The sequence below is a fragment of the Festucalex cinctus genome, chromosome 1, assembly GCF_051991245.1.
Source record: "Festucalex cinctus isolate MCC-2025b chromosome 1, RoL_Fcin_1.0, whole genome shotgun sequence".
Lineage (NCBI taxonomy): Eukaryota > Metazoa > Chordata > Actinopteri > Syngnathiformes > Syngnathidae > Festucalex > Festucalex cinctus.
Genome location: NC_135411.1, coordinates 37,382,869 through 37,504,764, shown reverse-complemented (window position 1 = coordinate 37,504,764; position 121,896 = coordinate 37,382,869). Strand labels below are relative to the sequence as shown.

At 38.7% G+C, this 121,896-nt stretch overlaps 1 protein-coding gene across 1 annotated transcript; it reads right to left on the bottom strand.

Annotated features, from left to right (window-relative positions):
- Positions 1-228: 228 nt before the first annotated feature.
- On the bottom strand, positions 229-112,992 carry LOC144026882 (junction plakoglobin a-like). The gene is made up of 17 exons (XM_077533971.1): positions 112,798-112,992; positions 45,799-45,853; positions 35,808-36,029; positions 27,582-27,835; positions 27,269-27,507; positions 25,820-26,021; positions 25,581-25,725; positions 25,394-25,497; positions 24,135-24,254; positions 23,100-23,318; positions 17,333-17,485; positions 17,127-17,246; positions 16,570-16,720; positions 12,081-12,202; positions 10,740-10,779; positions 6,434-6,573; positions 229-2,880 (listed from the first exon to the last, which is right to left on the bottom strand). Exons 2-16 carry the CDS (start codon positions 45,812-45,814, stop codon positions 6,437-6,439), a joined length of 2,244 nt encoding a protein of 747 aa, XP_077390097.1. The 5' UTR covers positions 45,815-45,853; positions 112,798-112,992; the 3' UTR covers positions 229-2,880; positions 6,434-6,436.
- Between the last annotated feature and the right edge of the window lie 8,904 nt (positions 112,993-121,896).

The following is a 121,896-nucleotide window of genomic DNA, read 5'->3' as shown; positions in this document are numbered from 1 at the left end:
CACTTCTACTATTATTCACATTGAATTTGGACTTCATCATTTCAGATACATTTTCATCCAAAAGACTAGCTTGGACTATATGCTTTTACCTACGGTCTAGTAAATATTTCAAGTTTCATGTTTGGTATGATGAATTTTCTGAGTAAAGCATTCAATGTCAGGAGCATCAAATGGCAGAAAATTAATTCAGGGAATGTTATTTGACATACAACTAGAATAAATGAAAGGTCAAAGTCAAGAGGTTTAATGTAATTCAGCTTATGGTACACTACAACTCTGTTACTGTACAACTCTTTGTGCTTTCCCCCCCCCCAACACGTACAGTTCTTCTTTTGGTAGTATTTTGCAACCAAAACAAAAAACAAAAAAACAGCCACTCACTTCATAACCACAGTTGACCTTGATGCTAAAAGCACAAAATGTTGCCCATGACCAACCAGTTCAATCCTGAAGCTTTAATACACTTTAAAGTACATATTGAATTCCTCCACCACTCTTTCTCTTTATACCAAGGACGATCTTAGTACTGTTGTTAATTCAAAATCTGGTACAGACTTTATAGTTGAAGATGCTCTAAAACAGGGGTCACCAACTCCAAACTGATCCAGCATGCTTTGAATGTTTCCCTCCTTCAACATACCTGATTCAAATGATCAGGATCGTTATCAGGCTTCTGCAGAGCTTGCTGACGAGGTCATAATATGAATTTGGTGTGTTGGAAGAGAGAAACATCCAAAACATGCTGGATAGATGCCCTCGAGGGCTGAAGCAAATGTTAGAATTGAATTGAGAATGACCCCTAAATTTCAATTCCGTTCTTGAATTTAAATTGAGGGGGTAAACAGGAAGGAGAATGGCAATTCCAATTCAAATAGCAGGAAGTAGGCGGTGAATTCAAACAAATTCCCAAAGTATATTTAAAGAGTTTTTAACAAAGAAGCTTTGCAGTGCAAAAGCCTAATGACAACATGAATTTCACATCAGTATTATTGTAAGGATTTCATGTACACTAACAATACTTAATTACAGTAAATAGTTTTTTACTAATTGTTCTTTTTAATATTAAAAGCCTCCCTGATAAAAACAGATCATTAACATTTAAACACTTTAAAATTGTTTGATAAGAACGATTCTGCCCCAATGATAAAACATTTGAGAAAATTTTAATCATTTGATGCAACAACTTTTCCTCGTAAGTAGTGTTGTTCCGATACCAATACTGGTATCGGCAGAGGCCCCGATACTGCATTAAAACAGCGGTATCGGTGACTACTAACAAGTAACATGCTGATACCATTATTTCCAATGCTAATATAGGACTTTGGATGCAGAATCATGTGTCTTGCTCGTGCACGACGTTCACTGATATGTGTGACATGGTCACTGCATGCTTGATCTAAGATACCCTATTGGCCCTTGAATGCTCTGAACCAATGACAGGCCAGCTTTTTCATGTTGAGAAATAAAAACTTTAGGTATCGGTATGGTATCGGCATCGGCCGATACTGCAAAGCTTGGAATCGGGAGCCAAAAAACGGTATCGGAACAACACTACTTGTAAGGTAAAGTCGGCCTACTTAAATAAATGATTAGTACAAACAGGGACGTGCTGGGAACAAAATTCAGCCCGGGTAAATACTGTACTCGGGAAGTGGGGGAGTTTGGTGTCGGCCAACGTCGATTGCTAATTCATTATTCATTAAATTCCCTGTGTTTCCTAAATGGCTGGTCAATTTTTGGGAAGGTCGCACAAATAGCCCCCTCCCGCCAAATCCCCCACCACAGTTGCCGGCCGCCAGCCACATCACATCACCCATCGATGAACGACGAGTTGTAATGTAGTAATGGCTAGATGTCGGTTGATATGTGATGAGAATGAATTTCTCCAAATTGCATTGAATTCAATACCACTTCCTGCAATTCAAATTCAATTCATCCATTGAATGGAATTGATATTTGACATTCTGAATTTCGTCCAACCCTGATCTGATGATCCATTTACGAACATATAGGCATTGACTTGGTATTATTTGTACCCATTTTGTTTTTTAACCGTTTGACCAACAAACTGCCAAATATATTTTAACTTCCCTCATGTCCGTTTGTTGCTCACTTATGCAAAAGTGAGCAATTTGTCAGTTGACACATTATAATACCATGCAACAACCACATAGGGACACTCTGGGACATGTGAACAGTTCAAATATACAGAGGAGACATCGAGATGACAGCAGGGATTAACGGGTAGCATTTGATAGCAAAATAGACAAACATTAATCCCAGTTCTAAAAAAAACAAAACAAAACAAAAAAAATTTTTTTTGTTTTTGTTTTGTTTTGTTTTTTTAAATGTTACATGACATCAAGAAATCAGTCATTTTAAAACAGAAAAGAAAAAAACACTATCGTTACTGGACATAATTGTTGAGCCGAACATGTTTCTCAGAATATTAGTTAATGCTACTGTATGTCTTTTTGAAGAAATCAGGGAAGTATTCTTGCAGTAGATTTATCCAATAGCTGTGTTCCAATTGAATCTCCTGCTTGTCCCGCATGCCCTAACCTGTCAACAAAACGTTTTCTTGTGATTGCTTTTAAAAGTTAAAGTTACCCGTGTAACAGCACACGTTCACCCCACTGTAAGACATCATAACAAAATAACAGTTGGGTTATTTACACCAACAATAAACACTTTCAGTAAACTGTCTCCTCAAAGTTCTCGATTGCCAAATAATATATTTTCCACCTTAGAAAAGGTTGAAAGGGTTTGACTCTCCTCGTCATTAGGACCTTCAGAAGCTTTCTTTCTTCCTTCACAAATTCCTCCAGTCCCTTCGTTCTGTGATTTGTTAATCCTCTGTATTGACTCTGCTTTATGTTCCTGCAAGAAACAAACAAACAAAAAACCTTGTTATATAAAATTTCTCTTGAGGGTTGCACAGTACCAACAACGGAACGTCTATGTCACAGGTCTCAAACGCCAGTCCTCGAGGGATGTTTTAGAGGTTTCTCTCCTCAAACACACCTGATTCACTAGCAAGATCTGTAGGAAGCTGATAATGATCCTCATTATATGATTCAGCTGTGTTTGAAGAGAGAAACCTCTAATACATGCAGGACTGTGGCCGTCGAAGACTGAGTTTGAGATCTTGGTCTATGTAGACGGTGAGGACTCGATAACCCATGGAAATTGTCAAGATGTACAAACCTTGCTAGTTGCTACTGATGGACACAACAGTTTTTGGGTTGTAATATACACAGAGCAAGACCTCTCACTTGACAACCATTCATAGAATCACATCCACAAGTCTACAATCAAATGTTTCTAAGGATTCCTGGCTGCTTTTATATCTACTGAGGAATCTGCTACTGATATAGTCAACATTCACAGCTCTCTCCTTCATTAACAGAATTTCGGTCAAGAAAAACAAAATGAAGCTTTTGGAGTGGCCAAGTCAAAATCTGGACTTGAATCTGATTTGAAATGCTGTGGTGTAACCTAAACGAGGCCAATGTTTGTGTGAGCTCCTGCACTTCCAAAAATCTCCCTTGAGCGTTCAGGTACTTCCCAACGTGCAAAGGACAAACTGTCACAGTTTGTCAGCATTCCGGTACACTTGAGAATGCATATTTTGATCCTAAAATGATGTTCCGCTGAGTACCGTTCGTCCACGGACTTCCATATAATATGGAAGTCCGTGCGCTCATCACATCACCAAGCGCATGAGGACTCCAGTAGTAATATATATCTGTGCTGTACGAGAGAAGCGTGCTTTCGTCATTCAACGTGATGCTAGCATAGCCCGATGCTAGCCGACCTCAAAGCGTGTGTACAACCATAGTTCTTGAGTTAAGAAAATGTTAAGAAAAATGCTACTGTATTGTCCTGGCTCAAAGCTTCAAAAAAAGATCGTCAGACTCTGCGGTGGATTCGCAGGCTGACACAACACGGATGTAAAAAAATAAAATAATAATAATAATAATAATAATAATAACATGGACTGCTGATGCCAAGCAATACGTGAGGGCGGCGGCAGCCATCTTGCGTTGCCACACCTAAAGTAAGCTGCTTTTTTTTTTCCCTCTATGGCGAACGAAAATATCACAGTGTGTGGAGTATGCTTATACCAATAAGTATAAAATAAGTGTGGAAGAAACTCTAAATGCAGATTTCATCAGTAATAATGTGAATATAAGTTATCTTTCATAAGATATATTTCCAATTGCTACTCCAAGATTGGCCTGCATCATCATGTTGTCAGAACCATCAACATTGAAATGAAAGCAAAGCGCACACACACACAAAAAAATCACTGTGAAATATAAAACTAACTTCTGCATTTCACCATTCACGATACTGAGATAATATACTCTGAATGGTTGATGCAAACAATGAAGTTGCTAAGCTCTCATTATCCCATACAGGGATCCTGGCGTAAAACACTCACTGATAAGTGTTTTCAGTGGAAAAATAACAGAATTTGTTAGTAGCAACCTAATTACTGAGCATGAGTGGCCAGAATATTACATGTGACTGATACAGATGAAAACAAGACAGGACATTTTATATATATATATATATATATATATATATATATATCTTATTTATTCATTAAACATATTTCCATATGTTTGATGAAGAATAAAACAAGAATTTGGGAAGGCACCAAATACTTTTTCACACACTGTATCTGCTTGCTGCTTAAAAAAAAAAAAAAAATAAATAAAAAAGAGCACTGACTATTTTCCTCCTTTATAGTAGTAGTAGTTTTGCACCAGAAAAACATTAAGCATTTGTAAGGGGGGAAGAAACGAAAAGGCTTCTGTGCAAAATTGCATAGAGACTGCAATTTCCCAGGCGCTGGCTTTATGCCAGTAGAAAAATAGAGCTGAACATCAGTTGCACTGAGACGAGGGAGTTACACTCTCCTGGTAGACTTTCTCGAAAATGTAAACATGTTTATTTTCTGCAGGTTCGTGTGGTCTATTCCAAGCCCTCCCCATTAAATTTAAGTTAATATTGTCCTCTTTCACTCCCTCGCTCTCATTTTTTTTTTTTTAATTCTAGCTTTTTAACATACATTTAGCATCCTCGTATGTATAAAACAAGGTGTGGACCAAAGCGTCTTGTAAAAGAGTGGGAATATGTGGCCATGAATTTATTGGTCTCACACGCCGACATGTGTGACTGGCATATTTTAATGATCTCACGCATTTAGCTTGTGACACACTGGTGCTGGACAAGCCAGGGGGGTGAACCATTGATCCTAATAGACACTGTGACTTGCGAGAACAAATTTAAGCAGAAGAAGAATGTAGACATTTATTTAAAACCTGACATAGTACATGTTTCTTAAAGGTAGGGTCCGAAGAATTTCCATTGCAGTTTGTAAACACAACATTCAAAACTGCCACTTCTCCAATCTGTTTCAGCAGTTCACCCCCACTGCCTATGAGAGCAACTCAGCCCAGCAGCAGTGTGTCACAAGCTAAAAATGCGTACGACTCGAGAGCCTGATGATGTCACAGAAAAAAAAAATACAAAATCTGCACGTCCAAACTATACTGTCTGACACGACATGCAGCAGCTGCGGCTGTTCTTGCTACACGAAGTGGAGACATGACTGATCCAAAACTGTGAACCGGCACGCACGGCAGGTTGGCCGCACCAAGGCCTCCAAGGCATCGCACATAATGTGTAAATTATAATGAATCATAATTGCACTACTATAAATAAATATTTGTAAAATACTGTAGAGATAGTCATATACAATTATTTAGCTTATCAATACTACATATATATTTATAGCCTGCAATAATGTGTATATACTGTTTCGATCTTATTTTTAAAACATATAATTTATTCTTGCTAAAGCACTTCTGGATGGATTTAAACTGCATTTTGTTTTTCTGAACTTGTGACAGTGCAATGACAATAAAGTTGAATTTTATTCTATTCTATTCTATTCTATAGGAAAATAACTCCATAGACGCATTCGCCTATTTGCTTAGCTTAGTCTATTTCCCATTGTAAATATAATGATATAGGCAAAGTTTGACCCTCGTCCTCGATTGTCACCTACCAAAAATATATATACTGTAAAGGAGAGGCAACAAATTAGGCAACCTCTCGCATTGTCAGCCCATGGTTGATGACATCATCAACTAAGGTTACTTTGATTTCATTTGAAAGTTGTTGTTTTCTTTGGCCATAAACTCCGCTAAGTTCTACCTTTATCTCTCACTCTTCCTCCCCCTCTTATTTGCACCCTCTCTTCCTCTCTCTGTCACATCTTTAATTTTCAATTTAAACAAAAAAGAAGGAAAAGGAAAAAAATTGCTCACCTGTGGTCTTTTCATAGTGCTTATTTCCTGATTGAGGTGGTAACAATTAACCATTGAATTTATATTAGTGGAATTGTATTAGTATTTACCTGTTAGAGCGGCTCAGGGTAGGTCTGTCTTGCATCATAGGTCATGTCGGGTATGTAGGACTCATGGAGATCAGGGTCTAATGGCAGAGTGTCCAAAGGCAGGTCAGTATAGCCATAGGAAGGGTATGCACCACCTAACTCTGAAAAGGAAACAGAAAGAAATGCTTGTTTTTTCCCCTTGAAATTTTTTTTTTTAAAAATGGTCCCCATTGCTGTGATGCCATGCCATAAAAAATTTCAATGTGTCATCCACTTATATGAATGGACGCTGCACCAAACAGAAGTCTCCCCCCCCCTCAGGAGAAAAAAGCAACAACAACAACAGGAAGTGCCTCTAGGTGGCAGAAATTACTTATACTATGAATTTATATCAGCATGATCTGAGTTAGATGTAATAAACTGAACAAACAAATGAAGGACTCTCCTGTAATAAACACATCGAAAACTACATGTGGAAGTTATGGCAGTTTATCCATCCATCCTTGGATTTTTCTTACGGTTAATTGACCATTCGCAAAGCATATCCAATCCACGCCCCCAAACGCCCACAGCTCCAACGTTCAGGACAAAGCTCCATTGACCTCCATTGTAAAATTGATCCACAAAACTTTTGTCAGTTTCAATAAAACGAGACCAAACAAAGTTCCAACAGGCTGTGGCTTCAAACGAGCAAAATAGTGAAGCGATGTGCTCATAGATTGTGGAATCCACAAAGTGTCTTCATTGGATTACACAGTGTAAACGGCCTTAACCCCAGCTAAAGGTTAACCTTGCGCTGGAAGATGAATTCTCGCGTTATTTGTGAGTTCACAAACACCCAAGAATGGATCTTGTACCGAGCCCGTTGATTTCCACCGTTTCCTTGTTGAATGAAAAACCACTCCCTAAATACCAACACTAACTAAACACATACAAGACACACCTGGGATACACAGCAGGCAGAGGGCACTAATCAGGTCACACATACTGGGAGGGGAAGACACACGCAGGTGGACAAGGTTAACGGTAACGAGACTAGGGGAGACAAAACCAGATTAAACATAAACACGCGAAACTAAACAAAACCCCAACCCCACCGAACTGAAACAAAACATGATTAGTGCAGTTGGAATATTTTGGCCACTTCGGCAGTTATCACTCCTATAAATCAGCCATCCCAGAAAATGTTTTTTTTAACATATCTGTATTTCAATATTCCAACATTAAAATTGCTGTTACTTTTATTAATGTTTTGATATGTCCATGTATTATATATTATCTTAAAATGACGTAAGTGCAGAATTCTAATATATCAATATCTCATTTTTTTTCTGCCAGAGCCAGTCAGATATGCCTGTGTGTGCACGAGTCCCTTGTCAAAAGGTTGCATATGACAAGAATACTAATGAAATCTCTGAGCATGAGTGATCTGCAGAGTTGTAGGTTTTAGTACAGGGTTATTGCTGTAGGGTCTTCAGTGTAGTTGGACCAGTCATTCGAAAGCAGAATAAGTTCAGCGTGTGAGGGCAAATGCTAAGGAGACGGAATAACTTTGGACTTTACAGTTTGGATGCATGGAGATGGCAGATGGAAGGAGAACAGAAGGTGTGGTAGGAAGAGATACTGGTACTTGGGGCAGAATGCCAGAGTGCATTTAAAATACAAGCATATGGCAAGAAAGATTACCAGATTACCAACCAAGATCTCCATTTATACAGTAGCTTTCAGGGACTGCTTGCAATATAGGCCTGAACAACATACACAAGTTGAGAGCAGTGTAAAGCATAATTCGCAAGACAACTTATCATTCGTTCATAAAAAAATAACAAAACTGTAGTCAAAACTGAACAAATGTGGACTATCGCGACTGTTTAATTCTACTCTTCTTTTTTTTTTCCCCCAAGATGACGCCTTTCAATTGGTAGCCTGTTGCACGAGCTCCTCTATGTTTTCTCTTTAATTTATATTTTTACACCATTCTGTCATTTATTCTTTATTCTATGTCGCCATGTGCACACAGCACATATGTGCCTGTTGTTAAAAGCTGTGAAGAGTATTAAAAATAACGGATCATTAAGCTATCACTTTTTGGCACCCTTCAATTATAGGGGACAATCACATTGCTCCAACACCAAAATTTGGGCCTTAACACACTACAGTCCAAAATATCTATCCAACCATCAATCTTCTCACATACAGGGTGTTCCAAAAGTCTTGAGCACATTTTGACAATGAATATCTTGGAAACTATTAAGGATATAAAAACGCATCTGGTAAATTCAGAAAGCTTGTAATCTCAATTTTTACATGGAATGTTCAAAGATGTTCAATGTGAGCACCATTGGTCACACGACACACATCAAGCCGATAGTCACATTCCACTGGAAAGCAGTTTGAACTTGTTCAATCACATCTTCTGAAGTTGAGGGGCGTCCCGTTCTTTTAGCTGGGTATAAGCACCCATCCGTTATGAATTTACCATCTCACTATGGACTTCCTCTCTGGTGGCTCCTTTCCGAATTTTCTGCGAAATGTACGTTGAACAACAGTCAGTTATTGCAAATTCAAGCACACAAAACGCCTTTTCTGGTTGAGTGAATGCCATTAATGGGTCCAAAAAGAAATAAAAAAAAAATCAATAGCCTTGCAAAAAACTTAATGTAATTAGCTTTAAAATGGCACAACTTTTATCTTACTACCATTCATAGTTAAAGCTACTCTATGGAGGATTTCCCCAAAAAATATCTCAACAATAGCCTTTTTATTTGACCATTTATGACTGAAACATATTCTAATTAGTAGATCAACATCTTAGCTGTTCACAATGGGTACTCGTACAAGCCTCTGGCCAATATTATTTAGGAAGCGTCCGGTCCGAATCCTTCGAATTTCCCGCCCTCTGTCTGCAGGATGTGACGTCATTCGCGTCATCGTCAGTTGTTTCCTGTCGCGCGAAGACGGAACAAGTACTGATTTTCGCTGCCCCAGACACCCGCTGTTACTCCGCAGAAGGCTGCTTAAAAAAAAATGAAAACAATGTCAAGTGCCACAAAAAAAAAAAAATCTAAACTTGATAGTGACCGACGTCGGGCAAGAACAAGAGTGAACATTGGTTTGACATTTCAGTGGTGGAGAGAGTTGAGATCGGACTTGGATTAGAAAAGTGATTCACAGCTGGCTTTCTTTCTACTCGAAAAGGTAGGAAGCGAGTATCTTGACATTTAGAAGAAAATGTGTTGTTTTCAAATAGCAGTAACCTCAAGATCGATCACTTCTCGGTCGTAACTATTGGGGTGAAAGTGAGGTGGACGGCAACATTTAGCGTGAAAGGGGCGGCAAAGTTGAATGTAATAGAACAGAATGACTTTATGAAGAACAGACGTTCCATTCCGCCGCGTTTCAATCAGGCTAAATGTCGCCTTATTGTCCTCCGTGAAAACAGCCTATTGTAGCTACATTATGCTAACGGAATGTGAACGGTACTACTGAATGGCGATAACATTCACGGCCATATCACACTAAGTAGTGAATGGGTCTATATGTTTTTCACAATCGTCAATTTCCATAACTGACAGCCCACCTTTCGGCTAATGCACAATGACGCTAGCCTGGGGGCGACATGCACTAATAATGACTAGAATCAGGTTGACGTCCGTCGAGCGGGGTGACTACACTATGTAACTGCATATTAACATCGGAATGAGGTCCAATTAATTGACGTAATTTGCACATCGTTTTGGAGTACAGCACAGGACTGGACTTCGACCGACTAAAGCAATATGATCTGCACGTCCCGTGGACATCAATTGTTTAGTGGGGATCGAGAGTCTCATTCCGTGAAGTGGCCAGCTTTGTATAACATTATAAAACTTCTTACCTCTGAAAACATAGTTTAATTGGATATGAAGAGCCCAGTCTTCAGTATTGAGGTCGTGCACGTACGAGTGCGCGCAGCGTGTACGAGCGTGCAGTTTGTTTTCGGCCACAGGTGGCAGTAGAGATTTGAAGTTTTAAATCTTACATAGAGCTGCTTTAAGGAGATATGGGGACTTCAAATGTGCCCAAGACTTTTGGAGGACCCTGTACATCGAGGTGAAACTCATAGAATGCTGTAAACCTGACAGAAGGTACATAGAGTTACTTTTCTGCATTGTTCAAACAGTGAAGCTTGTCAAATTTTCAGATGAATCAAGTCAAGTCATCTTTATTTATATAGCGCTTTCAAACAGCCTTTGCTGTCACAAAGCGCTTTACAGAAACACAACAAAACAAACATAACATCAATCAGTACAAGAAGACAATCGAAGTTGAAAATCGTCTGACTCACCATCAGCCAAGTACGTGGACTCCAACGGAACTGTGTGGGCCTAGAGAGAAACACAAAATAATGTTATTACAAGTTTCAGTTGATCCAAATGTTGGTGCATGATATTTTTGTGAATAGCGATGCATAATACATTACTATACGTCAGTGTTTCCCCAACCATGAAAACAATTGTTAAATACAAAAATTGTTGATTAAAAAGGGAAATGAACTTTTGGAAATATTTTTGCATATATTAAGTGGTTAAAATGTGTTTGATAGATTTATTGTTCCATAAGGTGGCTTCATATTTCTTTTGGCTGGACGGTAGGTTTATTTTATGTCTTAAATTTATGTTTCTGAAATACTTCACAATGTGCAAATATTCTGTTTAATTGTGTTGGTGTCTGTCTAAAGGTTAAATATTTATATTTAACATTAAATTATCAACCTTTTGTTTTCCTGATCTTTATTTTGAAGAGAAAAAACAAACAAACCAAAAAACAATTATATACTGTCAATAACTACTAATAAATATTTAAACTGATACATGTGTACACACTGGAATAGCGGAACAAACAAACAATAGAGGAATTTAGGGGATTTTCATTTTCAACCTGGATAGATTTTTATTTTTTGTTTTATAAAAAGTATTTACGTTACAAGAAGTCAAGAGAGACTGCCTATTTTGTTTTTCATAAAAAAAAACTTTATTTTCATGTTAAAAATGCACTTTATTGAAAGTATTTGGAACTCAGTTTCTACTGCATTATTTTTAGGTTGAGATGGTGTTATCGGCAGCTGCTGAAAGTAACTAAAAAAGTAACTTTTAATCTAACTTAGTTACTTTTAAAATCAAGTAATCAGTAACGCAATTTAGTTACTTTTAAAACCAAGTAATCAGTAAAGTAACTAAGTTACTTTTTCAAGGTAACTGTGGCAACACTGTATGTGTGTGTGTGTGTGTGTGTGTGTATATATATATATATATATATATATATATATATATATATATATATATATATATATATATATATATATATTAGGTGTGTTAAAAAAAATCGATATATATATATATATATATATATATATATATATATATATATATATATATAGAATCGTTGATTCTGATTAGTATTTTTTTAATAGCTAATACTAGTTAATATTAGTATTTTTTTAATAGCTAATACTGTACGTTTTTTTTTTCAAGGCAACATTTTTGTAAAATGAATGCCTAAGAATGAAATGATCAAATTAAGCAAACAAAAGTCAATCACAATTCAATTTTGTCGTGTTAAAAAGATTTGTATCATTACTTTTCAGATCTGTCGTGTTTTCATCACACAGGTATACTGTAATTCTCACCATTTCCCAGGCAGCAGGGTCATGTTTGAAGAGCGAGTGTGTGAGCTCTACTGATACTCGTTTCCTGTAGTCTGAGCTTTTGTCCTCTGAAATTCGAAATAGCACTGCTGCAGCGTAGGTGGCTGTGAAGAGATATCAAAGTTTAGATTAGCCCAAATGGAAAGTCAAGTAAAACCTTACTGAAGAGTGGTCCTCTAAGAACTGTAAGATTGCAAGAATCTTCACCAGTCTTAATTAAACTGTGTTAAGATATGCAGGGCTTATGAGCTGTCATTTCTGTCAAATTGTTTTATCGCGATACAGTTTGACCATCAGTTAATTTTCTGCAATGACTGAAGGTCAGCCATGCATCTGCTGTCACTGCCTTGTGAGTGACGTGATCTATATGACGGCCATTCAGTGTGATCAACTGTAGCCCACGCCCCATGTTTTCCCCAAACAAGCGTAAGGTATATGGCGGAGGAGGCTGAAAGCGAGTTTGTTCAGAAGAGAAATTCAACGTACATAATATGGAACTATTTTGGCTTCATGCCAGACGACAAAGATCAGGTGAAAATCATATGCAAAGTGTGCAAGGAGAGCATGAAGACAAGTTACTGCAACACTACAAACTAGTGGCAGCATCCCACACAGTACAGTGAAAGCCAAATGACAAAAGCTAAACACTCAAAAGCATCGACAACAGCTCATGCGTTCTCCTTCAAACAAACACCTTAAAAGAAAAACTGCTTTTTTTTTCTCATACCTTTGATTAAGGACTTTTAAACAGCTTAAATTAATCATGTTTTTTCTTTTTTAATTATTTTTCTTATTATTTTAAACTTCGCTAAATGTTTTTCAAGTTTGCTGAATAATGTTTTAATATTGACAATGCATGTTTTTGTTGTTGTTTTTTTTTAGTAAATTTTGTAACCTACTTTTATTTTCTCTTCTTCCTCTGAATGTTAACTACTGTTTGTTGATGCTTATGTGTTGTCTTTCCTTATGTAAAGTACATTGAGTTGCCTTGTGTATGAAATGTGCCATACAAATAAACTTGCCTTGCCTTGCCTTGCCTTCAAATCAGCACTCAGAGAAGCGTTCACCAAATTCACACCGTATGACATTGGATCCGTGTTACGAGCTGCCATGTTGTATTTTTGTTTCCAACACCACCATTCCTCACATAACTTGAGAGGATATTGGCAATTTATACTACCCAAATTCAGAATAAATTGCAAACGTTTTGTTTGTGTGTCAGTATGTGGAATGAAACTTTGGAATATTCAATATAGGGCTGTTCGATAAATCGATTTTGAACCATAACCGTCTTTTCTGGTTAAAACATTTAAAAAAAATAAAAAAAAGTTCAAATCGGCACTTTCAATTTTCAACCCTGCACCATTTTTGGTCAATCTCCGCCGTCGTAGTTTCCTCTGCATTTCCACTTCCTCCCACGAGCACGCAGTCTAAACAACAACAACAATGGGCTCCCGGTGGAGGTGTGGAACCGTCACCTGGCTTCAGTGCCGGTTGGCGTGGGTTCACTTCCCCGCCTGGGTGACCATGTAAGCTTGTGTGAGTGAAAAAAAAATAAAATAAAATAAAAAAAATAAGAACAACCATGGCCACCGGTGATTCTGCTAACTTTGCCCATGCAAGTGAACATAATTATCCCTCAGATACAAACCCGATTGGAGCTAACAAAATGGCACAAAATACAATAGATGCAGACAGACAGATGGATAGATAGACAGACAGACAGACACTACAACTTACATCTCATTATTATTGACTGTTATTGTTTGTGGCGTTTCAACTTGCAAGCACCATCAGCCTGTGAAACTGTTCCTCACAGGTTAAAAAAAAAAAGAAAAAAAAAAAGGCCTGATGACGCTGAACCTTTTTTTCACCAATTAATATGATATAATGTTGACGTCGGCTGCCGTAATGTAAAGGTAGTAGAGGGCACATATGCAACCGTTGGGCACTGGTGAGCGCATATGGGTCAGGCTCAGGTAGCATCCTGTTTGTGCACTGCTCTGGCTATGCCCTTCCATCCATCCTTTCATCCATCCATCCATTTTCTAAACCGCTTACTCCTCACAAGGGTCACGGGGGTGCTGGAGCCTATCCCAGACGGCTTCAGGCAGTAGGCGGGGGGGTAAACCCTGAAATGGTTGCTAGCCAATTGCAGGGCCCACAGAGACGAACAACCATCCACCCACACATACAAACAAGCACACCTCGGGAAAATTCAGAGCGCCCAATTAACCTCCCATGCATGTCTTTGGAAAGTGGCAGGAGACTGGAGTACCCGGAGAAGACCCACACAGGCACGAGGAGAACATGCAAACTCCACCCAGGAAGGCCGAAGCCCGGACTCGATCTTGCTTCCTCAGCACTGGGAGACGGACGTGCTAAGCAGTCAGCCACCCTGGCTCTGCCCTTTCAATTTGAAATAATGTCCTGTAATAAAGAGATTTTTTTTTTTTTTATCAAATTCATTGATTAATTGAGAAAATCAACAGATTAATCAATTATTGAGGTAATCCTTAGTTGAAGCCCTAATTGTGACATCAATAATGTTGGCAAATTATTGCAATACTTTTGTATTGAATGCTTCTCAGCCACCGCTACAAAATTCAGTTCAGGTTTTGCTTGAACCTAATTGTCTCATGAAATGCAATAACAAGCTCCAATGTCACAAAACAAGCTTATATTTTAGTTGGTGTTTTTCTACCTTATCTCAACATAAAGCAATTGCCTCATTCACTAAATCCCCACACACGCCGGACTCTGCTTTGCATGGTGCCAACAAGCTTATCAAAAGTAATTAACGGAACCATGTCTTGCTCATAGAAACAACCTCTGGGGGAGCTGCAGATAAAACCACTGAATTTTCAATCACTATTTGCAGAACAAAATTGCACGGACAATACAGTATGTGGTGGTGGCTAATTGGTTGCCGCGCAAACATACCTGTATGTGTCGCATCAGTTCAGATTGTTGTATTGCTCTTTGATCGACCATGATTATGACAGGATGCGTTGGTCCAGACAGTTTTGTACTTTAGTACAGATAGTTTTGAAGGGTTCTGAATTAACACGTGCCTAATGTGTGTTGATAAAAACTTACTCGCCACTTTGGCCGGTGATGCATAAGGCCAGCCAGGCCGGCCAGGTTTACTGTACAGTAATTTTGATGCCTTGTGGAAAAAGCATGAATGAAGAGGAAATATGCATGTGTAGCCGAATTTCTTGGATTGCCCCTCCCCGGTGGTGGGAATGGGCAATCCAAGAAATTCAGTTATTTTGTTATTTATGCATTTTACTCATATTTGTGAGGTTTAAATAAATGACCCAAAAAGGTGGGTCGGTCCCTTTTTGACGCTATTTACGTTTTCGACCCAGCTGTTTTTAGAGTGAGGTTTGAGGAATCACCTATTTTCTGCCAACACCAATGTCCTCACACTGTCATTACAAAAAAAAATAATTCCACAAATTAATAATAAAACCACAAAAACAATCATCTGCTAATCAAGCACCATGCTGAGTTAATATTTCACAAATGGCAGTTAGAACTTATTTCTGCATTTTCAGCTACAGCGCTTATGGTTATTTTGCAGGATGTGTCTCTACATAGGTGACAAATACTTTCTTCTCAACTTTTACACATCCCACTCCATCTCACATAATTCTGATGTTTCGTTTATTTTTACTTCACAGTGTTTCCAAACATAACACAACTAGGCATCTTGGATGGTTGAACAGCAGCTAAAAGTCTCATCTGACTTAAATTTGAGTCAATACAATTTCAATTGTGTTTAAGAAATAAGACCTCTATTAATTCCTTGTTATATTATTCACCCACATTCTCCATCCATCCATTTTCTTGACCGCTTACTCCTCACAAGGGTCGCGGGGGTGCTGGACCCTATCCCAGCCGGCTTCGGGCAGTAGGCGGGGGACACCCTGAACTGGTTGCCCGCCAATCGCAGGGCACACCCACATTATTTTGTATTAAATCCTGTTTTTATATAAATATGAGACTTGCCTCCAGTTCACAGCAATAGCTTTCAACAAAGCATTTGAAAGACTGTTGAAAGAACTCCAGCTAAAGGTTGAAGTAAACAAACTCTATAAATGTGAGTGTTTCTGGCAGGAAAAGGAAGCGATTTAGGCAGTTAGTAAGCAGAAAGTGAATAAACAGTGAGTCAGATAAAACACAAGGAATTACCTCACAAAGATATAGTCAGTCGTCGAGTTGTTTTGAGCTCTACACACATAAATGTAAAAAATGTCTATTTTGTGCATGGTTGCAACATTTTTACCAATGAGCACAACTGATCATGAGACTTAATCACTGTCATTTATGCCTTCACCAAGTTTAGGCACAATTTATCCTATACAGTGGGACATTTTGTGAAAGTTGGCCCGGATCCAACTGCCAAACACCTGTGAGTTTGTGTGCATTATTTCACATTTGTATAAATAAAAAAAGGACATACCGATTCCCTCGTTGTTGGAGTGCAGTAATTCCATGAGTGGTGCTGATGCGCCCTCTGCGTCGATGAGTTCCGCAGACTGTTTGTCCAGAGCCAATTCACACAAAACTCCTGCAGCTACTCGTTTCACGTTCTCCACGTATGAGTATAGCAGCTGGACACACAACACACGTTTGCCATGTGAGAATTTCGGACAAACAAATGTCTTTTCAAAAGCTTTTTTTTTCCTATTTCCCTTTTGTGAAACAGAACTTTTTGACAAACAGTGACTGTCTAGTAAGTCTCATTCTTGCCGCATTCCATTTCCTTGCTGATATTCCTTCAACATCATGTCTGTCGCATTTCAAAACATCACAGCCAGTGCAATCGCTAAAGAAATTCCACTGCTTGTAATCATATTAAACCTAATCCTGATTATATTCCAGGAATGAAGAAGAAAGTATTATCACTCTTGCAAGCAGCAGAAGGGGGAAAGGTTGTGTGTTAAATAAAAATCGACTTCCTTCCTCCTATCTGTCATATCGAATTTATTGTGTTGTTAGTCCTGAATCAGAGTGTACCTGCACAAAAAGTGGTATGGTCTGCATGCTGGCAATCTCTCCTCTGTTAATAGGATCTCTGGCCAGAATGTGAAGTGCACCTGTGCAGCCCTCTACAATCTCCTCCATACGGACACCATCCTATTAAAAATATTCAGAAAGCAGAAATGAGCATTGAACATATGCTGTATGTAATATCTTGTAGTGTGTGTGTGAGATCTTCACACCTGATATGTCTGCTGGGAAGATGAGGCATGTCTCTGTGTGTCCTGGTGAGCCTTTAACAGTAGGTTTACCAATCGTGGGATAGTCCCCGCATCCCTCAGGGGTGCTTGATTAACTGGGCACAGCGCAAGGTTCCGGATGAGGCCAACTGTAGCCTGGATGAATTAGTCAAATCATAGCAGACAAAAAAATAATCTTACACTCAGACTAATGTAACACACAAACAGGTTTAAAAAGAAGGGGAAAAAAAAAACTCATCAGAACAGTGTACTGCAGGGGTGTCCAAACTTTTTCATTTGAGGGCCACATACAGAAAATCAGAAGGACGCAAGGGCCACATAAATGTTATGAAGAGAAATTGTGTTTAATCCTAAAAATTGTACAAATAATTTATTGTGCTTTTGCATATTTAGAAAAATACTACAGTATATAAAACCAATTTATTTGTAATATGCAGTAGGGTTATTGTAGTTTTGGAATTTTCATTTTAGTTAATTTTTATTAGTTTTCAGGGTGGTTCTGTTAGTTTTTATTAGTTTAATTCTTTAAAAAAAATGCTTAGTTTTAGTTTAATTTGTTAGTTTCAGTATTAGTATTAGGGTTGTTTTTTTTTAGTGTGTATTACTTGTGCACAATATTTAAAAAACAGCATGGGAGCAATGTCATCTGAAGGTGCTTTTCTATTGGCTGCTGCTATATGACGTCACTTCTGTGTGACATACTTTCAAACGTCATTATTCCGGTTTATATCAAAATAAAAATCACATTTAAAATCATCCCCAAAGGCTCATGCATTAAATTAATTACCAAAGACTAAAACGAAGGACAAGTTTGCTATAATTATAGTTAGTTTTAGTTAATTTGTAGACATAAAATGTACTTTCAGTTTTCGTTTTTTAAAAAGCATTTTCGTTTTTATTTTATTTTGGTAACAATATTGTTTTTTCAATTTTAGTTTTAGTTTTTTCATTAGTTTTAGTTAACTAAAATAACCTTTAATGACACCTGTTTTTCGATACCATCCCTTCTTACTTTGACCATCTCCAAACATTTTTGTTTATTTTATTTTATATGAACTTAGTCAAATGCCATTTTTAGCATATGTTGCGGCCCACTGAAAAATGGACGGCGGGCTGCAAATGGCCCCCGGGCCTTAGTTTGGACACCACCAGGTGTACTGTAACTCCAAAGTACACCAAAAGAAAGAAATCTGAATGGTAAAATTATTTAAACCACAATTATAAAATGTTATTAGCAAAACATACTACATCACAGTACCGTACATGTAAAAATCTATGGACAAGGACAGAAGTTTTTGTCATCTATGTTGTGCGTGATCATATTTCATTATCTGAGCAAGGGGGTGCATATTTATAGCAGAAGTGTCATATTAACCTCAATTTTACACAAAGCTCAACATCCACCCATCCATCACGTTTCTACTACTTATCCTGTTCAGGGTCACAGCCTGGTCACCACTCACTTCCAGGGTATGCACACCTGCACGAATGTCAATTTGAATGGAATGAGATAATATGATCCGGTAATTAGCTTAGTGCCTATGTTGCAGCCATCAAGCATATATATATATTTTTTTGGATTAACAAAACCATTGTGCTCATGAAAATGGTAAATGGACTGCTTTTTGATATAGTGCAGTGCTTTAGCTATACACCACATGGTGTCAAAAGCGTTTTACAAAGCCTCACATGCACCCATACACACATTCTTACACCATTCATAACAATTACAAGTACCGGTACAGGAAATGACGGACTGCAATTGTCTATCCAGAGCTCCAGCTCTTCCATAACCTAATAAAGACACGCAAGAAAATGGATAGATAGGATGGAAATTTGGACACACAATTCAAATTCAACATACACATTTACATTTATTTAAGTTTCACATTGTTGAATTGTTTGCCCAAGCATCAAAAGTTCCTCAGCCAACGTTATTAAAACAACCCAACTGCATTTTTCCTCCTCCACCAAACCTGACAGTTGAAATGAGCCACAAATTGTTCTCTTTGTGTTCAACAAACCAGGCTTCTTTGACACATTGACAGATGCAGAAGCAATTTGACACCTTGACAGTATCCTAGGAGAAGTTGGACTTTTACCATGGAAACACATCATAAAGCTCCCGTTTTTGTTCTGTTTACACCAGAGCAAGTTTTCAGCACTTGCTGCAAAAAACACAGCATAAGGCCAACCTCCGCAAATGCCAAACTATTAGCATAAATGGGCATAACAGTAGACACATTCCTAGATAATATCAGAATTTTTCCATGTTCACTGAGAAATTAAGGATTGTTTTAATGGTTTTTAGCATAATTTGGCACATCTCCCACCAAATATATTTATTCATGTTGTTGCATTTTAAAAATTATGTAGAATGATACAGTACAATACTGCTTAAACTTGACTGGTCTGTAAAGAATTTCACAAACTTGTTTTTTTTTTTTTTTTTAAGTAGCATGTTCTGAGTGTATAACACCAGTTTGTTTGTTTGTTTGTTTGTTTTTGGAATGCAGCTTGTGGGGTTAGATGCTCGACAAATACTTCTGAATACACCACTTTATTCAATGAATAAAATGGGTGTTTAGAAAATTGATGGTTTGATTCTATTTATATTCTGCCTTTGTCAGCTGAATAGCAATATCAAAGTCAAGAAGGTCCACTTGAACTCTGGAAATATGTAGACCTTTGGAACTTGTGAATTAAATCAAGTAATCACACAGTATCTGATGTTTTGCCTGAAGAGAAGCCAGATGGAACTTAGGGGAAAGACACATCAAAGACTTGTCACAACAAGATGTTCCAGACTCTATGTGGGTCAGCTGTAAAGGTAGTTTTACATCTGGGGTGTCCGTATGGCAGTTCCACTTGCTTATTAGAGAAGCGCTAAACTCATCCACTCAACTCTTGTATAAATAAAGATGTGATGCACCGTATCCAAGGTAGCCTTAGTGATGATAAGCAAACACACACACACACACATGGGGAATCTTGCATTGTTCTTAGAAATGTCAGCAACGTAAGACAGGCAATTTTGGCTGTTAATGGGTTCTTCTTCAAAAGAACAAACAGTATTCAAGTTGGGGAAGTTTCACAGGTTTATTTACACTTGAATTAGCCTTTGGGATTAAATCAGTCACACTACATACCAGTGGTGAGCGGTCATAGTAAGCTATTAATGCGGTGCATGCCCGACCTCTTCAAATTAAAATCAATGAAAATATTTCTGTCAGTGTCCTCTAAAATACAATACCGTAGTTCTGCGGTTTTGGTCTTAAATTCCTGTATATTTTGTCCAGTTTTCCTCGCGGGGAGCGGAGAAGTCGACAGTTTGTTTCGCGCATAACAATGTAAGAGAGCAACCAGGGTCATGTTGCAAAAAGGCTCCTTTTCCCAGTGTTTAAAACAAATTTGTGAATGATGAAACTTAGCTATATTCTATTGCTAATTGGAAAATGGAAACAGATATATATAACAGAAATATAGCCTACTTTTTTTCACTGAAGAAAGAAGAGACTCTAATCTTTCTTTTGGTAGGTTCCATGTTTTTATAGCAATAGAACACAATATTCTGTGGGCCTTGCAAAATCAGTCAAAATCCAGTAAAACAGCCGTGAGCGAAGGGGGTTGCTTGAGTGGAAATGGCTGAGAGTAAATGAGTTACTAAATATATATGGTACATTGCAGTTGTAAGAATGCTGTTACAAGACGAGACAGGACAAATCAACTGAGAAAAGAGATCTTTTTTATACTGTTGTATATGTCTTTAAATTCAATAATTAATTGGAAGGTCTCTCCAGCCTGTTTTCCATGTCTCCCTGTTCAAATGCAGGAGATTCCAATGACAGCTCAACAATAAGCTCTGGAGAAGGCCGAAAATGATCCTCACATGCTTTGGAATCGGGAGACTTGGAAAACAGGCTGGACAGGGTTGAGAAACACTGTTCTAAAATACTCTAGAGTAGATGTCATGACTGTGTTTTGTTGTTGCAACTGCCTCATGATGTCTGACATGTTTTGTTTTCTTTGAACTGATGTAATCAGCATGTAACCAGCAACTGTGTGATGTCAGGAATCTGTTGGAATCTCTTTCAACTGGTCAGAAGCCTGCCAGTTTCACCCGCATGTCGGTCAGCAGCTTATCATATTCATCCATGTCAGTCGTGTTTCAGCAACCTATCAGAGTTACCCGCATGCCTGGTCGCAGCCTATCAGATTCATTCACAGACTATAATAGTCAGACCGGAGAAGTTTGTTTTTTGCCAAATTATTTCTCTGTTCACCTCTCCATAGCCCAAGTTAGTTCCACGCCTCTTGATCCATGATACCTTCTCGTTGTTTCTGGTCTAACTCGTGAGTACGTTCCGCGTAAACAAGATTTTTTTTATGCGAATAAAGTGTTAAACTCTTATTTGTGTCTGTGTTTTTGGGATCCAACTCCACAACATAACAATAATAATCAATTGAAATATAAATTAAGCACCAAAATCTGTCCATCTCAGGCGGCGGCTACTTTGCCACTTGCTGTCAACTGAAAATGACATCACAGTTGCTCAGGGCTCAGGTAACGACCAATCACAGCTCATCTTGTGAGCTCCCAAACTCCGAAAACAGACTGCTTAACTCTTTGACTCCCAAAAACGTTTAATAACGATAAGTAAAATCGCGATGTATGCCGCCATAAACGTTAAATGACGTGAACTGCAGCACTGAATCTCTTTTTAAGGGGCTGCCGGTGTACGGAATTACAATGAAACATGACGGAATCTGATGAAATTGGATGAAATCAAACGTTTTCAAGGATGGTGTGAATGAGAAAAAGCTTTTGTCACATTAAACCTAATTTGCAGAGCGTCACAAAACAAAAATATTTAGTGTCAAAGTGACTTTTGGAGAAAATGTATTTTCACAAAAAGCTTGTTTTCTCATCTTTTCACTCAAATGACCTCTTTTCAAATGGTTATTATTACTAACGAACGGAATAAGGTAGAAACATTGTTTGTTTTTTTCTAATGAAAGAATGGAATGCGATCTTTCATTTGGTACCAACATTGTATATGTAGTAAAAGTACACAATATTCTGTTTGCCTTGAAGGATGAGTTAAAATGCTCAAAATCGGCTGGCACTGTTTTTTTTGTTTTGTTTTTTTGATAATGTATGGCAGTAAAATAGCTAAGTGGCTAAATGTTTCGCCACACACTCAGTCAGCATCCGAGAGCAGGAATAAAGGCTTGATTTTTTTTTTTTTTTTTTTTTAACATGGTGAATATATATATATATATATATATATATATATATATATATATATATATATATATATATATATATATATTTAATGAACCTCTAGTAAAGCTTTAATTTTTCATTCAATTTAGACAGGTTATTAAATTAGCTAAAATCCAAATGCTGTCATGTAGCTCTCTCAAGACTCCTCCTCTGAAAATAAAACATAAAAAACATGAATCCCTGATGTATTCAGAGCACACGTCTCTCCAGGGACACAGCATGCCGGAAAGTGCTGTCAAAGCATGATGGGAAATGGGTGTTATGATGTTCTTGTTCTTGTCTGTGGCCACTTCTCAAACGTAATAGCTATTTGTATGCATGTTTTTATTACACCTAAAAGGATATGCTTCAGTGCAAATGTCACATTGCAGACTATCCCTCGACTTTTACACTTGACAGCTAAACTGTGCGTTATTTCCATTTCCTTTCCTTTCCACAGTAGCACAGTGGTCCTTTTCTCACCTTTATAACAGGCCAGTAATGAGGCTGCCCCAGCAGCTTGACCACAGCAGGGACGCCATAGTGCAGTCGCACGGCATTCTGGGCCAGCTCAGCATTGTGGTGGCGAGACGTGAGGTGACGCAAGGCGCAAACTGCCGGCTCTGCAACATCTTCTTTTTCCCCAGCACGCAGTACAGCGTGGATTAGTGCCTCTACCCCGCCAAACTGAGTGACGAGAGTCTGAAAAAAAAAAAAAAAAAAAGAGAGCACAACACCAATACATATCAATGCCATAATTTCTACAGTACAATGTGCAGTTAGCTACTGTTGTTAGTTATGCTTATACTTGAAAATGCATCTCCTGGATGTGACAATTTAGAACAGCTTGCCACATTATTTAAATGGGATGTATTTACAATGATATTTTTTTTTAGCTAGAACATATTTCAAAGACATTTCTGACTGGACTTCACATATAAATTCCCAAGTGTTTATTCAGGCTACCGTAATCTGTTGGGACAAAAAGGTAGCTGAAATTATGTCTTGTTGAGTGAGCCACAGGCTGAATTAGAAGTGCCAACTTGTTTAATAAACGATTGACTCTCCTTGGAGCTGCAGACAAAACACCAAGTGATGAGGTGATGCTGCGCATAAGCCCGCTACCCATCCATTGGCCAAGAGTGTTACCAGTTAGCTTGCAACCCAGCTGATGGCTAGCGTCTCTCGTCATGGCATGGAAACCCCACGATGACCCAGCCACCAGGGGATTTTGGGGGGAATATTTTCACAGCTCAAGCATATACTTGTAGTAATGTGTAGGCATTTCGCTGTGTGGTATGATTGATATCTAATGACAGTTTACAGGGACTTTAAATGGATCTGAACTAAAAGTACTCTCACACAAAAACAAAGAAGTGATGTATAACTATGTTATTTTAGTCAACAAGACGTATGACATCTCAAAACATTTGTTATGGTGTCTTCCTTTTAGGAAAAGATTGTTTTCTTTGTAATTAAAACAGTAAATGCAACAAATGCAACTAGTTTCAATGCTACCTTGTTGTGTGAGTTGTTACAAGTGAGGTTGGACAAGATGCCTGTTGCGCAGGTCAGCATATTGACATCATCTGAACCCAACTGGGTGACTAATATCTGCAGTAGACCATCTAAACCTTCCTGGAGAGAAAGAGAGAACAGTTGAGAGAGTTCAAAAAAATGAATCATTACAGCAAGCTCAGCTGCAGCACAGTCTGTGCAAGACAAATATACCGACTGGAGCTATGACAGTGTGTGATCATCAGGTTCTTGGTCACCTCCCTTCCATCTCAAGGAAAGACCTCTAAAAGTTCCAAATGTATTGCATTTATGGATTATGAAGGACACTGCCCTCAGTGGGTCCTTTAAACCAGCAGACATGTTTCTTATTACACCTTCTTTCTTTTTTTTCCCCGATGTAAACACTTGTTTAAAAAAATAAAATAACAAAACTTCAAGCAAGGCCACAGGTGAAAAGCTTCTTTGTCATCTCTCTTGCTTCCATCGGGGCTGCCATAATGCTATAATTTGTGATGTTTTTAAATTGATGCGGACATATGTAGCATGTTAATGCATCACGTGTGAATGATGATGCGGGCGGATTGGCGTTGGCGTATTGTAACACAAAATGCACCCCACCCCCCATGCCGAATGGCACCCTATGCACAGTGCATGATCTGCATGTATAGGGATGCAGGTGGTTGTGTCTGGCATGACAATGCCTTTCTCCATGCGCCAATTTTTGCCACCATGGACACGCTTCCATTGATAGCGTCAAGTTTACATCATCTTCCAGTCGCAGTTATTTGCATCACTCAAGCTGCATGTGGCTACTGCCACTGGTGTTTGTGAATTAGACGCTGTTTCTCAATGAGGAGATTGTGTTCCGTCAAATGTGTATATGCATATGACCTCGTTTAAATAAGCGCAAAAGAGGCACAACAAGGCACGTTCTGCTTGGCAGTGCAGTTCGTAAGAAATTTCACCATCTGCTCGTGTTTTGTAAATGTTTTTAACAGTTAGCGCCGTGCAAAAGCCACACAAACCTTTAGTGGATTTTTACTGTTGTCTTTTGTTTGTCTGTAGTAACTTTTGCTCACATTCTCATGCATCCCTGGTTTAACATAGCTATTGTTAATTTATGAAGATGTGCTTTCGTTCATTGAGCTCAATTTTGATATCTGTGGAGAAGGACGTGAGAGTGGCTGAACACAATTTTGTTTTCAGGAGTTGTGGTAGGCCCAATATCATTGAAAGCTTCGAAATTGAGCCATACATACTTGCTTTGTTGCGGCATCTGACAGGTTGCGAAGCGTCCATAGACAATTCTGAATCAGACGTTGACTCGACCCTGTGAGATGCTGACCCAAAGCTTGCATACCTCCTGGAGAAGATGTAAATATAGATTAACAGAACACTGCCTTCATCACCTATCATTATTTTGCATTACTAGTGCTTTATTTTTACCAGCTTCTACTATGGCGGGCTTGTTGCTGGGACACACAGACAGTACTTTGAGTACTCGACTGGTGGTCCATAGCAGCTTCTCGTAGTTGTAGTTCCTCATGATGAACACCAGACCCTCTGGGCCTCCATTGGCGAGTATGATTAGCTATCAAAACCAGGAAGCACAAGGTCAGTAATTGCAGACAGTTGAAAATAAATTTCTCACTCAAAGTTGAACATCCACACCTGACCACATTCACCTTGCTCTCTTGGTTGGCGTAAGACAGGAGCTGTAGACAGTCTGTAGTAATTGCGAGGAACTTGGGATTGCTCTTTTTCAGTAACGGCACCATCCTCTGAAGGCCATCAGCAAGACGCACTGCCATCTTGGCTCCCTCTTGATGCAACAGAAGGTTGTGAAGGGTGGTTATGGCGTAAAATAAAACTGACTCCACAGGTGAACTGTGAAAAAAAAGTGGCATAGGATGGCAATGGAAATGTTATTCAAGATTTTATTTCAGGAAGACTAAGCAATCTAATGGCACCACGCAAAATATATTGTGATTGTCTTATCACGAGATTGTTTTTTTTTTAATTGAATTTGTAAACTAGGTATTCTATTCTATTCTATTATATTATATTATATTATATTATATTATATTATATTATATATTTATTTTTTACATTTGTCTTTTGGCTATGATTACACCAATTACAGTAGTTCTATACAAGGAGCGAGAATAACAAAACAGAGTTGCTTGAATTAGATTTCTGCACTTCAATCCTTCTAAACTTGGAAAATAATCTGTCCAGAATGACTTTGCACCACAAAACAAGCAAAGTCAATACAAAAAGTTGTGTTTTGTGTCAACTAGACTGACATGGCATACTTCTTTGTGCTAATTTTAGCTGAAGTTTGCTGATAATCTTTTTTTTTTTTTTTTTTTTTTTTTAGCACCAGCACCCAAAGATGTGAAATGGGAGTATAGGCATTGCTTATAAATAGATTAATTAAAAAACTGTATTATACTAGTTATTTATGGTAGGTGACTACAGCTGACGACTGACTGAGAATGGGTGGATAGGTTTTTATTTGTTGTTTAACTACAAGTTACTACTTAATAATTACTAGTAATACTACGACTGTGTCAACGACGATGACTACTACTACTACCTCTACTTCTACTATTACTAGTAATTAATAGATAATCACTTTGTAACTTTCACTGAATTTATCTTTCCATTTCCTTCATTAGCATTCAGCTATTAGCATTCTGTCAGCTTTCAGCATTCCCACGCAATTTCTTCAGAAATTGCACTTAGTCTAGTTATTATTATTTATCATGGATGAAGAATAGATATACAAATTAAGAAAATATGGAGAAGGGGTGGGGTTTAATATGCCTCTTGGGTTCTTCCCACTCTCTTTTGAGCATGGAAAACTAATGTTAGGTGCGCTTTGTCAAACGTTTTCTTTGGTTATTTTTTATTATTTTATTGTAATTACTGTTATTTTTTTGTTTTTTTCCCTTTTTCTTCATGTCTAAAATAAACTCAACTCAAGACGATATGAACTACAATTGCTTGGATGTAAAAGTTTAAAAATACATAAGACACATGTCCACTAATGTGTGACAAAAACGATCAGTAGCATGTGTGTCATTACTTTCAAATCTGAGCCTTTTGTCCACCAGTTAAAACCATTCTACCTCAGCATGCGGACAAGCGCTGGGATCCCTCCGGACTTAAATATGGCCTGCAGTCCCTCGCTCTGGTGTGACAGGCTGTGGAGGATGCTTGCAGTGCACCGAGCCGTCTCCATGTCAACTGCCGTTGTCATGGCACGAACCACGGCTCCGACCATGGTCGGAGACTGCACCAGCACCCGGCGACTAGCCTCTTTCCGAGTGAGCTGGTTGACAATCATGGCTGCCTTGTTCACCACTACCTAGTTAACAGAGCAAGATCGTTTAAAGGGATAATTGTGAGTGAAGAAATCCTCACAATGAAACATAAAAGTACCGGATCATCATCTGCAAGGAGCTTGGTGAGCTCTGGCACTGCTCTTGTGGCCAGCTCAGCATCATCCTGGTAATTTATCAGGTGAACTATGGCTGTCTTTAGTAACTGCGAGGGCTCGGCCAGTCTTTGAACATTGCTCTGTTGTGTGGGATCTGCTTGAACTGGTATGGCTGCCTCTCCCTCCACCAGTGTCTCTGGAAACATGGCTGCCCTGACGCGCTGGGCCCGGGTTAATGAGTACTGAGCATCTAAATCTGTGGAGGGAAATTGAGACAGAGAAAAGATGAAGACACACTATCCATCTTGGAGATAAATGCCCTACATTGAAGAATGCTGTTGCATAATAGTTTTTTGTGAGACCAACAATGACTCAATAATGACATACAGTATATCCGAACAATTGAGGAACAGTCTCCCGACAACCATGACTTCTTGGAACTTCAAACCACAAAATGAATTCTAGATGCAGTATTTTTAAGCACTCAAAACAAGAGCTTGACAGTGGGATGCAGTTTCAGTTAATGCAGGAGTAAAATTAAGTAATCCATCAATCCATTTTTCTCCATTTAGCTGTGGTCACGCCACGGGGGCAGCATCTTAGGGAAGCCCAGACTTCCATCTCACACCATATGCATCCAATGCATGTTATAGTTTTGGGTGGATCAATACTGTAATATTATTCAGCCTTTCCCAATACTGAAATCAGGATACAGGATAAACTATATGGTAAACGCAATGGACATTGTGATGAGAACGATTATTAAAAATGTGAGGCAATGGGATTTTTTCTGTTCATAACTTTTATGGACAGAATTTCTAGGCGCAGCCTGTCCTATTTCTAGGGGTCCAGTTTGGTGGCCTCAGCATTGCATCTCTGCTTTTTGCAGATGATGTGGTGCTGTTGGCTTCATTAAGCCTGGATCTCCAACTCTCACTGGAGCGGTTTGCAGCCGAGTGTGAAGCGGTTGGGATGAAGATCAGCACCTCCAAGTCCGAGACCATGATCCTCAGTCGGAAAAGGGTGGGCGTGTCCTCTCAGGGTCGGGGCTGAGATCCAAGATACTTGAACTCATCTACTTGGGGTCTTGTTCACGAGTGACGGTAGGATGGAGCGAGAGATCGACAGGCGGATCGGTGCAGCGTCTGCAGTGATGCGGTCTCGTATCGGTCCGTCGTAGTGAAGAAAGAGCTGAGCCAAAAGGCGAAGCTCTCGATTTACCGGTCGATGTACGTTCCAACCCTCACCTATGGTCACGAGCTGTGGGTCGTGACCGAAAGAACAAGATCCCGGATACAAGCGGCCGAAATGAGTTTCCTCCGCAGGGTGTCCGGGCTCTCCCTTAGTGATAGGGTGAGAAGCTCGGTCATCCGGGAGGGACTCAGAGTCGAGCCGCTGCTCCTCCGCGTTGAGAGGAGCCAGCTGAGGTGGCTCGGGCATCTGGTTCGGATGCCTCCTGGACTAGGGCTGGGTATTGCCGCCAACCTCACGATACGATACGTATCGCGATACATACAGTATGTATCCCAATACATGATCTTCAAAGCAATACGCATCCCGATATTTTACATTAATTTACTTGCATTTTATAATAACAGTCATAAGTAGGGGTGCGAATTGCCTAGTACCTGACGATTCGATTCGTATCACGATTCACAGGTCACGATTCGATTCGATACAGATTAATCCCGATACAAATTTATAAGTTGATTGTTGCGATTTTTTTCTTTCAAATTTAGAAAATACTAATCAGTAAACTTGTTGAGTGTAAGATTTGTATGAAAATGTATTATTTATTTATCTGAAACTTCAGTCTTATACAGGTTGCAATCTGTTTCATGTTTGAACAGCATTAAAATAAAATATTAAGGCTTAATGTTCCGTTCATATAACATTCTTCCATGCTCAAGGTGTGAATCCTAACCCGAAGTCAGACGTTTTGTTGAATATTTTTCCATTAAAAATGGAAGTTTAAAAATCGATTCAGCCGCCTATTGAATCGATTCGAGAATTGCGCGATGTAGTATCGCGATATATTGCCGAATCGATTTTTTTTTAACACCCCTAGTCATAAGTATACCTAAAGGATATGTTTATTATGCTGGCTGACAAAAATGTTTTTGTTCGTAGCACTTCTGGTTTACCACCAAGCGGCATGCCTGGTCTAAATGTGTACACACTGCAGAGCAGGGAGCAATTTTCACAGACACGACAATATATTGATTGTTGCGTTGATAGCAAGTCCCATTTTTTTGTTGTTGTTGGGCCAGGTGTAGTGGAGGTGAGGTTGGAGGGCTGCAGTTGTTATTGAGCATGGAGGTGGGGGTGGAGGGGGGGGGGGGGGGGGGGGGGTGCTCACCAAGGGATTCACAAAGGGATTCACTAAGGCCACAAATCTAGCAAGAACCGCCTCTGAATACAAATTATAAAATAAAAGTGAAAGAAAGAAAATAAAAGCCAGGTTTAAAGTAATTGAAGATGGCACACAGCACAGATGATAATTAAATTAGTTGGCATTTGAGCTGTGTTTGGGGCACGTAGACTGTCGGTCAATGCGCTACTGACAAGCATCATTGGCAATCAATTGCAATCCCATCCAATGCAGTGTGTATAGTCCATTGCAATTTGAAGAATACTGCATTGTGTTTTGTGTTTTTAACACATTTGCAATTATTATTATTTGACTAATTGACTACCAGCACACATTCCATAGAGTATAAATAATTTGAACTTGAACTGTTTAAAAACCACACACAAAGACAAAATAATTATGATGCCGAGTAACTTTTGCCCCACTCAGTAGTGTTGTTTAAAGTCAGAAAACATTTCCTGTAAATTTCAACTTTTGAGAATGTTGTTCCAACCAAGTCACTGTTTTTGATTAACATTAAAACTTTTAAGGGGTGGTTTTTAACTCTCACTAAAGCGGACCCATGTAGGCATAGAACCAGTAAAACATTTATTACGACTGGCATTTGAAATACTTTAACAAGAACCAGTGATGGGAAAAACCAGGTCAAGATAGTAAAAACCCTCGAAATAACCTCGTTTACCTGCCTGTTGAGTACAAGCACCTGTAGCCAAAGTGAAACTGTGGCAGGGTTTTTACTTTCTGGACCTGGAATTCCCATCTCTGACAAGAACAAGGTGTCCAGGGCAGCAATGTGTTTTCATCAATTGGTTGATCTTTGCTCCATTGACTTCAACATTCCATCTCCCTGGTTGAGCCAACTCCACCATACCATCGTAATATTTCTACCCAGGACCAGGCAACTGGTGGAAACAAAGTGACTCCTGTCCATCTGATGGTAGGTCAGACCAACTATTTTGAAACTGGTGAGCAGACAGTTTGCATCAGAATAGACACACAGTTAAATGTAATTGGGATTTTGTGAAATCACCAGCTCACCTTTCTCCTAGAATGTTTGGTTGGATGAATGTTGTCATTTAAGTGCTGTATTTGAGAGAACCAGTATTTCTTAGCAGTCAACCCCCCGCCCCTCCCGAACAATTTGCCGAGTGGATGTGATGCAAACACCAGGAAGTGTAACAGTTAGTCCTTTCATCAGACCTATAACAAGCACTGATGGCAGTCCATGTAAAAAGTTACGAGTCACTGTCTGTCTTTTGCCATCACATGGTACACCGTTCTTTGCGCAATGACATTGGAATATTGTTACAAAACATTTTTGGGGATGTCTTTATCATAATAAATTGGCTTACTTAACGACTCCACATCAAATTAGCTCTGAATTGAAACATTTGTCCAAAACTGTTTGCTTTTATGAACACGGGGCATTCGGTGGCATGTGTAGTCATCTGCATGGGATGCAAGTGAGCAACAATGAAACGTGTTTCTGTCCCAAAAGCATATTCCATTTATTTTTCATTCGGAATTCTTAATTGTTTCTCAGCCAGGCAATTTTGCCTTCAGCCCACCTTTTTTTTTTTTTCTTGGAAGAGTTGATGAACCAACAATGAATGCATCCAATTTGTTTGCTTTGATAGTCTCTGTATGTGTTCAACAAAATGATGTTTCCAGCCATCAGGAGGTGCAACATGTACTGTGCAAAATGTTGTCCACCGTGCGCATGTTGGTCAAGTCAACATCGACACTTTTTGGCTTTTTTTTTTTGCTATTTTTTTGCAGACCTTTTCCTCCACTCCTCTTTGTTTAATGGCTCCTCGGTCATGTTTTCATCCCGTCACCTATTGCCTCCACTTCAGCTCGGCGGGCAGAGAGCACATCCATCTCACATATTCGTCCAGATATGAATTCCTGCATATTAAGTACAAACTGGCCGGGACAACGATTACGGAACCAGTTCTCTGCTAAAGTGTTTGTGTCTCTCGTTTTTGTTTTTTTGTTTTTTTGTTTTTAGGTGTTGACGCATGAAACCACTCCACAGCGTAAATGTTGCAATATATGGTTTCAATGTGGACAGTGGTGTGGGTTGGGAGGCTTCCCGTGCTCCTCCAACTGCGATGGATTTTCTAGTTGCTCCTCCCTTTCAAATTTAGATAATAAACATCACCTCCTTTACTTCCTTTGCAATGTTTTGTCTTTCAATGGCAGCATTCAAGTCATTAAGGCTGTTTGAAGAATGAGTCAGCTCATGCAATGTGAAAACATTACAAATAAAACAAAAGTATGAAGTGAACTTCATCCAGAGTGCATGCATTTTGCAATAATGCAAAAGCATACATGAATTGTTCTCTTGTAGCTGTGATGCACTTCATCTTGGAGGCCTTGTTTGATATCAACTTCATCATATGCGCTGCACAAATATGGACAATCATGCGAGTCCAGCTCGTTTTACCCTGGCATACATTTAAACACAAAATGAGGTTCTACTAGCTCCACATCTTGGAAAAGTTTGCAGTGTCGCATGAATCAATGCCCAGCTGAAATCCATTTCTGCCTTTGAGCTTTTGGATGCTAGACTTCTTAAACTTCATCCATAAGGGAGCAGTATAAAGAGGACTGCAATATGCCTTAAACATCTTGATCTTAACATTTTCGTAACACCTATGACATGTTCTAACCAACATGTTGCTTGCGCATATAACATTTGTCTGTACAAATCGTCATGAATCGTCCATGTACACGTTAAAGAGGGCTGGTGAAAGTAACCCACCCACTGGCTAACTGCCATTACCAACGCCAAATGGAACAGAAACTGCATTTCCCCATTTGACCTACATATTCTGATAGTTGCACCAATATGCCAGGATTCTGATTATAACGTTGTGCACTCATCTTTAATAAAAAATTTTTGAACAGCTTATGACGGTTTACTCGCTCAAAGGCTTTAGAGGCATCAATTAAACCAATTAACACAGAAGCGCATGGATACCTAAATCAGTACCATGCATAGCCTCAAAGCCAAACTGGTTGTGGTAGCAAGGAAAAAACTCAATCTGTGCAGCATATTTTTTTCCAGGACTTTGAGCAAAACACTGGCTAAGGCCTATAATAATAATAAGGCCGGTCTATAATTATCCAGGCTCCCCACCTTCACTGCTTTGTTCTTGATGACAGGCACCAAAGTAACAGAAATGGAGTCCGGCAACAAAATGGCAGCAACCCTCGGGCTTGCCTATTTGAGATGCCTGATGTCTTTGTTATTCATTTTTATATGTATTCAATACAGCAGTCAGCTTCAAGCCTAATTACATTAATAGAAGAGCGCATCTTTTTGTGCCAGAGGATGACCACACCCCCTGCTATCCTCCCTATTTACATCCCCATTGAAAAGTTAGTTGTGAACTCTCCAGCCCCATGGAAATTGTCATTAAAAGAATTCAGCTTTCCTAAGTCCTGTTTAGATAAAAACGAAAATGTCCAACTTTTCAGCAGGTTGTCAGCTACTGTACGTCGGGCTCTATTACCTGCAGTATGGCCCGGGCACAGTCTACGGCAGTTATATGATCCAACCCGCATAACCGTTTAGCTGTGCGGGGTGGTAACCCCATTCAAAGCTCCCGTCACCGACGCATTGCGTGGTTCATAATATCGCCTCACAACACCAACACAACACAACAGTTGTAATATGTTGACATTTGACGAAATGGTCGAGTTGAGTAGTCAAATAGGGCCTATGCACCGCAATGTCATCATCTGCCATGCTGGATGCAACAGCGAACGGAAGCAAAGCCGTGGGGCCGCGTCGAGGTTGTTTTCGAGTGGAGTGAATAAAATGCTAAAATACAAGAAGCGTGTGAGTTCACAAAGACAAACTAGGCCGTGAAGTCTGGAACCGATACCTTGAAAAACTGCAAGTTGGTTTTGATCCCTATGCAATTCCCAATACGGAGTGGAGCAGCGACCCGGACCAACAGCAGCCCTTTGTGTGCGCCATTATTTGAATGAAGGTATGTGCTGTGTTTGCTTTTGGACCGTTTGTTTTCTAAATCCACTTAAGTTACATAAAGTAACATATGACTATTAAATTATTAACATAACGTATCATTTATTATTTCAAAGTATATAATTTAAATTAAGACATTGCTTTATCTTGTATAAGTTGTAAATCTAATAATGTAGGGAATAAACGGAGCACACTCTTACCAAGGACAGAATGTCAAAGGTATTTTGGTATTTTTGCTAGCGCTGCCTTTTTACTGCATTTAACTGAAGCCACTCTTGGCCAATAATGGGCCAGTTGTGACAAATGTGAGGTGGGGCTGTTGTTGGGTCCCATAAACTCAACCCTGGCTCATTTTCTTTAAAAAAATAAAAAAATAAAAAGATGACAAACCAGCGTCCTGCTTAGGGTTGCACAGGACGCAGGACACATCACTGAATATTAAGACTGACCTACCTAAATAAGGACAGCTGGCCACGCTACTTTGAACCCACAGTGGAAAAAGACACAAAAAGACTAGCAAAAAGTCTGAAAAACAGTTTTGCCAAAGATTTAAGAAAAAGTGAGAGATGTGTGGTGCGGACTTTGAGCACTTTGTTCTGAGAACTATTTTACTATTTAACTATTTCATTTACTCATCTCATTCCCCTTCACCTGCTCTCAGTGTGTGCGTGCGTGCATGCGGTTGGCGTGTATGTGATCCACATCAATATGGAACTCAGGAGAATCAATTCAGTTTATAACGAATCGAAACTTAAGTATAAAACAGGACTAACAGACCTGAAAATAAACACAGCAGTTATAAGGTATGAGGATCAATTGCTTTGAGTGCATGCTGTGCATTCAGGTGTGAAGCTCCAGTCATTCCAAAGTAGGGATACAAAGGGCATTCGAGCCTACGCAATAAATGAGTAGACAACTACTACATTTTTCTATTTGCAGTTTGTCTCACCTTGGGCATATTGTGCCATCACATTCAATCAGTATCACATACATATTGTGAGTCCGGGGCAGATATTTATTCAATAAGATTATGTTTTGTGTTTGTTTTTGTTTTGTTTTGTTTTTTTTAATTGCAAAGGATCACAAAATATCAATAACAATGATAAATCATGTTTTAAAAATGTGTTTAATAAAAGCCTCTCAAGAGGATAAATATAAGCAATGGGTAGCTTCTTTTTTTTCTTTTTTCTTTTTTTATACAAAATATGAAATGCCACAAGACTAAAATGTTTCAACTTTGTCTGTAGGCCACAGCACATAAATGAAGGGAGACGTCATTTAGGCCCTTGTCCTATACCTACACAAGTCCATGGATTTACTTTAAACTTTCCACATTTATGCAAAATACTTCTTTTACTCTGTCAGATTTATGAATCCATGTTGCCTTTGCTTGACCAAACACAACAAATCGACTTGTTAAGAGACCTGAAAAGTTGCTGATTGAAAATAATTTATAATCCCCCAACAAATGAGCAGATAAGACTATGTCAGTGCCCAAATACCAAATATGGTGTTAATTGGGTGTATAGGAAGTAGATAAATAAGTGGACTACTGAGGTTTAAGTACCAGTAATTTACTCTTCAGAAAAGGCAACAGGATAACCTATAACCTTTAGGTTGATGGAAAGTCACTGCATCCCTTCTTACCCAGATCATGCCAGTGACAAGCATGCAATGATAAAAAGCTTCAATGTGTAAGTAAAACAGACTGAATGGTGAGAAACTAAACTTGGCTACTGGAAGTACTGCTTAGCACGTGATAATTTCCTCTCAAATCACAACAGCCTCTTACAGCCCTGGACGGATGGATGGACGGAGGGACGGACGGATGGATGGATGACAGAAAATAGGTTTCACCTGTGGGGCTTTCTTGCTCGCCAGCTGATCCTGCTCCAGTACTGCTTATTGCGGGTGCATTAATAATACTGGCTGCACTGCTTGTATACTTCTTACTGCCACTGCATCCAGTACTGCTGTCATCATCCCGCACTGTGGTGGCTCCTGATTGGATGCCAGAGTCTGAAGCATAGTAGGTCTGTTGCCACTCAGCCACTTTCACCACACTGTCCGCCTCATTCACTGAGGAAAGAAAACGTGTGACGTACATCAGATATAAGAATGCAATTTTTTTGTCATCTAAAAAAACATTTTACCGTAACATGTAGAACGACTATCTACTGTCAAGAATACATAAAGTAGTGCTCTTGAAACGAGCTCACACTCGTGTAACCAACGATTTATATACTTTTTGTTTTTGCAGAGTCCTGAACCTGTGCCAAAGTAAAATGATCAACATACATAAATTGCAAGGCTTGAAATAAGCGGTCTCGCATCGCAGTTTTCACATCAAAATGAGGATTTTGTGAGCCAAATGGACACATTGGCTAGCAAAAAAGCGAAACGGGCATACCAAAACGAATGCACTTGTGCAGGGATTATATACCACAACAGAAGTCTCTCATGAAAATAGATGTGTGCTTTTACAGATAGCAGCTTTTTACATTCATTTCATCAAAGATGTCATTTGTGCACAGTGCACCGTTGTTGTTGCACCTCATCACAATAAAGGTGTATTGACAGCTAGAATGCGTAGAACACGGGTCTCATTTGATGGCTTATAACTCTTCACTGACACAAAGTACGAAAATGACATGAATACAAAAAATATACCCAAGACTTTGCGCTTTCCTTAGGTATACATTTTGTTTATATACTGTATGATGTATTGATTCCAATAAATATATAGAAGTATAAAAAGTGAAACAACTAGCCCCAGTCTCCCCTACTCCTCACAAGTAGGGCTGCACGATATTGGAAAAACATGCGATATGCGATATACTTCCTGAACATAGCGATATCGATATTATTGCGATATTTAACATTTACCTAAAGAAATTAAAATTTGTATTACCTAATGAAAGAAAAACATTTTTCATGGGGCAAAATAAGCAACCTTCATGTAATCTTAGTTAATGAATTGTAATTATGTCTTGATAATTTTCAACTATTGAATGGCGATGCACATTTTAGTTAGCATCTGACTGGTCAAATTCATATAAAAAGCATAAAATTCCATATAAAACTTATTGCGTGCCTTTGCGATATGCATATTGCAAGGGCCAATATTGCGATATCGATATTTTTTCGATATATTTTGCAGCCCTACTCACAAGGGTCATGGCGGTGCTGGAGCCAATCCCAGCCGGCTTCGGGCAGTAGGTGGGGCACACCCTGAACTGGTTGCCAGCCATTCGCAGGGCACACAGAGACGAACAACCATCCACAAGCATACCGAGGGACAATTCATAGCGGCCAATTAACCTACCATGCATGTCTTTGGAATGTGGAAGGTGTCATGACTCGAGTCATGCAGAAGTAATGTTTGGGTCTTGTCTCATGTCTGGGGTCACGCCTGGGTTAAGTTTGAGTAGAGTTCATGACCCGTTACCTGTCTGTTTCGGTATTGATGTACCAGCATCCAGTTTCAACTAGTTTTAGGCTATATGATGTCTGGACTATATGATGTCAAGGATCATTTATGCTATATGATGTTTGTTGATGTCAGGAACTATCTGTAATTACGGAGTCAACAGCCAATCAGAGAATTCCATGTCAGTACTAGTACTCACATGTCTAGCCACCACCAATGAGCTTGATTGACTGTCTATTTAAGGGTCTGAGAATTGTGTGTGTTTTGCCGGATTATAGCTCAACGGGTCAGGATGGCCGAGTGGTCTAAGATCTCAAGAGATCTGCGATTGGTTGGCAACCAGTTCAGGGTGTACCCCGCCTACTGCCCAGAGCCAGCTGAGATAGGCTCCAGCAGCCCCCGCAACCCTTGTGAGGAATAAGCGCTCAAGAAAATGGATGGATGGATGGCTCAACTGTTCCTGTGTACCGCTCTCTTAGTTTCTGCCTCTCAATGTGAATAAATAGATAAAGACTTATTTGTGTCTGCGTTTTGGGATCCAAGCCTTCAGCACACAACAGAAGGAGACCGGAGAACCTGGAGAAAACCCACGCAGGCACGGCGAGAACATGCAAACTCCACCCAGGAAGGCCGAAGCCTAGACTCGAGCTTGCGTCCTTAGCAATGGGTGGCGAACGTGTTAAGTCCAAAAATGATTTTTATGAATTTAATAAAAGTCATTTTTGGACTTTTTTTTTTTTTTAAACCAATGTCTGTCCTACTCACAATTTATTTTCAGCATGACTACTTGTTCAAGTAGGTAGCTACTTCCGTTAACAAAAAACAAATCTGAAACTTATGGTTTTGTTGACCTGAATGATTAATAAATGCATTTTCCAAAACAACAGAAAGTATTCTTTTCCTTTAGATTTTTATTATAGTATATTTAAAAACAAAAATCTACCTCATTCTGAATACTTTGTTACGTGTTTTACACTTAATGGGGTTTCATGTAAAGCTACAACAAAAAATGTGGTAGTTTTCATGCTTTCAAGACATAAGTATAACATTTATTAACCTAATACTTGAAAATAAATTGAGGTAAAGTCCCCATTTTGCTTTTTGTGTAAGTTGAACTCCAAACCAGTAATATTTTTTTCAACATATGTGAAGTGCACAGTGTAACAAAGAAATGAAATGTGAACTACTTCCACAGCTCCACATAATTAATTATAAATCGTGTGCAGTTGACTACAGAGAACAACACACTATTACAAGAGGGAGTACATTAAACCTACCCTAACCCCTGCAAAAGAACACCAGTCACCATGCTGCCGAAAAAAATAAATAAAAGAAGTGAATATATTCTGTGAGAACTGTGTGACTTCCCTGGTGCCTCATTCCCCTCTGACTATTCACTTGTCACTCTGGATTCTTGTTGGTGACGAAGACACCACTGTACGTGATCCGGGAGTTGCATATCTTGCCACAGTGGGGCACATGACGCTTGGTTTAGATGGCGCTATTGTTTCTGGGTGGTGTCTTCACTATCGTCAATCCCTCTATTTCCGGTTGCGCGGGAGAACGTTGCTGCTGGGGTCAATGCGTAAATGTAAATGTTGTCCTTTGCGATCACAATAAAATTCCAGGGGAAACCTTTTGAATGGTCGCTCATTAATGTATTTCATTTTGGTGCAATCCCGAGAGGGAAGAAGCACACTTGACTGAAGATAAATTATAAAAACATTATTCAAACGGGTATAAGAAAAAAACAATATATTCTGGGATGTGAGCGCATGACTGCGGCTGGTAATGTTGCAAATGTAAGGACGGATTAAGTTAAGTTGTGTATGTGGATGATGGACTGTGATGTGAAAGATTGTGCAAGATTGTATTTGAGATGCAAAAAGGACCGAGACCTCAGTCTAACTTACTTGAATTTTATGGAGAAAATATCATTACCCGACAACCACACAACAGCTAGTGCCAACAGACATTTTCACTCACTTGATACAATCTTGAATTCCTGCATAATTATATATATAAAAAAAAAAAAAATACAGGCATTTTTCATATTTTGCCCCTCAGATTAAGCTCAATATGAAAAATGTCTGTCTGCAGAAATGTGTCTCAGACTACTTTCTCATTAGAACAGCAGTACAAATGCTGATGCAGACGGTTGTATATTATAAGCCATTAATTTAGGCCATATTGAATTACATTGCTGTGCGACTAAACGGTGAGTGTGATAAAGTGCAAAATCTTGAATATTTCTTTTACACTTAACTACTTTCCTCTACTTTGTATCATGATGAACAGCATCCGAGTAACTTTTCAATTACAATTTAGCACATGCAAATTATATCACCATTTTGCTGTTCTGAGCTCCATATTGCACCCATAATGTAGAAGTGTACAAGTGAAATTTTTATGTTGTCATATTACTGCAAGTGGCCCAATCTGGCATTTATTTAGCGAGCAGCTTAATTCCACTGAGGCAAGTGGTTTCAGACAGCCATGATTAGACACTCGTGGCAACAGGCTGCATTGAGCAGATTGAGCGAGGCATTAAACATAATGACATCCATTATGAAATGTCATATTTCTTAAGTTATACAATACAGACATATATAACCTGACAAATAGCAACATGCTAAATAGACAATCATATCAGAAAGCAATCAAGTAACTGATTTACGATTTTATTCGATAAAATTCCAAATGAATCACACACTTGGTAGAGATAAGCAATTGATTTGTTTTTCTTTCCAAAATTAGAAAGGGCACTAGATTTCATTTATGCTAATTACGCCCAATAACTATACCCTTGTGTTACCCAGTTAAAGCTAGGGTTACAAGTGTTAACTATAGGACATACCTGTTTGTTTGAATCCAAGCTCTGGCTGTCATTTGTGGGATTTGTATGTTCTCCCCATATTTGTGTGCATTTTTTTCCCCCAAAGTACCTGTATCAACCCAAAGAAAACAAAACACGCCCACTTTCTCCAAGCATCGTGCCCGACAAGTGTATCCGGGAAAGAGGCACTAGAATGTGGCCACCTTGGTTGAATCACCGGCCTCTTCGGTTCACTAAGTCAGGCGCCCACATAACAGGCGTAACAGGAAGAGGCGCTTCAAGTGGCTTCCCCGGTTGAGGTGCTGACCTCCCTGGCTTTTTTTCTAAGTCAGGTGGGACGTCTGACAAGCGTATCCAGAAAAGACACGCTTGACGGGGCTACCCAGGCGACAGACGGCAGCTGTTTATCTGTGATTGTCATTTCTAAGACGACTGCCTGGTTAACCTTGGCCAGTACCAAAGTGGATTGGCCAGAAGATTAAACCTTAAAACTTGCGCAATTCCCATCATCTAACCTGATAGAGAGGCCAGAGCTGTAAATAAATCAAACAGCTAACTAGAAACTAAGTATATATAAAACTAGATATAACATTGGCAGAGCTGGGCTAGGGCTGGGCAATAAATCGAATTCATTCGATACATCGTCATTTTAAAAAATTGAATTGTTGAAAATGTGTTAAATCGTGAAATTGAGGTTTGTCTCCTGGATTAGAAAAAGCTGTTTTTCTTATGTTCTGTTACATCCAAATGCTTTAATGTGTTGTAATTTTGCACAAGTGGCAGAATGCTGGATGGGTGGCTTACAAAACATGTTTACAATAGCTATCAACTACTTAATTGTGGCATTTAAGCACAAACTATGAATGTTAAGATTATGTTGAAACTGATCTAGAATCAGTATACGTTTCTGGTGTCTGAGCATTTTGCACAGGAATTATTTTTGAATAAGTCAAACCTTTAAATAAACGTTTGTTGGATTTATTAGATTAAAATCGATTAAAATCGTAATCGTCCGGAATGACTGCAAAAAGCCATGGATAAATACATGGACAGAGCACCGACTGAAGCACCTTTACGCCCATACATACAGTCCTTCTCATTCCGTGTATTTTTGCACACACTGAAATGTGGGCATCGTTATTGATGGGAATTGACAATTAAAAGAAGTGCACATATCTGAACATCTGAACATATGAATAAGCACTAAAGGTAGCACGATATGTTGGATGTGTTTTGTTGTATAAAAATTAACATACTTCTTACACATCACTATGTGCATGTATGTATAGTACATCAATGATGTATAAAGATTTCCCCTTGACTCCGGTTTGAGAACATGAGGCTCTACAATATTGTATGTGTTTCACGGATTCTGTAGTTTCCCATGGTCTGGAGGGGCCATGAAGTAATATGTACCGTTATGTGTTGTTGTGGTATTGGCGTGCTTCTAGCCGACAGTTCCAAATTGGCATTAAAGATCTGTTGCTAGCTATTGTCGCTTGACCTGATCCTTTCTTAAACGCTACAATATGTTCTTCCATATTTACCATTTCGTGAGCGGTGCAGGTAGCAGCTGGAAAGGACGACATCGTGAATGGGGCGCGGCAGCCAAACAGGGAGAGGCAGGGTTTTAGTGAACCAGGCTTCCGGGCTAGACATATAGCAACTAAGATAACTCATATTTCATGAGAAATCACATCATGACCATCATATGTTAAGTGTGGAAGGGCTTAAAATACTGTGATATACTGTAGGTCCTTGATGGCAATCATCCAAGGCTGTCAGCACTTGTTTTATTCAACTAGAGTAATGACTATTGGCTTCAGTAATTCTTAGCGGTTCTGAAAAAGGAAAGTTAAACAATGTACAGTGAGCAGTCAATCAATATGAACAGGTGTCACTTGGCATTTAGATCCACATTGTTGACAGATGTAAACATCACATTTAAAAGCCACCATCATTAATAGCCATTTTCTCCCGTTCGTGCATGAATCTTTTATAAGATGCCTGTCCCAACTCGACTTTATTCATAAAGCACTTTAAAACAACCATTTCTGCATTCAAAGTGTTGCACAAGGCGTAAAAAGGAGTCATACGATAACAAAGACAGTGACAACAAATTAAAAACACAAATACAGCAGAAACAAGATAAGATACTTGCCGAGTCTCCTGCTGAGTCAAAAGCCCCAGAATAAATATGTGTTTTAAGACAACTTTTAAAAAATGGACAAAGAGGGAGGGGCCTTGTCAAATGTTTAGCATCAGGTCATTCCGAAGAGAGCATCTTTGTGACAGACACGACAAGTTTATTTATACAGCCCATAATCACAAAGGAGTCTCAAAGGCTTTCTCAAATGGTCAACAGTTGACAAATATTAAAGACATCCCCTGATCTTAACTATAAGAGAGCAATAAAAAAAACACCCCCACACGCACACCCCCACACATCAGGGGATTGAGAAGTGGCCACTAACGTGACACAGAGTCTCCAATGTCAATTGTCATGACAATATCGTTACTGTGTGCTATGCTTAAAACCTGACTGGAAACCCTTCATGACATTATGTTCATGTAACGTCGGACACGCCCACCGCACCAAAGTTGTGATCGAACATGGACACACCAAATATGTGTGATTCACTGGCAGCTGAGGATGCCTTGAAATTATGCAACATTGATGTTTCCTGATACTTGTGAATGACATTGAAATTTGTGGAAAAAAAAAATATATTAAAACATCCTTATAATTTCTTTCGGGGGACAGTGTGCCTGTCATACTCTAGCCATACTATCCGATTTTGGCAAATAAATACTGTGCAGTTAGAGATGATAGTGGAGTGATAATTCCAATCTTTATGGAATAAATGTCAACATCATTATTGTCCCACCTCTAGTAGCAGCACAAAATAAATTAGAAGAGTGCAAAACCAAAACTATGTAAAATAAATGTTTGCTGTTTTCTGCAGGGGACTTCCCTTCCTCTGATGTTATTTTGATGAATTTTTACTTGAGCTTCACATTTCAAACAGCTTCTCCTCAAGTCACAACACCAAATTCTCCACAGAAACACACCACATGCTGAAAACTGTCCCTGATCCAAAAGAAAGACAATTGATGCAGCGAAAGGGGGGGAAAAAATCACAAAGATGGAGGCAGTCAGTCTCTCACCCCGCTGACCAGCTCTACATAGCAGATGGTCAACAACACCGGGTGACTACTTGCAAAGCAGCTACACACAGCCCACCTGCTTAATTCTTTCCCAAAGCAGATGGTGAAGGTGACTTACAAGCGCACACCTGGTGTAACTAAAGCAATTTTGACACAAACAACGAGAACATAAACTAAAATATGGCGCTACATCAACAAAAGAATGTGTGACACTTGTAATATTTAAACTGATTCATTTCATGTGAAAATGATGGCTATGGAAAGGGTCTATTCACAGATGGCAATCTACTGCATTTTATTCGCATGTTCTTCACTCGAGAGAAAATGTAGTGATGTGGAAGCTTAAAGACGCAGTCTGCCGGATTCACTCAGGAAAATGCACTTTTTAAATACAGGATGTACACACTTTAACTTTCTCTCAGTCTACACATCTGTGTTTATGTTTATCTTTGGTGGTGATTTCGTCCTAAAAGCCCCCCAGCCTGTATTTTGCCATTTTGTGTTTGTTTTGTAAACAGCGGGACGTTTCTGTGGAAAGACAGTGTTTACACCCCTGTCGCAAACGGGGCCGGGCAAACGTGTCAGCTGCGTGACGTCACTCCCGCAGCAATTTGAAAGCATGCACGGATTATTATTATTTTTTCACTCACTCACTCACTCACTCACTCACTCACTCACTCACTCACTCACTCACTCACTCACTCACAGAAGCTTACATGTGTGAATACAGGCTGGGGGGGTGGGGGTTTAAGACGAAATCACCACCAAAGATTAACATAAACACAGATGTGTAGACTGAGAGAAAGTTTAAGTGTGTACATCCTGTATTTAAAAAGTGCATTTTCCTGAGTGAATCCGGCAGACTGCGCCTTTAACTTTAAACTTCTGTTGTGGTGCGGAGTGATGCATTTAGGTTCAAACTGGTAACTTGAGGGCGGCACGGTAGTCGAGTGGTTAGCACGTCCGCTTCCCAGTTCTGAGGTCTCCGGTTCGAGTCCAGGCTCGGACCTTCCTGGGTGGAGTTTGCATGTTCTCCCCGTGCCCGCGTGGGTCTTCTCCGGGTACTCCGGTCTCCTCCCACATTCCAAAGACATGCATGGCAGGTTAATTGGGCGCTCCGAATTGTCCCTAGGTGTGCGTGAGTGTGGATGGTTGTTCGTCTCTGTGTGCCCTGCGATTGGTTGGCAACCAGTCCAGGGTGTCCCCTGCCTACTGCCCAGAGCCAGCTGAGATAGGCGCCAGCAGCCCCCGCGACCCTTGTAAGGAATAAGCGGTCAAGAAAATGGATGGATGGATGGTAACTTGACAATTACTATGTATTTCAGTTTAAAATTGCCCACCAAGTGTTATAGTTCATTTGGATAAGTCCGATGTAAAGGGTCCCCAAATATTTCATCAAAGCCTTCAATTTTTCAGTGTTTCTTTGTAGCCCTGCAATTCACTATATTGACGTGTGCAAAGTTGATGGTTCAGCAGAGAATTGTTTGTCTTCTTCTGGGTTTTTGTTCTTCCTGCATATGAAGCATTGATCACACTGTTACATTCAGACACTGCAGTCATTGGATTGCGGTTTTGTCGAGTGCTGTGAGATGCACGTTGCCACTGTGGAGCCGGCGAATATGACAGTGATGGATCAGACGTGCAGTTTGAGCTTCAGGTGTGACGTGAGGCCCCAACAGAACATGTTGCTGTTGGATATTTGAGTCTCATCCAGTCTTTTGGGGGCAGTCCTGAGCCAGGTGGGGTTTTCATGTTTGGGTGAACTGCCAACTGATTTGGGTTTCACAACGAAGGATGGAACAATATCCAAACATCACGATATGATATTATCACGATATTGTGGTGCGGTTGGCGATATTTAAAAAAAGATAACAATATTGTAAAAAAAAAAAAAAAAAAGAGCTCATACTAAAAAAAAAAAGCACAATATTGTGCTTTTGAACATAACAGCAATGCATAAAAAACACCTACAATCTCTTATAACAATATTACACATTGATCACTTCACAAGCAAATTAGGTTCCCCTTTATCTGACAATTAGCATAGATTTTAAACATAGAAGGCCAAAACATCCCTAATGAAAATTAAATTGCACTAATAAACTAGCCACTAGAGGGTGCTAGAACTGCACAAATGGAAATCAACCTGACTTTTTTTTTTTTTTTTAACAGATGTGTTCCTTTTAAATATTGTGAACATGACGACGACGATATTGTGGCAGTTTTAATATTACAATATCACGATATTGCCCTTATCGTTACATCACTCTTCAAAACACTCACATTCTTAAAATGTAACACATTTGTTAGTGATTACATTTTAGTAAAATACTCGTGCATACATTCAGTTTGCAAGTACTAAAATATTTAACAGAAGTCTTCAATTATCTAAAACCATGAAGCATTGTACTTACTTTGCATGGACATCATCTCCGTCCACTTACACTTCTGCTTTCACTGACCTCTGACCTGTAAGGAAAAACATAAATCATGACTGCACATGATATGATAATGCATTTTCTAATGCAGTGGTTCTCAAATGAGGGTAGGTGGACCCTTGGGGATATGTGCAATTCACAAGCTAAGTGATGGGAAATAACGCTTAATCGGCAGAGCATGGAACAAGCTCTTTTGTGGCCGAGGAAACTTTTCTTCCAAGTCTGAGGTCATTTGTACTCAGTTACTTCCCATCTTTAGGTATCATAATCATATATACCGTATTTTTCGGATTATAAGTCACATTTTTTTTCATAGTTTGGCTGGGGGTGCGACTTATACTCTGGTGCGACTTATGTGTGAAATTATTAACACATTATTATATTATTTCACATGTTATTTTCACACTAAACCGCAAGAGGGCGCCCTAGGCCTGTGTTGATAATTTCAACATTGCCAGTAGAAGAGGAAGCGGCTCATCGTCTACCTTTTGAGTTGGGGGAGTTGTTTAAAAGTGACACAGAGAGTGAAGATTTCATTGGATTTAGTGATTTGGAGTGAAACTGATAGTTTGGTGAACTTGTTAGCATGTTCTTTATGCTAGAGTTATATGAATAACTTGTAGTGATGGGAACATAATTCACCCACGGAACGTTGGGGCGAAGGGAGAGTTCCGGGTGGAAGGTTTTGTTATGTGGAAAAGGGGAGTTAGCCTGTTAGCTTCTAGCTGAGTGGGGAGTTGCTGTTAAGACCTCAGAAGCTGATGTCAAAACACCAGCCTTTGGCTCTGTGCTTCAACCCTCCGACTCACGTCACTGTTCGCCACAAACTCTTAATATGTTACGTTGTTACTGACATTACCAGGCATGTCAGTCATGTAACGTTAGTATACCGTACACTTATTCAGCCTGTTGTTCTCTTTTATTTTTATTTTAAATTACCTTTCAAGATGACATGTATGTTTTTGGTGTTGGATTTTATCAAATAAATTTCCTCCAAAAATGCAACTAATACTCCAGTGTGACTTATTATATACTTATTATATACTTATACGTATACTTATTTTTTCCTTCTTAATTATGCATTTTTTGGCTGGTGCGACTTATAATCCGGAGCGACGTATAATCCGAAAAATACTGTAACTAGAAGGCTAAGTTTACCATAGACCTCCAACAATCCTAAACTAGTAAATAATAAATAAATAAATACTCACAAACTCTTTTACAGTATAGCTGCTGCAAATGCAATTTTGCAGTATACAGTATCTGAGTTGTTGTTGTTTTTATTTTTTTTTTAATCAGATTGTTAAAGTCATGAAAGAAAAAAGTTAATTCTAAATATTATTATCGATATGATATTTGGCTTAGAAGTAATTCTTATGAAATACTATTATTATATTTATAACTGTAAATGATATTGCATGTTTGTATGAACTTGGATCAGAGCATCTGACTACGCTCCAAATAATTCATTTGGGTGCATATTTTCCCATTCATGCTTAAGTCCATTTCTTCCACGTTTTTCTTGCGCTCTTTGAAGGCACAGCGATTTTCCTGTCAAGGCTTCTGACACATCCACCAGGCGTAACATGGACGTTCATGCTCAACCACCAGAGAGGTGTGATTCGGTAAAGTCTGAAGTGGCTCTAATTTCCGGATGGTGGAGTTTAGCGAATTCCATAGAGATCGATTTGGAAAATAATGTGTCAGAAAGTTGTTGGTCCGTCGGTGAGCGTATACGGACCAGATGTGCAACCCAACACGTCAACCCAGTCGGCCGGTGCCAGTCATCACCTGCCGTCAGCGACTGTGAAATGACTCAAAACGTGCGATATGATGTTTCACCTTCCAGAAGCGCTAGACCTTAATACAGCCTCCGGAGTGATTGGTCAGGGAACTACAGTCTTTCATTTCAAGGTCACACCATCTGAGTGTGTAAATGTCAGGAAGGTGCGCAAGGTGACACCTTTAAGGCAATGATAGAATCTGTACTGCGTGCCTTTTCTGATTCAAGCACACGGGACAGTTTGCACCTCGATGGACATGATTTATCTTAATACCCAAATTACATTTAAAAAAAAAAAAACATGAATCTTCAATCTGTTTTAATCACGTTATTGGAAAGAAGTATATTTCATCTCAACAGTTTCATTCTGTTACTCTTGCCATTCAATTAACATGGCTGTACTTATTTTCTCTAGTCAAACTAAATCTAGTTTATAGTGGTGCAACAAAATTCAAAGTGATGTAAAGACCACATAGGATAGCAGAAGATGGGATTTGAACCCACACTTGTATTTGATGTTGGTACTAGCACTCAATGATAATCAGAGTTCAACTTCAACATTTCACATGCAAACAAATCCATGTAAAATATGAAGCCAACAAATGTTAATTCATTTAACACAGTAGCCTCCAATTTTGCAGCAGGTTAAAATGATCAAATATAACGATTAACCACACAATAACTATCAACCTCCAAACATCGCACACACAAGTCCGAGTACATATTTATCTGTTACATACATACAGGTACAATTGGAACAGATGAAAAGATTTCAAGTCTGTGCAGTCTCAAAGAACGTCCTCAATTTGCATCTTGTCAAAAATGTGAGCATCGTAGCTGAGCCTATTAGTCGTCGCATGGAATGAACCTCAATCTCAATTCATCTCAATTGACATGAATGAAATTAATTCAACTCAATTTTCTTGAAATGATGTTCCGCTGGCAAACACAAACCCTTTAATGAAAAAGAAAATATGATTAATTACCCGTAATAGTTCAAGCATATTTCTATTTTTTTAATTTTTAATTTTTGGAGTGTGGGAAACACATTTCATGACTTGTAATGATGATATGTCATCAATATAATTTCTGAGCAGCTGAGTAGGAAAACAATTGCTATGGAGCACAGCACGTTTTCGAAGGCTTAAAGTTCTGTCAAATAGTTTTTGCCCTCTTCCTAATTACAGATTGACAGTATTTGCACATTTATCATTGAAATGTTTAAATTTGACTACTTACCGGTACTCAATTAAGCATTGCGAATAAACAGGCTTTGTTTCGTATATTTGAACACAATTTTATTCAGAGGAAATCCAACATTTTGCGAAAAGTCCTTCACAACAAAGAATTCCAAGTTGTACGTTTGACCTAAAATTTGGAGGCATATGTAACAGCCTTCGACGTACAAAAAAAGTATTTTCTTTAAGATGTTACAGATGAAATGTTATTGAAGGTTTTTTTCTAATTTCGTCACACGCTGTTGCTGTGGCGATGCATTGTTTGCAAAGAAAAATGCTGCTGTTTTTGAGGGTCTAAAAATGGGTGAAAACTCATGAGACCTGTCATGAAAATCAATGTTTTATAGATTTCTTGTGCAATTGTCAATAAAAGGCTCAACGGCAACCTCCACAAATCTTTAATAATGCACTCCTAGTTGTTCGTTTCACCTGTACTTGTGAGAAATGAAGGCACATCTATCAGCCTAAGACCTACAAAAAAAAAAAAAAAAAAAAAAAAAGTATTTTGTAGCCATATGCTAAACCTAATAGTAAGTCCGCCATTTTGATTTGATTTTGGAAATTGTACACCCTTTTTGGCATTTTAATAATAATTAATACACATGCGAGCCCTGGCAAAAACATTTGTATTTTAGAGGGTTCTTGTCCTGACAGTAGGCTACCCCAACGTGCAAGTACCGCAACGTGACCAGGGTTGCGACTTGCAAGGGCATTTTATCGCTGCTCGCAGCTCTAGTTTGAAATGTATTTGGTTGGGTATTTGTTTTTGATTAGCTAACCTGATCAATGAACTATGAGCACAATAAATACCTTTGACTGCCGATGTCTACTTTATAAAAGGAGATGCCAGATAAAGAGTAAAATTAGAAATATATTAGAACAACAGAGTAACAATTTCATGAACGTATTTTGTATATTATCTTATAATACTGATCATTCTGGGTGGAATCTGGTAATAAAATCTGGAATAAATCGTGATGAGTAGAACAGGCACGTGATGTGCACGTTGAACAGGGTCCAGCTGGGGAGCCACAACGGCCTTTTTTGCTAATTAGGTCTCTTTGTCAGTACTATATGCACCAGCACTTTTTTTTCATCATCAGTTTACTTAATAAAGATTAAAAATGATGCAACACTTGAGAACTGTGGCACCATCACTTCCACAAGAAGCAGAAAATACAAACGTGGTCATAAAAATCCAACAACACACCAGAAAAAGAGTATGATTATTTTTATTTATTTATTTTTTTTTGGTATTCAAACTAATTTGATTTCTCCAGGTTGTAGACACTGAGAAAATGACCTCAACTGATTCATGAAGTGTTCTTAGATGACAGTTAAACATTTATTTTACGTTTATTTATGACTACACAAATGAACTATGAACACATTGAAGCTGAAAACTATTCTGTAGTGTAAGAACTTTTCATGAATCATGCCATTTTTTTAAAACACCACTGCTCCCCCACTTAAAAAAAACAAACAAACAAAAAAACAAAAAACAACCTCTAAACCGATAACCGATTTCATGTTCGAGTAAAACTCGAATGACGAATAAGGTGCTTTTCCTGGGGTATATCCATGAGTGTGTGACATATGAATGACACCTGATTCGTTGTTTTTCCTCAGGCGCAGCAGTTTCTTTTATATCAAATTACAAGTACAAAATAGCCCTGCGATTGGTTGGCAACCAGTCCAGGGATAGGCGCCAGCACCCCCCGCGACCCTTGTGAGGAATAAGCGGTCAAGAAAATGGATGGATGGATGGATGGAAGTACAAAATAGGGCCAGTGATGGATGTTTTTTTTTTTTTTAAGTTCATGTGCTACTGCCAAGTCTGAATGACCGTTTTAACAAATACCGATATAACAAAAAGTAACTTAATTATGCTACATCTACATTCAGTTTCAGTTTTACTTGGCATGTTGTAATATTACACATAAAGTAACTAAATATGGACTTGCCTGTATACTGTACTATAAAAAACATAAACAAAACAAAAAATCATTGATAAAGATGGTGCAAAAGATGAGCCACAACACAGAAGAGGTTCACTGTATAAGCAAGCATTACTCGTCTCACAAATTAATGCTTTTTTTATCTTTTTTTTTCTGTTTATAGATTTTGTCCACAACATGACTCAACCCTATCACTCTTCAGCTGCAAAGGCAAAGTCATTCCAAATGAGCTATTTTCACCCTGTATGTTAGCAGGTCACACACTTCCTCATGTCTTGTCATCCACACAGCATTCAATGTACGGTGTGGCCTCCTGAGAAGACTGTCAGAGTGGTGCAAATTGCTTTGCAGCTCCATTTATGCCTCTGTACATCTGAGCCCCAACCTAATTAAACATGAACAGATGGGGGATTTAAAATGTCATGGAACTTTTGCTACCAATTGCTTGGTGGAGCATTTCCCTCACTGGTGTTCAAGCAGACCTCCCACGGGTCGACAAGCAGAAGGTTGATTGAAAACATTTTAGGTTCAAGCAGGTCAGGTCAAAAATGACAAAGTCAGACATAGCAGCTGTGCATTATCCCACCTTTGCTCTTTTATGTCTCACGTGCACAGCTGAGGTACGCTCCACTGTCACTAATTGCCCGTGCTTGCTGTGGTCACCGTTATACAGGTTAATAATAACTATAACGAATATTACAAAACACGAATAACTATGTTACTGGCCCAAGGGAACCAGTATGTAAAATGACTCAGCCCCTGCTCAGAAACGACAGTGTCAGAAAAGCGCAAAGTTCACATTAGCATTTTTTGACTTCAAAGGGAGAAAATAACACAACAAAACATTCTAGTCTCAAGCAAACATCTAAATCCTTACACAGAGGAAGCTGCTCCCTCTTATGTTACTGAACAAGCAACTATTTGCAAAGTCTTGACAGTGCACAATATAGCATAGAACTAACACACCACTAGAATAACAAGGCAAAATCACTCAATCACACATCAGCCTTTCTAAGTTTAGACTACTCAACGTGATGTGCAGTCAAAACTCTTGGGACCTCTTGCAACCCAAAGTACCAGAGTCTTCTCTTTTTTTCTTTTTTTTCTGGGCACAACAAGGTTTTGATTATAGTGCTCACTCACACTTGACCAAACTCTCAAAGTAATTGCACTAAAGTTGCTTTCAAACTTGAGCCTGAGCGCAGTCTGATTACTGATAGCTGTGAAAGTAAATTTAATCTGTTTCTGTGTCAGCTCAGTGATTGACTCATGGTGATCTTTCCTGAGTGTACCTTGCTTCTGCCTCGAAATGAACCGGGAAAGTCTCCAGCCCTCCACAATACGGAATACAATCAGCAGAATAGAACATTGCTGGGTGGGAGTCACAATTGGCTAAGCAGAAGTGTTTTTATACTTCTAGGTAGTTAAAGGTAAATGTTTGCCTCATTTACATGGTTATGTGCAATTTAGTATAAACTATCATGAAAGGGAAAATAAATGGATCATTAGTTCACATGCTGAGAGGCATGGGCGGAAACTGTGGGCTCAGTATTTTGCTCAGACATACTTTGACAAGATTGGAACCAAACTGGGTAATGCTTATTTGTTTTTGTTTGCAAACTAGGCTCGTTTTATCAAAATACTTAACACAATTCACAAAAGAACACCTGACTTGCAAAATCCCTCACAAAATGAACACTGCAACCTAAACTACGTATAGCTTTACCAAAATCAAACTCTTGTACCAAGTGAATGTCTCATCCACTACATACTGTTCATAATGAAAGGCACTCATCTTTAGTATGCTTTGTCATAATACTAACCTAGTTCAAATTGTAGAACATTCTTCAGATTGTTCACATGCACAGAAATATTTGAAGATACACACATGCTGTTGAAACTTTTTAACAATTTAAATGTACTTTTTTTTTCTCACCAGCAGGTCAGTGCAACATATTCACAGCTGATATGTTTACATTGGCGTGAACAAATATTTGCTCACAAAATCGTAAACTGAAAAAGAAAATTGCAGAAAATATATACTGTATTTTCCGCACTATAAGGCACACCACATTATAAGGCGCACCTTCAATGTATGAACTTTTTCCATATATAAGGCGCTACAGTAGAGGGTGGAGTTACGTTATGCATCCATTAGATGGTGCTGCGCTAAAGGGAATGTCAACAAAACAGTCAGATAAGTCAGTCAAACTTTATTAATAGATTACAAACCAGCTTACTGACAACTGCATTCACTCCCAAAATGAATAAACAGCTGTTTTATTATTTTCTCTGCGGTAAAGTATTAGTATTAGCTAACCAAGATGGCGGGATGTTCTGTGCATGCCGATCGTGCTGGGTCACCGATAGCGTCTTGACAGTGAGACCTGTTGCGGCTCAATATTGATCCATATTCAAGGCGCACCTGATTGTAAGGCGCATGGTCAGCTTTTGAAAAAATTGAAGGCTTTTAGGTGCGCCTTATAGTGCGGAAAATACGGTATACATAAACGAGAGGCAACAAAAATTGGGCAGGCTCTCACTTTGTCAGCCCATGGTTGATGTTGCTTCTGATTTCTTATGCAGAGAACTGGATTTGCTCTATGTCTATCAGTATTAAATAATGGTGCTGTGCATGTCAATTTAGTGTTTTAGCAAATGGGGAAAAAAACTGAGGGAATTATGGGAAACGATCGTGACATGTAATAATACATATTTGCTCACCATATTACATAGTTGCGATTGAGAGATTGAAAGCAGTTGATGTACATGAGTTTTCAATAAAGAATTGATACAGTGGCTTCATCACGGTCCTTCAGTCGACACATCCAATTCAGCGTCACAGCTGATCACAGATGACTGCAGGCAAAAAGTCCAACTACCCCCTGAACTGGTCGCCACTCAATCACAGGGCACATACACAGACAACCTTTAACATCCACCCAGGATTCAGACAAGTGAACAATTATCACCCCTTCCCTGTAACATTTGTTGTGGCAGAACAAATATTGCTTTAAGCGTGTGTGTGCGCATGTGGATCTTGTCAGTATCTGATGTAAAATCAATCAAGGTACTGGATAAATGTGTTGCTGTGAATCTGTATGACTCATTTATCATTGTAATATGAGGAGAGTGGAGAGATGGAATATCTCAAATCAATGCACATCCTCAGTTTCTGACACAAATGAATGAACAGCATGACAGCGTTTGACAGCCTGTTCAATAGCAACTGCATTCATAATGGCAATAATAATGACTTGACATAATATTTCTTTGTCAGCCTAAATAACTCATAATTGGACCACAATTTTCAAGCAAAATCTAGTTCTAAAGTTGTTCTGATTTCACCATTCACCAGTTCATTTTTTACTTTTTGTCACACCGGATTGTCCATATTTTGTTCTGAAAAACTCTCAACGTGGCATCATTACGTTGTGGTGGATATTAAAAAATAAAAAAAAACACATCATTGTTCCCATTGCCTAAAAAAAATAATAATAATAAAAAAAATGCAATATAATATAATTATAATTTGACAACACACGATCCGCCGGTGGCTCTCGCGACGTCAGTGTCGCTGTGGAAGGTCCATGGACGCTAGCAGAGTAACAGAAAAGTCGAAAAGTTAGCTGAAAGATAACAACTTGGGCCGACCACGATCGCTGCTAGCAATATTTAAAGAGCAGCCGCGCAAAGTGACGCTTCATTGGCAGATTATTCTGTCCATTAACGCGCAGACAAGAATTCTGTGCTAGCAACTTCATCCGTCATAAACACGATAGCCATCAGGCCATCACCTGCTCGGTGAAGCGTAGCTAATGGTGAGTGACATGTTTATGTGTTCTTATTTTGGTCCTTGAAAGTATGTCTTCACATGAAAATGCTTTTATTCATTCACTCATTTTCTGAGCCGCTTTTCCTCACAAGGGTCACGGGGGTGCTGGAGCCTATCCCAGCTGTCTTTGGGCAGTATGCAGGGTACACCCTGAACTGGTTGCCGGCCAATCACAGTGAAAATTGTTTTATTTAAAAATAAGTAAGCATGTGTATGTGCGTGCAATGTGCTGCGTCGGAATGTCACTGCAAAGTACATTTAAGACAAACAGTACATTTATATGACTCTTTTTTTTTTTTGATTGATTTATTATTTGAAGCATACATATTTGTTCAAGACAATACCTTTTTGGAGAGATGGACATTTTTTGACATCAGCTATATTTAACCAAAAAATAAAAATAAAATAAAATCCACCGAACGAATCTGTGTCAAAGAAGTTTTTGCTCATCAGCCAGCACTGCAGGATGGCTCATCCAGAGACTCCACCAGGCCAGAATTTGCCATTCAAAGGACATACATTTTATACTCTCATCAACTATTATTTATCTTACTTATTTAAAAGCAGATGTACATACATTTTGATGTGTTTGTATTATATTTCATTTTTTATTGTTTAATTTGTGTCTCTTTCAAGGTGACTCAGCTGGATGGAAAGGCAGCATCCTCTATTAAAGAGCCAACTCTCAGGCTATTATTCTTATATTGTACAACTGCACTGAAAAGAAAAACATTTTCCGGGTCTTTTCGCTACAATGTATACGAGTCCTTTAATAGGAGAATATAATCTTAGAAAACTAGATAAGAAATAATCCCAAAGCCAAGTCTCAAAACATTCCATTCAACACTGCACCAATCAGCCTTCACCGCTTCTGTTTATTGTTTAATCTCTTTCTTGCTGCCTGTGTGCAAAATTACTTTTGTAATTGCACCATTTTTTATGATACTGGCAGATGGTGTTCACATTCCATTTTCTAGGACATAAAAACGCTTTCATCTGGCTCAGTATGTGTCTGTTTGTTCAAATAGTTACAGCAATTGATTGAACTACCAATAGTTTTTGATCATTTTGATAACTTCTTTGATAACCTTTTGTTAACTTAACATTTTTTTCATCATAAGAATTCAGTGATTCCTAAATATTAATCATAGTTAAACCTCTGAAGTGACTTTTTCTTGTGTTTTTCTTAAAAATGTTCATCTTCCTCAAGGTGTCTGTCTTTTAACTAAGCAAAATTTGTTTTGCTGTGTGTCACCTTGACACCATAATTTAATTTGGAATTCACAAAATATCTACCTAAATTAATTTATTGGTTTGCATATTTATCAGAAAAAAGAGCATTTCCCTGAGTGTTAAAATCTTCCCTGAAAATGACTAAATGCAGATGACTGGAAATGAAATCATCAAAACTTGAGCCAGCAATGTGACAACAGCATGTGTTATCCACTCCCACTTCCTGCATGCTGTCGCATGACTGAGATGATCATGTCCTCTTATTTGAGCCCTGATGATGATTATTATTGTTGATTTGATTTTCCATATTGTAGCTGTTTCTATGTTTGTTCGAAATGTGCCTGTATGTGCATCTCTTATGTTGCTGTATTCGCTATGACTGTTGCAAAAGAGATTCTGAATCTCCTGATTAAATAAAGAAGAAAACAGACGATACCTCCACATACAACACAGTGAAATCATACACACTTATTTTTTTACATCATTATTTAATGGCACCTGGGACCTGTCCCTATAGCTTCTGAAATAGCGCCATAAAAACTGTGCATGTGGTAGAGATGCTTCACAAAGGTATTCATTTTTAACTGTTTGGTCCTTCAAGGTCAAAATAGCTTACATTCCTATCCGTCTCCCAAGAACCCGCAGGATCACGGACACACATTTTGCGGTGTAGATTTGATCAAACAGGAGGGAATTTTACAGTGACGAAATAGCTGAGCAAAAGGTGAGAGATACGGCTCGTTGTTTGTCAATGACCCTGTCAGCATCATGATGTGACAACTGACTACAGCTATTGTTTTGTTTGTTTGCTTCGTGAGTCATCTGCACAGGTCTGACATTCAAATGATAATTCTTGAAAGGACAACAGACGCGCAGACTGAAGCACATTTTTGGTGATTCGTTAATACAGTGCGTGTGCGAGAGAGAGAGAGAGAGAGAGAGAGAGAGAGAGAGAGAGAGAGAGAGAGAGAGAGAGAGAGAGAGAGAGAGAGACTGCCGAACCTACTGCTGTGAATATAAAATGACTTTGTAACTCCACTGACAGCTATCCAATTACAAGAAGGTATAGGAAAAACACAGACATGAATTCAAGGAGAACATTTTCTGGACAAAACCCAGATTCCAATTAGGTTGGGACTTAGTGTAAAATAATGTGAATAAAAACAGAATACACGCATTTGCAAATCCCTGTCAATCTAATTTCAATCGAATACACTACACTACAAAGACTTGATAATAATGTTAAAACTCATTAACGTTTTAGCAAATATTCACTCACCACTGTATGACATCACTTTTGTTATAACACGTTTTTGGGAACTGAGGACACTCATTGGTGATGTTTTGAAGGTGGAATACTTTCCCATTCTTGCTTGATGTGCAACTTCAGTTTCTCAACAGTCTCCAGGGTGTTCGCTGTCATATTTTGTGCTTCATAACATGCTACACATACTCACTGGGTGGCAGGTCTGGACTATTGGCAAGCCAGTCTAGTACTTGCACTCTTTTGCTACAAAGCCACACTGTTGTAACATGCGAATGTGGTTTTGAATTGTTTTGGTGAAATAAGCTGGAAGCTTGGATGCCAGCATAATTTTGCTCCAAAACCTCAATATACCTTAAAGCTGCTCAATGCAGGAAATTACATTTGGATTCGCTACTGGCAGATGTGGCCGAAAAATGAAACTGCACACTCCCCCCACTCACTCACACAAACACGCACACAAACTTACATGGTCTCCCAGGCGGGGAAGCGAACCCACGCCAACCGGTACCTAAGGCAAGTGACGGTACCACTCGAAACTGCACACTCCCTTCTCACATACACAATGCACACATGACGTCACATCCGCAGACAAAGGGCCGCAAATTCAAATTTGAATCCAGTCAGTAAACAATTGGCCAGGGCCTTGCAGGAGTACCCATTGCGAATAGCTAGAGTGTTAATCTGCAATTTAGAAGATGTTTGAGTCATAAATGGTCAAATAAAAAGGCTATTGTAAAGATATTTTGGGGCAATTTCCTCCATAGGGCAGCTTTAAGCATAAATTGTGACGTTACAGATGTTCAAGTAACCCATAGACACTAACACCACCCGCAGATGCTGACTTTTAAATTCAAACACAACACATATATTGAGCGAAAGCAGGAACAATCTATAACACAAACTATTGTACAAATTGTGCAACAGTATACTATTGACAGAAAAATAAATTTCCAAATGAAAAAAACATTGATTTATAACCTCACAATTGCATGAATAATCATGCCTCAAGATGTACTTTATCTAATGAACCTTTCGCCGTCGCTTTCTGTAGATGTTAAAAGCAGGATTACAGTGGATGACATTCAATAATTTGCTTGTGCAGAATAACTTCTTGTTTCATTCTTCTTCTCTCACATTTACATGGCCACAAGCTAAATAAGTGTGCCGCCATGTCATGGTCCATAGTGGAATTCCACCCAATATAAATGAAAGTTCGACCAACATAACTGAAATAACTGTGCAAAAAAATTAAGTAAAAATCTGTGAAATAGTGGGACTGTGAATCTGGAAACTGCTGTATATGTTATATCCATCCATTTTCTTAACCGCTTACTCCTCACAAGGGTCGCAGGGGTGCTGGAGCCTATCCCAGCCGGCTTCGGCTTAGGCAGAGTACACCAAGAACTGGTTGTCAGAAAATTGCAGGGACAGTTCAGCGTGCCCAATTAACCTATATGATATATACAGGTATAAAAATAAATGTTTAATATCCATCCATTAATTAATTGCATTTACTGTATATATTTTACGTACAGATTTGAACTCCACCTATTTTATATACAGCTCCACCTAATTTGGCTTGCGAGTGTGCTGGAGCTGATCCCAGCTTTTCCAGATTTCCAGTGAGAGGTGAGGTACACCTTGGCCTGGTCGCCAACCAATCACCGGGCAGATTTGAACTTTTTTTGTTACACTTACCTCATCTATTAAATGACCTGGCCTATCTGTTCATTTAAAAAATGATTTGTCGTTCATTAGCACACAAGCTTGCCCTCTTCTGAGGTATAAAATTGAAAACAAATTCCAAAATGATGTTTCCTTCTAATTAAATGAGTGGCGCAGTGGCTCAGCAGATACCATCATTTACTGGATTCAACTAAAATAACTACAATCTTTTATATTAAATGCATTTCTCAGCGCATCGCCATATGGATTGCTGTAATGAAAGGTTTGTTTAATGTGTTTGTTTATGTGCCTTTGTGTGGGCGTGACAATCAAGTAAGAGCAAGAGCAAGGACAGGACTTGTGCCCTCATGTTAACAACATTCGGATTTCCCGCAGCTACATGATAATGAAGATTGAAACTTTGTTCTGATATTCCTACACGCATTATGCTGAAGGCCAAATGGGCCGTCTTGACAGTCAAGTGATGAAGATTGTGGTTACCGAAGGCGCCACAGCATCAGATCCACCCAGTTCGACTATCATGATCAAGGGAAAAGAAATGTTGGGGAAATGAGAGGGGTTGAATCTGCCGGGGCTTTGTGCCTTGTTTTGCCCTCAATCTGAGTTCTTTCAAAAGGTGTACATGAATTAGATGGTAAGAAAATCACACCAAATTCAAATATCTTAGGCAGAAGCTTCCAGAAATCCTATTTATCCCCCAATCACTGAAAATGAAACATTACAACATCAAACAACATTGCAATTTAGAGCAGGGGTTTTAAACGTATGGCCCACGGGCCGGATCAGGCTGTCAAAGGGGTTTAATCCGGCCTGCGAGATTTTCTTGTAAAGTACAAAAATTAGTCATGTCGGACCAATTAATCAGACGGCCAAAATCAAAACATAAATTTGTAATTTTACAAGTAATCCTCAGATGAGCAATACAACTTGTACACGAAATTGCCCTGGATGTCATTATTTTACTCACAACCTAAAGTTACATAGACCAACATAAATCAATCATAAACGTGCTGAATACGTCATACATTTAGCTACTGGTTAACCAAACACATATGACCTGGCTTAACATCCTATAACTTCATTAACTGTGCCACACAATGCATTCTGGGGACAATATATATGCAAAACGGGTACATATAACACGCACCGACAAAGTACCATTTGCATTTGTGTGATTATTATTATTATTTTTAATATATTTACAGTTGGGCCCCATTATTTAGGGCTGGCTTGCAAATAGCAAAAATGTGTGTATAACTGACAATTGTTGCATTTTTGTTAAATGTCTTTTAGATTGCATCCCTGACTGGGGTTTGCCTGCTTCCTTGCTATTGGGTCCTCCTCCACATCATTCATTACTTGACAGAACACCTGACAAGTATTGATTTTCATTTCCCTTGGCTAGTTACTAATACACAGTGGGAAATAAAAAATAAATAAAAAATTGTGATTGTATTATTTACATGCACTTTGGGTACAAGAGCCCCAAATGTACTCTTCAGTTTTTTATCAAGAGTGAAGACTTCCACATGTAAAATTATACATAATGTGACTAACATGAACACAGCCTGTGATCATTTCTCCATTTGAACCTAAGCCGAAATACGTTAAATGTTGGTTTGATTCATTTGCATTTAAATTTCACAAGATTGAGACTGTAGAGTTGGAAAGAGTAGACCAGAAAATGAAAGGGAACAAATAAATAATAAGGAACCTTGTAAAGACACAGACTTTGACAAATGCAATTTCACAAAGCCATTACGATGACAAAGAAAAGTATAGATTGGGAAGCGCCAAAGGAAAAAGACATGATGTTGTGAAAAAAATTACACAAGAGTTGACATGGATACAGAAAAATGTTGAAAAATAAGAGGCTTTTAAAGCAAGATCTTTATATTTAAAGGTGGGTTTTCATTTTTACAGGGCCCATTTCGCTGACAAATGACGGAAACGCATGCCACATGGGTCGCAGGGGTGAATACGCCGAGCTTTGCGCAGTCTCCTCATCCTCCAACAGAGAAAAAAAGTTTGAAAATTGCTAGTCAATCTGTTGACCTATGCGGCGAGATTTGTCTTAAAAATATTAAATTATTCTCACAAATATATTCGTGATTTTCACACGTGTTTTTCCAGATCCACAAATACAGTGTTTTTTACATTTGTTAATGTTGCGTATACATTTATCATGACTTACCATTTATAAAAGCTCATTTCTGTTTCTCAGATGTTGAAATGTGTGTTTGTGAATCGGAGGGCATTTATTTTTGAACTGCTCGGCTTACTGCCAGTAGAAGGACACACAACTGGCAAGGTGGTCTTTGAGAAGATTTCAACATTTCTCTCTCTCGTTATGGAGTGTGTGTGCATGTTTGTGACATTCTTGGGACTCCATTGATAGCAAGTAAAGCAAATGGACTGGCAGCACGTTGCTCTGCTGTTGCACCCCTGATGACGTCTTTAAACGGTATCGTGCACCAAACTGTGTTACAAATTTTCAACATAGCTTCTCTGTATGTGTCCAGCAACAATGTGAGCTTTAGGTTGCTTCCTATTTAGTCATGGTTTTGTTTCACTTCACAGTTACCTGGATAAATAAAGGTTAAATGCATGTCCATCCTTGCTCTAGATCAGTGGTGTCCAAACTCGCTCCTCAAGGGCTCCCTGCTCCACGCACCTGTTCCAATGAACAGCATCGTTATCAGGCTTATGCACAGCTTGCTGATGGACTTCAGGTGTGGTGGAGAAGAGAAAAATCCAAAATGCAGGACTCCAGCCCTCGAGGACAGAGTTCTGCTCTAGATGTTTATAGGAATGAATGACCTACCCAACAATTGATGGGTGATTTATCTATGTTGGACACCGTGTGGGGTGGCATGACTCAGTGGTAGATGTAAGGTTGTGGTTTCAGCCCTATTGCCCTTGAGCAAGACACTGAACCCTGATTTACTCCCAGTGGACCTGGCAGCAGCCGACCACTGGTGTGTGAATGGATGAATGTGAGGCATTGTAACGCGTTTTGAGCACCATATGGTATAGATAAAAGCGCTATATAAAAAGCAGTCCTTTTAGTATTTCCACTCAATAAGCTTCACAAGAACAGACATTTGCTAAACTGTAACCCTGCATAGGACAAAAGTCCCAATCACCAATATTAATTATTTTCCTTTTTGTTGGTTCCCTGGGAAATGTGCATATAGAATGTTTATTTTACACCATTTATTATTTCTTTCCTGTAGCAAGACATAAGTTGGAGACCAGACACATCTAGGTCTCATGCTCGTGAATAATGTATGAATTCCTGTCGCCAACTGAAATGCTACCACCAAATTAAAGAACAGAGCATTTTCTGTGCTTAAGCAAAAAGGAAGACAAGCTTTCAAAGTATCCAACACTTAATTAAAAGGGGTGCTGTGTCGGCCAAAATCAAAGAGGGCAAAATAAATTAAATGAATGAAAGGAATAAAAGTAAAACAAAAATAAAGGTGGTTAGAAAAAAAAAGTGAAAGGTAAATCTGCATCAGGGGTGGGCAAACTGTCCTCGAGGGCCGGAGTCTTGCAGGTTTTGGATGTTTCCCTTCTCCAACACACCTGATTCATATGATCATCAGCAAGCTCTGCATAATGCTGATGATCCTGCTGATTGGAATCAGCTGTGCTAGAGGAGGGGAAACTGCTAAAACCTGCAAGACGCCGGCCCTTAACGACCGGAATTGCCCACCACTGATCCACATAATTACGCGTGAAGATCAAAGCCAAATCAACAGCAAGATGTAAAGGCAAATGTTTTTCCCTCCACAGTATTCACCCGTCCTGATTTCCTTTCAGGATTTCCTTCATCCCTCTTCATTGTAGTTTATCTTAGCGTTTCTCTCTCTGCAAACCTTGATCCCCTTTGGGTATTATCTCTTCCATGCCTTTCCCTTTCCAAAATGTGAGGATGGCTGTGTTCTTATCATCAAAACATGTTCCTCTGACTAAAGCAAAAGATAACAGCTAGAAAATGTTTTCAACGACAGACTGGGGAAAACATTCATGCAAGGATAAATATCTTAGTGTAATTGAATGGAGGGGGAATATTCAAAGAGCAATGTGTGTGTGTGTGTGTGTGTGCATGTTATAGATGATAATGTTTGTGGTTCATGTGTATGTGTAGGCTACATTGGACGTGTTAAATCACTAAGCGAGAAGGTAAGAAATTTTCATTTGAGTGCTTGTTGCCTAATTCTGCTAATTAACAACCCAATAAACAAATAGCAACCCAAAACAACCCGCTGTTCGTGCTTGCATGCTTGGTGGCGGTAAATATGGCAGCACTTATTAATTTTCCATCTCGTTTGCGCAGAAAGCAATGTCAACAGCCTTCATTGTTGGAAATAGTTTGTCATAACTGCTAATTGAGCTTCATTACCAGCAACGATTCTTACCCTTTCCTTATATTTGGGACTTTTGTATACTAAGTTCAGTTAATGCCAATCCTTAAATTCATTGATGAGTCAAGGGAAGCCATCCTCATATATGCCCCAGATAAAATACAATGTTTTGATCCAACTGCTTCAATGATAGCTCTAGACCAGAGGTGTCCAAACTACGGCCCGGGGGCCATTTGCGGCCCGCTGTCCATTTTTCAGTGGCCCGCAACATATGCTAAAAATGGCATTTGACTAAGTTCATATAAAATAAACAAAAAAAAAATGTTGGGAGGGAGGGTATCAAAAAACAGGTGCCATTAAAGGTTATTTTAGTTAAGTAAACTAATGAAAAAAATAAAATTCCAAAAACAATATTAACGACATAGAATAAAAACGAAAATGCTTTTTAAAAAACGAAAACTAACAAACTACATTTTATGTTTACAAAACTAAAAAACTATAAGCAAACATGTCCTTTGTTTTAATCTTTGGTCATTAATTTAATGCATGAGCCTTTGGGGATGATTTTAAATGTGATTTTTAGTAGATTTATTTTTATATAAACCGGAATAATGACGTTTGAAAGTATGTCACACAGAAGTGACATCATCTAGCAGCAGCCAATAGAAAAGCACCTTCAGATGACATTGCTCCCATGGTGTTTTTTTTTTTTTTTTTTAATATTGCGCACAAGTAATACACATAAAAAAACAAACAAAAACAAAACAAAACTAATACTAATACTGAAACTAACAAACTAAACTAAACATTTTCTAAAGAACTAAACGAATAAAAACTAACAGAACCACCCTGAAAACTAATAAAAACTAACTAAAATGAAAAAGGCCATAACTATAATAACCCTACTGCCATATTACAAATAAATTGGTTTATATACTGTAGCATTTTTCTAAATACGCAAAAGCACAAATAAATTATTTGTACAATTTTTAGGACTAAACACAATTTCTCTTCATAACATTATGTGGCCCTTGCATCCTTCTGAATTTCTCTATGTGGCCCTCAAATGAAAAAGTTTGGACACCCCTGCTCTCGACACATAAATAGAAAACCTTACAAATACATTGAAACCTCTTGAGTGAAACTATAGGGTGTGTTATATTGTTTCAGCAACTCTATTTAGTCATCCATCTGTCCAGTGTCCACCTATTATTGTTGTTTGTTTTTTTTCTTTTTCTTTTTTTTTTTTAAACTTATATAACTTTCAGGAGCATTAATGATAGCATTTAGTGTTAAATCAAATCTAATGCTGCTGACTACTGGGTGACAACATGGGGAAACTCATTGTTATAAGTGATATTTGTGTTTCTAAATGGATAAACAAAACAGGAAACACTGATGTCATGGGAACAAAGATGCTTCACACATTTGAATAAACATACGTTGTAGAGTAAGCATGTAAGCTCAAGTGTGACTTTTTTTTTTTTTTTTTTTGCCACGAGCATTTTAGTCAACCACAGGTGTACATAACAGCATTAGTAATTTGAGTCATGCTGCTGTTGGCACTATCATGTCCAATTACAGGGTCCTTGCAGTGGAAAATCCAAATGATATGGCAATCATGTCAGCATGCCAGTACACGAAGCTTGGTCTTTAATGTTGGCTGGCAGAACTTGCCTGGCCTTTTAACTAGAGAAACGCAATTTTGGAATCGCACTACTTGCAGTTAGCACAATAAAGCCCAAACAGAATTACAGCAGGCAACAACATTAAATTACCCTGCCCTCTCCTCTGCAACGGTGAGGTGAGTTGAGGATATATTATGGAATATTTACTTTTTAAAGCATGTTTACATCTAATTGGATTTCTGGGGTGCCTGCCCACCCACCAAGTGTGAAATTGGACAACGAATTAAATTTTCAGCTATCTGTCTCTTTCTGAAAATGGGCCTGTGAACGAGCCGTTCTTCACTTTTACAAAACAGTGGGGCCAGTTGTCATAATAAGCAAACCAAAAAGATTTTCATCCGATGAGAGGATCAGCAAAGCTGTATGACGTTCCAAAGCAAAAGAACCACTTTGCACTGTTAGCTAACATTACCAGCATTCGCTTCTGATAATAATGTTATATAATAATGTTTGGCTGAGTTCACATGAGGTAGGGGGTAGATAGATTTGGTGACGTCATGCCCCACATCATCACTACATGAACTTGAAATTCTACCTTTACAAATGATAATGCAGATGACAACGGAACGGCCACAGAAGCAAGTACATAAATGTAACCAATTAAGCTCAATTATTAATGTTCATACTGAGTCATCAGTAATCAGTTATTCAACCCTTTGTTACTAATGGCTCCTTTTAACAAGTTTGCTAATTGCTGCACTAATGTCAGACTGTTGTGACAAATTCACAGCAAACAGACTTTAGTGTACTGCCTTTTCTGAATGATTAAACAGATTTATTATACAACGTTATATTCAGAAGCAATGTAAGCTAATGTGGTTTTGTTTAGTAATGTCACTTCTGTGACTTTTAACGTATGCCTCCTCTGTATGGGTAGTAAAAGTAAAACATGAATAAATAATGACACAATGTTGTAAGCCCAACCTTTTTTGCACCTGTAATCTTTTTTTTTTTTTTTTTTTTTTAAACAGGGACAAGTGGAGATGGTACCCGCACCCTCCGGTGTGGCACCTCAGTGGGCCTACCACTGAACTTAAGTTCTGGGCCGCTGTCATATCTCTCCGGCCAGTATTTGAATGCTAAGGAAATGAGGTACATAAAACGTTGACCTAACTTTTTCTTTTAAAAATATTTTTTAATACATTGATAACAATTTTTTTTAAAGGAACAACAAAGTGTAAAAGCAATACATATATGCATAGCATATACACAGTTCAAAACAATTAAGGGTACACTTTGTTCCTTTAATTTTTTTGAGCAGTATATACTATAGTGTATCACAATAACAACACATACTCGCCGTTCTTTTTTCCCTATACTCCTCGTGATCGACTTGAGTTGTCCTTGGTCCACCAGTAGTGCTAACACCCATTTGCCGCACAATGAAAATTGATAAAATCTAAAATGTAATTAGTAAAATCCATCCGGATGCCTGGAAAGGATGTAAAAAAAAAAAAAAAAAAAAAAGTACTTAAAACTTGTCTGGGCAAAGGCGGATGCTTGGTCACGCTAATGTAACCTAGCTCTATAATTACTCATGTAATGTAGTATTTCATCATAGCAAAGCAATTAGCTGTCAATAACCTCAGCTGGTTACTTTATTGAAACACACCTGAGCCCACAAAATCACTGCTGCTTCATTTTCCTCCAGAGTGACACCACAGGCCAACCACCTTCCATCCCAGCACACAGTACTCCCGAAAGCTAAAGAGCCACAAGCCCAAAACAGAAAAGCGAAACAGTTCCTTTTAGAGAAAGCTGAACAAGAACAAAAGCAACATGAGACAAAAGCAGATTTTTGCAGCTTTACAAAAATTGGTGGATTCACTTTAGATCCATCCGTCCATCCCAGCCGACTTTGGACAAGAGGCAGTGCGCCTTGAACTGGTCGCCAGCCAATTTCAGAGCACTTCGCTTTCACACTCACATTCACACCTACCAACAATTTAGGGCAGGGGCATTGATATTGAACATATTGATAAGGTTGTTCAAATGTACCTGTCCTGGGTGTTATTGAAGTCGTTTGAACATATTGCTCTATTTTTCTATAATGGGGCATTGTGGGGTGGGATTGTTTTTAGCATTTAGCCTACGTTTTACACCGTCGTTTGAGCAACTTCACCAATACGTTCAAATGACTTTATCAAGACGTTCGAACGACTTGATTATCCCAGTCTCCAACAAGCTGGCGACGACTACACTCTAAAAACTGATTGGTCAAATCTACCTAAAAATGGTTAAATCTAGTCGATAGTTATGTGTCCGACAGACCCTTTAGTTAAAACAACCACTCTAGAATGGTAGGTGTTTTCAACCAATATATATTAGTGATTGGGTCAACCGATACAAATTGGCCATTCTGATGTATTTTTTTTTTAACAATCCAATTTTAGTGTACAAGCCTGCTGGACCACCTAAAGAGCATGGATCCACTGTTTACCTACTGAGCAACTAGGTGGGTGGATGATGCAGTCGACATGGGACTGCACTTCATCCTGGAACAACTCACCGGCTATGCTAGGATCATGTTTGTGGGCTTCAGTTTTGCGTTCAACACATCTCCTCTAAGCTTCTCCAGCTCAGTGCGCCTCCTGTCATTTGATGTACAGCTTCCTGATAAAACAGGATGGTGGGGGGAGGACACATCATCAACACGCACCATCGGCACCGGGGCCCCGCGAGCATGCGTCGTCTCTCTGCTACGCTTCTCCCTCTACAGTCACGATTCACAAACGACTGCACCTCAACGCACACACCTGTCAAAATCCTGAAGATTGCAGAGGACACCATGCTTGTTTGTTAATATAGTTGCTTCTTACTGTAATACTAGTTTAGCTCATAGTACCGGAGACAAATCCTTTGTGTGTTATTACATACTTGGCCAATAAAGATGATTCTGTTATTACAAAGTGTTGTAGTCATTTCCATTTCCATCTATTTATTTTATTTTTTTTAACAATTATTTGTCCAGGTAACAACAGATTCTGTTTTGCAATGTCAACCTTGAAAAAAACAAAATCTCCTATTCTAATCCAGTATTATAAAACAGCAAATGTCTGACTGTTAATTCCATATTAATGACTAAGTAAATACATTTCTTTGGTATCTTGTATTCATTATGAATCTTTCTTTTGAGAATTGAAAAAAAAAAGAAAAAAAAAAAGAAAGAAATCAAATTGATACCATCTTAGATTTGTACTAGTATCGGATTGGAAAGGTAATTGCTCGTATTGAATCAGCACTAAGACTATGAGCCTTGTACTTTCGTCTGTTTCAGTATTATTGAGGTCAAAGGCCCTTTTTTTATGGTGGGCTTTGGGTGTCAAATTCTGTCTCTGCTTACCCTTGCTTTTCTGATTAGGGAGCGATGCTTGTCTAGGTTTGAAGCAGTGCAGCATTGGCCAGATTGGCTGTGCTGGAGCGCATGTCTTGGATTTTGATGACACTTTCTCTTTGAACGAGAATACAGCAGACAACCTTTCACTCACACTCCCTCATTTACACAGTTACAGAGTTGGAAATGAACCCACTCTGCCTGCTTCAAAGACAGGTGAGCATAAACCATGTGCCGTAGGCTATAAAATTACAACAAATGATCAACATCTAGTTGCTCCATGCGCATAAGGCAGCGGCATATTCTCACACAGGTATAAGTGGATAAGAGCTTTCTTTGTAAAACTTTGCAACCCTTGCACTTTATTGGCTCTGTGGGGTGTCACTTTTTCAGGAGATGCCACAGATTTTCTCATCATTCACCCTGCAGCAGACCCGTAATTAACAGCAGTTAAGGCCTACAAGGAGAGAGCTGACTTTTATGGGAGGAGTGCCAGGACAAAAACAAACAAACAAACACAAAAAAACACCTTTGCTTTTAAAGGGGCAGTCTGCCGGTTTCACTCAGGAAAATACACTTTTTAAATACAGGATTTAAACAAACAAACTACTTCTCAATTTATAGATATGGGTTTTTCATAACGTGTGGGGGTGATTTTGTCCTAAACCCCCACACCCCCAGCCTGTATTTTGCCATTTTGTGTTTGTTTTGTAAACAGCGGGACGTTTCTGTGGAAAGACAGTGTTTACAACCCTCCAGCCAATCGCAGAGCGGGGGGTGGCGTGTCGCAAACGGGGCCGGGAGAACGTGTCAGCTGCGTGACGTCACTCCCGCGGAAATTTGAAAGCACGCACAGATTTTTTTTTTTTTTTCACTCACTCATTCACACACGTAAGCTTCTGTGAGTGGGTGAGTGGAAAAAGAAAAATAATCCGAAAGCCTATTTGCAATATATTTTCGAAATAATTTTCTTAAAAGTCTTTTAAAATTGGTACAGGTGTCATGTACGTTAATGCAAAGAACTATTAACTAAAACCACAACTGACTTTGATGTACAACATCAAACATTATTTTGTTCACCCTTTCAATGATAAATGAACTCCCTGTGACTTGTTCAGAAGATTTCAAATTTGAACATTCACAAACGCATGAGTGTCATACAGGGTTAGGCTAAAATAAAGTCTCTTAACTTGATTCTCAACAACTTCAGGCATTTGACATTCATTTTAAAAAGGTCTCTGAGGAATAAATAACTGCAGAGACATCAAATGGAATACAGGAGGCAAAGAAAGAGCATACACAGGTTAGGGGGAAGAATCAAATTTTGGTTTTCTCCCTGATTGAATGCTGCTAGAGTCTCTCTAGATGTCTGCATTAAATCAAGAATGTTCTGGAGCTCTCCCTGAGCTGGAATGTGCTATTAAAACCAATCAGCTTCCAAAATATAGTAGGCAGAGAAAGAAGAACAATGCCTCCATTAGTTACTTAAAAAAAAAAAAAAACTTGTTTTTACGAATGCTAAGTAGGTCTTTAGCATATATGCAGTGGACTGAGCTGTGAACTGATATGAAGGAAACTGGAGCAGAAGATAACATGCTGAAATCACATGACTCAGCAAATTAGCATAAAATTAATCACTGTTGACTTTGAGGAAATGCATGCTTAAAAACACGTAAACGTTCAGACATAACCAGACTCAAATGTTTTATGTTTTTATGCAGTTTGAGGTATGCTGGGGTAAGATGTGACCAAAATGATTATTTACAGAATTTTATTTACCGGTATGTTAGTATTAAATTGATTTTATTTCTTATTTCAGTGGGGGGGAAAAAAAACACTGGTGTTGGTCAATAACATCTTCGTTACTGCGATTTATGCTGTTTTTTCTATGCCTTTGGCATGTTTCTAAATTTCAAAGGGAGATGAATAAAAAGTGAATATTTTTTCATCCCTATTGGTTTGAAATGTGTCATTATCGGCTATTTACCGGGCGCCTAATAGGTCTGGCCCGGCTTAAATAACCCTGACATACAGTTTTCCATAACTAGATGCAGTAGATAAATATGGTAAAATACTTGTTTCTGTATTACGTGTCTGTGGGATTTCAGTTTCAATGAGAATGAACCTATTGAATCTGGAAGGTGTTTTCACTCAGACTGTGCAGACATTTAATGAGATCTCCAATGTAGGCCTATGCCCTCTAAAATGAAACAGTGACACCCTGAATTGCAGACTTGATATTTGGGCGTCTTTGTACATCCGCATGATTTAAATTGAAAGGTCAGCATATTCTTTGACTGTGGTAATCTTCAATTCACAGGGCTATGATCCACCCACTCTCACTTCACAGGAACTATACATACAGGTTTTTCATTTTTTTCCAATGAATCTTTCAACTTATCCTAACACCCTCGGATATGGATAGAGGACAGCACAGTTGCTGATGCTCATCAAAAGAAGTAACAACATTTGAAAGCACCAGTCTGACTGACTCCAGCCTCAAGATGTCACATCAACACACAACTGTACAAGTAAATTGAGTCTGAAGTTGAGTTACTCATAATAAAATGCTTATAGGGCAGACAGCAGGGGTCACCAACTCCGGTCCTATCCAGTATGTTTTGAACGTTTACCTCCTCCAACGCACCTGATTCAAACGATTAGGATCAATATTAGGCTTCTGCGGAGCTTGCTGTTAGGGGCCCTCAAGGGCCACAGTTGGTGACACTTGGCATACAGCAACAACATTTTTCGGAGATCTTAAAAGAGTGCATTCGTTTATCTGAAAAATAAATAACAATTAGTAATACTAGTAGCCCTAGTTGCAAATAACACAAAAATAAATGTAGACATGGAGACGATTGGTTTGTGACTTGCTTCAGTGAAGATATCATTTTAAATTACGTCTAGCTTTGTCCTTGTTGTTTCCCTCAACTCAACTCCTCAATTCAGGGGTAGGCGAACCCTGGTCCTCAAGAGCCGCAGTCTTGCTGCTTTTAGATGTATCGCTCCTCCAACTCAGCTGATTCAAATGATCAGCTCATCAGCCAACTCTGGAGAATCCTGTTAACGACCCTGATCATTGAATCAGGTGTGTTGGAGGATGGAGACATCTAAAACAAGAATGACTGTGGCTCTCTAGAACCAGGGTTCCCTGCAGTTGGATTTCTGGTGGGTAACATTTGGCCATAGTGGAAATCTCTTCTTCTTATTCGTGAATTGTTTTGAATTAACATTAACAGTGTGCTTAACCGTGTGCTACCGACACCTATAGGACAAAATGTTGAACAACACAAACTGAACAGTCAAGTCATGGGGATCAGTCAGTATGTGCCGCATGAAAATGCCATTTGTCAGCTTTGACTTTTAGTCACTTTATCTACTTGGACAATGCGAGTCAGAATGTGAAAACAACACAACATTGTTCAGTGCATTTAATTGGGTTTGTTTTTGTGTGAGGTCACCAAGTCTCACAGGAGGACTGGAATTTTCTTCATCAACTTAAAAACACATGGCAGCTCAAGCACAGCCTTTGCTTGCCTAAATATAGACAGTACTTCCAAAGAGACACACAGAGAGAGGTGGAGAATGAAATTGGCAGCAGAGAGACTGAAGTGCACACTGAGTGAGGAAAAGTGTGAAAACAGAAAGAGAGATAAGGGACATAAGGAAAACAGCTAAACATGCGAGAGATGATTGTTTTTCAAGCAGTGCCCCGGTGTAATCTTAGCTGCAATCTGTTTTTCTAAGTGTTTAAAATGATTTTAATTTAACACATGCCAAATTCTATCTGCACATGTCAGACGATAAGTCTGACACACTGCAATACTGAACTGATGGTAACAGCTGCTTATCATCTCTATCAATGCTGCTTATTTATTAGTAACATCATTCCATTTGAATGATATCCATCATTCAAATGGTCATCTTTCAAATGGTTGTGCTGTCAGTAGAACATGTTTGTTTTCAGCACTCATATCAGGAATGCACCGTCTGCATGACAGAATGTATTATCACCACAAATGTCCACTTTATGCTTTAGGTTTCAAGTGGGATTAAATTAAAGGCAAGCATTAATAACCTTACACTCGACAAAATGGCAGATAGAAAGAAAAGTGGGATCGGTCTCCCTCACCCGCTCCAATTCCAATGCACACAAATGCATATTTGAAATGACTTGTAATCATGTATTAAAATAACTAAATAATGAACGAATTTGAATGTTGCTTGTGCACTACTTAGAATGTGAGAAGCTGAAGAACCATCAAAACGTTTGTAATGTTCTTTATATGACCAAATTCAATCCCATTTAATCCAATATAACGTCATTTATCCCCTCATTTAATTAAGAAGCAGCAGCAGCTAAGCAGTGTCACATTCAAAAGAGAATAACAAATATGTGTCAGAAGGAATATATTGTACACACAAATGCATTTGATAATACTGAAATAGCAACCAACAAACATTAGAAACAGAAGTACGTTCAGCTTAGTAATCATTTGCGAGTGTAATCAAGTCTTATTGGTATTAAGTAATGCCCCAAATAGAACAGACACTCAGCCACATATGTATATTCACATTAAAATAACAATGAAATGACACAAACAGGGATTCTAACTATATAATTTGAAGTCCTGTGTGGTTTTATGGGCCAGCTGGTACACGCCCATTTTCACACGTCACCAACGGGAGCGTCAATACTTCCACAGAGGACACATCAGATGTCCCTCGATTTAAGCTCCTCGACGCTCGATCCTCAAACATGGATGCATGTTTCAGACAATTGAGATGCTCCTTAATATGTCAGTGAGAGAACAACTCAGAGGTCGCTTGCAATGTTTTGAGGAGGGAGGACCTAAGGGATGATGCAATACGGTTACTTCTTACAGAAAGCAAGACCATGCTCAAGAAAATGTCACCAGCTTTACTTATAATGTCTTCTTTTTTAAATAAAAAATGCTCAACCTTCTAAATTTAAGACCATATTCAGAGAGATGAAATTGGATAAAAGGAACTTCTGCAAAAATTGAGTAAATTGTAGCATGACAAAGATGGGCAAAGAAAGATGGAAAGTCTACACAGACAGCAGGATAAGGAGACAGACAGAGAATGCACAATTAATGATAATTAGTCATTTTGTCTGGCTGCTATTTTCATCTTTCTACGACAATTTACCACATAGAACCGCTCTCTCGTCCACAGCCACACATGCAGAAGCGCGCACCACTATCCGTCATTAATTGTTCAAGATCAAATCATCTGAGCCTTTAAAGCTTTATAGTTGAAACCCAAAAGGGAAGGTTGTAGAGGGTGTGTTTGCTCTGATGGGCGTAATGTGTCGCACTAACATTCACTCAATGGCAAATGATCGCTGCCTTGCTGGCCACATCTCTGCAGTCTTTTCCAGTCTAACGGTTTCTCTCTATTCCATCGTGTCAGCCTCTCTCACCCATAATCTCCCTCATCAGTCTCAGTCTGTGCATCTGATTGACTGTGTGCTCTCTCTTTTTATGGTTTTCACCGCCCTTTTTCTATTTTGGTATTTAAAGAGACAGAGAGAATCAGGGCTACACACATAGATACATTGGATCTTTTAGTCAAACCTGGGAAAACTCACGGGCCAGATGAAAGCTAAAATAACATAAAATGCTTCACGGATAGTTTGTAGGCATGGAACGTGGTCCACTCGGACTCTGTGTCCCCTGCCACCCCAGGGACGAGGGCAAAGTTCCACCAGAAGTGGGAGTTGAAACTCCTTCTGACAAGGGACTGCGCCAGTAGACCAATATGATTGTGATCAGGTGGTGATCAGTTGACAGTTCCGTCCCTCTCTTCAACCGAATGTCCTAGTTATGCGCTCACAACTCCAATGAAACAACCCCAGAGTCGATCATCAAACTGCAGCCTAAGGGTGTCCTAATGCTAAATGCACATATGGACACTCTTATGTCTCTCAACATGTTATTCGGTATGGGCAATTTGTGAGCACATAACAACAATATGATCAGGGGGCTTTTCCTCCCAACCATGCTACTCCGAGGTTCCTCCGTCATTACTCATGAACGTGAGCATTGAAGTCCCCCAGTTGATGGAGTCCTCAGCGGGAGCGCTCTTCAGCATCCCCTCCAAGGATTCCAAATTGGGTGGGTATTCTGAGTTACTGTTTCGTGGATAGGCACAAACAATGTTAGGATTCTGAAACTCCAAAACAAAACAAAAAAACACTATGGGGTATATTCACTAAGAATGTGCTGCGTCCAGTAATAGCGCGAAATATTGCACCACAACTGCACCCGCAGTCTGCGTCCAGTTACCCACCTATTCACTAAGGATATTGCTCTAATCAAATACCGGCGCAAACACGCCCACAAAACAGGCATGGCAATGGATTTGCTCCAAGATGGTTGTTATAGTAACAAATTGCGAGAAAGATGACATTATCGGAAAGCGAGGTTGGACCGAGAATAAGTGTTTATAGCGCCATTAAGCTGTACAGAGCAGAGAGGACGACAAAGGCGTCATTCATTCATAAAGTACAAATTATTGGTGCGGTCGTTTTAAAAAAATATATTTTCAGAGGTTAGCGTGGGTGTACGGTATGCATCTGGCACGTACAAATGATCGTAAAATGACTCCCGCCATTGCCGATCAGCCCGGGTTAAATTTATGTGTCCAAAACCAACATAGAAAAATCTCAATCTCTCTCTCTCTCACTCTCTCTCACTCTCTGCGTAATCATGTTGTGCCGCAAATTGCATGTACTGCTGTGTGGCTAATTTGCGCTGGCTTTAGTGAATTAGACGCTGTATATTAATGAGTCTCATTTGCATTGGGATGGGCATATTTTGCGTTAAATGTATGCAAATTACCTAATTTACATACACGCAAATAATACCGGCGCACCGTGGCGTAATCTGGTTGGCAGCGCGCTTTAGTGACGGATTTCCACATCTGCGTGTATTTAGTGAAATAGGCGCTCCCGGTTTGCTCCATTTTTACCGGTTAGCACCGTGCAAAAGCGACACAAACCTTTAGTGAATAGGCCCCTATGTGTTTTAATAGTAGTATGTACTTCTAAGTAGTAGAATAGTCGTGTATTGCCAGGGGGACAGGAGTTCAAAGCAGAAAAGTGATGACAATTTTGGGCCCTAGAAATGAATATTTTCAATTCACCTCACCTATGGTCACGAGGTTTGGTCATGAGCGAAAGAACAAGATCCCGGATACAAGCTGCCATTATCCATCTTTTCGTTTAGCTTTGCATTAGGATTTGTATAATGTTGTCTTGTGCTTCATTTGGTGTCCTGTTCGTTAAGTCTATTGTTTGTACCAGTGCTTGTCAACATGGTCCCTCGTGTCTTCCTATCAGCTCCCTCAGCTACATGACAGAAAGATCCAACCACGTCTTGACCCAGCAGAAGCAGTCATTGCGCCGTGCAATTTTGCACCAAACTGGACAAGAAGATAAGTCATTGAGCACATTGAAGGATGACTTTCAAAACCTGTTCCCTACCACATCGTGGGTACAAGGTGGTTTTGAAATTGCCCACATCACATCATCCGCTAGGGGAGATCTTGAAGCTTATATGCCCATGTCACAGTGACAGTGAGTGAACGTGCCAGTGAGTGTGTTTGTTTCCGCAAGCCCGGCATACTAGTGTTGACTGCACTCCTCCATTCTTCAAATTAGGGAGGCGCCTACGGTTGGCTGGGAAAATGCTTGCCTGCAAACACCTTGGGAGCCCCCTGGAGGAGCTAGACGAAGAGGCTGGGGGAGAGGGAAATCTTGGCTTCCCTGCTAAAGCTTCTGTTCCCAAGACCAAACCCCTGATAAGCAGTCGTAAATGGATGGATGGATTATCGGCATTGATGTAGTGAAGCTTGAAGAGATGTTTTTTCCATAGGACCATAAATCCCTCCAGTGACACTGTCTTCAATGTCTTCAACATTATGAGCATCAATGACCATTAACATTTGTGTTCTTAATTGTTAAAAAAATAAAATAAAATGAATAAATAAACAAATAAATGGTTATATTGTCTACAAAAAAGAGCTACCGGTAAACATTTAGCTAAATCTACTGTTTCTGTCAAATGTATATTAATTCTAACCATGTGGAATTTCCTCCTGAATGACAAATACACGACCTTCAAGTTTACTTTAGGGAAACTGAGAGGGAAGAGGAATGTAATGCATCATATTTTTATGGAAAGAAAGACATCTAAAAAAAAAAAGCTGAAAGAAACCAATTTGTTTTCAGACATACCCGGTATGTCTGTGTCATATTGCCCCTCAACCCACTGGAGAAATATGCCGTGTAAAGCATCTTTGCAAAACAGAGATATGTAGATCAAAACCCATCCTCCACCACAACCTTTTGCTCCCAGATGAGAATACAATAAAATGTGATCTAAAGGACATTTTGAGCTCAATTATTTTTAACTTTTATACTGATCTTTTGACTTTTACTCTGACTTGGCAATACAGGTAAAATAAGTGGCTTGGTTGACTCTCATGTCATGCCTAGGGTAGATATTAATAACCTTTCACCGAGCAAGGTCATTAACATACTTAGTGCTAAATCGCAAATTTAACTGAATATTACACAAATGTTGGACTAGCTCAAGATCCAGTGTCCTATTTTTCCTTCCTATAGTCTTTCTGTACTCGGGTATTTAACTTGGTTTGCTTTGCTGAACACAATGACATAAATCTCTTTTCCATTTTCTTCTCAGCCCTTTCTCCTCCCCCTCTTCATCTGCTTGGTTCTCTTCATCTGTTAATCCGCTGTGGTTTTTTCTTTCAATTCTTTCCTCCTCCACCACCTTCATTTCTCCCCACCTTATTCCTCCACATGTGGTTAGGCAAGGGCTCGAGAAAAGATGAGTGAGTGAGAAAATTATTTACTGATACAAGTTGCTAAATCTTATTTCCACACTTTTCCAGTTTTGCTACAGATCTCATATTAAAATGTTTTATACAGCTTTCTTAATCCAGTAAATGAAAGCAGACTGCAATAACTTACTCAACCAGTAAATTGTTCCTTCTTACCTGGGGACATTAGTATTTTAGCTATTTTATAATCCCCCAATTATAAATTTGTCAGCTGTGGTGGAAATAATACTTTGCAGTTTGATGCCCCCCCAAAATAAACAAACAAACAAAAGTTTAAATAAAACAACTGGACTATTCTTGTTGAAGACATTGCACCTAAAATGTTTATTTTTATTTTCTAAATTTTAGGTTCCTCAATTTATTCGTCGTGGGTGTGTTCCCTGCTGGTGGTCAACAATAGTGTTGTTGTCAAATCAGCCAAGCGAATAACAGCCACAATGCCTGAGCCTGAAGACAGGAACAGGAGGCAGAATGTGGTGGAAATACAAAAGAATTATCTTTATAAAACACTGATGCATTTCAAACCTGCTAACACCCTCAGACAAAAGATGGTTCTCGCCAAGGACAAAATCTCCAGAAGCAAAGACAGCAATGTTGTCTATGCGTTGCAGTGCAGTAAGGAGCGCAATCACATGGGTGAGACCAAGCAGGCATTGCACAGAAGCATGGCACAGCATCGGCAGGTTGCTTTTTAGGGTCCAAAATCACCGATTTATTTGCATCTCAAGAAGAATTTTCAAGGACAACGTCTGTGTTGGAAAGACTGTTGGTTTGAATGGAATGGACTGCTTTTTATGGAGCGCTTTATCTACACCATATCGTGCCCAAAGCACTTTACAAAGCCTCACATTCACCCATTCATACATACACATACACCAGTGGTCGGCTGCTCCCGTGCATGATGCTGCCAGGTCCACTGGGAGCAAATTGGGGTTTAGTGTCTTGCTCAAAGACACTTTGACACGGTCACCAGTGGAGAGGATCAAACCCGCAACCTCACGACCACTCCCTCACTGAGCCATGCTGCCCCACATTTGAACGGGCGGGAAAAGGATGTCAAAAATAATAAATTACACTTGCAGTGAAAAACCAAATGACTTTTACTGTACTACCTTACCGTTGTAGGGCAGATGAGACAATAAACTGACCTTTTCGCTAAATCTGAAGCATGCAAGTCACAAAAGTCTAAAACCTGCTGTAGTCATAAAATGACAGCATATGAATTGCACACATTTCACAGTAAAAGTTTATCATATTTTGTCAGCCTATCATAGGCTTTGACTGGTTACAATTTATATCACAGGTCCCAAATAGAAATAGACAAACTTTCACACTCAATCACAACATCACTGACGTGGTCCTGCATTCAGTGAGTTTCATATTTACAACTACATTTTAAAAAGTATTTATTTCGGTAAACTTTTGTTCAATAACATTTTATCCTTATAAATAAAGACCATAATGAACCAGGTTGTGTTATGCTCCTGTTAAAACGACAGTGTGTAATATGTGACCACAAGATGTCACTATCATGCAGCCGAAGCGCATGCATTACGAAGCACGCACACTACAGTGGCTCAGAGAGATCTCACTGTGCAAGCCTACCAATTCTTATTTTGCGTGAGCAAACGAACATCTCGGCAAGAGACGGCGACTTGGCAGCCGGTTTGAAGCCTGGGGAGGGACGCAGAAGTGGCAAACAAGCGTGTCTAGAGGGAGAAGCTAGTTTAAAAAAAAAAAAAAAAAAAAAACTAGTAAAAGCTTGCGAGAGCAAAGCAGAAGATGACAAGCAACGGGAGCCCGAATCACGGCGGTCGACCAATTGGGGCTAACTACGTTCGCAAAGTTGTCCTTGGGCATCCGTAGCAGGAAAATGGGGGAGAAAATGTCAACCTCTTGTAAGGTGAGACTCCATCCATCCATCCATCCATTTTCTTAACTACTTACTCCAAACAACGGTCGTGGGGATGCTGGAGCCTATCCCAGCTGGCTTCAGGCAGTAGGCGAGGTACACCCTGGACTGGTTGCCAGCCAATTGCAGGAGACTCAAGCCATGTAATATAAATACTGACTGATATATTGAAAAATGTACGTTGATGTGATAGGACTTTTTTTTTTTTTTTTTTTTTGCATATTATTGAAATTGTGTTTTTTTTTTTAATTAAATGAAATATTAGTTCACCACTACATGACGTTAACGATTACACACTGTCACGATGCATATTTTGTTTTGCATTCTTGTTTCCTTGTGTTTGTGAATGTGAACCCATCGTTTAACTTGGAAGGGAGGGGAGAGTAGCACAGAGGGTTGGAGTGAGAAGGGAGAGAGCCATACGTTACAAAGTTGCTGCCCGTGTTGCTACTTTCGGCACACTGTGTTTTTCTTTTGTTCAGCATCGGCCACGGCCAACAGTAGCCATATGTGTTACTCAAATTAATTTAAGATGAGAGCCAAGGTCTGCTGGCAATATTCTTGAGACGGTACAATATTCAATTCAATTCAATTCAATTTTTATTCCGGACTCAGGGTCCACTCTTAAAAAACAAACAGACAAAACAAGCAAAATATATATATATATATATATATATATATATATATATATATATATATATATATATATATATATATATATATATATATTAAGGGTGTCACGATTTCGATTTTTTATCGAAATCGATCGAAATTACGTCACGATTTCGAGCATCGAAATAGAAGAGAGGACACACGATTCGATGCCCCCCCCCCCCCCCCCCCCCTGTACTCGGCCACGGTGTTACGCCCGGCTCGTCAAGGGGAAGGGAAGTAACACAATAACAGAAAATATAGAGTAGATAAACACGGGTCGACTTTAACATCTGAGTAGTTTTAATTGAAATTTCAGGCAGGGGTTTGACAAGGGAGTGAAAGTGGAAGGTGAACAAATAATAACCGCATTTGACAGAACTGACAGAACGGAGGAGAAACAACAATAACCAATAGGGGTATAATACACGGATACACAATAGCGTCGCGCTGGCACAGTCGTCCAATCGGAGTGTCGCGCTGGCACAGTCGTCCAATCGGAGTGTCGCGCTGGCACAGTCCTCCAATCAGAGTGTCGCGCTGGCGCATTCAAACTGAAGTACCATTATACGGGCACCAGCCGACACAAACACACACATACATACTAGGGGAGCGGAGCCGGCGGCGGGACATTTACGCAGGCATCACAAAGATTTAGATTTATCAAATTCAACTAGAAGTGGGAAAACAACGGTCCAACCAACTATTTCATCCTCATTTACAGTGAAACTTCCACACACTTCAGCTCGCGCGAAACGCCAGATCCATAGGTCTATTTATAGCAGCAGACCTGCAGCCTTGGAAAACGCTGGATTCAAACATTTAATTAGTGTACTTGAACCACGCTACAGTATGCCCAGCAACTGTAAATGTTGGGATATAGTTTGTTCAGGCTGTATTTGTTCCATGACTTTGGATACAATATATTTTTTGTTGTTGTTGCACATTGCACATTATTTTAAGAGGAACGCACAGCACACTGTTGTAACCAAAAACAGTCAGTAGATGGCAGGCACCCACTGTGACTTTTTGTTTTTGTTTTTTTATTTTTTATTTTACACTTCAGTAAGAACAAGACGGTTAACTTTATATTGTAAATAAATTCTTTGAATTTGATCATTCCTGCCTAATGTCAATTATCATATATTACATAAATTTACACAAAAATAATATGGAAATTGCATCACCTATATGTAGCCGATCTTTTGAAATAAGATTTACTGTACAATGAATAGAACCAATGATCATAGACTAGCCTTAGCCTACAGAAGCATATGCCTCTGTGTTATAAAGTGGGGGAGCGGAGAAAAAAAAAAAATCGAAAAAAAAATCGAATCGTGACCCCAAAATCGAAATTTAAATCGAATCGTGGAGTTGGCGAATCGTGACACCCCTAATATATATATATATATATATATATATATATATATATATATATATATATATATATATATATATATATATATATATATATATATATATATATATATATATATATATATATATATGCACTCTTAAAATAATTACCAAAGTAATTTTTTTTTGCAATTTATTTATTTTTTTTGCCTAAATCATCTCATGATGCAAATTGTTCAATTTTTTGTTTTTTTCTAAAAATTTGGGGGGAAAAAGACTTAGGCGATCACTTAAAGGTCCCCTGAAATGAAATGTTCACTTTTTTCGGTGATTCATCATAAGTATGCCTTACCATAGCCCAGTGCTTCTCAAACAGTAGGGCACCCTCCCAATACCCCCCCCCCCCCCACCCCCCACTCATTTGATGCTAGGCTAACAGTAGACCTGTAGCCTGCAACTCTACCACAAGGTACAATATTGTGAAAATTTCTTTTGATACAGGATTAGGGCGTCCAGGGGATGGTTGGTGTCATTGTTGCAAAGCTCATTTCAGGGGATCTTTAAAGAAGGCATTGATATTTAAAATTAAATTCATGAGCTATGTGGGGGTGTTTTACATTGCTAACGATTGTTTCAAGCATCTTTCCTTGTCTTCTATATGTTTGGGTGTGTGACATTGTGCTAATATGAAATTCCATGAGGACATCTCTACATATGCCCAAATCACCAATAATTAGTATTTTATGGACATTAAATGAATGACGTTGTCATATTCCTCTCCGCTCACTATAGCTTAATGATGCTGAATGTGACAGTCCCACTTTTGCAGTTCCTCTGGCCAAGCTCGCTTTCTTATCATTTCAATTTTCTCTCGACTGTTATTATTCTGCCATGGTGTGCTTGGCGCAAATCCATCGTTGCCATGTGTGCTAAATCAGGTGCAAACTGCACTCAACTGTTAAGCATACAAATCGCAACAAATCAGATATACACAGAACACAGAACTACAGCATAAACTTTTATTTGTATATTTGTTTTTGGTATATATTATTGAAAAAGAATAACGTATAAACTCCTGTACTTCTTCCTACTCCCTTTGAAACTGGGCTGAACTATGACATATGGTCCTTTTCTTTCTTTCAATTTTTGTTTTGATATCTTGTAATGTTTATATGTTCAATAAATCAATCAATAACAATAACACTGTGTGGGCGTTTTTGTGCTGGTAATTAAATAGCGCTATAAAGTAAAGAGGGAGGAAACTATGGGTGCTAATGAAGTCAAGTCAAGTCAAGTGAATAGCAAGTTATGGTGCTATCAGCGGACACAGCACATTCTTAGTGGATTTGCCCCATGCTGCGTCTGCTAACAGTGCTAAAAACTGCTCCACATCTGCACCCGCAGCTTGCTCCCTCTGAACGTCCTATTCACAAAGAATATTGCTTTAATGATATACCAGCGCAAACACACCCATAAAGTTTGACAGCTGGGAGCAAAGTTGCGCCTGATTTACCACACATGGCAATGGATTTGCGCCAAAAACATGGTAGTATAGTAACAGTTGCGAGAAAGATGACATTATCACAAAGCGAAGTTGGACGAGGAGGTGCAACAGCGTTTTACTCATTTCAAGCCATTAAGCTGTAGTGAATGGAGAGGAATAGGACCACGTTATTCAGTCATTCATTCATTAATGTCCTTAAAAATACTAATTATTGGCGCAATAATTTTTCAATATATTTTAGTGAATTAGACGCTGTTTATCAATGAGTCTCATTTGAAGAGAGGTGGACAATTTCTCCGTCAAATGTATGCAAACGACCTCATTTACATATGCGCAAAAACCACCAGTGCACCAGGGCGTAATCTGGTTGGCAGCGCAGTTAGGGCTGAATTTCCCCATCTGTGCGTGCTTAGTGCGTTACACGCTCCGGATTGTTCCATTTATAACGGTTAGCGCTGCGCAAAAGCTACACAAACCTTTAGTTGTAGTGGATCTGACCCTATGTGTGCGGTTCATTTCTGGTGCTAAAGCTGCCAAGTAACAGTTGTTTGTTGCGAGATTTTCAAAGAAAAATACTTCAAACATTGTTTTATTCTTTGCCTTTCCTGAAACAAAATGGTAATAATTACAAGGTTGTCAAGAGCAGGCAGCAAAACAATCAACTAAAGAAATAACCAAACTAGGGATGTTCGATACCACTTTTTTTCAGACCGATACGGATACCAATACTCAGACCCTCAGTACTCACCGGTACCGATACCAACTGCCGATACCAGTAATACATGTTGACAAATTTAAAAAAATCACTAAAAGATATTTTTAAACAAATTTCCTTTAATTTTGACAAAACAAAACAAAAAAAACAACAACAAAAAACAGCACAGTCACTCTTCAATAGTCTTAACGCTCAAAATAAAACACAAAAATGCTCTTTTAGTTTAAGATTCACAATTTTGGAGTATTTTCAAACCGGTGAAGTTTTGGTGAAAAACTGCTGCAAGCTAGCGCCAGTTACAGGCAAGGAGGACTCACTTAACGTCTTCCCCCTCTGCCATCGGTCGCTTGTACTCGTCTGCGTCACGAGTACTCGAATACTTGAAAAAAGGCTGGTATCGGTACTCGCCCATCCCTAAACCAAACGAAAACATCAAAAGCAAAAGATGAAGTGTATTAGTTAGTATACTTATGGTCTTAACTCATTCGCTCCCAGCCATTTTCACAGAAGCAATCCCGTTCGCTCCCGGCTGTTTTACTGGATTTTGACTGATTTTGCAAGGCCCACAGAATATTATGTTCTATTGCTCTAAAAGCATGGAACCTATCAAAAGAAAGATTAAAGTCTCTTCTTTCATCAAAAAAAAAAAGTATGTTTGTATCTGTTTCCATTTTGCAGCAATTAGCATTAGAAGAGAGCTAAGTTTCATCAGTTTTCACAAATCTATTTAAAATTGTAAGTAGTTGAGCTTTTTTTCTAGATGGCGCTGGTTGATCTCCTTTGCTCTGCTCCCACCTGCTGGCCATTTGTGTAATAATAACTACCATTTCTCCAACCGTTCTTTGCAGTTGAGAGGCTGCATCAAAGCCTTCTGTATGCTCTAGCATAAAAAAATAAATAAATAAATAAAACGTATAAATATGTCTTTGGGACACTTAGAACATTAAAAAACGTATTTATACGTTATTGGGAGTAAATGAGTTAATGAATTTCTTAATATTAGACCCATGCAATTGAAGATTTGTGATGGTTGTTGGTGAATGCTGAATGAAGCAGACATCCTCCCTCTATGCACTCCATCTAGCTGAAGTTGTTCCCTCTCTCTCTGTCAGCCCCATTAGCCTCCAGGGCTTCTGCTGCACTCCACTCTGACTGAGGTGACAAACAATCTTCTTGTGACTCAGATTTAGAAATTTGCTGGCAAATTCTGTCAGCCGACGTAACTCTCTGCAACCTCACTTTTTCAGATAGAAATACCAAAGCATTCATTTCTCTTCATGACTGACCTCTACCTTTAGATGAACCCTAACCTTGCTTGAGCAAAGGAGCAGGAACGTGGAACCGGTTTTGCTCTGTGTAGCTATTTTCAAAAAAGCCCAACTATTTGCAATATTCAAGGTCAAGCTAACCAAACAGAGAAAAGAAGGGGAAGCGGGAGAAAGAGGTGAGATGTAGGAGGAAAAGAACAAGCTGAGGAGAAATGAGGCAGAAAGAGGAAGACGAAGCATGTGTGATGTTAAGAGGAGGAGACAGGCTTTTCATTCCTCCTACATACCCATCAAAGCTGCAACCCCCTCGCCCCAAACACATACATGAGCACACGCGTACACACACAAATAGACAGTTTTTCTGAAGCCCATTCTTTGTGATCTGCTCTCACATTATACAACATCGTTGCCTCTCTGTCGTCCTCCCCTATCTATCCCTCCAAACATCTCATCATGTCCCTCTCTATCAATCTCCTAATCCTCCCTGCCTTGTGCGCTCCTTCTCGAGCTTTGTCTGCTACCTCGTTGACGCTGCTGCACATTCTGAAAAGTGCAGCCTGAAGCCTGTTTGAACCACTCAGTGGTAGATTCTACCTTCATACATGGCTGCTTTCTTGACAATCTGGGTTTTTAAATCAGTGCTTTAAATAAACTATTTCTCAACATGCCTATTTTCCCCCTCTAAGTACCTAAATGGCACGTACGAATTACTTAAGTTGCTATGAGCTTAGAATAAATGAGAAAATGGGCTGCAACATTCGCTGGATTTGCACTACATGGTTCAAGTGACACATTTCTGATTTTTTTTTTCTCCCATGTGACCCAATTAGGATGTGAGAAGAAAAACACACACACACACACACGAAATCAAATGTCCATGGATCATAATCAAGGCTCTGACAAATGTGTATAAAAATCTCAGACATGCTATTAAGATACCAAGGAATTGGTCGAAATTGTGGGAAATGAAGCTACTGTGCTCCTCTCCCTTTTGTATACATTTTGTGGGGTCTTGTAAAATCACTTTGGTTGCAGTGACGTGCGGTGAGGTTGATGCCTCATGAGGCACTGACTCCTCCTGGATATAAAATATGAGCTAAAAATAGAAGATAAGCCTATATTTCAATATTGAAATTAATTGAAACTTTTATTTTGAAAGGTTTACGTTATGCTTCAAACAATTCCACACTGTTCAACAATGTGATAGCAAGGGAAAAAAAATTAACTTATAACTTCAAAACTTAAGTCTGTTTTTTTTTCTAACCTCTTTTTTTTTTTATTATTAAAAAGCATTTGGTCTTACCAATACATTTAATATATCATGAAAACATGGCTTAGTACTGAAGTCAAGACTTTTTGTTGTCTCTTGTTTACTCTGACTGGCATTTGGCTCAGATTTGTCTCAGACTCGAGCATTGGACTTGCAAAATTTTTAATCGACCCAACCAATTACAACTATGTTTTTAGTCCTGAAAATTAGCATCCTCCCTAAAAAGAAACTTGTCATAAAATTTTTCAGATTATCAAATTAATTGACCGGCATTAACATTGGCAGTGTTGTACCTAACTAAACGAGTTCATGAACTCAAACGACTTGGCCACTGTGACCACAACTTAGGACTTGAATGTCTACTTGCTCGACAACTTCACACAAGTTCCTGTAAACAACAAGGCCCATTGTTTCATATGGGTGAATTCTCAGCCCTTGCTGCCTGACATAGGCTGACATGTTGATCAACCAATAGGTGAATATAAAATAACTGTTTTTGTAATGCTTTTGGTTGTGTATGAGTATTTTTTGTTTTTGTCTGCATTTGCTTTCGCAATATTGTGATAACACCAAAAACATTGATAATGTTGGCTCTAGTAATGACATTTTCATACATCTTCATCCCTAACTGGTGGGGATGGAACAATTCACCCAAGCCACAATTCGATTTGATTTTCAGTTGCCGAGTTTCAATACGATTTTTGTTTTATTTTTATTTTTTTACAATATACTCCTTTTATAACCAATATATGTTTTTAACATCTGTATTTTTCCTTACAAACAATATCTTTTTTGTAACTTTTCAAAAAAACAATAACTTGAAAATGAACTATTTTTAACTGTTTAATATTTTTGTCTGTTGAAGTTTAATTGAGGATTCGTGCTGATTCATTGACTCTTTTCCTTCCTCAGTGTTATTCCTTTACACTCATGTATTCGTTTATCTTGTTTTTGTTTGTTAAATTTGTAAGACTGAAATAATAAACAGAAAGCAAACTTTACCAGAGTACAATGTCTTGTGTCTGACTCTTTCAATTACAGTAAATTCCCAGTTATCATCACTTAGATTACAAATGTTCTTTGTCATTAAAGAATAAACAACATCCAAAACATTTGCACCCATGTTACACTATGTCTGTTCAACAAATGTAACAATCAGCCCCTACTGGATTAATTAAGCACCACATAAGTGAAACGTGACTTCACCGCAAGTGCAATTCAACTGATACCGCAGCCACAGACCACTTACAACACATCAAACATCAAATTGATTGCTTACAGACAAAGGTCTGGCCAAGTTTTTCATTATGAATCACATAAACATGTAGCTTGCTGCGTGCTTGCTACTTTACCGACTACTTGGGCCAATACTGGATATACGCAAGTCAGTCCCAAAAAAAGGCTCCAACTGAAAATGACGAAAAACTGTGCAAGTCATAACGGTTAACATGGTGTTGCAGAGTGATTCGTTTATTTTTTATATTCACGCATATTTTGAGCAGCTTAACTCAATAATTGTCATGTCTTCTGGTGAAGAGGCAAGGCATGATTTCATTTTTAGATTTTACATGTGTTATATGTTAAAACTTATAAATAAGTCCATATTTGTTAAAAGATAAGTTACTTTATTACAGTGTATTTCCTAGTGTAAAGTGCTAAAACTGATGTGGAATATTCGTCAGAGTGAGACATCCTCCTTTGGTGGAGCGTTTTGATTTGTTTGTATTGTAAGAGCATCTGTCGCTAATCGGGCAGCTTTGACGTAATTCCACTCTCTGGAGGACGCAATCTTTTCAGTTTGGTGTGTAGAAGTCATAAAACACGTTTAATGTGCTCCAAACACTTGAGCCTTGGAAGACATTAGTCTTTGTAAGTATTAATAAGGTTATTTTGAGTTAGAAAGGCTATGTTGCCTTTTAATTTGAACATACGAATGTATGCAACTTCATTGTTGTATCAGGCTGTATCAGCAGTGTTAGCTTGTTACTTGTATGATAGCGTCTACAATGTAATTAGTAACATACTGTGTTTTTCTGTTTCAGTTACTTTTATCCACTTTTACATTCATATTGCTGTGTTTGTAAGAGCAAGAAAGCTTCATAAAGCAAGAAACGTACGCCTTGCGTGTGGAGTTTTCTTTAAGTTCGCTGGCTGTCTAGCAGCACATAGTCACGTGCCGCGAGGACAGCATAATATTCAATCAATTTTCGATGTATCATTACATCCCTACTAACTGGTATGCAGTTCTAACACCAAGTGCACATATGGACACTGTTATGCTTGAACAAGGTGTTTGTAATAAAGTACGTTCTGGTGGAGACACATGCATTGGAAGAAAGCTTGCATTGAAACGTAGGGATACGAAACGTAGCCGTTCTGAGAGAAACCTCGGCTATCGAACCTCGATGTACTGACAAAAGTGTCATCTACTAACTCTCACTTATGCACAATTCGACATGACAGAGGAAAGGTTAAAATGACAAAATGAGTCACAAATAAACCTACATACAAGGATCTATGAGTGACGATTACAGGACCATGACAACTATAAAATAAGAGTGACTAGACAAATTAAGAGTGGCTAATACCTCATCATCATAAGAGACATAGCAACTACAAATAAGGGACATAGCAACTGCATAGCTACTGACAACATCAACATCATAACACAATGGCCCAACTCAAAACACAGTCATAACATTACTGGTTGGGGTGATTATTTACTGCATATTGTTTCATCTATATATTAATATAATATTGCATTCTCAATACTGTAAAACAAGACAAATCATCTCTGGAAGATACATTAAAACCACTTAAAATACCAAGTCCATCAAAACCTCATGTTACTTAATGCAATTACAGTCATCATTACTTAGTGAAGAGTGGAAAAAAATGTGACAGTCTGGACCAAATGAAAAATTTCTGGTAAGTGTTAAAGCATCGAGACAGTTTTTAGCAATAAAAGAGGAGCAAAAATATTATTGGAGCACTGTTCATAGTGATGAACTAGGAGAGAAAGACTGACACTGCAGCTCTTGTAAGCTTTAATGAGCTTTATAATGAATTGCAGCTCATTGTTTGCTGTCCATTTGCAATGTCCCTGCTTTGGTTTTATCTCAAGCAGGCAGATTTCCAAGAGAGAAAAAGAATCTCACAAAAACCCGCTGCATGGGCCAGCAGCGCCAAACCATGTGAGTCATAACATTAAAAACCAAACTAGTGCATTGAATTGATTGAAATCAGACTTTTAAATTCGCGTTCACTCCAAAATCTGACTCAACATTTTAAAAGGATGATTAGCATACCTGTCTCACACAAAACTCCTCAAATACGGAGTAACTGTTGAGTAACCTCAGATGTATTAATCTTTAAATCAGAATGTGAATGTCAAGGCAAGTAGACAAAAATATCAAATGGAAATATGCAAATTCAGACATGTGCCCTGCAATATATAACACTATCCAAAAACCAAAATTAAAACCAAATTAAATACCTAAATGTAATCTTTATAAAATAACAAATTAAGGCAAATTTTGCCCAAAGAAATCATCTTAAATTAACTTTCTTTGTATTTGTCAAATACTTTCCCATTCATTTTGGTGTAAATATTGTCTACTTTACTTCTGCTTATGATTGATGTACTGTATATGTTTCTTTGGGACCACTCAAATGCTGTACAGTGATCCCTCACTTTTCTCTGGTGATCCGTTCCAAGGTTTTATCTAGTCAGATTGGAGCAAGTGGCTAGTCGAAACAAGTGTTGACTCCCACTGCTAAACAAACCGAAAGGAGCATCAAATTGCACTCAGTGCATGTAAAGTGTGATTTCAGAGAAGTGTGGAAAGTGGAGACACTGTCAGTGACCCGATTAATTTGTGCATGTAAACACAGCAGCAGCTCATTGACTGATTAGCTACTGCTGCAGTCTGCAGAAAAAAAAAAGAGTTTATAAACCGGGGCAGCAGACAGATAATAGAATTAATATTTCATTGCCTTTCATTCATGTGGCCAGTGAGCAATGCTGATAATAGACGACGCACATAATACTGGTTAAGAAGGAAATGAGAACTTATTACAATTGTATGTTGAACTGAAACATGAAAAGAAAACCCTTTTTTTTTTTTTTTTTTTTTTTTTTTAAACTGAATCCCCTAAAAACACGTTAGTGTTTAGAATGCACGCTGCATGGGCAAGAAGACCCAGGGCAGCATGTCTTTGGTTAGTCTCCCATCTGGCCACACTCTTAAATGAAAACAATCCCGCCAGATATGCTGCCTCACTCTTGTAATACAAGTGTAAAGAGTCCCCAAAGACCCAATTCACACCGAGCGGAACTGCGTATCTCATCCATGCTTGTCATTTTCCGGACAATTTAACTCCATCTTATTTATTTTCCTGCAAAGGCTTGGGTGCTTTCAATGTTAAAAGATTTACTCATGCAAACGTAATATCGGTTAAAAATGTTGCGGGGTGGACGATCAAGCAATTTTTTAAATCAAATTCTGGAAAGTCAACCATTGCATGTATTACCTGAAATATTCAAAATAAAAACCTAATTCATCAGCATAGAGGAATACACATTTGTCAACATTTGAGCTGTATGTTGGCTCAAACCACATTTCCAGGCTTTGTCACCATCATTTCTCTACGCTTGGCTTCACATTTTAAGACTTCGACACACACGCACGCGCACGCACGCACACACGCGGGCTTTGAAAACAGATTTATAGACTGCACTGCAAACAACAGCATCACTTCTACTCTGGTGGAGAGGAGAACATGCAAATGCATGCATACCTTCGTAAACACACTATTCCCCTTGGATACACACAAAGACACAAAGTGTGTGTGTGGTCATGTTCTGTCAGACTTGTATAATTTACATTTGCCTATCTCTCCTACCATTTTCTTTGCAGTCCTCGTAAGGTCCTGTACCATACTGATTCCATGCTAGTGTCTGAGTGTGTTTGTTTGTGTATGAGAGAGAGAGCGAGAGAGAGAGACATATCAAGGGCAGCCAAGCTATAAACCGGTCAGAAGTCTGCATGATAATGAGTTGCTACAGTGCAATTCTCTCTCTCTCTCTCTCTCTCTCTCTCTCTCTCTCTCTCTCTCTCTCTCTCTCTCTCTCTCTCTCTCTCTCTCTCTCTCTCTCTCTCTCTCTCTCTCTCTCTCTCTCACACACACTCACTCACTCACTAAAAAAAACTCTCCATGCATGCGTGCACAATATGTCAAAAGGAGCAGAAGTGCTTGTCGTGAGCAGACAATTGAGGTTGAACGCAGCCCATTTTAATCACCAATTTCATTGTCCTGATCACATACATGTCTCTCTCTCGCTCACACGCACACACCGTCACAAACAGAAGTACTCCTAGCATACACCTGCTGGCGAAAACCTGCTGAGTTCACCATGGCAACAAGAGAAGTACCTCGCTCTGTTGTTTGGAGACAATTTTCTCAGTGGAGAAATTACAGACTAATTTGGCAACCCAGCGGTAACACAAAATTCTAGGTTACATGCATAGCCTCTTGTATAAAAAAAAAAGAAAGAAAAAAAAAATACCTCCGGCAGCGCTTATACAGTGCATGAGCATGATAAGAAAAAAAAGAAGCAACATTATATTTTGTTATTGAAGCACTAATCGCACTCAAACACTACATGCACCAAGAAGGAAATACAGTGGAAACGTGAAGATCTTTTGTTTTGTTTTGTTTTTTATTCAGATTCAGAGAGCTTATGGGTCTTGTCTACACTACTGTATGTTGTTTCATAACTTGCATCCATTTAATGTCAATTAAGGATGTTCAATAAACTTTTATTTCACACCGATACCAGTACAAGTATTCACTCTTTAGCTTCTTTTCTATTAGCCCTTTTCTACTAAGTACTGTCTCAAATGTTCTCTAATTTCGATACTGTAGATGTATAGGATCGTATGGCGAGAAATGCTTCTTGGAAGGAGTAATATGGCGGCCTCGCAGCTTCAAAACCGGCTATTCAGATCAGTGGTTCGTCTTCTTTGCTGATTCTACTTCTACGCTTTCGGTTAACTCCCTGTGGCAGCTCTACAGCGCCACTCTAGACTTGGCATATATATTACAGACTTGAAACGTCCCAGGTGTCTTCTTTTGGACACTCGCATCTCTTGAAAAGTTTCTGTCTGTACAAGATTTGTTTCGGTGTAAACAGGGCCACATTCACTAATGAGACAATGAGCTACACCTGGACAAGAGACATGTGGTTGAGGGAACTGATTGGCTAACACAAAGGGGTGGGTTGACAAGCAAAGGTGTATGAGATCACATTTAATGAGACAACGGGAGACGCAAGGAAAACATAACAAAATAGACAAAAGACAACAAAACTAACCAAACCCAAATCACAATAGATATTTGGTATCGATACTTGACCTAATCTGGTGTCAATCAATAAGGAAATAGTAATAGCTGAAATCTTGTTTAAAGTTGTGGCGCTTATTAATTGCATTAAAGTTTTTAATTTCTGAAAGTAAATGTCGCACACTACATAAAAACAATAAATAAGACTTAACTCAAGTAAAGTTCTCTGAGGAAAAGTACCATGGAATCTTTTTTTCCACAAAAAGAAAGAAATAATTTATGTTGATTCATAGTTCACTGACTTGGGATAAAGACAATAGTGTCTCTGTCTTTAACATGGTATCAAAGGCAAGACCACCTACTTTAGTGGGCCTGGAAACGACTTGTGCACTGCCAGCAAGGCAATGAAAGAAAAAAGATGCTATACAGAAAACGTAACATTTGCTACACAACAGACAATGACAATGAGAGTCTGCGAGTGGCTTTAAAAAAACAAAAAAACAAAAAACACTACAATTATATTTACTCATGTATCAGTTGGTAACCGGATAAGCAGTGAAAATGTGACATTTGTTCTTCATGGGAAAAAGTAAAACACAAAGACTTTCTCATCTTTCTGCCTGCTATCTTGCTCTCCTGTAAGAATGTTCTTCCACTTTGTATGAAGAGCACGTTACTTGCACTCTGGCCAGCTGTACATCGTCAGCCTTTTGGTGCTGGCTGTAACAGCTACTGTTTGTAAAGTAGGGACACTGTGTATGCATGTGCGCATGCATACGATTTACATAGCCCTGATGCCTCTCAGTTTCATCTGACCTCAATACACCACAGGGCCATGCCATGAGATCTTTTGCTAGCACTCATGCACGAAGACACACACAGTACAGTCATTGCACATTGGCATTGAAGTGTGTGGTTGCGTATTCCCACACACTGACACACAGAGGCCAGCCAGGGCATAAAAAGAACATTTGCGTGACGTACTCACCAGAAAGTGATGCTCACCTTCCATCCTGTACGCACACTGCATTATCTGCTTGATATTAACTGAATGCTGCAGTAGGTATCTTGTTTTGTAAATTCAATTGACACAAAATAAAGACACAAGGCCATTGCAACATCTAAAATGAGTTCAAGGATTCTGTGGAAAGATAATGTTGTTTGCTAGTTTAGTACTTCTCGTAAATGTATAGACATCCTGAGTGTCTGTGGTGAACCAGTGCATATAAAATAAAATTCAAATGAATGGAAAGGCAAGTGGCTGATGCCAGAATCTCCACCCAGGCACAGGTGCCACACCCGCTGCACACACGCATCCCTGCCAGCATGAGTTCAAATGGCACCTCCAGAACTGGCATTTCTTAATTAATAGCAAAACCACTTGAACAGCCATTCAGAGGGCTCATTTAGAGAAAAACGGTATGAATCTGTATCTGAAATGTGTTACAGTCAGAGCAAACAATTTCTACATTGTGCAAAAGCAACTACCGCTGTTTGTAAATCATTTCAACAGTCGTTCTGAAAAGTGTGTTCATATACTGGTTTGTTCACAAACCGATGAAGAAAATTATGTTTTACAATGATAAGTAGGCTACAATTTTTCTTTTTTTTCTTTAATGCATGGCTTGCCATATAGGAAGAAAGTCAAGATGTTCAGAGCTAGGAAAAAAAATAATGAATTCAACACTCAATTTTGTCAAGATACAAATCTTGTGCTTGTCAGAAGCACTTATTATATCTGGGACATTGCTCTCAGTATGATCAACTTGAACAAAATCTATCTACGATAAATGGGTATGTGAGGTCATTGGTCAAACTTAACACCTGCTGCACTGACCAAAGCATCAATGAAATTGTTAAATAGGACAATTCATTTCTGTTAATTGATTTGATTTGAACATACTTGTTCTTGTTGTTTTTTGCTTTGTTGAGTTAACTCATTCACTACCATTGACGGAAAAAGACGTCAATGTCAATGTTTTTGCTGGACTGGCAGTGAATGTGTTACTGATTTTTCACCTAACCGTTATCGTTAGGTAGGGTCTGCGAGCTTAAATGTTGTCTATGTGGAACTTTTCTAAAAAAGAAACAAAAACTCTTGTTTTCCATTCATCTCTGTCATTTGTAAAACTGATATCCAGTGTTGGGAATAACATCATTTAAGTATAATGGCGTTACAAACGGCATTACTTTTTAGTAACTGAGTAATCTAATGAACTACTTTTCCCATAGTTGTAGCACCGTTAGCGTTACTGATCATGTAAAGTGTCGCATTACTAGGGGTGTTAAAAAAAATCGATTCGGCGATATATCGCGATACTACATCGCGCGATTCTCGAATCGATTCAATTAAAAAAAAAATCGTTTTTTTTTTTTTTTTTTTTTTTTTTTTTTTTAAAGAGCTCAGAATTGTTCATTCGGTAGTCTTACCGATTCAACGTCTTATCATCATTGCCTTTTTGTGTGTGTGTGTGTGTGTGTGTGTGTGTGTGTGTGTGAATCGATTTTTAAACTTCCATTTTTAATGGAAAAATATTCAACAAAACGTCTGACTTCGGGTTAGGATTCACACCTTGAGCATGGAAGAATGTTATATGAACGGAACATTAAGCCTTAATATTTTTATTTTAATGCTGTTCAAACATGAAACAGATTACAACCTCTATAAGACTGAAATTTCAGATAAATAAATAATACATTTTCATATAAATCTTACACTCTACAAGCTTACTGATTAGTATTTTCTAAATTTGAATGAAAAAAAATCGCAACAATCGACTTACGATAAATTCGTATCGGGATTAATCGGTATCGAATCGAATCGTGACCTGTGAATCGTGATACGAATCGAATCGTCAGGTACTAGGCAATTCACACCCCTACGCGTTACTAGAATTTGTTTGAATAAAGCGCCGCAGTATCAAGCCACACATTATCTGTAATTGATGGTGAGAACGGGGAAGAGTAAAAAATAATGTTTGGGTTGAAAGCAACAAACAGTTTACGGGGCATCAATAAGCATGAAACCATTTTATTCTTCATTCAGCTATTATAAACATCTTTCGCACTATACAAGTATCTAGAACATAATAAATATAAATTATGGTGCTGTGTAATTAATTATACTAATTATGTACAAGACAGAAACTGAGTTACTAAATCAATTACATTACGTTACATTACATTTATCATTTTGTAACTTGGTGCTGGTTTGTACGAGATACAGCTGTTGCAGCACTTTTTGCACTCATCAGCTGTATTCAAATTGTTGACATTTGCAATCAAATTATTGAGAACACTCAGTCCCTTTCTATCGTTGACATATTTCTTACATGTGGTGTCAGCGAGGTGCTTAAATCTAGTCTATTTGCAACAGGGATACATGAGCAACCAAGCAGAAAATAGACTCATCAGAGAATTCATTTTAGACGAGCTTTATGCCAATTTCCAGTGTGGCATGAAAACGGAATTCAACAAAGCCTGATGTGATGAGGAAGTGTGCCAAAACGGGAGGGGTTCGCACTGATTAACCGACTGCCTTGACTGTGATAAGAGGAAGAACAGTGTGGATACATGCATGGATGTGTGTCGCTTCTGGGGAAAGGCGGACTACACCCTGGGCCACATCAGTCTCTGACCGACTCTTGTTTATTAAGTCAAAATATGTGGAATCTTGATAGATAGATAGATAGATAGATAGATAGATAGATAGATAGATAGATAGATAGATAGATAGATAGTGTATATGTTTCAGATGTATCCCTCCTCCAACACAGTTGATTCAAATGATTAGCTCATCACTTCACTATATGGAGAACCTGATAACGATCCTCACCTGTATTGGAAGAGGGATACATCTAAAACATATACACTATCTATCTATCTATCTATCTACTGTGGCTCTCAAGGACCAGTGTCGCCTACCCCTGCGCTAGCCCATACGGAAAGACTAGTAGGCTACATAGTTTTGTGACCTCTCGGCTACAGTATTGTAACTCTCTATTCGTGAGGTACTCCAGTAAGTATTAACGACACTATTACACTAAATGTGTCATGTGTGATACATGAGTATTGCAGGCCTCTCCATTATCAGTGTGACATTTTTTTTCTTGAAAATCCAACAGTATAATGTAGAACTCTGCATATTCATAGTTCTGCATTTGCAAATTCAATTACCGTATTTTCCGCACTATAAGGCACATCTAAAGGCCTTCATTTTTTTTTCAAAAGCTGACCATGCGCCTTATAATCCAGTGCGCCTTATATATGGATCAATATTGAGCCGCAACAGGTCTCGCTGTCAAGACGCTATCGGTGACCCTGCACGATCGGTGACGCGCATACTAATACTTTACGTCAGAGAAAATAACAAAACAGCTGTTTTTTAATTTTGGAGTTGTCAGAAAGCTGGTTTGTAATCTATTAATAAAGTTTGACTGACCTATCTGACTGTTTTGTTGACATTCTCTTTAGCGCAGCACCATCTAATGGATGCATAACGAAACCCCAGCCTCTACTGTAGCGCTTTATATGTGGAAAAAGTTTTAAAATATGTCATTCATTGAAGGTGCGCCTTATAATGCGGTGCGCCTTATAGTGTGGAAAATACGGTATTTGTGGGTTTTCTCTTTGCAACCTATACACCATTATTTGTGGAATACTCTCAGGAATTTTCTGTTAATTGGTAATTTAAAAAAGTACTGTATACTTACTGCATGATATTAATATATTCTCTGGGGTTACACAGGTCCCCCAAGGCATGGTAAAAGCAACCCAAAGAGGTGGCCCATCCCACTCTTTGAGAAGGACTGACCTACCCGCACTCACTCTGCCCCCGGCCACTGACTCGTTTATCTGATCGCAAATCTAACAATGTATTGGCACGTATCTTTAATTAAGACATTGAACAGTTACTGTCGGATAGAAAAATACTTAAAGAAAAAAAAAAGAAAGAAAAACACTGAACTAGATGTCCACTCAACCAAAGATGGCAAAAATTCCACCCACCGACTCGCTCACTTGCTTCACTCCCAGGCACCGACTCGCTCATCCAACTACGAATCTAATAGCAGCAATGATAGATTTGTGATTGACAGTAAGAGAGAGTGGATAGATACGATGGGCTGCTTTGGCTCACGGTCGCCAAACTAGGATTTAGCGCAACGTCAAAAATCCTAACCAAAGACCTCAATGGAACATCACTGAACCTGTGCACAAATGCTAGCTTGTGTTGTTAGTACATGGGTTCACCGTTTTCAGGTCAGGAGTCACTGAAGAAAACACTGTACACAACCTTTCCTATCAAGCAGGAGTGTTTTGGCATGCTAAGCTGTAAGCTGTTTACTGCATTGTATTTCAAAGTGTACTGCAATGATTGAATGTGTTTGTAACGCTATCAAAGTTTTGGGGGGTTAGTTTGTGGTATATTCTTGGTTTAGCGCAACATACTTACAGCTGCTCTGCCATTGGCTATTACCTTAGCATACCGCATGTGTCTATGTGTGTAAATAGATAGATAATAGATGTGTCCATGTACCGTCCTCGTCATTCGTCCCTCGGGCCATGAGGTGTTAAGATAGTTTTACATAAATGTATTAACTAACAGCTGACGAATTTGTGCAAAAATTCAAACAATTGGTGATTGATGAAGGCTACGTTGCACAGTAAGTTTTTAATTGTGACGAGACGGGCCTTTTTTGGAAAAAGATGCCTCGCCATACCTGACGTTTCCATGAAGTTTCGGAATTTATTGAAAAGAATCACCCAGAAAAAGTGTTCACAAGTCGGGCGATCGCTCACTATGATGATGTTTGCCATGGACGTTTTCTAAGGATTGTTTAAAAAAAAAAAAAAAAAAAAAAAAAAAACATCCTTGGATCAGTTCTTTACAAAACACCAGGCAAAAAACACTCTGAGAGAGAACATGAACCAAAGAGGGCAAAAAACGATGAGGACAGCAGTTAAAAAGCTAAACAACCATAATTTTTATTCTTTGTTTTTTTTTATATTATGCACAACTCTCACTTATTGTGCAATAATCTAATTGTAACATGTACGGTATTTGTTACATGTTTTGATGCCTTTTTATGCTTTATAAAACATTTATCTGAAAATTGGGAGGCTTGGAACGGATTAGGGCATTTACATGGAAAATACGTCTCTACTTACAAAAATTTCTAGTTAAGAACTTTCTTCCGGAACCAATTCATTTCGTAAGTAGAGGTACCACTGTATCCATGATGAATGAATTAGACTCAAATGGTTAGGGTGAGAAAGTGTTTGGGCTTATTTCTTTCTTTTTATATTATTATTATTATTATTATTATTATGTTCCTCATTCTATATTTTCTTGATATATATGTGTGCATCAAATCTGAAACAACAGCGATGTTAAAACATGTGAAGCTTGCTCATTTTCACCCACCCCAAAAGATGCAAATATTGCACAGGAGACATTAGTCACTATCCCGCTACTTAAGAACAACTTAAATAATTAATTTTTAATAAAGCTTATTGTCAGCATTGATTCATCATCAGCCCATCTTGTTTCTACAAAGCGTCTGTAGTAGGAATGAAAAAAAAAATGTCGGTTTGTTGTGATTAATGTTTTGTTATGTTTTTGTTGTGTTTCTGTAAAGAGTTGTGACAACTAAAGCTGTTTGAAAGTGCTATATAAATGAAGATGACTTAACTAATTCTGTTAGTTGCTATTCCAGGTGTCAGACAGTAACGACTCCTTCTCATTTACTGGTCCAACTGTTGGACGCTTGCATTAAATGGGCATTTTGAGCAGGTGTACATGATCTTCAAAAACACAATCAGCATCACCAGCCTGTCTTAGATGGTGTTTGCCTCTTCAGAGACCATGAAATGTTTTAAATGGTTAGTCCACTCAGGCCTGGATGGAGGGGCGGGGAAGCGCCTCTGCTCCTGTTGCTGCGGGGGGTCGGAGATCGGATGCCGAGGACATGGCAGCCATTGCTATGGGGACTGTGTTGAACCATCACAGCATTTTCATTTTCTTTATGTGACCAAAAGCATTCGAGATATACTGTAACATCAGTGAGAAGTTATCAATAAACTGACTTGTCACAGATCCACACCATATGGCAAATAATTGTTTTAATTCACACCAAATTATTAGATCAAATTTCCCACTGCAGTAATATGACGTAATTTAAACAAGAAACTACCACAAGGAGCAACGATAAAAGAACAAACGTTGGCTGATGATGCCTCAGAAGATGAATTGTAAGCTTAATTAATGTGATCTTCAAGGATGAGGCTGATTTCATCTGTTAAGAGGTCAAACTTCCAAAACTTTTAAAGGATTAAAATTTCATATGATATCCTTAGCTACTATTGACTTTCCAGTGATCTAATAACAGTTCCTGAAAATTTGGGGTCAATATGTTTTTCCTGAGATACTGGTTGCAATGGACATTTGAAAGATGCAAGGAACAAAACTTTAAACTCCGTCTCAAAACAAGAGATTTCAACCTGCAAACATTAAAATTGCTGCGGTGTAACTTTATCAATTTTTAAGGTACGTCCATGTATTATCATTTTAAAGGGAATCAAGTGTAGAATAATCGATTCGATTCAATCAATTATGTTTTTATTTTTATTTTATTTTTTATATAGGACCCTTTTGTTAGGGCCGGTCACATATCTTTCATTGAAGTTTTCGCATCAAAATGTGGATTTTGAGAGCCAAATGGACACATTGACTTACAAAACTGTGTGCGGGCACAACACAGCAGGTGTTATAAAGTAATGGAGGCAACCATATTGAAAAGAGTTTTGCACTTTATGTAGCGGTAATGAATTATGACATGGAAATTTTGGGGACAACACTACAACCAGAAAATAAAGTTTGAGGTAGTGAATCGGAAGTATTACTGGAAGACAAACAAACATATGACTGAATTACAAAAATAAAACTAAACTGATCTCTGCAATAATTCTGGCGAAGCCAGCAACTGCATAAACGTCATGTTTGATTTAACTCGTCCACTGTGAGTGGCAATTGGATATACAGTATTTCTCTGGGAAAGGCCTGCGCCAATTTCACCAATTGTGTTAAAATACCTGGATAAAGGAATATTTGAAATTAAAGAAGTGTCGTTAAAGCATGATTCTTCTTGTGAATGGCTCCAAGTCATCCCTTTTAAGATAATTTCAAAACACCACAGTTGCTTTGCTGAAAATGAAAATATTAAATGTTTACATTAGCAGAAAAGAGCTGTTCTCCCCATCACTTCTCTTCATCTCTTGCCTGCATCAGAATTTTTTTTTATTTACTATTATTTTCACTGTTGTTTTCTCTGATCGCAGGTGCTGCTGGCGTGTCTACTGAATGCTCTGAAAACACACATTTTAATTGTCAATCAAATTTATTTTATCATCATGTTTCCATTTACCTCTAACATATGCCTACACGTTCCTATTTGTTAGACAGTTAGAGCCACGAAAATACAGTACATCTTAAATTCTCCGGTGGTTGGACGATATCCCACTGAGTCATCGCGGGGCTTTTTCACCCTGCGACTAGAGGCGCTAGCCACCAGCTAGCTTGGGGGCTAACAGGCGCCCAGACGGCGCGGACCGGCGGCAGGCTCATCCAATATGTCACTACATGCCTCGCTTGGTGTTGTGTCAGTGTGGGTCCAGATAACAAAGACGCTACAGGGAAAGTTAACTGTTTAATAAACACAGTGGTGCACATTCAGCCTCAGACAATTGAGAGCATGGTTCCATCTAATTACCATCTTTATAGCCGCAATGCTTTGAATTTCATTGTGTTACTATAGACACAAAGACATAAAATACAGTTGTTTCTTTAAATTATTGAATCCAGGGGGGCTGGATTTTTCAGAATATAGCCATATTTAGCTAGATAATGGCACACTGTAGTGGTAGAAATGGGCCAAGTAATTATAACTAGCGCACACTTGTGCTATTCTGGAACTTTACCCTAAATATAAACTGGCAAACAAAACAAAACATGTTCTTCTTTAAAGTGTGCCCTCCCACTTTTGACAGTGCTGCCATTGTATCAGGCTTTGTCGGATTTTGTTGTCATGCCAAACTGAAAACTGGCATAAACCTCACCAAAAACGAATTCCAAGATGAATCTATTTTTCTACTCAGACTAGACATGAGCTCCTCTCTCAAAAGCCATCTTGTCAAAAAATATGCACATAACACATATCAGATGGTTTAGCAGCCTGTCCACATATGCTTATTTTGGAGTTAACAACAAAATTATTGGGGACCTGATCCATTTGATTTTGGTTGATAAGAATGAAAAATATGTTGATATAAATGGATGTTCAGTTTAAAGGGGCTGTCTGCTGGTTTCACTCAGGAAAATGCACTTTTTAAATACAGGATTTAAACAAATTAACTACTTTTCAATGAATAGATATGGGCTTTTCATAACGTGTGGGAGTGATTTTGTCCTAAACCCCCACACCCCCAGCCTGTATTTTGCAATCTTGTGTTTGTTTTGTAAACAGCGGGACGTTTCTGTGGAAAGACAGTGTTTACGCCCCTCCAGCCAATCGCAGAGCGGGGGGTGGCGTGTCGCAAACGGGGCCGGGCGAACGTGTCAGCTGCGTGACGTCACTCCGGCGGCAATTTGAAAGAACGCGCGGATTATTATTATTTTTTCACTCACTCACAGAAGCTTACATTGCAGGTCTTAATTATGACTTGCAGATGCTAAATGGAGGAAATTGAATTTTAAATCGCTACTGTCACCTATGGCCGAAGATTGAAACTGCATACTGCCTTCTAGTACACAATGCGCACACGATCCGCAGACCTAGGGCGGGAAATTCGAACCTGAAGCCAGTCTGAAAACTATTTGCCGGAGGCTTGCAGCAGTAGACTACCCATTTTGAACAGGTAAGGAGTTAATCTACTAATTGGAAGATGTTTCAGTCAAATAAAAAGCCTATTATAAAGCTTTTTTTTTTCTTCTTCTTTTTTTTTGCTCCTCCCGTTCCACATCTAAGTAGCCAAGGGAGTCAGGAAAGCAACTTAGAAAACTGTTGAATTTGAGCATGTCGCCATTTTGGTAGTGTGGTGGACGCGTAGAGAGTGTTGTTTTTTTCATCAGGGTTCACTCAATGCAAAATGTGCCATGACGTGCGCCAGAACGAACCCTGACAGCAATACTTGCTACTTGAGCAAAGCCTTGCAAGCCTTTGCCGCTCAGCAAGATACAACCAGAGGAATGTCTTCTTTTTCATTTTATTTTTGTGACCATGGTGAGAGAGAGTCTGCCTGGCTCAGAGGCTGGCAGACTGTACTCAGCTTGCACTCCAATCTAAACTCAAATCCTACAATAAAACAGTCAAACAGGCAAGAACATCCTATTTCTCAAATGTAATCGCAGTTCTTTCAAAAGATCCTAAATTTCTTTTCTCCACCTTCGATCTTTTAACCAATCCTAATTTTAAAAAGCCATCACAGACTCCATCAAACACTCTCTCTGAAGGCTTTGCAGACCTCTTCAGAAGTAAAATTAATGGCATTAGGTCCAGTCTTTTAGTTTATCAAAATACAAGTTTTAATAAACCTGAGGAAACACTGGAAAGTTTTACCCTGGTTGATGCAAGGACACTTGGTCGAGTTTTCTCCCAGGTCAACCCAACAACCTGCCTTTTAGATCCGATTCCCACATCACTTTTTAAGACATTTTATGGACTTTTTGAGGATCAGATTTTAAATATAGTCAATTGCTCTCTTCAGAGGGGTGTCTTTCCTGCCGCCTTTAAAACGGCGGTGGTGAAGCCCCTTCTGAAGAAAAGCAATTTGGACCCCAGCAGTTTTAATAGTTACCGACCTGTATCCAACTTACCCTTTTTAAGTAAGATTTTAGGGAAAAAAATGTTTTTATTCAATTTAAATTCATTTTTAGATACAAATAATATTTTAGAGAAATATCAGTCTGGTTTTTGGATGAACCACAGTACCGAGACTGCCCTTTTAAAGATTTTAAATGATATCAGGCACGAAGACCTGAAAAAGCTTACAATCTTGGTGCTACTGGATTTAAGTGCTGCCTTTGATACAGTAGATCACCACATTTTATTGAACAGACTTAGAAGCCTGGTGCGCATCTCTGGTACTGCTTTTAACTGGTTTTACTTCTATCTCACACACCGATATTTCTTTGTAAGTATGGATGCATGTTCCTCTGAAACCCATGAAATTAAATGTGGGGTTCCCCAAGGTTCAATCTTAGGCCCATTACTTTTTAATCTTTTACATGCTTCCCCATTGGGAAGTCATCAGGAGACACGGCGTCAACTTCCACAGTTACGCTGATGATACACAGCTGTATATCGCCGTGTCACCTGATGACATGGGGCCTATTGATACCCTTTTAAACTGTATTTTAGATATTAAGTCATGGATGGCAAAAAATTTCCTGCAGCTCAACCAGGACAAAACAGAGTTTTTAGTCACCGGTCCTGAAGGTCAGAGAGAGAAACTTTTACCTAAACTACAAGATTTTAAACCCTCGCAATGTGTGAAGAATTTGGACGTCATTTTTGACTCTGAGCTTAGTTTTATTCCTCATATTAAAAATGTAGCCGAGATTGTTTTTTACCATCTTAAGAATATTGCCAGAGTCCGCCCGTTTCTCTCACAGGCCAACACGGAGGTGCTGATGCATGCTTTTATTTCTTGTCGTTTAGATTATTGTAATTCCCTGCTCTCCGGTCTTCCCAAAAAGAATATTTCAATCCTACAGCTCCTTCAGAACTCAGCTGCACGTGTGCTGACGGGGACCGGAGGGCGGGAGCACATTACACCAGTTTTAAAATCGCTGCATTGGCTCCCCGTGCGTTTCAGGATTGATTTTAAGGTGCTTTTATTAGTTTTTAAATGTCTTAACGGTCTTGGCCCATCTTATTTATCTGACTTGCTTTTACCCTATTACCCCTCGCGGCCTCTGAGGTCTTCTGGCAGCGGCCTTTGAACTATTCCTAAGGTGAGGACCAAGACACATGGTGAAGCTGCCTTTAGCCACTATGGTCCTCACCTATGGAATGGCCTGCCAGAGAGCATCAGATCTGCAGAGAATTTGATGTTTTTAAGAGGAGGCTTAAGACTTAGTTTTTTAGTTTGGCATTTGATTGATCTTTTTTTTTTCCTTTTTATCCCCTTTTATTTATTAACGGTAACTATTTTAATCTATATTGTTTTGTAGCTTTGTTTTTATTTTATTTTTTCTATAGTGTTTAACTGTTTTCTTTTAGTGTTTAAATGTTTTTATTTGGTAGTTATTACATTTTTAGCTCCAGTGTTTCCTCATGGGGGAAGCCTCCACACTGAGAGGGTCTTCATCCCTCTCACTGTGGACGAACTCCTCCTGGGTGCCTTTCCTTACAGGGTACGTCTGTGCCCCGCCATGTTGTGGTTTTCGTGTGTCTGTTGTGTTTGGGTGAGGGTACGATCATGGGGATGTGGGGGTAGGTGTGGCTTTTGCTTTTTATTGTAATATGGACGTTCAGCACTTTGAGTTGCATTTTGAATGTATGAAAGGTGCTATTTAAATAAAGTTTGATTTATATTATTTTATAATACAAATGTTTGAAAGTCTAGTCTCGTTCTTGAGGACTCAATCTTGTGAGACATCTCATCCTGTGGAATTTGTGTCTCGTCCCAATGCCTATTCATCAGCTATCCAAAATGTACTAGATTGTATTTTTCCCCAAATATGCATTAGAAATTGGTCCACAACTTATGAAACCACATCCAAATCTTTTTGAAAAAGTAAATAATAGCCACAACATCGCTGATGCGGAAAGTCTTCTATTCTGCACCTGTCAAATTTTCCCATGCATGTGTTTGAGAATGTGTTTGTGTGTTCATGTGAGGGAGCGTGTTACACACTCAAATATACATGGCGGGTCTCTCAAGCATAAGAGACCCCAGCCCCAGACAACCACACCCCCCGGCAGTCGGTGCATATATATAAATAAGTGTCGACACCTTGTCTAGAGGAATAATCATCATATTAGACAGCTTAATAGTTGACAGTAGAGTAACCTGTGCTGCTACCACAAAGTCGTCAATTTACTTTGCTTATGGCAATGCAGATAATTAACTCATTTGCTCCCAAAGACGTATTATTGCGTTTTTTATGTATTTTATGCTAGCGCATACAAAAGACCTCTCAACTGCAAAGAACGGTTGAAGAAATGGTAGTTATTACACAAACGGCCTGCAGGTGGCAGCAGAGCAAAGGAGAGCAACCAGGGCCATGGAAAAAAAAGCTCAATTACTTCCAATTTTAAATAAATTTGTGAAAACTGATGAAACTTAGCCTTCTTCTAATGCTAATTGCTGCAAAAACGGAAACAGATAGAAACATACTTTTTTTTCCTTATGAAAGAAGAGACTTTAATCTTTCTTTTGGTAGCTTCCATGTTTTTATAGCAATAGAAGACAATATTCCGTCGGTCTGGCAAAATCAGCCAAAATCCAGTAAAACAGCTGGGAGCGAACGGGATTCCTCTTTAAAAATGGCTGGGAGTGAATGAGTTAACAGTTTTGCCAAGGAACACAAGAGTGTGTTAAAATGGTATGTCAACTCAAAATAATAGCCTGTGAAATGATATCAGCCAGCCGGTATAACAGCCCCCACCCACCAACAAAAATTATTCAAGCATCATTTTCCACAGATGTCTGAGCAGATTGGTGGGTGTTTATTTGTGATGCACATCACAGATAATGACGTCTGTAAATATAACTCACACTGAGTCTAAAAATATCTGTCTGATGCCACGGTCTTGAGATGTCTGAGACTGAGTATCCACATCCAATCATCTCATAACAAACGCTCATCTTTTGATCCTGCCGTCTTTGTTCTGATGGCATTCCACATCTTTCAAATCAGCAGCAATATCGCCTATATTCAGGAAATCTGCTTTCAGACCACAACTATTTCAATAAATTTGAGCTATTTGCCAAGCTTCCAGTTGAAAGCGGGGAGAAAAGTCACAATCAGCATCTCCACTTCTGTCACGTTTATTAGTATCATATTTGATCCGGTCAGCGCCTCCTCAGTTGCACAGAAATAGCAGTGGTAAAACGTTACTTTATTTATATAGCACTTAAAAAAAATGAAAATAAATTGCTGGAACAAAATGCTGCTCAAAAATACAACTTGAGCATTAGACATAAAATAATAAAAGAAAAAAAAAACAAAGTTTAAAATAATAACAAAAACAACAACAACAATAATAATATAAAATATTCCTTATTAATATAATTGTATCCCTTTAAAATGTTATCTCGTGATCCCAACATCCTGTCATGCACAACTGTAAATGTACAAAAGCTAAACATCACTTTTTGACACCAAAATGCTATGAAGCGTCACCAAAATTCACATGCACATGCCAGCTTCGACCTCTGAAAATATCAAAACAGTTGTCACAGATACGAGAGAAAGATTCATAAGTAAAGGATACAAAAAATAAATAATTTCTATGGCTCTTCAGAAAGCTAAGAGAAAAAAATTGAAATGATTTATTCATTTCAAAACAAAAGAATGAAGAAAGTAGAAATCAAGTACTTTCTAACACCTTACACCTCCAAACCTAATCAAATGAAACATCTAATTAAACAAATTTGGAGTATCCTTACAAGTGACAGCTTACTTGGAGAAGTACTTCTACATACTCCAACAATTAGCTTCCGAAAGGCCCCCACCCTTAACAATAAACCAGTCAAGAGCTATCTTCCCCCTTTCCAAAAAAAAAAAAAAGTCTTGGCTCAGTACAATAACTGGCAACTTTAGATGCGACAACTGCGCGCACTGTAATATCATAAAGACCACCATTTTTTTTTTTTAATAAATACAATTAATCAAAATTACAATATAAATTAATTTATTAACTATAACACTACCTATGTGGTCTACAAACTTGAATGCCCTTGTGGCTGTTTCTCAATTGATACAACATAGCGCAAATTTAAATCCAGACATTCAGAGCACAAACAAGCCAAAAGAACTGGTAATGCTCTATACCCTATGGCACTGCATTATAAACATCCCAATCATTGTATTAAAACTCTAAAAGTCTATGGTATAGAACAGGGGTGGACAAACTCGGCCCTCAAGGGCAGGAGTCCTGCAGGTTTTGGAGGTTTCCCTTTTCCAAAACAAGCTGATGCCAATCAATAGGATCATCATCGGGCTTATGCAGAATTTCCTGATGAATTGATCATATATCAGCTGTGTTGGAGAAAGGAAACATCCAAAACCTGCCCTCGAGGACCGAGTGGGCCCATTTTATAGAACATATACCTCCGTCTATAAGGGGAGGTGAGAGATTAAAAAGACTCCTGCAGAAGGAGTCTTTTTGGATTTACACGTTAATAGATACTAAGTTTCCTTCTCTGAAATATTATTCGACTTCATTCTTTTTCTCTAAGATCTCTTTTGTAAAAAGATACTGTAAATACTTGTGCTTCTTTTTTTTTTTATGAGTGACTTTTAAAAGTATTGCTGCTTGCTGATTCGATGTTTAGTACCAGCTTTCTCTTTTTTTTTTGTGTGCAATTGTCATCGTATTTTTGGATTTTATGGCCATGAAGCGTTTTTCTTACTAAATAGTAGACTCATAAATTTACATACCCAATAAGTTTACAAGCACGATGGTTGAATGTAAAAAAGAAACAGGAAAAAAAAGCAACTGCAGTTTTCTAACAGACTTAAGTTAGTCCATTTTGTTGGCAAGCAACTCCACATGGTTTAAATCTCCGGTCCTATTCAGTCCATTTGCTCACTTTGCTTGAGTTCAGCGCTGGCTTAAAAGAGCCGAGGGGATGTTGTCAGATAGCATCGATATTCTCCGACAATATATATTGGACTTAAAAAAAAATGGCAAATGGGGGTAAAATCCCATAAAGAAGCGCAACATAAATAAATAAAAGGGGAAGTGAGTGAAAGCTGCTGCAGCAGGCTGCTGACGCTCAGCGCCCAGAAGTGATTTCATCAAATCAATAATAACCTTCTGATAGGCGCTGACTCCAGACTAAAGTTTACTCATATTTTTAAGATCTGAGTGCAGTCTTTGACGCAATTTCTCTTTACATTCTCTTTGACAGGGTGCCGTCCATTGGCATCAGAAACACACCCCTCTACTGGTAGAAATCACATCTGTCTGTTGGGGCGGCGTGGCTCATTGGTAGAGTGGTTGTCTCACAAGCAAGTAGGTTCGATCCCAGGCCTTTGTGACCACGTCGAAGTATCCTTGAGAAAGATACCGATCCCCCATTTGCTCCTGATGCTGCGTTGTCAGTAGGTGAATGAGTTGAGTTGTAAATCACTTTGAGGGCCTTGGAAGGCGATAAAGCACTATATAAATGAAGTAGGGGACACCGGGGCTAGTTGTAACACTTTTTATACTTTTATATATTTCTCGGAATCAATACATCATATATAAACAAAACGTATACCAGAGGAAAGTCTTGGGTATATTTTTTGTAAACATGCCATTTTCGTACTTTGTGTCAGTGCAGTTATAAGCCATCAAATAGAGGGAGTGAACGTGTGACATGCTGCCCCGTCAATGGGCAAGTTGTCACACCATATGGGGTAAGATGTCACATTGGCTTTTGCAACTATTAAAACAAGGACAAAATTATCCTTGTTCTCCTGGTTTTTTTGTTTGTTTGTTTGCTATTCCCGCCAGATAAAGTTTTTATCGTTGATCTATTGAAATTTACCATCGTTATTGAACAGACTTTAACATAAAATATTATGAAATAGAATAAAGTCCTTAGTAACTGCTTGCGTATGGGTCATAGCTGTCAGCCTCAAATGCCTGATTTGCTTCCCTTATACTGTAAATTTTAGATTAAATTGAATTTCCAAAAATAAAGCAATGGATGTATGGATGGATGGTTCATCATGAAACTTAAACCAGTGCTGACGTGGGCATACTGTAGTTCCAACAACTGGAAAATCATTTTTTAAACAATGAAACAAAACCTGGAAAACTAAATTCCTCACTCTTCAGACTCATTATCGGACGAACAATTCTAGCATACGTAAACAGAGTTGCCGGAGGTGCATTTTTCATTGGCCCATTCTTTGCATATGTGACAACAAACCCCTAAATGACTGAGACAAGTTGCCCCAATCTACCATGTTGGCTAAAACTTACTCTAGCTTAAAGTTAGCTTAAAATTGAGCAGTGACTGAGGCATGACAAGATGCCTAAATCTCTCCTCTAACGAGTCCATATGATTTGCTGCTAGAATTTGTCTATATACGACGCCTGTTTAAAAAAAATATGAAGTTGAAATATTTTACTTTGGGTTGTGAAAAACAGATTACTGTCACTCATGACAGCTCACAATGTGCTAGTCTCTTCTCAGACAGTACACAACCCCTCACCATTTATACGAAGAAAACTGGTATTCCACTTTTTAGTTGCGCCCTCTGGTGGAGAAGAAAATTGCAACGTGACAACTTACCCGTGATACAACTAGACCCGGTCTCCACTACCATTTTACCATATAGAATAATCAGACATAATGCGATTGGCGGGCAACCAGTCTAGGGTGTACTCCGCCTACTGCCCAGAGCCAGCTGAGATAGGCTCCAGCACCCCCCGCGACCCTTGTGTGGAATGAGCAGTCAAGGAAATGAATGGATGAATAATCAAACATAGCTGGCACACACAGTTCATTCAACAGTTATTCCACACCAGGTGCAAGAATGTCAGCTCTGTGAACAACTACACTATCAATGGCCCTAGATATGTTTTACTGCTTAAAAAAATAAAAAAAAATAAAAAAAATGAAATTAAAAAAAAACGGATGAAAACAAACAACCTTACGTTAGGAGGTCGACACCCTGTTTAACAAAGAATTTAGGCTATGCACAAAATGTTCAAAGTCTTTTCCATGTCAAGTCCCCTCTGCAGCAATCCCCCTGAAACCTTAGATTAGATACTAGGGTATGTTAAACACCAATGTGTAGCACCGTTTAAATAGTACATGGTGATTTTTTGTCAAATAAAGTCCTTAAAAATACAAATAGTGATGCCACACTTTGTAACCCAATTAATAATTCTACAGCTGTAAATGTGATCAGAAATAACAATGACATTTAAATATTGTATTTGTCTGATTAAGGATTTTCCTGAAATTCAGTGAAATGTAATTTCATTCAGTTAAATTGTGGTCCATAAATACCAGAAACATGAATTTATCAAGCTCCTGTATGGTGGGCCTGCACCCATTGGGGCTGGCCAGGCACTACCAATGAAGTAATGTGGGTCCCCCTTCCAACTGGCTCACTCCCTGTGGGAGGGACTGCACTCTGCAGTGTGACCTGGAAGGTGGCTGAAGGACAGGAACTTGGCGGTCTGGTCCCTGACTACAGAAGCTGACTGGTGACTACAGCATACCTGGTAGGGCAGGGGTGGCGAGATCCGGTCCTCGAGGGCCGCAGTCCTGCAGGTTTTGGATATTTCCCTTCTTCAACACAGCTGATTCATGATCAGCTCATCAGCAAGCTCTGCAGAAACCTGATAACGAGCCTGTTAATTGGAATCAGCTGCACTTTGAGTAGGGAAATCTATAAAACCTGCAGGACTCCGGCCCTCGAGGACCGCAGTTTGCCACCCCTGTGGTAGGGGAGGAAGGAGTCTTAACTGGTGAGACACTTTTCCACACTAGGAAAATGGAATTCATCAGCATGGTGATTAAGTGTTTTTGTTCATTAAAAAAAAAAAAATCCATATTTTGAAAAGAACACACAACACATTTATCCCACACTTGTTTGGTAGAATTTTTTTATTTATTTTTTTTGTCGACGCCCAAAAGATGTCAAATTCATCGTTTAACAACTCTAATCCAAGGAGATAAATAAACTTTCATGGAAGCCTAATTTATGGTTCATTTGCATTTATTTTAGAGTAAGTCTAACTTATATTGAGGAAACAAATCTCAAATATATATATATATATATATATATATATATATATATATATTAGGGGTGTGAATTGCCTAGTACCTGACGATTCGATTCGTATCACGATTCACAGGTCACGATTCGATTCGATACCGATTAATCCCGATACGAATTTATAAGTCGATTGTCGCGATTTTTTTTCATTCAAATTTAGAAAATACTAATCAGTAAGCTTGTAGAGTGTAAGATTTATATGAAAATGTATTATTTATTTATCTGAAATTTCAGTCTTATAGAGGTTGTAATCTGTTTCATGTTTGAACAGCATTAAAATAAAATATTAAGGCTTAATGTTCCGTTCATATAACATTCTTCCATGCTCAAGGTGTGAATCCTAAAAAATAAAAAAATAAAAAAATAAAAAAAAAAAATAAAAAAAAAATCGATTCTGCCTTTATTGAATCGATTCGAGAATCGCGCGATGTAGTATCGCGATATATCGCCGAATCGATTTTTTAACACCCCTAATATATATATATATAACCACTGAACAACACAATCAATAAGTGCACAAATTGCAAGTACTTCTCAAATTCTAGCAATTTTCATTCTAAAACGTTAAGTGGCTCTGCATGTGCTCACTCCTCTCATCCAAAAACGGTGGCAAAAACAGCAGACATGAGGAGGATATTGTGAGTGTGTGAGTGTGCATATGTGCTTGTGTTTGGGAGAGAGAGAGAGAGAGAGAGAGAGAGAGAGAGAGAGAGAGAGAGAGAGAGAGAGAGAGAGAGAGAGAGAGAGAGAGAGAGAGAGAGAGAGAGAGAGAAAGCAAGCGGCAGAGTTAAATACCACTTGTGTAACAATTACATTTGTCCTAATGAGCGCTTCCTCTCCCGGCAGAGATAAATGCTACAGGCCTACTTAATATCAGTTGGGAATCAGATTCATCTGCACCAGCACATGAACAATGCACACCTACTTGTAAATATCCTATACTAAAATATGGAAAATGGCAAAGTGTGGTATCTAGATGGTGTACGGGAAAGGCTAGCTAAACTTCAGACAACAGCTAAGGTATTGTGGTGTTACTCTGGGCAGACGCTTCCTCCCACATACTAAAAACATACATGTTGGTGGCATGTTGGTTCATTGAAGACTCTAAATTGTTCTTTGGTGTGAATGTGAGTCGTTTGTAAATGTCTTACGATTGGCTGGCGACCAGTCGAGGGGGTCCAGCTCACCCGCTACGCCCAAATGAAGATGACCATTAAAGAAAATTGATGGGATGCTTACTGAAGTAAGACAACAGCGAAAGTGAGAGCGAGATACACAGAGAGAGAGAGAGAGAGAGAGAGAGAGAGAGAGAGAGAGAGAGAGAGAGAGAGAGAGAGAGAGAGAGAGAGAGAGAGAGAGAGAGAGAGAGAGATACAGAGAGAGAGAGAGAGACTGACGATCATCATGCCACCAAAGAATGGCAACACAGATAAACTCCACATTAAAGGGAGAAAAAAACAAAACACGTTTGCTGTTCCCAATCCCACAGATCCTCATGCAACTTAATCATGCAAGCAATGCCCGAAAATAAGGACTGATTATTAGCTGATGCTGCAGGATGACCACAGGCTGGAGGTTTATTAACCTTCTAAATACATCAGTGCGTGATATTCATAACCCAGCGTTCAAAAGCATATGTGGGCTTGCACGGTTACCTTGTTTAACTGGACTGTAGGTCGTTGCAGCCTCGTGCCGCTTTCAACTTATGTCCCCTCTCCCTAAATCCTGTCTGCGTAGAACGAGCGCAGATCCGCTCCAGAGGTTTGCAGCGCTCAGTTGTGCACTCGCTGGCTCTCGTCTCTTGTGTCAGAGGTGGTGTGCAGCGAGCAGCCAGCCGGGCGGAGTGAAGGCGATGAAGGCAGCCTCAGCTCCGAGCGCGTCACCGGAGGAGAGATTGGGCGGGAGGAGGTCTCACTAGGACTTTTGGAAAGCGTCCTTTCTTGTCTTCAATCCGAACTAAATCCTTTTTGGCACAGTGTTCAGAACAAGGACGCAGATACATCAGTCCAAGTTGATGTCTATCACCCCCCTCAATTTATATGCTTCCATCGAGGCCGAAGTAAATCAGAAAGCATTCCCATTTGAAAGGCTAAAAGTAGGGGATTTGAACTTTTTCAAATAACATTTTTAAATTGGCTCAAAATCTTTTCAGTTTCATATTGTGTGCAATACGCTTACTGGCATCAATAATTTTTTATTGAATTGTTGCATTCAGTCCTGCCATTGGATATTTCATTATCTGGCTACTACGCTGTAATTTTGTTTTCAATTAAACTGACTTTAATTTGACAGGTTTTTGTGATGTGAAAATAAAGTGAACAAGATATACCAGTATCAGTGCAAAACATTTCCCACCATTAATGTGACCTATACCTGTATAAGTCAATTGTAAAGAATAAATGTAAAGAAATTTAATAAATTTAAATTTAAATAAACTTTTTCGGTGAGAGGAAATTAAAAAAAAAAAAAAAAAAAAAGGCACAAATGTGTTATACAGGCCAATGAAACATATACATAAAGATGACTTGACTTGACGAAGTTGAACTTTTTGGCCACTGTTCAACACCAAATGAACAGCATAGCCTCTAGTAGTCAAGCATGATTTGCTTAGATTTGTTTTCCCTTCACATGGAATTGGGACCTTCCTCAAGCTGGAGAGAATTGTGAACAGTTTCAAACAGCAGTCAACAATAGCACAAAATCTTCAAACTTGTAATCGGACAGAAAATGAAAGTCAGGTTAATAGTATATCTGAAATGTTTTTAGGGGTTAACAAAGGGCACTTGAAATGACGGCAAGCGTGTCCTGATTCATATTTGACAGGAGTTTGGTTAATTCTGATTCTGAACAAAGGCATATCACTAGTTAAAAGCGAGTGCACACACTTGTCCAACCACATTGTCTCAGTTTTGGTTTATTGTACTCCCGCTGTCAAAATTGATTTATTTATTTATTAAATTTGGTGGGGAGAAAATATCTGAAAATGCTTTTTCTTGGCTGTGAAGACTTTTTATAGCCACTGTAGTTCTGTTCTTTGGCCACTATCGAGAGGATCAGCTGAATGTTGTATGAATTGGCTTGCTCCTGAGCAATTTGTGAGTTATTTGAACTAGGCTGAAAGTCACTTTTGCTTGAAATTGCTCTGGTCTCACTGAGTGAGCCTTCTTCACAAACGTAGACAATCTCTGCACTGTCTCCTCCCCCGAGGTCAGTGGCTGGCTGAGAAGAGAAGAGTGGATAGCAACCATTGGTTGTTATCATTGCGCCGTGGGTTGACATCAATGTGCAGAGTCCCAGTGACAATCTGATATTAATTAGATGTTCACATGGCAGGGAAGAGGAAAAACTTAATCCCATTTCCACACATTTGCGAGCAGAAACATGTGGTGTCACAAATGGTTGGAGCCAAACTGTTGGGGGACATGGGGGAAACGTACGGTACTCAATGTAGACAAAAAATAAAATAAAATAAAAATAAAAAGTATTTTTACGCACTTGATATGTAGGTACAGTATGTAATAGTAGTATTAAATGTGAAAATCATCAGAATGTTAATTTTGTGATTTCATGTCAGACTGGGCAATCACAATCAAATATTTTTATTTTTAGACTTGATTGTTCTATTAGTAACATTAATCCAATAAAAAAATACTATAATGTTGCGCATCAAAATGTATTTGCAAAACCATTTTTACCAGTGACATTTTATTAACCAAATATTGTTGTGTATTTGATATTGTTTAATTAATGTTTAGACAAAACTAAACAAGTTAACAATATCCCACGAGAAGGAGTGATGCAATTTTTTTGGAACTGAGAGTATACGTGACAATGATAAGAACAAACATAAAGCAAATTTGTGTTTCTGTTTAAAGGGGTTAATTAGTGGAACAACTTTGAAATTAAACTGGAAAAACTGTGAATCAAGTACTGCATTTAAAAAGAGGTTTAAAAAGATAAATTTATCCCACGTATGATTAATACTTAATGTTTGGGAATTTATTGTATATGTAGGGCTTTACTTTTGCTCTCTCTTCTTTGCATATATGTAATGGATAAGGACTTACAACTCATATCAATATATCTGTGCAATTAAGATAAACATGTTTTGTTTATTTTCTATTTAATTTTTCTGTTAGTAAGAACAACATATTAGTATATTATGATAGAAGTATTAGTGAGTAGGACTAGATCCGTTTTTGTACTTCTTCCTACTCCTTTTGAACATTTAAATTCAGATACTACTGACGATTTTCTTTTCTTTTTCTCCTTTTTTAAGTTCAACTTGTATTTTATACTTGTGATGTGTTTGTTTACATTTTCAATAAACCCAATCAATCAATCAATCAATCAATCAAGAGTTCCTTTTTGGGTACTGTTTAATGCGAAGGGCTCCACTTCTGGGCTTCAGGTTCAACTGCAGGTTACCGCAACATCCATGTGAACTCAATTTTCAGTTGAGTTATTTCCTTCATCAGACAACAGTGTCAAATTGCATGTAAGAAACTAAACGTTGACGAGAAGAGTCGAAATCAAATCCTGAAAAAGAAGTTTGAAAAAGTACTTCTCAGTACCGATTTTACAGACCGGCATAATCACGAGTTCCTGAATTGCCCGTCTGTCTGTGCGTGTGCGTTTATTGTGCGTAAGTCTGTGTGTCCTTGGAGAGTGTGCGAGTCCAAGTGGGAGAGGAAGAAAATGCTACAGTTATCTGAATATTCGAGAGACAATCTCATCATGATGGGCTACCATTGCTGCACTCAGTCTGATTATATTAACCGTGATGACTATCAGCTGAACAAGTACTTCAGAAGAGAATGGACCCATGTGTGTATTATACATCTCTCTTTGGAACATGGGTTGCATGATCGAACAATTTCATTCATGGAACACATTTTATTTTTCTTACTGATGTCAGTTTGAATTGTTAGGAACAAACAACGCAACGTTCCTTTTTCTTCACTCTGAAAGGAAGTGTGTATGAACATTAAAAATGCAAATATAAATGGCATCCGATTCCCTCAAAAAGGTTTAAACCAATTAAGTATCAACATAATTATGCACATGTATATGAATGTGGCACTTCTGACATTAATATGATCCAAAATATGAAACACAATAATAATAAGGTAAATTGACACAGAAGTCAGCCATCAGTAGCCCACAAGTATCTGCATGATTTATTTTAATGTTGTGTTAATAGAGAAAAAGAAAAAAAAATCCTATATTTAGCATGAATTGGATTTTTGCCTGTGATTGGCTGACAACCAGTCCTGGGTGCACCCCACCTTCTGCCCAAAGCCAGCTGGGATAGGCTCCAGCACCCCCGCGACCCTTGTGAGAGGTAAGCGGTGAAGAAAATTGGTGGATGGATGCATTTTTGCCACAAGCTGCAAAAATCACCCATTTTCATAATCAAAACCATCTTACAAGTTGTTGCTGTCATGTTCTGGAGGTTGGATCCCAAAGCGCAGACGCAAATAAGGTTTTAACTCTTGTCTTGCTACAGCCAATCTGATCAATTCACTGTTTATTTAAGCCAAACCGAGAAGTGTGTGTTTGTCGGATTATTGCTTCTGTTACCACTGTTCCTCTGTGGAGCTCCACAGCCCAAGGGGGCTTAGCGTCTCGTGATTCTCGATGCATTCCCGTTGTTTTTCATTTAGTCAAGTTGTGTAGATAAAGAGTTAATACCTTATTTGCATCTGCACTTTGGGATCCAACCTCCAGACCGTGTCGGTTTGGCTTAAATAGACAGCGAATTGATCGGATTGGCTGTGGCTAGACATGTGGGTAGCAGGACTGACCGGGAATTATCTGATTGGCTGTTGACCAGAAAAAGAGAGTAAAGATTCATGACATCACATAGCTCATGACATCACATAGGTAAAACCAGTTGAAACTAGATACCGATTACATCAGTTCAAAACAACAGTTCACAACAGACACTTGACCTCACGGTCATGACCCAAAAATGACCCTTGCACGACCCAAACTTAACCCTGGCGTAACCCAGTCATGACAGTTACTAGTGCTTTTCATCCAAAGTACGTATTTCTTGAGTCAATGACTGAAGTATCAATATCAGTATCAATATTTTTGTTTTAAACATTCCTCATGTTATGTTCCTGTTTTTCCTGACCCCTGTTTATTTTTTGTTCCTCTTGTTCCTCTTCAGGCACTTTTAGACGTGTTGGTTGCAAGCTTGGCAATTATTGCCAGGGTCATTCCTTATTTTAGTACATTAACCGGTTTGTTTTTTGCAACAACTTTTTGGCTGATGTTTTTTGTTCTACCTTTTTATATTTTTACGCCGTGTGCATCCCTGGTTGTGGATAAGTCTACTAAATTGCTCAAGCATTGCTGAGGCCGCTTTGGGGTCCATGCTATGGCTGAAATCAATCAATACACCTCAGAAGTAAAAATATTCCTAGCGTTGTTTTTTTGCTAACCTACTCCAATTCCATTTTACATGCTTAATGTGTGGAAGATTTTAAAGACGTGAGCACAAATAGGAAGTGCACAGTCAGGGGAACACACAAAAGACTATTTGGACTTGGATTCATGGTATGCAATTTATGCAATAGAATGCGTTTCAAATCAGCATTTTAGCTTCTTCCTGTCGCAGCTCAGAATGACTTAACACAGTAACTGTAATAATACTACAAAAATACAGTATAATGAGTAACGCATTATATTACTGTACTCCATTGTCACTATTACTGTCACACACAACTTTTGCAACGTGTTACCCCCAACACTGCTAGGTGCACAATAGATGTTTTTGGCTCACAAATCTGATTATGTGCATGTCAATGTGGCACAAATCTAACGGCATACTAACAGCCAAGACCTTTCATCCGTGTCCTTGTACACCCGTCAGTCACACAATACTTTGGTGTCTTCATCCCTCAGAGCTGTATGACTGTAAACATTCAAGTAATATATTGTGATAGCACCGATTATAAAATTACCCACTTGTCGTATATCATAATACAAGGTAGCATGTTGGATGTTTGTAACAAATTGGTCTGTCTAAATTAGTAAAGCTTTCAACGAGCTATGATGAATTAATTGGAGCCAAAGTTCCCTGAATAAAAGCAAATGCAAGAAATGACAGTGACATTTACTCCAGAAAAAAAAAAAAAAAGTGTTTCATCTCAATATATCACTTTCTGATAACTTACATCGCAATAACTGTTGAAGATATGAAACCAAACTTTTTTTCCCGTGGAACTATTGATCTTAAGTAGTGTTGTTCCGATACCGATACTGCATTAAAACAGTGGTATCGGTATCGGTGAGTACTCACAAGTAACATGCCGATACCATTAATTCCAACGCTAATATAGGATTTTGGATGCAGAATCTTGTGTCTTGCTGGTCCACGACATTCACTGATACGTGACATGTTCACTGCATGCCGATCTAAGATATCCTATTGGCCCTTGAATGCTCTGAACCAATAGCAGGACAGCTTTTTCATGTTGAGGGAAAAAAAAATCAAGTATCGGTATGGTATCGGCCGATACTGCAAAGCTGGGTATCGGTATCGGGGGCCAAAAAACGGTGTCGGAACAACACTAATCTTAAGTTTACACAGCAAAAATTTGAACACAAAAATCCAAAGAATAAACGTTTTATTCAACTTTTCACAAATGCTCAATAAGCGAAGCCCTTGGTTCCACGGTGTGCATCGAAACGGTATTCCATTTCTTGCCAAACTCGAACAAATATATCGGGATCAATGGTTATCAAGGCTTCAGTTATCCAAGTCTTCACTGTTGGAACGCTTTCTCCTTTACAGTCAAAGAGGCAATTTGGTGGAAATTGCATTTTACGCAAAAAGCTGAAACATTGATTGTGACGTAACAATGGTCTGGCAAAACCACTGCTGCTGCTGCAAGAAAAAGAGAAAAATGGAGATTTTACCCACGTTTGCCAATTACCAAGATATGAGATTTTGTAAAGAGACGTATTGAGATGAAACACCCTGTGAACATACGATTAACCTGCATGTACTTTATCAAAGGCGGCACGGTAGTCGAGTGGTTAGCACGTCCGCTTCCCAGTTCTGAGGTCTCCGGTTCGAGTCCAGGCTCGGACCTTCCTGGGTGGAGTTTGCATGTTCTCCCCGTGCCCGCGTGGGTCTTCTCCGGGTACTCCGGTCTCCTCCCACATTCCAAAGACATGCATGGCAGGTTAATTGGGCGCTCCGAATTGTCCCTAGGTGTGCTTGTGAGTGTGGATGGTTGTTCGTCTCTGTGTGCCCTGCGATTGGTTGGCAACCAGTCCAGGGTGTCCCCCGCCTACTGCCCAGAGCCAGCTGAGATAGGCGCCAGCAGCCCCCGCGACCCTTGTGAGGAATAAGCGGTCAAGAAAATGGATGGATGGATGGATACTTTATCAAAACTAATTGTCTTCCCTCACAACTTAGTGGCTGTGGAATGTTTTTTTTTGAAAAATAGTTCCATTTCATTCCTCTTTTCTACAGCTCAGCATTTAAATAACGTTGATCATGTTTGACAGTTTGGTCACAGACTCACAAAAAGTGTTTTGCTTTTTTGTCAGTTTCATGTGAAACTTCTTGCCTGTGCTCTACACCCCTAAACCTCCAATATTCAGTACATCATTTATTGTTGAGATAAGGGCCAAAAGAGGTTTTAAAAAATGTTTTTTTTTTTTTTTAATGCACATGGTATTATTAGTACTTGCATATATTTGTATAGAAGTCTGAGGTATTTATCCATGAACAGGTTCTAAATAAAATCACTTTATCAAAATAAATAAATTAAATTAAATAATAATAACAGTAATAATAATAATAATAATAATAATAATAATAATAATAATAATAATAATAATAATAATAATAATAATAATAATAATAATAATAAGCATAATCGTAATAATAATAATAATAATTAATAATAATAATCATCATCATCATCATACTTCAGGTGAGGGCTTGATTTACAGTATATCAATGCCGTCAGACACATTAAAAAAAAGTGTCCAATTTTAAGTCAAGAGATTCAAGAAGAATCCAAATTCTGAAATACATTTGAATAAATACAGTACGGTTGTGTTGTGATTCCACACTGTTCTGAAAACCCAAATTCTTAAAAGTCTGAATTTTTCCTGATTTCTTCTTAATTTTAATAGGAAAACAAAATATTTTCTTACATAATTTTCATATAAGGTGGTGATATTTAGGGAAGCTATTGTTTGAAGCTAAATTTGTAAATTCATAATCATCGACAGGTTGAATATCATACACCTCCTGTCCACAGACTAGACAATTAAACAAATTCACACAAAAGGCTAAAAATGAATGACAAAAATTACATTCAATATACATTAGAGTTTCTTATGTAGGATAAGATTTGTCCCAACTCTCAGGAATCATTGACATACATACTGTAGCCTATTTGAGTGTGTGTGTGTGTGTGTGTGTGTGTGTGTGTGTGTGTGTGTGTGTGTGTGTGTGTGTGTGTGTGCATTATAGTGCATGTGAGCAGGAAAGAAGGCTTCGCCTGGGGGTGTTTATGCTCATGATAAGAGATAGAAAGTGAATGACAAAAGCATAAGAGAAATGAGGGCAGAGAGAGAGTGCAAGAGACATGAAAGAAACGATGGGCGGGCAAGAATCATCCACATAATGGACGACAAAAAATAAATAGGACACGAAGACTAAGAGGGTGATTTAAGTTGCAGATGATTATTACATAGCGGAAGTGAAATAGTGGTTAGTTTAGCAGAGAATAAAAAATATGAGACAAACGGTTAGCAAGTTGATTAACATCTGTCAGCCTGCCAATTAAGGGTGAATTCATCAGTGGCTGGCAAGTCCTCCTTACTAACCACTTTAGCAGGTTGAATTTGATAGTGTTCCCTTGCTACTTAGTGGTTTGGTTATTACGGATTCATTCTATTGCGTATTTTCTTTTGTGACATTTGTAACCTGTTGATTAATAAGAACAACTCGAAGGTAGTTGTTTGACCGATATTTTGTCGTCGTCCTTATCATGTGCTGCCAGGGTGCAAAGTGCACATCCGCTTACATTAATATATGAACACAGCCCATAATCAGCAGCTCGCAGTGGTGGCTGCTGGTCATTCATGGAGGGGAAGCTCATTTTACTTTTGGCCAAATCATTAAAGGGATCGTTCGGATTTTTTGACATGAATCTCAATTTCATCCTCACCTCCAGTGTGTGCGATCAGCACTGACTTACCCCTGACAGCGTTCTGTGACACGAGTTCTGGTCCGGTGTTGGACGAGAGGAAAATAGTCCAGCAAGCTGGCTTGGGTCTCGGAAATAAAGCGTTTTTCTTCTAAAAACTATTTGTGTTCAAAAGAGTGATAATTTGCATCACAATACTCTTTTCTGAAAAAAAAGTCAGACGCCACTACTGCCGGCACTACTTTTCTGTGGATGGATGGTCCGATACACCCATATGCCATCAGTTCCTCTCAACTAGAGAACTTGAGGATAGGATACAAGTACAGCAGCATTTGGCATATGTTCAACTGGAATGACCAAGGCCATGAATAGGGCTGGAGTTGGGCAATTAATTGAAATTTTAGCGTGGTTTTGATTGTGGTTTCTCTCGATATTTAAAATATAATAATCGAAGAAAAATGATTAATGTGCAGAACAGCTCATGCGTTTACAAGTTCCCTATGTTGTGAAAGTACCCTGAATGCATGATGTTGCTTGTGGCAAGCAATATGATTCTCACGTCCCTCA

Excerpts from the sequence above, each read along its gene's own strand:
- LOC144026882 (XM_077533971.1), bottom strand. Across the intron at positions 27,508-27,581 it reads TCCTTGCAGATGATGATCCG|GTAGTGGTGAACAAGGCAGC; the intron begins GTACTTTTATGT and ends TCTGTTAACTAG. Across the intron at positions 10,780-12,080 it reads ACCCTGCTGCCTGGGAAATG|GCCCACACAGTTCCGTTGGA; the intron begins GTGAGAATTACA and ends GTTTCTCTCTAG.